We start from the raw sequence: 144,179 nt of genomic DNA, 5'->3' as shown, positions 1-144,179 counted from the left end.
GGAGTGAGTGTTGAGGGTGGTGGAGGGAGTGAGTGTTGAGGGTGGTGGAGGGAGTGAGTGTTGAGGGTGGTGGAGGGAGTGAGTGTTGAGGGTGGTGGAGGGAGTGAGTGTTGAGGCTGGTGGAGGGAGTGAGTGTTGAGGCTGGTGGAGGGAGTGAGTGTTGAGGGTGGTGGAGGGAGTGAGTGTTGAGGGTGGAGGGAGTGAGTGTTGAGGGTGGAGGGAGTGTGTGTTGAGGGAGTGAGTGTTGAGGGTGGAGGGAGTGAGTGTTGAGGCTGTGGAGGGAGTGAGTGTTGAGGCTGGTGGACTGAGTGTATTCAATCCCTCCTCCACCTCCAACATTCACTCCCTCCAGCACCAAGGCAGAGGGGCAGCAGTGTGCACCACGTACAAGAGGCATGTCCCCACACCCGGGAACAGCACCCTCCAACCCTGCGGGCTCTGCCAGTCAGAAGGACAAGGCCAGCAGACACATGGGCACAGCAGTTACACGTTGCCATGTACTCCACTCCATGGCTGTGGCTTCACTGTGGAAAATCCTGCAGCTACTTCACCAATAGCACCGCACATGGACTGCAGGACTTCAACAAGGCAGCAGCCTTGTCGAGGGCATTTAGGGATGGGCGAGAGTCCCATGGGGAAATACAGATGTGGTGGGGTGGGTTTATTTACCCTCGTGGTGCGGATTGAATTGTTGACCCTTTCTCTGCACTGCACGGTGGTCCTCCTCTGCACTCCTTTGGCATTGAGAACCCTGGCTACCTCCCGCCAGGTTGCAGTGGTCAGCCGGGATGGCCTCTTGCAACCCTCTGGGGAAGAGGATATCCCACCTTTCTTGCATTGCCTCCAGGAGATGGTCCAGAGATGCACCACTGGAGTGGGGAGCTGTGACTTTCTGCTTTCTCCTGCTCAGCCATTCCTTTTCCCATTCATGAAGGACTGTGCCTTTTAAACATGGTGCCCAACCTCCTGCCTGCCTGCCACCGAGACTCAACATGGAACAGGAGGATGCACAGTTAATAAGCTGGGGAGTGCCCGATTACACGTGAAAGCTCTTCCTACACCTCAATGGGAATCACTCTGACTTTCTCATCCTGTCACGGAGCGTTTGGCGGGTGAGGCCGATCCCACCCACTGATTTCATTCAAGGCAGCGTTAGACATTGACAAGAGAGTCATGGATTGTGGGGAGCTTGTGCTACCAAATAAACCTGTTGGACTTTAACCTGGTGTTGTGAGACTTCTTACTTATGGGGAGCAGACAGGAGGCCCCAACCAGATCTGCCATGATCTTATTGAAAGGTAGAGCAGACTTGAAGGGCCGAATGGCCTCCTCCTGCTCCTATATTCCCATAGCTGATCTAGACCTCAGCTCCATTGATGTCGGGAAGATGTGCTGAGTGCTCAAGGCTCAATGTTGAGGTCCCCGATATTTCCAGTTTCCACAAATTCCCTTGATTTAGAAACAGTGCAAATGGAATCAGATCACGGTGGCACAGTGGTTAGCACTGCTGCCTCACAGTGCCAATGTCCCAGGTTCAATTCCGACCTCGGGTCACTGTCTGTGCAGAGTCTGCACGTTCTCCCCATGTCTGCATGGGTTTCCTCCAGTGCTCCGGTTTCCATCCACACTCCAAAGATGTGCAGGTTAAGTGGATTGGCCATGCTAAATTGCCCCTTAGTGTTAGGGGGATTAGTAGGGTAAATGCATGGGGTTACTGGATAGGGGCCGGGTGGGATTGTGGTCAGCGCAGATTCGATGGGCCAAATGGCCTCCTTCTGCACTGTAGGGATTCTATGATTAAATTAAACTGAGGGGTGGGGAGCCTAAGCCAATTAACCAATCAGAAATCTGGACATAATTTAGCAAATCAGCAAAATGGAAAATGAAATTCAGTACATTGACTCAGCGTGTTAATCCACTGAGTCACTGAGCCACAGTGGCTGGAAACTCTCATGTATAATCCTCAGTGTGAGCCCAGTTAGTTATCCAGCCTGTGTGATAGGCAGTTTAAATTGAACAGAGCAATGTGAAGACCGCCCCGGGCTCCCACGCCTGGCCCCCTTCCAGTGTGTGTTTACCTGAGGGAGATGGGAATGTCACTGAATTAGTGAGACAGAGGCCTCGCTAATACTGTGCTGGTTCTAGGCACAGTGGTTAGCACTGCTCCCTCACAGCGCCAGGAACCCGGGTTCAACTCCTGGCTCGGGTCACTGTCTGTGTGGAATTCGCACGTTCTCCCCGTGTCTATGTGGGTTTCCTCCGGGTGCTCCGGTTTCCTCCCACAGTCCAAAGATGTGTGGGTTAGGTGGATTGGCCATGCTAAATTGCCCCTTAGTGTCAGGGGGTCTAGCTAGGGTAAATGCATGGGGTTATAGGGATAGGGCCTGGGTGGGATTGTGGTTGGTGCAGACTTGATGGGCCGAATGGCCTCTTTCTGCACTGTAGAGATTCTATGATTCTAGTCCCATCATGGCAACTGGTGGAATTAAATTTAATTGATTTTTATTAAAAAGTGCGTAGAATATAAAGCTATCCTCAGTGATGGTGACCATGAAACTATCTTCATTTGGCCTTTCACTTACAATATTTTATCGAAAATACCAACAGGTTTCCAGGAGACATTCTGCTGGCTGGTTGGTGCTCAGCACCTTGTTAATCTCTAACCTGCTCCCTGCCACGAAGCTAAACCACCTCATCGTGAAGTTGTTTCCTCAACCGAAACAACGGACCTCATTACGGTGAGATGTCTCTGGCCCCAGTTTGAGTTGAAGTGTCAAAGTCCATTTCTCCTCAGGTGTTGTCAATGTTGTTTGCCCGGCGTCTGTTGTCTGGGGCCATGATGGACTCCCAGCTTCTTTCCTGCATTGTCTGATGCAATGTGTTTTGGGGATGATAATATCCTGGTGTCTTTATCTAGGGAGGATGCCCCCATCCAAATCCCACCCAATCCCCAACCAATCTCCATGCAATCCCCATCCAATCCTCACCCAATCCCCACCCAATCACCACCCAATCACCACCCACTCCCCCTCCACCCACTCCCCCACCCAATCCCCCACTGTGACATGTTTTCTGGCGGCAGAGATGGATCACCATTGGCCACCAGCGGGATCTTCCAGTCCCTCCTATGCCGGCGGTGTTTTGTGTGGCTCGCCCATCCCGCCACCGGGGAACCAACCACAGGTGGTGGTCACCTTCGGCAGGACCGGAAAATCCCGCTGGCGGGAAGGGCTGGAAAATCCCGCCCATATTCCCAATGGGTTTTGATATTGACTTGCTTTGCAGATTAACCCCGGACAGTAGCACTGGCCTCTGGGTGTGTGCTGAGGTTTGGCCACTGTTTCAGTCCATGGATTTTGATTATTTATATTTAACAAAAAGCCCAGTTGGAGAGGTTTCCGATCCGACAAGGAGTAGATACAGTCAATGATAACCTTCTAATTCAACTCCTTTTCACCAGCCTGAGCCTTGACTTGAAAATAATGCTCAAATTGGGTTAATCCTATGTAGTCAAATACTCTTCATAGTTCAAATTTATTTATTAGTGTCACAAGTCGGCTTACATTAACACTGCAATGAATTTACTGTGAAAATCCCTGAGTCACCACACTCCAGCGCCTGTTCGGGTACACTGAAGGAGAATTTAGCATGGCCAATGCACCTAACCAGCACATCTTTCGGACTGTGGGAGGAAACTGGAGCACCCGGAGGAAACCCACGCAGACACGGGGAGAATGTGCAGACTCCACACAGACAGTGACCCAAGCCAGGAATGGAACCCAGCTCCCTGGCGCTGTGAGGCAGCTGTGCTAACCACTGTGCCACCGTGCTACCCTCATGGGTTGCCTTGTGCAAGAGTGTTCCCATGTGAAAGGTGGATGAATAGATGAGGTGCAGGAAGGGGGGTGGTGCTGATGGAACTGTGCCTCAAGGGTTCATAGAATCCCTACAGTGCAGAGGAGGTCATTCGGCCCATCGAGCCTATACTGACAACAATCCCACCTTATCCCCGTAACCCCACATATTTACCCTCTGACACTAAGGGGCAATTTAGCATGGCCAATCCACCTAACCAGCACGTCTTTCGGACTGTGGGAGGAAACCGGAGCACCCGGAGGAAACCCACACAGACGCAGGCAGAACGTGCAAACTCCACACAGACAGCGACCCAAGGCAGGAATTGAACCTGGGTCCCTGGCGCTGTGAGGCAGCAGTGCTAACCGTTGTGCCACCGTGCTGGAGAGGAAGAGGTTCAGAGAAATTAATGAGCAGAGCAAAAACGAGACGTTTTATGACTCGCAGCGTGAAGATTGCCAGCAGCACAGCTCCATCCGAGTTCCAGTTGCAATGTTTCCCTTTTGTTTACAGGCAACCAGCCATTCAGCATCAAGTTGTTGTATTTATGTAAGGTTTATATTGACAACGGAAACCATGGCAACAATAATCCCTACCAATATCTGATTTTAATGTAACAAATGGGAACTCATCTCGATCCAGTGTTACTTAGCTCACTGGATTTATACAGGAATGTCAAACATGGCAGCAGATGCATTGCCAAGATTTGGGACAGTATAAACAAAGCAGTTTAATATAATTGTACAGCAATTTAAGTGGATGATTGCTCACATTTCATTTGCATCTGTAAATGGAACAAGAGTGAGTAACAAATTTATCTCACGTTGCAAGATTATAGATGAGGTTGAGCCCAGAGTTAGCAAAAAGGGAAATGGTTACTCAAACCACAGCTCTTTGACACACAGGATCAGAGAATCACACTGCAGAAGGAGGCCATTCAGCCCATCAAGCCTGCACCACAACAATCCCACCCAGGCCCCCTATCCCCGTAACCCCATGCATATATCCTGCTAGACCCCCTGACACTAAGGGTCAATTTAGCATGGCCAATCCACCTAACCCGCACATCTTTGGACTGTGGGAGGAAACCGGAGCACCCGGAGGAAACCCACGCAGATACGGGAAGAACGCGTAGACTTCACACAGACAGTCACCCAAGCCGGGAATCGAATCCGGGTCCCTGGCGCTGCGAGGCAGCAGTGCTAACCACTGTGCCGCCCAAACATTGAAGAGAAACATCGCGTCAGGGAGAGTTTTCACCGGAAGATAGAAGACGCTCATCAAAAGGAAATGAAGTGAAGCCGTAACAATGAGGTACAATAGGGGCAAACAGATCAAAGGGCAATGGTTTTGAGGCTGTGGAAGAGGAGTTTAGCACCAAAGCCAAGAATGTTGCCGGACACAGATGACCCATAGGGAGGGGTCAGATGTCAGGTCACTCAGTACGTTTAAGATCCAGCTGATTATAATAGGGAGGTTGCAGAGCTGGCATTCTGGATGGATAAGTGACAATGAACCTAATGAGTTTCTTTATCACAACCGATCTGGTTAATGGAAAACTAGGCTTCGGTTTAGCTGCAAGTCCCTATTCTGAGAGTCAAAGCTGTCTGCAGTTTTACTCTCTATATTGAAGGAAGGATATCCTTGAATTGGAGGCAGTCCAGTGAATGTTCGCTGAATTGGTCCCTGGGGTGAGCGGGTTGTCCTGTGATGAGAGGCTGAGTAAACTGGGCCAGTGTCCTCAGGTGTTTAGAAGAATGAGAGGCGACCTCATTGAAACGTACCGATTTCTGAGGGTGTTTGAGAGGAGGGGGGGTTGCTGAAAGGTTGTTTCCATTGGCCAGGCATTCTGTAACATGGAGATCCAGTCTCAGGATAATGGGCCAATCATTTTGGGCTTAGATGAGGAGAAATTTCTTTCCTGAAATAGAACATAGAACATAGAAAGCCACAGCACAAACAGGCCCTTCGGCCCACAAGTTGCGCCGATCACATCCCCACCTCTAGGCCTATCTATAGCCCTCAATCCCATTAAATCCCATGTACTCATCCAGAAGTCTCTTAAAAGACCCCAACGAGTTTGCCTCCACCACCACCGACGTCAGCCGATTCCACTCACCCACCACCCTCTGAATGAAAAACTTACCCCTGACATCTCCTCTGTACCTACCCCCCAGCACCTTAAACCTGTGTCCTCTCGTAGCAACCATTTCAGCCCTTGGAAATAGCCTCTGAGAGTCTACCCTATCCAGACCTCTCAACATCTTGTAAACCTCTATCAGGTCACCTCTCATCCTTCGTCTCTCCAGGGAGAAGAGACCAAGCTCCCTCAACCTATCCTCATAAGGCATGCCCCCCAATCCAGGCAACATCCTTGTAAATCTCCTCTGCACCCTTTCAATGGCTTCAACATCTTTCCTGTAATGAGGTGACCAGAACTGCGCGCAGTACTCCAAGTGGGGTCTAACCAGGGTCCTATAAAGCTGCAGCATTATCTCCCAACTCCTAAACTCAATCCCTCGATTAATGAAGGCCAGTACGCCGTACGCCTTCTTGACCGCATCCTCCACCTGCGAGGCTGATTTAAGAGTCCTATGGACCCGGACCCCAAGGTCCTTCTGATCCTCTACACTGCTAAGAATGGTACCCTTCATATTATACTGCTGCTTCATCCCATTGGATCTGCCAAAATGGATCACCACACACTTATCCGGTTGTGAATCTTTGGAATTCTCTACCTCAGAGGGTTGTGGATGCTCCATCGTTGAATATATTTATTTATTTTTCTTCATTCATTCGTGGGACATGGGCATCGCTGGCTGGCCAGCCTTTATTGCCCATCCCTAATTGCCCTTAAACTGAGTGGCTTGTTCGGCCATTTCAGAGTCAACTACATTGCTGTGGCTCCGGAGTCACATGTCGGCCAGACTGGGTAAGGACGCAGATTTCCTTCCCGAAAGGGACATTAGTGAACCAGATGGGTTTTTCCAACAATTGACAATGGTTTCATGGTCATCAGTAGATTCTTAATTCCAGATATTTTTTATTGAGTTCAAATTCCACCAGCTGCCGTGGTGGGATTCGAACCCGGGTCCCCAGAACATGAGCTGAGTTTCTGGATTAATAGTCTAACGATAATACCACTAGGCCATCGCCTCCCCTTGGGACAGACGTGCTCAGGCAGATTTTTGGTCTTTCAGGAAATTAACAGATATGGGGAGTGGGCAGGAAAGTGGAATTCAAGCCCAAGATCAGCCAGGATCAAATTAAATGTTGGCACAGGCTTGATGGGCCGAATGGTCGACTCTTGTTCCTATTTCTCATGTTCTTGGTCTTGCTTATACTAACGAGACATGCGTGGGTTCAAGAGGATTTCCCAACATGAGAAGTAAATCTAACCCTTAACAAGTATATCTAATGTGTTCCAATCAAAACCAAAACTGTTCATAAACGGTTTTAGGTGCATTGTCCATGCTAAAGTCTCCCTCAGTGTACCCAAACAGGCGCCAGAGTGTGGCGACTAGGGGATTTTCATAGTAACTTCATTGCAGTGTGACTGTAAGCCTACTTGTGACAAATAAATAAACTTTACTTTTAGACAAAATCCTTTAAACAAGTTCAACACAGCAAAGACTAATACTCATGTGATACTGGAAATTGAACCCTTTGGTTGAAGTCTGCAGTTTTCTGGATTCACTCAGAACAAGTTTAAAGTCAAAACAGCTTCTCCGAACCCCTGGGAGAGACTCTCTGGTCAAGCCACCAATCACAGATTCTTTACTGCAAGAAGGTAAGACCTTTCTTTCAGATAACCAGCAAAATTTCCAAAACAACAGGGAGAGAGGGAAAACACTTCTTTTTAGCTTGCTGTCCCTTCTAAAACTAAACTGTGACTCAGAACTGAAAATGAAAGGACTTCTGTCACCTGGCCTGCCAACCAGTTTTTTTTCCTCCTAACAATGCAGAGTTATAGAAAAATCCCAAAGTAAAAACAAGTAAATCCCATCCAAGCCACTTAAGGAGCAATGAAGAGACATCTGGTAGCCTGCCCAGCAACAATAAAGACATCAGCTGAGGCTGTGAGCTGCAGAAACCATGATTTAAAAAAAACCTTTCTTAAAGGTACACTAACATCACACTTTTAGAATCATTAATCATCTCCACTTCCACCACCCTCGTAGACAGCGAGTTCCGCACCATTGGGGCATGGAGCCTCGGGCCTCTGATGGCCAGCTGGCCCACCACTAGGAGGCTGCCTTAGTTGGACTGGTGTATGGGATCGACCTTGACGTTGGTGAAATACTGGCACCATTGCAAAATGACCCTTAAAATAGGAACTTAATTGAAGATGAGCAGCCAATCCCACTGTGCGAAAGTGCCCCGAAGGCTGGAATATGTGATACCCCATCATGGTTCCCCACCTACTTTCCTGTCCACTGCCACCCCTAACCCTGTCTCCATGGGGAAGGGAAAATGCAGACCGCCATTTTGTGTCGATGGCAGTGATCAGAACTGATCAGAAAGGTGAATGACCTGAAACGCCAGCTGACCTGCTGTCCAGAATTTTCTGTTTTCATTTCAGATTGCCAGCATCTGCCGTATTTTCCTTTGTATTAGTTATCCCCAGGACTCTGGTCAGTATTCATCCCTGAGCACCTGGGAAGTAATGATCTGGCCATTATCACATTGCTGTTTGTGGGAGTTTGCTGTGTGTCATTTTCATAGAATCCTACAGTGCAGAAGGAGGCCATTCGGCCCATCGATTCTGCATCAACTACAATCCCACCCAGGTCCTATCCCCATAATCCCTAGCTAGTCCCCCTGACACTAAGGGGCAATTTAGCATGGCCAATCCACCGAACCCACACATCTTTGGACTGTGGGAGGAATATTTTCTTTTATTTATGGGATGTGGGCATCGCTGGCTGGGCCAGCATTTATTGCTCACCCCCGAGGACTTTAGTCAAGCACATTACTGTGGATCTGGAGTCATGCGTAGACCAGACCAGGTAGAAGAGAACAGATTTCCTATCCTAAAGGACATTAGTGATCCCAATGGGTTTTGACAACAATTGACAATCACGATCACCATTGGACTTTTAATTCCAGATTTTTATTGAATTCCATTTTCACCATCTGTCGTGGTGGGATTTGAACCCGTGTTCCCAGAACATTACCCTGGGTGTCTGGATTACTAATCCAGTAACAATACCACTACGCCACTGCCTTCCCTTTCTTGCCATACAATGGTAACTACACTCTGAACACTTGCCTTGCTGGCTGTAGAGTGTGACATTGTGAATGGTGCTGTATCAATTGCATGAAACCTTGGTCCTTTCACTCAGTAATATGCACTCTGGCAGATTCCGGAGAAAATTCGCCTGCTATCAGCGGCTGATAAGGCTCTCATTGTAAAATAAGCTTGTGCAATTTCTATCTCATTCCCAGGGTGCACAGAACAAAAGCTGAACTGGCAGATTCTGGGAGACAAGAAGAAATGGAAATAACACATTAATGGTGTCAAGTCTGGAGCTAAGTCACGTCATCTCAGCAAAGAAAGGGGGCTTTATTTTTATATCCAACCCACATAATAATTGCTGTGTCCTGTTCTGACCCGAGCATGCTTGTTGCTGGGGGTGTCTGAATTTCCCCTTGAATCACCATTGACCCGTGCAAATGAACTGGGCAGAATATTAAATTCTTTGGACGTTAGCAGCCTCGGATTAGCCTCGGACAGTGAAGCAATCCACCTGCATTCATCTCCCACAATCAAATGGCCACAGGCCTGTTCTGCCACAGTTTGTGGTCCTCTGGGAGTGCTGGGCACTGCACCAGAGAGCAGAGTGAATGGTATGAATAATATTACTATTTAATTTCTGAAGTTTCCTTTTGCTGTTCTGATCAGTTGGTTTTCTGATAATTGTGTCCCTGCATTTGTCAGGTTCGATTTATCAGATTGATGATGCTGGGGAAACCCAGGGAGGGGAATTTTCCCATCCTGCCCACCATGGGAATCGTAACGGGCGGGGAGGAGGGCAGACCACGCAAAGGTCCATTGGCCTCGGGCGGGATTCTCCAGGCTTTGAGGCGAGCGAGGCCGAAAAATCCCACCCCCGGTGTCCCTTCATGAGTTTTGCAGGAAGGCTATCCTTGGAGAGGGTTTGAGGCTGAATGACCTTTTATCAGAATATTCTTGCTGAAGGACAAGGTTCTTTTTGAAGTGCAGTTGTTGTTGTAATGTAGGCAATGCATTGGCCAGCTGAGGCAAAGCATTTAACCATTTAAACATTTAATACATGCCCAATATTTCATAACAAGTTATCGGAAATTCTTAATCACTCATAAATTAATAGAATTGTCATCAACTTCCAGTGGTAAAAACAAAAGAAACATTTATGCTTGATTGGTTGCAGAGGGAGTGAGCAATCAGCACGCATCTCACTTGTCCTTGCTTTATCTGTGAGTCACTTCAGTCGCGCCAGTAGGAGAAAAACTACACGGATGGAAATCATCGAAATGTGGCAACCCCGCGCTTGGGCTACGGTCAACAACGTGTCTCATGGGGCCGCATTCAGAATCCAGATGGGCCGCATGTGGCCCCCAGGCCACAGGTTGTCCTCCCCCACTGAACGAAACCATCCGCCCAGTATTTCCTGGAAGGGAACTTGTGCCATGAATTTAGCCGTTTTGTGTCCTGTTTTTCCTGTTGTGAATTTATGTCAAATTTTCACAGGAACATATTTTGAACATGAACAGAAAGTGCCGGAAAATCTCAGCAGGTCTCACAGCATCTGTGGAGAGAGAATCGAGCCAACATTTCGAGTCTGAATGACCCTTTCTGATTTTCTTTAAGAGCAAAGAAAATCAGAAAAGATTATTATTTTATTTTCTTTGCTCTTAGATCTGACGAAGGGTCATCCAGACTTGAAACGTTGGCTCTATTCTCTCTCGATGTGGAGATGCCGGCGTTGGACTGGGGTAAACACAGTAAGAAGTTTAACAACACCAGGTTAAAGTCCAACAGGTTTATTTGGTAGCAAAAGCCACACAAGCTTTCGGAGCTCCAAGCCCCTTCTTCAGGTGAGTGGGAATTCTGTTCACAAACAGGGCATATAAAGACACAAACTCGATTTACATGAATGATGGTTGGAATGCGAATACTTACAACTAATCAAGTCTTTAAGAAACAAAACAAAGTGAGTGGAGAGAGCATCAAGACAGGCTAAAAAGATGTGTATTGTCTCCAGACAAGACAGCCTGTCTTGTCTGGAGACAATTCACATCTTTTTAGCCTGTCTTGATGCTCTCTCCACTCACGTTGTTTTGTATCTTAAAGACTTGATTAACTGTAAGTATTCGCATTCCAACCATTATTCATGTAAATTGAGTTTGTGTCTTTATATGCCCTGTTTGTGAACAGAATTCCCACTCACCTGAAGAAGGGGCTTGAAGCTCCGAAAGCTTGTGTGGCTTTTGCTACCGAATAGACCTGTTGGACTTTAACCTGGTGTTGTTAAACTTCTTACTCTATTCTCTCTCCACAGATGCTGTCAGACCTGCTGAGATTTTCCAGCTTTTTCTGTTTTTATTTCAGATTCCAGCATCCGCAGTCTTTATATTTTGAACATGCCTCGGGAATGAAGGATGGCCAATCTGCAACTTCAGGGGTGGTGAGACAAGTGGCATAATTCCATCTATGACAATGAATCGGTTAAGCAGACCGATATTGATTGAACCTAAGTCACAGAATCCTGCATTTTAAATCCCTTCACCATGCTGACACCAATCACGAGTTGGGAAATTGAGTTGCAGATGCACTGAGTTCAGTTTTCTGGATAATTCGGAGGTTCATCTCTCTGTCATTCATTTGAAAGATGCCAATAATCATGTCCTGTGCCCTCAGGCCAAGGGCACTCTCTGCTGACCCTTCATCCTGAGTCACGTTCTCGGCATGTTTCTTTTTCCAGTGCTTGTTTGCCATTGCCTTCCGGTCTCGTGGACAGAATGGGGAGGCAGGTTTCCCCCGTCTACCACAACCAAAATGAGCATCGAACCCGCGACCGGAAATTTACCGCCTCACCCACTCGAGGCTCGTAAGATCCTGCCCAAGGCCAACGGAGAATGCCGCTCTGCGAGAATTGGGGCGCCCCAATTCCGAGGTGGGTGTGTCGGTAAAATTCCGGTCTGCTTGTTCGTCTGAATCACATGCCGACCAGTGGAACCAACTGTATCCCCGTTAGTCATTTAATTGACTTAAAGTGCCTCTGAATGAAAGGGAGAAAGGTGAGGGGTTGTAAATTGGACTCTGCGGAACCCGTTTCCTGATGAATGCTCCACCACGTTTTGACACAAATGGACCGTGTGGGTGTAGGAACCCTTTCTTTTTAATAATTGATGGACTGCAATTGATGGAATGATGGAGGTTGAGGGGAGACCTGATAGAAGTCTACAAGATTATGAGAGGCATGGACAGAGTGGATAGTCAGAAGCTTTTTCCCAGGGTGGAAGTGTCAATTACTAGGGGGCACAGGTTTAAGGTGCGAGGGGCAAGGTTTAAAGGAGATGTACGAGGCAGATTTTTTACACAGAGGGTGGTGGGTGCCTGGAACTCGCTGCGGGGGGAGGTAGTGGAAGCGGATACGATAGTGGCTTTTAAGGGGCGTCTTGATCAATACATGACTAGGATGGGAATAGAGGGATATGATCCCTGGAAGAGTAGGGGGTTTTAGTTCAATCGGGCAGCATGGTCGGTGCAGGCTTGGAGGGCCGAAGGGCCTGTTCCTGTGCTGTAATCTTCTTTGTTCTTTGCTGTTTACAGACAGTCACCAGGTACACCCAGGACTGTGCAGACCAGTGTGTTGGTTTGTGTGAATGGGATTTTATCTGCGTTGTACAGATTATTTGCAGGACATGATGCCCAGATATTGGTATATGTTGGGCCCGTTGCATGTCCCTAACTTCGAGCAAAACACATTACTAATTTGTGTTTTCAAGTAACATCTGCAGAAGGTGGCTCACGTCAAAGGCCAGGATGCCTGATCAGATCCACCATGTAACCGAGTTTGACATCCTTGCGCTGCATTATCTAGTCCCTGAACAAAAACAGCAATTACATCACCATTTCTTTTCCAAGATTACCTCACTCTTTTGGCTCAACGATGACCATTTAATACATTCCAACACTTGATTTGCTTTACTCAGTGGAGCTATGGCAACAATGCTCGGTGGTAATCCGGACCCCCCCGGATCTCCCTTCTTTTCCACGGTCATTATTTTATTTCCATTTAAGTAATATTCGCTTCCTGGAGTTTATTTGTTGTCCCCATGTGAAGCTCTTTGCATTTCTGTAATATTAATTGCTCCTGGCACCAATCTGCCCGGTTCCCGAGTACATCCAAGTCCTCCTGTTGCCTACTCAGTCCAGCTTGGCATTTTAACATCAGCATTAGCTGTACATATGTGTAGCCCCCATACTTGTGACTCCCACCTCCATTATACCATAAGAAATAGCTTAATTTGTGGAGCTACTAAACAGAAAATGTCCCCACATTCCCACAGGTAAGATTCTCCCAGGTTGACAGAGATCCCCAACCACCATTCGGGGTGGCACAATGGTTAGCACTGCTGCCTCACAGCGCCAGGGACCCGAGTTCGATTCCCGGCTTGGGTCACTGTTTGTGTGGAGTTTGCATGTTCTTCCTGTGTCTGTGTGGGTTTCCTTCGGGTGCTCCGATTTCCTCCCACAGTCTGAAAGACGTGCTGGTTAGGTGCATTGGCCGTGCTAAATTCTCCCTCAGTGCATCCGAACAGGCGCTGGACTGTGGCGACTAGGGGCTTTTCACAGGAACTTCATTGCAGTGTTAATGTAAGCTTTACTTGTGACTAATAAATAAACTTCACTTTACCATAGAATCATAGAAACCCTACAGTGCAGAAGGAGGCCATTCGGCCCATCGAGTCTGCACCGACCACAATCCCACCAAGACCCTACCCCCACATATTTACCCGCTAATCCCTCTAACCTACACATCTCAGGACTCTAAGGGGCAATTTTTAACCTGGCCAATCAACCTAACCCGCACATCTTTGGACTGTGGGAGGAAACCGGAGCACCCGGAGGAAACCCACGCAGACACGAGGAGAATGTGCAAACTCCACACAGACAGTGACCCGAGCCGGGAATTGAACCCGGGACCCTGGAGCTGTGAAGCAGCAGTGCTAACCACTGTGCTACCGTGCCGCCCCTGGATTCCCTGGATTCTATTGGTCAGCTAATTATATATCCATTGTAAAATATTCCCACTCAATCTCGCTCCTGTGGATTCCTCTGCCAACCTTTCCAGAGGAACTCTATTGGAAACCTCCCCTAAATCCAAGTATATCGCATCCACTGCCTTACCCCTATCAAGCATCTGTTCTACATTCTCAAAGAAAACAAGTCACCATCACAAGGCCCCTCTTTCACCAACCTCTTTTCTGATTTTATTGCCAAAGGTGCCAACGCTTCATTTTATTGAAAGATATAAAAGTCTGAGGAGGATTTTTTATTCCTTTGTGGGACATGGGCATCGCTGGCTGACCAGCATTTATTGCCCATCCCTAGTTGTCCTTGGAGGGCAGTTGAGAGTCAACCACATTGCTCTGGAGTCACATGTAGGCCACACCAGGTAAGGACGGCAGATTTCCTGGGGCAGCACAGTGGCACAGTGGTTAGCACTGCTGCCTCACAGCGCCAGGGACCCTGATTCGATTCCTGTCTTGGGTCACTGTCTGTGTGGAGTTTGCATGTTCTCCCCGTGTCTGCGTGAGTTTCCTCCGGGTGCTCCAGTTTCCTCTCACAGTCCAAAGATATGCAGATTCGGTGCATCAGAAATGGGGTTACAGGAATAGGGTTTGGATGGGATTGTGGTCGCTGCAGATTCTATGGGCTGAATGGCCTCCTTCTGCACTGTAAGATTCTATGATTCCTTCCCTAAATAACATTAGTGAACCAAGTGTGTTTTCCCGACAATCAACAATAGTTTCTTGGCCATCAGTAGATTCTTAATTCCAAATTTTTAAAAATTGAATTCAAATTCCACCGTCTGTCATGGTGAGATTCGAACTCGGGTCCCCAGAACGTTAGCTGAGTTTCTGGATTATACCACTAGGCCATTGCCTTTCCTAATCAAAGTAGGTGCTGGGAGGGCATTTACTCTCCAGGGGGATAGCTAGAACTAGGGAACACAGTTTAAAAATAAGAGGACTCCCATTTGGGTTATGAAGAGGAGCTTCTTCTCCCAGAGAGTTGTGAAGCTTTGCAATTGTCTACCTTGAGAGAATAGTGGAGGCTGAATCATATCACGGCTGAATTAGACAGATCTTTGCACTATGGGAGGCAAATATTATGGGGAACGGGCAGAAAAGTGAAGTTGAGGCCATAATCAGCTCAGTCATGATCTTATTGAATGGTGGAGTAGGCTTTGGGGCTGAATGGCCTACCCCTGCATCTCTTTCTTATGTCTGAGATTCTTATGTTCTTTACTAACATAGCAACACTGCGAGAGAATGCTGTTTATTAGAGCAACCATCCTCTAGTTTCCAGATTGACTATTCCATTGACTCTGTCTACACTTCCCGCTGCCTCGGCAAAACAGCCAGCATAATTAAGGACCCCACGCACCCGGACATTCTCTCTTCCACCTTCTTCCTTTGGGAAAAAGATACAAAAGTCTGAGGTTACGTACCAACTGATTCAAGAACTGCTTCTTCCCTGCTGCCATCAGACTTTTGAATGGAAATTCCACGCATTAAGTTGATCTTTCTCCACACTCTAGCTATGACTTAACACTACATTCTGCACTGTCTCCTTTCCTTTTCTGTGAATGGTATGTTTTGTCTGTATAGCGCGCAAGAAACAACACTTTTCACTGTATGTTAATACATGTGACAATAATAAATCAAATCAAATCAAATCAAAAATTTTTTAAATCTAAATCTCAATAAAGATTAAGAACTGGTTTGTAAATTCGTAGACTCATTTTTGGTCTCTAGATTCTTTCCCTTGCACCTCCTGTAACTGCGACACATCTGAATCCCCTCATCAACATTTACGTTATTCACTCAAAGTAAGTATTGGAAACTGGATGTATTTCAAATTTATTATTAAGGCAGAGTTTCCATTCCGAATGCGGCAGAATTCCATGTCAGAATTCCTCCCATTTTCTCCTTAGTAATGTTTTAATTAAGTGGGGAATGTTTTTTTTGCCGAGTTGACATATTTCCCACTTGTTTGCTTTTGTTCTTTGGGGGGACTCCATTGGAATCTGAATTCCTTTTCGAAAAATAATTACTGTTGTGGGTAATTTCATAGTCGGAACTCGTGAGTGGAAATTAAAAATATATCTTACTCATATTGGATTTCACCCAGACTTTCTAAACTATTTCCTCAAAGTATATCATGCTGCGGAAGACTTTTCATGGAGTGTGGTGTGAATTCAACTCTCCCCAGTAGAGCCCCTCTCTGTCCTAATACTATCATGCCACTTCATTTTTCTCTTTCCAGATGTGGTGCAATAGCATCTACTGACTTGACGTACCATCATCGGAGGAAATTCTTCCCTCTCCCCCTTACCTGTGCAATCTGCTTCACTTATTTGTCCATTATGTTCTCCAAGTGAGGGGAAAGGGCAGCCTGTCAGATAGGGAAAGTCCAGAGCTTCAGCTTTCAGGTGTCCAGATCACCAAAAACCTGTCCTGGTCCCTTCACACCAACGTAATAGTTAAGAAAGCCCACCAACGCCTCTACTTTCTCACAATAAAAGCAAATTACTGCGTATGCTGGAATCTGAAACCAAAAGAGAAAACGCTGGAAAGTCTCAGCAGGTCTGGCAGCATCTGTCAGGAGAGAAAAGAGCCGATGCTCCGAGTCCAGAGGAACCTTTGTCAAAGCTAAAAGGCATAGAAAGTGGGCGATATTTATACTGCAGGGAATGAAAGATGAGTCATGGCCATAGAAACCAGGGGAAAAGACTGCTAATAGCGGTCCACAGAGAGAATAAAGGGTGTGAATGGCCAGATGGCAGAGAAGCTGTAAATTGTGACAGATGAAGATGTCAGTAGGCTAAGGAAATTTGGCATGACCGCTACTGCTCTCACCAGCTTTTACAGATGCACCATAGATTCTTTCTGGTTGTATTACAGCTTGGTATGTCTCCTGCTCTGTCCAAGACCACAAGAAACTACAAAGGGTTGTGAATGTAGCTCAATCCATCACGCAAACCAGCCTCCCATCCATTGACTCTGTCTACACTTCCCGCTGCCTCGGCAAAGCAGCCAGCATAATTAAGGACCCCACGCACCCCGGACATTCTCTCTTCCACCTTCTTCCATCGGGAAAAAGATACAAAAGTCTGAGGTCACGTACCAACCGACTCAAGAACAGCTTCTTCCCTGCTGCCATTAGACTTTTGAATGGACCTACCTTATATTAAGTTGATCTTTCTCTACACCTTAGCTATGACTGTAACTTACATTCTGCACCCTCTCCTTTCCTTCTCTACATACGGTATGCTTTGTCTGTATAGTGCGCAAGCAATAATACTTTTCACTGTATGCTAATACATGTGACAATAATAAATCAAATCCAATCAGAGGCCACCCTTGTCTTTTCAGTCTAACTTTGATCAGCACCTACCCTTTACTTTCTCTCAGGATAATCCATCTGAATGAATTCTAAGTGCTGTCGACAGCGGGGAAATCGTGCATTTCCCGCTGGTGCTAACAGCACGACTGAGATGGGATCAACAACTTTAAAACTGAGAAAAAATGATCTCTGGTGAATCGCGCCAGGCCAAACACGCTAGACATGTGAGACTTCTGAATCGCCAATCAGCTGACATTCAAGAATACTTCCTGCTTTTCCTTCCCTCAGAGTAATTGACGGATGGATAACTCAGTCTCACATTAATGCCGGAAGCATTTCAGCTCAGATCTTTTATGAGAACAATCTTTTTGAGTTATTAATGTGGATTTACCTCTGACAGTCTCTACTGCAGCAAGAACCCAGGAAAAATCATTGAAGCCTGTAACTAAAATCTCCTCAAATATTACTTCATCACCGGACTAATTAGATAATCCACACAATGCACATTCTCCCCATGTCTGCGTGGGTTTCCTCCGGGGGCTCCAGTTTCCTCCACACTCCAAAGTTGTGCGGGTTAGGTGCATTGGCCATGCTAAATTGGTCCTTAGTGTCGGGGGACTAGCTTGGGTAAATATGTGGGGTTACAGGGATGGGGCCTGGGTGGGATTGTGGTCAGTGCAGACTCGATGGGCTGAGTAGCCTCATTCTGCACTGTAGGGTTTCTATGATTCTATGATGGGACGGATCAGGCACAACTTCATACTGGGTATCAGATGCCTGTTTTATTCCTGTAAATTGAGTATAGAGGCAAGAAACTTCATAGAATCCCTACAGTGTAGGATGAGGCCATTCAGCCCATCAAGTCTGCACTGACAACAATCCTGCCCAGGTCCTATTCCCGTAACTCCACACATTTACCCTGCTAATCCCCCTGACACGAGGGTTAATTTACCATTACCAATCAACCTAACCTGCACATCTTTGGCATATGAGGCAAAAGAGAATCCAAAGAGCTTCTGCAAATATATAAAGGGTGAAAGAGTAACAAGGGAGAGAGTAGGGCCTCCTAAGGATCAACAAGGTCATCTATGTGCGGATCCACAAGAGATGGGTGAGATCCTAAATGAATATTTCTCATCAGTATTTACTGTTGAGAAAAGCATGAATGTTAGGGAACTTGGGGAATTAAATATTGATGTCTTGAGGAATGTACATATTACAGAGAAGGTGGTGCTGGAAGTCTTAAAGTGCATCAAGGTAGATAAATCTGCGGGACCTGATGAAGTGTATCCCAGGACATTGTGGGAGGCTAGGGAGGAAATTGTGGGTCCCCTAGCCGAGATATTTGAATCATCGATCGTCACGGGTGAGGTGCCTGAAGATTGGAGAGTGGCAAACGTTGTGCCTGTGTTTAAAAAGGGCTGCAGGGAAAAGCCTGGGAACTACAGGCCAGTGAGCCTCACATCTGTGGTGGGTAAATTGTTGTAAGGTATTTTGAGAGACAGGATCTACAGGCATTTAGAGATGCAAGGACTGATTAGGGACAGTCAGCATGGCTTTGTGAGTGGAAAATCATGTCTCACAAATTTGATTAAGTTTTTTGAAGGGGTAACCAAGAAGGTAGATGAGGTCAGTGCAGTTGATGTTGTCTACATGGACTTTAGCAAGGCCTTTGACAAGGTACCGCATGGTAGGTTGTTGCATAAAGTTAAATCTCATGGGATCCAGGGTGAGGTATCTAAATGGATACAAAATTGGCTTCTTGACAGAGGGTGGTTGTAGAGAGTTGTTTTTCAAACTGGAGGCCTGTGACCAGCGGTGTGCCTCAAGGATCAGTGCTGGGCCCACTGTTATTTGTCATTTATATTAATGATTTGGATGAGAATATAGGGGGCATGGTTAGTAAGTTTGCAGATGACACCAAGATTGGTGGCATGGTGGACAGTGGGGAAGGTTATCTCCAATTTCAGCGGGATCTTGATCAATTGGGCCAGTGGGCTGACAAATAGCAGATGGAGTTTAATTTAGACAAATGTGAGATAATGCATTTTGGTAGATTGAACCAGGGCAGGACTTACTCAGTTAATGGTAGGGCGTTGGGGAGAGTTACAGAACAAAGAGATCTAGGGGTACATGTTCATAGCTCCTTGAACGTGGAGTCACAGGTGGACAGAGTGGTGAAGAAGGCATTCGGCATGCTTGGTTTCATCGGTCAAAACATTGAATAAAGGAGTTGGGATGTCTTGTTGAAGTTGTACAAGACATTGGTAAGGCCACACTTGGAATACTGTGTGCAATTCTGGTCACCCTATTATAGAAAGGATATTATTAAACTAGAAAGAGCGCAGAAAAGATTTACTAGGATGCTACCGGGACTTGATGGATTGAGTTATAAGGAGAGGCTGAATAGACTGGGACTTTTTTCTCTGGAGCGTTGGAGGATGAGGGGTGACCTTATAAAGGTCTATAAAATAATGAGGGGCATGGACAAGGTAGATAGTCAACATCTTTTCCCAAAGGTAGATGAGTCTAAAACTAGAGGGCATAGGTTTAAGGTGAGAGGGGAGAGATACAAAAGTGTCCAGAGGGCAATTTTTTCACACAGAGGGTGGTGAGCATCTGGAACAAGCTGCCAGAGGTAGTAGTAGAGGCGGGTACAATTTTATCTTTTAAAAAGCGTTTAGATAGTTACATGGGTACTATGGGTATAGAGGGATATGGGTCAAATGTGGGCAATTGGGATTAGTTTAGGGTTTTTTTAAAAAAAAGGGCAGCATGGACAAGTTGGGCCGAAGGGCCTGTTTCCATGCTGCAAACCTCTATGACTCTATGTGGGAGGAAACCGGAGCATCCAGAGGAAACCCATGCAGACACGGGAAGAACGTGCAAACTCCACACAAACAGTGACCCGAGGCCGGAATTGAACCCGGGTCCCTGGCGCTGTGAGGCAGCAGTGCTAACCACTGTGCCACCATACCACCCAACATTTCTGGGTCAACATTCCTTAAAGAACAATTATTCATTACTGTCATGATAATGACCTTGAAAGAGTCTCAGTGAGCCCCCGAGCTGTTTGTTTTAACTGATGAATTGATATCCTAATATTCTTTGCTAATATGCAGAGTTTCAACTTAAGCTCCTAAGCGATGCAGTTGGTAAGTTGTTGTGACATAGCTGGAGACATGGCCTGTGATGTTAGGCTGACTGATCCACTTAAAGTCCCATAGTTGGTGCCCGTTATAATGCCTGCTGAGTATTTTCTCTTGCTTCAACTTAACTCTGAAAGTCAGATAACTCCATAACCTGAGTGGAAAAATTCAATTGGAACTAAATTGGAAGTTTGGACTAAATGGTATGTAAAATTTACAGTTTTACATTTTATTTTATGGTGATACTGAGATTATACTTTCCAGAAAGGCCTCCAATTACGACTGTGGAAAACGGTGTGTGTATCCGTCTAAAATTGAGATATTTTATTTTTATTCACTGAACTTAATGAAAAATGTAACACATTTCGATCACATTATTCACTCTTGATCTCTGCATAGGACCTACTTGATGGTGTGGTTATTGTGTGTTATTAATATATAAATATTGTCATCCATATTATATAATCCAATGCATCCTAACTAATCTGCATATTCAGCACATACTTAATCTTGTTAGAATCATAGAATCCCTACAGCGCAGAAGGAGGCCTTTCGGCCCATCAAGCCTGCACCAACCGCAATCCCACCCTGGCCCTATCCCCGTAATCACCCTGCTAATCCTCTGACACTAAGGGACAATTTAGCATGGCCAATCAAACTAGCCTGCACAGCTTTGGACTGTGGGGGGAAACCGGAGCACCCGGAGGAAACCTAGACACGGGGAGAATGTGCAAACTTCGCACAGTGACCTAAGGTCAGAATTGAACCCAGGTCCCTGGTGTTGTGAGGCAGCAGTGCCACCATGTTACATTTAATAATTGCTAGCATTCGGTGTAAAACACATGCAGGAATGGAGGGACAGGAGTAGGCGATTCAGCCCCTCAAACCTGTTCTATCTTTGAATTAGATCAAGGCTGATTTGTACCTCAACGTCTACAGTGTGTTTCATTTCATATGCCTTGAAACACTTGCTGAAGTCCTGGTCCCCCGACGCCAACGGTGTAGTTAAGAAAGCCCACCAACATCTCTACTCTCTCAGAAGACGAAGGAAATTTTGTATGTCCACTACGACTCTCATCAACTTTTACAGATGCACCATAGAAAACATTCTTTCTGGTTGTATCACAGCTTGCTATGGCTCCTGCTCTGTCCAAGACTTCAAGGAACTACAAACAGGTCGTGAATGTAGCCCAATCCATCACGCAAACCAGCCTCCCATCCATTGACTCTGTCTACACTTCCCGCTGCCTCGGCAAAGAAGCCAGCATAATTAAGGACCCCACGCACCCCGGACATTCCCTCTTCCACCTTCTTCCGTCGGGGAAAAGATACAGAAATCTGAGGACACTTACCAACCGACTCAAGAACAGCTTCTTGGCGGCTGCTGTCAGACTTTTGAATGGACCTACCTCGCATTAAGTTGATCTTTCTCTACACCCGAGCTGTGACTGTAACACTACATTCTGCACGCACACATTTCCTTTTCTATGAACGGTATGTTTTGTCTGTAGAGCATGCAAGAAACAATACTTTTCACTGTATACTGATACATGTGACAATAATAAATTGAATCAAAATCAAATCAAATCAAACCAAATGATCAATCTTTAACTTGGCAAATTCAATGATTTGGACCCCGAGTGTTCCAGATGTTTTTATTTGGATTGAGAAATGAATGTGTCAGGCAAGGTCAGCATTATTTCCCCGTCGTTAATGGCCTCGGGAAGGCGGTGGTGAGTTGCTGCAATCGCTGTGGGTTTGGCTCACCCACAGTGCTTTTTTTCATTCCTGTCGAGGTTCGATGTGGTCAAATGGCTCACTGAGCCATTTCAGAGTCAACCGCATACTGTGGAGCCTGGAGTCACATGCCAACCAGACTGGGTAAGAAAAGGCCGATTTCCTTCGCTTTAGGGCAACCTGGATCTTAACCAATGAGACTGGCAATTCACTCCAGATTCATTAATGAATTGAATTTAAATTCCCTCAGCAGCTGCTGCAGTGGGATTTGAACTCCTACCTTTGCAGCATTTGTTAATACCCCAGTTCAGGCCTCTGGATTACCAATCAAGTAATACCAGCATTATGCACAGTGACACAGTGATTAGCACTGCTGTCTCCCAGCGCCAGGGACCCAGGTTCAATTCCCGGCTTGAGTCACTGTCTATATGGAGTTTGCACATTCTCCCAGTGTTGGCATGGGTTTCCTCCGGGTGCTCTGGTTTCCTCCCACAGTCCAAAGATGTGCGGGTTAGGTGGATTGGCCATGCTAAATTGCCCCTTAGTGTCAGGGAGATTAGCAGGGTAATTACGTGGGGTTACGGGATAGGGCCTGGGAGGGATTGTGGTCGGTGCAGACTCGATGGGCTGAATGGCCTCCTTCTGCACTGTAGGGATTCTATGATTCTATGCTACTCTCCACCATGTGAAGATCATAAGAAATAGGAGCAGGAGTAGACCATTCGGCCCAGCTTTAGTTTTAAGATTGTGCTCTCTAATTCTTGATTTGCCCACCAAAGAAAATAGATTCTCTTTATCGACCTGCTTGAATCTTTTTTGTCATTTTAAGCACTTTATTCAGATCATCAGGGAATTCATTGCCACAGAAGGCCGTGGAGGCCAGTTCATTGAGTGTATTTAAGACAGAGATAGATAGGTTCTTGATTGGTAAGGGGATGAAAGGTTATGGGGAAAAGGCTGGAGAATGGGGCTGAGAAATGTATCAGCCATGATTGAATGGCGGAGCAGACCCGATGGGCCGAATGGCCTAATGCTCCTATATCTTATGGTCATCTCTCAATCATCCACACTCAAGAGAAACAACAAATTCTTCCCAAGCATCACCCTTTGCTTCTTGACAGCAGTGCTGAATCTTGCATTAGATTATTCCAGCCGAGAAAATTGTTTTTGTGTACCTACTCCTTCACAGCTTTCCACATCCCTAATCACAAGAAGACATTCTGGATCAATTGACCTTGTTTTGTCATCAGGCAGGATGTGATTGTAAAGAAAGCCATCTGCAGTGTTTACTGCTGGACACACCACCATTGTAATGACACAGGAAGCCCGACTGGAAAGGAACATAGTTTATGACAGAATGAAAAGTAAAACTACTACCTTGGTGTACACACACTAGCTCCTGCCTGGGACTACCGTTCAGCAGGCCCAGTCCTGGGCCTGCTTTAGAAAAGGGTCAGGTGATGAGTTCTACAGCCTGTTACCAGGGGAACTCAGACTCAATGAACCCCGCAGGGGATCAATCAGTGATCCCCCATGTACCTCATGGGGTTTATCACACTCACCACCCCAACCGACTTAAGAACAGCTTCTTCCCTGCTGCCATCAGACATTTGAATGGACCGACCATATATTAAGCTGATCATTCTCTACACCATATCTGTAAGTGCAACACTCAATTCTGCACCCTCTCCTCTCCTTCTCCCCTATGTACTCTCTGCTAGAATGTACCCTATGTTCGGGGCGGCGTGGTGGCACAGTGGTTAGCACTGCTGCCTCACAGCGCCAGGGACCTGGGTTCAATTCCCGGCTTGGGTCACTGCCTGTGCAGAGTCTGCACGTTCTTCCTGTGTCTGCATGGGTTTCCTCCGGGTGCTACGGTTTCCTCCTACAGTCTGAAAGGCGTGCTGGTTAGGTGCATTGGCGATGCTAAATTCTCCCTTAGTGTACCCGAACAGGTGCCGGAGTGTGGCGGCTTAGGGATTTTCACAGTGTTAATGTAAGCTTACTTGTGACTAATAAATAAACTTTAACTTTATGAACAGTATGCTTTGTCTGTATAGCGCACAAGAAACAATACTTTTCACTGTATGTTAATACACGTGACAATGATAAATCAAATCAAATCAAATCAAAAAGATATTTCAAGTCTTGTCGATGCCCAACACTCAGTCTGCACAAGACCAGGACAATTATTGGGTTTTGCTTTTTTTCTTAACGTGATTCAGAGCAAAAGGAGAGAGATATTCTTTTGCGCTATTGCATTGGAACTGATCTTCTTTACCTGACAGCCCTGTGTTGCCTTCGTCAATATTAATCCTACCATCAACATTACTAAAGAAAAGACAGATGATCTATTGAGTGTCTCATTGCTGTTTGTGGGAGCTTGCTTTGCACAAATTGGCTGCCGCAATTCTTAGAACATAGAACATAGAACAGTACAGCACAGAACAGGCCCTTCGGCCCACGATGTTGTGTCGAGCTTTATCTGAAACCAAGATCAAGCTATCCCACTCCCTATCTTCCTGGTGTGCTCCATGTGCCTATCCAATAACCGCTGAAATGTTTCTAAAGTGTCTGACTCCACTATCATTGCAGGCAGTCCATTCCACACCCCAACCACTCTCTGCGTAAAGAACCTACCTCTGATATCCGTCCTGTATCTCCCACCACGAACCCTATAGTTATGCCCCCTTGTAATAGCTCCATCCACCCGAGGAAATAGTCTTTGAACGTTCACTCTATCTATCCCCTTCATCATTTTATACACCTCTATTAAGTCTCCCCTCAGCCTCCTCCGCTCCAGAGAGAACAGCCCTAGCTCCCTCAACCTTTCCTCATATGACCTACCCTCCAAACCAGGCAGCATCCTGGTAAATCTCCTCTGCACTCTTTCCAGCGCTTCCACATCCTTCTTATAGTGAGGTGACCAGAACTGCACACAATATTCCAAATGTAATTCTTACATTACAACAGCGGGCACATTTCCCAATATACTTGGGGTGAATGGGATTAAAGGTTATGGGGAGAAAGCAGGATTAGGCTATTGAGTTAGCTATTGAATGGCGGAGCAGACTCGAAGGGTCAAATGGCCTCCTCCTGCTCCTAAATTCTACGTTGCTATGTTTCTACACACTGATTATATAGTGCTCTGGGACTTCATGAGGTTGTCCTGTTTTAAAAAAGAATATCCCCACAATGGAAGGAAAGGTGAGGGATGTTTCCACAATCCTGGCCTCAGACACAAAAGTTTAAAATTTATTTATTAGTATCACAAGCAAGCTTACATTAACACTGCAATGAAGTTACTGTGAAATCCCCTAGTCGCCACACTCCGGTGTCTGTTCGGGTACACTGGGGGAGAATTTACCTTGGGCAATGTACCTAACCAGCACGTCTTTTGGATTGTGGGAGAAAACCGGAGCACCCGGGGAAAACCCACCAAGACACGGGGAGAATGTGCAAACTCCATACGGACAGTGACCCAAGCCAGGAATCGAACCCAGTCCCTGACGCTGTGAGGCAGCAGTACTAACCATTGTGCCACCGTGCTGCCCTGCTATCTGCTTGTGCGAAGCAAGTTGATGCTTTGGATAGAAAATCAGCATTTCTGCTTTTTATTTTTGACACAATAGATCATGCAGAGGCAGATTTCACTGCTGTGGTTGACTTTCCTGAGGTCTGGCCTGATACAATTTAAGAGTTTTAACAACACCAGGTTAAAGTTTAAACTGTTGTTAAAACTCTTACTGAGTTCACCCCAGTCCAACGCCGGCATCTCCATGTCCTGATACAATTTGGCACACGTGAGTCTGTCCAAATCTGCGAGTAAAAAGGATAATGCGAGCTGCTTGAGCAAACAGCTTACTGTTAGCTTTCCAGGATCCTGTCATGATTTGATCTTTCTGAGTAGGTTCTCATTCCCAGACACTGATACATACGGAAAAGCATAGACTCGGCTAAGTCTGTTCTATCTTATGTGTCAATTGTGGTTCAGTTGGTAGCACTCTGGCCTCTGAGTCAGAAGTGAGTTCAAATCCCACTCCGTAAACAAAAGCTTAAATAATCAAGACTGATGCTCCAGTACGACGCTGAGGGAGTGCTGCACTGTTGAAGGACAATCAAAGGACCCTTACAGTGCAGAAGGAGGCCATTCGGCCCATCGAGTCTGCACCAACCACAATCCCAGCCAGGCCCTATCCCCACAACCCCACATATTTACCCCGCTAATCCTCCTGACACTAAGGAGCAATTTAGCACGGCCAATCAGAGACAGTCATGCAGACCGGGAATCGAACCCGGGTCCCTAGCACTGTGAGACAGCAGTGCTAGCCACTGTGCCCCTCCTCACATGAGATATTAAACTGAAGTCTTGTTTGCCCTCTCAGGTGAATATAAAGAGAGGAATTTTACGACCGTTCCCTCCAGCGAGATTTTCCAATCCCGCCAACAGTGAACATAAGAACTAGGAGCAGGAGTAGGCCATCTGGTCCCTCAAGCCTGCTCCGCCATTCAATAAGAACATGGCTGACCTTTTCGTGGACTCAGCTCCACTTACTGTTACTGTTCAAAAATGTATCTACCCTGTGATGGAGGCTCCATACAGTGGGAAATCCCATTGACAGCAGTGCGACCAGAGGATCCTGCCCTCAGCCAATGGTGGGCCATCTCTGTCACCATGGGACAGGGGGGTGGGGGTGGAAAATCCTACCCTAGGGATACTTGTATTTCCAAAAAGAGCAAGTGTATGCCTCCTGGCCAATATATATCTGTCAACCAATCTCACCTAGAACTGATTAGCTGGTCATTCATCTCATAAATTCATACAGTGCAGAAGGAGGCCATTCAGTCCATCGAGTCTTCACCGACCACAATCCCATCCAGTCCCTATTCCCAAAACCCCATGCATTTACCCTAGCTAGTCCTCCTGCCACTAAGGGGCAATTTAGAATGGCCAATCCACCTAACCCGCACATCTTTGGACTGTGGAAGGAAACCGGAGCCCCCGGAGGAAATCCACGCAGACACAGGGAGAATGTGCAAACTCCACACAGACAGTGACCCAAGTTGGGAATTGAACCTGGATCCCCAGCACTGTGAGGCAGCAGTGCTAACCACTGTGCCACTGAGCCGTCCCTTGTGGCAGGTTGTGGGATCTTGCTGTGCACAAACTTGACTGCCATATTTCTTACGTTGCACTTCATAAAGAGCTCAATTGGCTGCAAAGCACTTTGGGGTGTCCTGAGGTCACAAAGGGTGCTATCGAAATGCAAGTCTTCTCTTTCTTGTCTATAGTATTTTCGAACTTAGTGGCCTGGATGAGTGCGAATGTCGGCTGCATTAACTCTCTGGATTGTACCCCAGCTCTCTATGTAGCAAAGGAATTGCCCTTCCTTGATGTGGTAACCACCCCCCCCCCCCCCCCCCCCACCATCCTGAAGCTGAACTGAGAGGCTCTGTGAGGGAGAAGCTGTGGGCTTGGACATACGGCCCCACTATTCCATTGCGCAGAACATTGGAGCTTGTCACACTCTGCACGCCAGGCTGTCCATGGGTTACCACACCCTCTACCTGTGCAATATATTAACTGCTACACAGAGGACTGGGGTCACAGAAAGCAGCCACTAAAAACAGAGGGTGAGATGTTTTCCAGTGAGAAAAGAAAGAATGCTTAGTTTCTTTTGGTGATTAATGAGTTGACACCAAAACCACCCTCTACAAAATTCCGTGATTTAATTAGCAATTAGGGAGAGAAGTGGGAATTTATTAATAGAGGAATTCTTGACGATGTATTTGATCCAACCTCTGCTGTATGCTGGGAGAACACAGGAGATTTTGAGTTGAAAGAATAATGAGGCTTTCATGTGACATATTAGTCAACCCGTAAAACATGCAATGGAGTTAATTGATAATGCTGTAATCATGCTTTGTGGCTGATTTTTTAAAAATTCATTTACAGGATGAGAGGGCCCGAGCTGGGCCAGCATTTATTGCCCATCCATAACTGTCCATTTCAGGGGTACTTGAGAGTCAACCACTTTGCTGTGGATCTGGAGTCACATGTAGGCCTGATTTCCTTCTCTGAAGGACATCAGTGAGCCGGATGGGTTTTTACAACAATTGACAATGGTCAACATTAGACTTTTAATTCCAGATTTTTATTGAATTCAAATTTCACCATCTTGCCTTGGCAGGATTTAAACCCGGGTCCCCAGATAACAAAGAACAAACAAAGAAAATTACAGTACAGGAACAGGCCCTTCAGCCCTCCAAGCCTGCACTGACCATGCTGCCCGACTGAACTAAAACCCCCTACCCTTCTGGGGACCATATCCCTCTACTCCCATCCCATTCATGTATTTGTCAAGATGCCCCTTAAAAGATACTATCATATCTGCTTCCACTACCTCCCGTGGCAGTGAGTTCCAGGCACTCACCACCTTCTGTGTAAAAAATTTGTCTCCTGCACCTCCTTTAACCCTTGTCCCTCGCACCTTAAATGTACGCCCCCTAGTAATTGACTCTTCCACCCTGGGAAAAAGCTTCTGATTATCCACTCTGTCCATGCCCCTCATAATCTTGCAGACTTCTATCAGGTCCAACCTCAACCTCCGTCGCTCCAGATCTTGCTCTGACTCTCTGGGCGACTAGTCCAGTGACAATAGCACTTTGCCACCGCCTTCCCCTGTCTATATATGTGGAATATATAGACTGGTGGAATCCACTCTGACTGCAGTGCTACAGTACCTATACCTGTATCATGTTATTAACAGAACACATGCAGCAACGGTGTAACACTGGAGGATTGCAACAGAGGAATTGTGGAATCTACAAAATCCCATACTGAGATCATCTGGGGCCAGATGCAATGCAATAGCAGATATAAATTCGCTTTGCTGTGTTATAACCCTCCGAACTCCTTGAAAGCTCACCTGCAAGTTTCTCATTTACTGCCTTCTCCAAAACACTGGTTGATTACCAAGAATATGCTGTCAAAAGAAATCCACAGTAACTGTGTAATCATAGAGAGCTCCAACTAAATGTTTGTCCTTTAATTTTCCGTAAATAAGAAGCCAGATGGCAGGACTACACAGGCGAGGCAGGTAGTATAGATCCATCACGCTCTCAGTGGCTAAGGATTTTCTATAACGTTCAGCTCCAGATCAATATTTACGCAAAGGCTGTGATACTCCACAATGAGGTAGCCTGCCTGGTTGAGCAATACCTTTTCACACGTAATGCACAGCAGTTGATCTGCCAAAAACTAGGAGACATGATTTGTAATCCATAAATAACCATTGCCAATAGCTAACAGGTCCACAGGGCAGCCTGTTCCTTCCCCAATGTGGCTCACATTCCATCTCCACAAGGTTAACCGAGCAGATGCCAACTATGCAGCATTTTGAGACGTCATCAGAAGCAAAATAAAGTCTTAAATTCTTCCAGGATTGTCATTTGTGCGTCAAAAATCATGCTGTTTTCAAAGAATTCCTTCTGCGTTATCAGGAATTTAGGAGCTGGGTTTAGTCATTGTTTCCAGCAACATTGCAATACTACTACAGAGCATTTTAAATATGTTTCAGGGCACCTTTCCCCAAGTCCCCTCAATTGTTGGCTCATTTTGTGGTCAGCCTTGGCCCACTGGGTGGTGCCCTCATCTCTGAGTTATTTGCCGGAATTTTACTGATTCGGCTGGTAGGATCCTGCCCAAGGCCAATGGAGAATGCCATTCTGTGAGCCTCGCTGAATGGCAGTACAATTCCAGCCACTAAGTCCCAATCCAGGACTTGAGCAGGGAAATCAAGACTGATTCCCTCAGGATCTTATATGTTTGAATAAGGTCACCCTTATTGAGAAAGTGTTGGTGAGCGGCCTTCCTCAACTGCTGCAGTCCATGTGGGTTACAGGTTTCTGCAGCAGTTTTCATACAACTGAATGGTTTGCTAACCCAGAATTAGAGGAGCACAGATATCTTGATTTAGAATCATAGAATCCCTACAGTGCAGAAGGAGGCCATTCAGCCAGTCGGGTCTGCACCGACAACAATCCCACCCAGGCCCTATCCCACACATTTACCCCACTAATCCCTCTAACTTACACATCCCGGGACACTAAGGGGCAATTTAGCAAAGCCAATCAACCAACGCACACCTTTGAATTTGATTTGATTTGATTTATTATTGTCACATGTATTGGGATACAGTGAAAAATATTGTTTCTTGTGTACTATACAGACAAAGCATACCGTTCATAGAGTACATAGGTAAGAAGGAAAGGACAGGGTGCAGAATATAGTCTTGCAGTTACAGATAAGGTGAGGAGAAAGGTCAGTTTAATGTGTGATAGGAGCATTCAAAAGTCTGATGGCAGCAGGGAAGAAGCTGTTCTTGAGTCGGTTGGTACGTGTTTTCAGACTTCTGTATCTTTTTCCCAATGGAAGAAGGTAGAAGAGACAATGTCCAGGGTGCGAGGGGTCCTTGATAATGCTGGATGCTTTGCCAAAGCAGCGGGAAGTATAGACAGAGTCAATGGATGGGAGACTGGTTTGCGTGACGGACTGGGCTTTTCACAACTCTTGGTAGCTTCTTGCGGTCTTGGGCAGAGCAGGAGCCATACCAAGCTGTGATACAACCAGAAAGGATGCTTTCTATGGTGCATCTGTAAAAGTTGTTAAGAGTCGCAGTGGACATGCCAAATTTCCTTAGACTTCTGAGAAAGCAGAGGCATTGATGGGTTTATTGGTGCAGATATCTCAGCAATTTATGGGACTGGAGGAGATTACAGAGATAGAGATTTGAGATTAAGGGAGTCACTGTAGATCAGCGAATAGAGGGGTGATTGGTGAAAGGGTCTTGGTGTGAGTAAAGATGTGGGCAGCAGAGTATTGGATGATCTCAGATTTACAGATGTTAGAATGTGGCCAGAAAGGTGTTAGAATAGACAGGTCCTCGGTAACAAAAGTGTAAATGAGGACATCAACAGCAGATGAGGTGAGACATGGTGATGAGTTGGGCGATGTTACATAGATGGAAAGAGGAAGTCTTAGTCAGGGTTCAGATATGTGGTTGGAAGCTGATATTGGGGTCAAATATGATCTTTGGACAGTTACCAGGGAGAAGGATGGAGTTAGGGATGAGGGAATGGAATTTACCAGGGACTGAAGACAATGGCTCTGCTTTTCCCAATCTTCCACTGTAGGAAACTTTTCCTCATCCGCTATCGGAAGCTGGACAAGCAAAGCAGTCTGATGATGTGGACACACTGGAGGAGTTGGGAGAAATCGAGCTGAGTGGTTTCAGGAACAGATTTATCCCAAAATGGTCGTGCTCACCTGTTTTTCTCATTCTGCCGTCTTTCTCTACTGTACCAGCTGTGGCTCAGTAGCATTCCCACTGCTGAGATACAACATAGAATGGACACTGGGGATAAATCGCTACCTCATCTATAAAATAGTGCCCTGGTATCCTTTACACCCAAGTGAGAGCGGAGACTTGGTTCAAGAACTCTTGTGAAACAGTGCCTCTCTGACACTGCAGCGCTCCCTCAGAACCATACTGGAGTATTAGCCGAGGTTTTCACTCTGGAATGAGACTTGGATTTATGAGCTTCCACCCACTGAGACACAGTAGGGAAGCTGGGATGGCAGTAAGGAAGAATGGATGAGCACGATCCTCTTGGGTTAAAGGAAACCGAGAGAGAGGAGATTAAACTCTGACCATGTGGACAGCAGAGGACAATGCCATAGGAACAAAGGGCTGCCAACTTCAGCATGTGCCCTGACAGTGCGTGCCCATGTATTGGATGACCTTGTCCTCAAGGGCAAGGAACCTGAAGACAGGAATGGCCTCTCCAGTGACCTCATTTTGTCAGCCTTAGAGTGCCAACTTTTCTGACAGAGATAAGAAAATGAAGGTAAGATTGACAGGTGAAGTCAGGTGTAGCAAGTGGCATGGAGGAAGTAGGGCAGTGTGGGAGAAAGGTGTCTGGTTTGTCAGCCAGAATTGAGAGCTAGAGCTACTCTTAACTGGAGTACCGTGTGTTAAGAATTAGCAAGAGTGCGATGATCAAGAATGAAAGGGTGACTATGGTGATTACGTTACTTTGGAAGCCCTGGTCAAGTCATTAAACTTCTTTTGGCACAGTTCTGGGGTGCAGGAATTGGTAGTTATACCAACATACATCCATCCATAAGACGATGTAGGAGCAGAATTAGGCCATTCGGCCCATCGAGTCTGCTTCGCCATTCAATCATGGCTGATACTTTTCTTATCCCCATTCTCCTGCCTTCTCCCCATAACCCTTAATCCCCTTAATGATCAAGAACCTATCTATTTCTGTCTCAAAGACCCTCAATGACCTGGCCTCCACAGCCCTGTGTGGCAATGAGTTCCACAGATTCACCACCCTCTGGCTGAAGAAATTCCTCCTCATCTCTGTTTTAATGGAACGTCCCTTCACTCTGAGGTTGTGCCCTCGAGTTCTAGTCTCTCCAGCTACTGAAAACATCCTCTCCACATCCACTCTATCCAGGCCTCTCTGCATTCTGTAAGTTTGAATTAGATCCCCCCTCATCCTTCTAAACTCCATCGAGTATAGGCCCAAACTCCTCAATCGCTCCTCATATGACAAACCCTTCATTCCTGGGATCATTCTTGTGAACCTCCTCTGGACCGCCTCCAAGGCCAGCACATCCTTACTTAGGTATGGGCCTAAAACTGCTCACAATTTTCCAAATGGCATCCAGGTGGTGACATCCAGGTGGCATGGCTGACATTCTGGTCGGCTCGATGGATTGCAAGTCCAGGAGTCTGTGCCTCTTGCTGTCAATCCTACTCAGGAGGAATTAGAGGCTTTCCGAATGTTACGATATTATAACTGGACAGGAAAATCCCACAATGGAACCCTGGCTCAAAAGACTGTAACTTTTGCTTTTTGTTATTAGACATAGAGGAACAAAGTCCCAGGATCACTAATTTGTTTTAACAAAAAAAACATCTGTTAAACATGGGAAAAAAAATCAATTATAATACAATACTCCTTTACTCCCCCTTTCCTCAACATTTACACATAGGTTTTAAGATTAACATGAATTATGACGTATATCTGAATCTACACTGGTCTCATTAGCACACAAAGTCCCTTTGATGCACACAAGATGATAGTGGTCAAGTACACACTCCTCTCTGATCCCAAGTTAGTGTCTGCAATTTTCTCCTCAGAATCTCCCCAGATGATTGTTACGTCAGAGTTTCCAAACTCCATTCCCAAAAACACATTTTCAAACCTTCTTTCATGTAGTGGTTTGCATTCCAAAATTGAGTCCAGGAGTTTCAAATAATACTTTTAAACAACAGGTTTAAGGTGCTGGGGGGTAGGTACAGGGGAAAGGTTAGGGGGAAGTTTTTCACACAGAAGGTGGTGGGCGTGTGGAATCGGCTGCCGTCAGTGGTGGTGGAGGCAAACTCAATAGGGTCTTTTAAGAGACTCCTGGATGAGTACATGGGACTTAATAGGATGGAGGGTTATAGGTAAGCCGAGAAGGTAGGGATATGTTTGGCACAACTTGTCGGGCCAAAGGGCCTGTTTTGTGCTGTAGTTTTTCTATGTTTCTATGTTTCTAAAGCATCCACTCCACTTTTAATAGCAAATCCCATCCAGGATTTTGCACCAACTGCTTGAGGAATTCTTTGTCTTGACTGCTGTCCAAATTGGCCACAATTGCTTTAACTTCCAATTCCCAGACTCTTATCACAATGACATCAATCATTATCATCCATCCTTGAAGGTTTGCTGTCCCACTTTAGTTCTAGTTAATGCAATTGTCTCTTTAACTCGGACCACTTTGTTTACTCTTCCTTAAATTCTTCCAAACAATGCCTCAGTCTCTGTTTGCTTGGCTGAAAGTCATTCTGTCCCAATTCCCTGGTGATCTGGACTGTATCTTGTTCCTTTGGAAACTTGCATCTTTGCAACTCCCTTCTCCTGCCCAGCTTCTCCAGGGAACGTTGAGAGCTGCACGGTGGCACAGTGGTTAGCACTGATGCCTCACAGCACCAGGGACCCGAGTTCAATTCTAGCCTCGGGTCACTGTCTGCGGAGTTTGCACGTTCTCCCCGTGTCTGCGTGGGTTTCCTCCGGGTGCTCTGGTTTCCTCCCACAGTCCGAAAGACGTGCTGGTTTGGTGCATTGGTCATGCTAAATTCTCCCTCAGTGTACCCGAACAGGTGCCGGAGTGTGGCAACTAGGGGATTTTCACAGTAATTTCATTGCAGTGTTAATGTAAGCCTACGTGTGACCCTAATAAATAAACATAAATTCCTCAGTGATCTGTCTCCAGCTGCTCTGTCTCTGAGATAAAACAAAAGAATAAAGGAAAGCTCTCTCACTCTGTCTGGGAAGTGGGCTTCCTGTTGCTTAGCAATGCCCTTGCTACTATATTTATTCTTCATGCTGTAAATCTCTCTGAGCACAATAGGAAAACAGTTGGAATTTAACCAACCCCCACACATGCTTTGTCCAGAATGAATCTAACTATAGGTCCCTACCAGGCACAGAAACATTAAATTAAACCTACCTAAAACTATACCTTATGTTTATCAATGCATATATAAATTGCTTAATACTACCTTTGCTTTCCCAACAAGAGACGTTCTGGGTAATTCATGACTTTATTGCCCTGTGCCCTGCTGGCAGCTGGGCACAAATGACATTTGCTTGCTTCATAGAATCCTTACACTGCAGAATGAGGCCATTCGGCCCATTGAGTCTGTACCGACCACAATCCCACCCAGGCCCTATCCCTATAACCCCATGCATTTACCTTATCTATTCCCTCTGACACTAAGGGGCAATTTACCATGGCCAATCCACTTAACTCACGCAGCTTTTTTGGACTTTGGGAGGAAACCCACATAGACATGGGGAGAACGTGCAGACTCCACACAGACAGTGATCCAAGCCGGGAATCGAACCCGGGTCCCTGGTGCTATGAGGCAGCAGTGCTAACCACTGTGCTGCCCCATGATGTTCTTTCTTTAACAAAGAATCACAGAATTGTTCTGGCACAGAGGAGGCCATTTGGCCCATCGTGTCTGCACCAGCTTTCCGAATGATCTAACAATGCTAACCCATTTGTGTGGATGGAGGAAAGGTTTAATTAAAGTTTAAGTATTTTAAAGTTCATGTACTAGTTTCACAAGTAGGCTTACATTAACACTGCAATTAAGTTATTGCAAAAATCCCCTAGTCCCCACACTCCAGTGCCGGTTCGGGTACACTGAGGGAGAATTTAGCACGGCCAATTCACCTAACCAGCACGTCTTTCGGACTGTGGGAGGAAACCGGAGCAAACCCACACAGACATGGGGAGAACATGCAAACTCCACACAGACAGTGACCGAAGCCGGGAATCGAACCTGGGTCCCTGGCGCTGTGAGGCAGTAGTGCTAACCACTGTGCCACCGTGTCACCCAGGAGGATTGATGGGAAGTGTTACTAATATTATCAGTGTTACACTGCACGCTTTTCAGTCCAGGAGAAGGTTAAAGACTAACCACACTGGTGTCTGGCAGCTCTTAAATGAGGACCATATTTATTTCCTGAGCATAATGATGATTTATTGATGAGAGAATTACAATCATTTTTTTCTTCACCACATTCTGTCCGCTACTTGAAATTTCCTGGTATTCTGGTGAATCAAGTATTTCCCAAACGTGAACTGCTTTTAATTGACTAATGGCCAGATTTATTATGAAGTCAAAAGTAATACTGAGAAAGCAAAATGGTGTACTGCTGGTTCAGAAAGCTGGTCTCCTCAGAAACACACATCTGGTCGATCCTGGCAGATGTATTTCATAATTTTTCAGAAGCATGGCGTATCTTATTAGTCGGGACATATCCTGTTAAGAACGCTTTGTTTGATTGTCAGAATCATCTTCCGGTTGTGTGTTGTGCAGGGTCCGCTCCGTCAATATAACACAAACCATATGATGCCAATCAAAGTGACGTAGACCACAGTTTTCCTGCCCTGTCACGGCGGGAACAGACGGACCAGCCCATTGACTTTTCACAAGGCCGTAAGATCCCGACAGAAGGGGATACCGGAAAATCCTGGCCGTTGAATCATCAGATTAATGGCACAGAATGAGGCCATGTGGTCCATCATGTCCATATGCTGGCTGAGAAACAAGCCATCCAGCCTAATCCCACTGCCCAGCATTCAGTCCGGCGCCCTGCAGGTTACAGGACTTGAGGTGCACACCCAGACACCTTCTACATTAATTAAGGGTTTCTGCCCCTCCTATCCTTTCAGGTGCAGGATTCCAGACCCTCACAGCTTTCTAGGTGAAATTTATTTTCCTCATCTTCCCTCTAATCTTTCTATATGCCCCCCCCCCCCCCCCCCTCGTCACTGGTCTCTCTGCTAATGTGAATAGGTCCTTCCCGTCCACTCTATCCAGGTCCCTCGCGATCTTGTCCGTCTCAATCAGATCGCCCCCTCAGCCTCCTCTGTTCCAAGGGGAACAACCTCAGCCTTTCCAATCTGTCCTCATCGCTGCAATTTTCCAGTCCTGGGTGGCAACATCCTCGTAACTCTCCTCTGCGCTCTCTCTAATGCAAATACATCCTTTCTGTAAGCAGGTGACCAGAGCTGCACGCAGTGTTCAAGTTGTGACTTTACTAATGTTTTGCACAGTTCCAGCATAACCTCCCTGTTGTTGTTTACAGGGCCTTGCTGTACATGGATTGGTTGCTATGTTCCCGACAATACAGTTCCATGTGGGTTGTATTTGCCAATAACAAAGCAGTTGCTGCAGTTTTTACATGAAATTTGTGCACCGCATAATAAAAATAGCAGAAAAGTACCGGGAATGCTGGAATCGGAAACAAGACCAGAAAATGCTGGAAAAACCCAACATCAAACATAGAATCTCTTCTGTAATGAGGTGCCCAGAACTGTACAGTGCTCAGGTTGTGGCCTCACTAATGTTTTACACAGTTCCTCACATCTCTTATATTCTATACCTCGGTTAATAAACGAAAGGATCCCAGATGCCCTCTTATCCACCTTACCTGTTCTGATGCCTTCAGGGAATTGTGAACAGTTACACCAAGTTCTCTTTATTTCTCTCAGTATCCTTTCATTCATTGTGTATTCCTTTGCCTTATTTGACCTCCCCGAATGCATCATCTCACAGGGTGGCACGGTGGCACAGTGGTTAGCATAGAACATAGAACAGTACAGCACAGAACAGGCCCTTCGGCCTGTTGTGCCAAGCTTTATCTGAAACCAAGATCAAGCTATCCCACTCCCTATCATCCTGGTGTGCTCCATGTGCCTATTCAATAACCACTTAAATGTTCCTGAAGTGTCTGACTCCACTATCACTGCAGGCAGTCCATTCCACACCCCAACCACTCTCTGAGTAAAGAACCTACCTCGGACATCCTTCCTATATCTCCCACCATGAATCCTATAGTTATGCCCCCTTGTAATAGCTCCATCCACCCGAGGAAATAGTCTTTGAACGTTCACTCTATCTATCCCCTTCATCATTTTATAAACCTCTATTCAATCTCCCCTCAACCTTCTCCGCTCCAGAGAGAAAGCCCTAGCTCCCTCAACCTTTCCTCATAAGACCTACCCTCCAAACCAGGCAGCATCCTGGTAAATCTCCTTTGCATTCTCTCCAATGTTTCCACATCCTTCTTATAGTGAGGTGACCAGAACTGCACACAATATTCCAAATGTGGTCTCACCAAGGTCCTGTACAGTTGCAGCATAACCCCACGGCTCTTAAACTCCAACCCCCTGTTAATAAAAGCTAACACACTATAGGCCTTCTTCACAGCTCTATCCACTTGAGTGGCAACCTTCAGAGATTTGTGGATATGGATCCCAAGGTCTCTCTGTTCCTCTACAGTCTTCAGAACCTTACCTTTGACCCTGTAATCCACATTTAAATTAGTACTACCAAAATGAATCACCTCACATTCATCAGGGTTAAACTCCATCTGCCATTTTTCAGCCCAGCTTTGCATCCTATCTATGTCTCTTTGCAGCCTACAACAGCCCTCCACCTCATCCACTACTCCACCAATCTTGGTATCATCAGCAAATTTACTGATCTACCCTTCAGCCCCCTCCTCTAAGTCATTAATAAAAATCACAAATAGCAGAGGACCAAGCACTGATCCCTGTGGCACTCTGCTAGCAACCTGCCTCCAGTCCGAAAATTTTCCATCCACCACCACCCTCTATCTTCGATCAGATACAGTAAGAAGTTTAACAACACCCGGTTAAAGTCCAACAGGTTTATTTGGTAGCAAAAACCCGGTGTTGTTAAACTTCTTACTGTGTCTACCCCAGTCCAACGCCGGCATCTCCACATCATTCGATCAGATAGCCAGTTACCTATCCAATCGGCCAACTTTCCCTCTATCCCACACCTCCTTACTTTCATCATAAGCCGACCATGGGGGACCTTATCAACCGCAATTTTGATTCCTGGCTCAGGTCACTGTCTGTGTGGAGTTTGCACATTTTCCCCATGTCTGCGTGCGTTTCCTCTAAGTGTTTTGGTTTCTTCCCACAATCCAAAGATGTGCTGGTGAGATGGATTGGCCATGCCTAAATTTTAAAATTTATTTATCAGCACCTAGAGGAAACCCACACAGACACGGGGAGAACGTGCAGACTCCACACAGATAGTGACCCAAGCTGGGAATCAAACCTGGGTCCCTGGCACTGTGAGGCAGCAGTGCTAACCACTGTGCCACCGTGCTGCCCCACATACTAAGCAGAATAAACTTTAGGATAATATGCTAACTAATGGATGAAGAATAAAATGATGTTTGCTGATATTTTCAGATGAATGTTAAATGGTCAGCTTCTGCACCTTTCTGCACCTCGGAGACATCTCAGTGTCCAATCCCCAATCAAATATTCAATGGGAAGTGGCTCCACACTCACCATGGCAGTTGCTGCAAATGATCCAAGTCCAAAGATGTGCAGGTTAGGTGGATTGACCATGATAAATTGCCCCTTAGCGTGAGGGGGATTAGCAGGGTAAATATGTGGGGTTACAAGAATAGGGCCTGGGTGGGATTGCGGTCGGTACAGGCTCGATGGGACAAATGGCCTCCTTCTGTACCGTGGGGATTCTATGATTCTATGATCTTTTAGCTTTAGCGATTGGCTGCGCCGCAAAGGCCCACAGGTCAATTCCTTGAAGTCTTAAGGCAGCAACTTCACTTCAGATTAATGAGCTGTTGCTATTTTGCCATCAAAAGAGAAAATGCTGGAAAATCTCAGCAGGTCTGGCAGCATCCGTAAGGAGAGAAAAGAGCTGACGTTTCGAGTCCAGACGGCCCTTTGTCAAAGCTAAAAGACATAGAAAGTGGCAGATATTTATTCTGCAGGGGGAGGGAATGAAAGATGAGTCATAGCCACAGAAACCAGGGGAAATGCTGCTAATGGCAGCCCATAGAGAGAATAAAGGGTGTGAATGACCAAACGGCAGAGAAGCTGTGACAGATGAAGATGTTGGGGCAGGGGGGTGGGGAGGGGGTGAGGGGGAGATGGGACAGAAGTAAAATTTAGAAAAGGGGAAGCAAAGGGGGAGAGAAGGTAAGGAAAGGGGGATAAAGTGGGGGGAAAGAGTCGGGGGGGGGGAAGAAAAATGAAGAAAGAAATAAAAAAATAAAAGGCAGAGAACAGTAAAAAATTAAATAAAATAGAATGAAAACAAAGGGGTCGAGGTGGGGTAGAGCTGATCATTTTAATTCAATGTTGAGACCGGAAAGCTGTAAAGTGCCCAGCTGGAAGATGAGATGCTGTTCCTCTCATTTGCGTTGAGCTTCACTGGAACAAATTTTGCCATTACTGATGCTGATGTCACTGCATGGTGCAACACTGTACAATACATCAACACCACTGGGACTGACCCACTGGAGTGACTGCACCTGCAACTGACAGACTGACATCTCTCAGCTATTGGAGACTTTCCAAGACCTTCACTGCTGAATTCAATGGAGGGCTTTCAATCCTCTCATTCCCTCCTCCTGGGGGGAGTCCTGGAATTAAATACCCACTGTGGAGCCTGCTGTCCCCGTGCCAAGGTCCTTTTTGCCAAGTGAGGACTTAATTCCCCTGGCACTCCAAAAGATCATGTTGAGGAGGGAGGCACCAGTTTTGGGGATGGGCACTGAGCCCCCTGCCATCCACATTGAACTCTGCCCATAGAATTACAGTAAGAAGTCTCACAACACCAGGTTAAAGTCCAACAGGTTTATTTGGTAGCACAAGCCACTAGCTTTCGGAGCGCTGCCCCTTCATCAGATGAGTGGGAGTTCTGTTCACAAACAGGGCATATAAAGACACAAACTCAATTTACAAAGGTGAGTGGGAGTTGTGTTCACAAACGGGGCATATAAAGGCACAAACTCAATTTACAAAATAATGGTTGGAATGCGAGTCTTTACAGGTAATCAAGTCTTAAAGGTACAGACAATGTGAGTGGAGAGAGAGTTAAGCACAGGTTAAAGAGATGTGTATTGTCTCCAGCCAGGACAGTTAGTGAGATTTTGCAAGCCCGGGCAAGTCGTGGGGGTTATAGATTGTGTGACATGAACTCAAGATCCCGGTTGAGGCCGTCCTCATGTGTGCGGAACTTGGCTATCAGTCTCTGCTCAGTGACTCTGTGTTGTCGTGTGACGTGAAGGCCGCCTTGGAGAACGCTTACCCGAAGATCAGAGGCCGAATGCCCCTGACCGCTGAAGTGTTCCCCAACAGGAAGAGAACAGTCTTGCCTGGTGATTGGCGAGTGGTTTTCATTCATCCGTTGTCGTAGCGTCTGCATGGTTTCCCCAATGTACCATGCTTCGGGACATCCTTTCCTGCAGCGTATCAGGTAGACAACATACATTTGCAACTCGGCCACTTGTGGGACAATCGAGAATGAGAGATCATCAATAAGGGACAGCAGATTTAGAACAGAAATGTGGAGAAATTACTTCTCTCAGTGGGTGGTGAATCTGTGGAATTCACTACTCCCGAATGTTTAAAAAGTTTATTTGTTTATTAGTGTCACAAGTAGGCTTACATTAACACTGCAGTGAAGTTACTGCGAAAATCCCCTAGTCGCCACACTCCTCTGCCACACTGAGGGAGGATTTAGCATGGCCAATGCGCCTAATCAGCATGTCTTTCGGACTGTGAGAGGAAACCAGAGCACCCAGAGGAAACCCACGCAGACACGGGGAGAACGTGCAAACTCCGCACAGACAGTGACCCAAGTCAGGAATCGAACCTGGGTCCCTGGCGCTGTGAGGCAGCAGTGCTAACCACTGTACAGCTGTGCTGTCAGGACAATGAGTGAATTTAAGGGGGAGATAGACAGATGTTTAGTCAGTAATGGGTTAAAGGGTTATGGAGGGCAGGCAGGAGAGTGGAGTTGAGGCTGAGGGGCTGAATCAGCCGTAATGGTATTGTATAGTGGAGTAGGCTCGAGGGGCTGAATGGCCTACTCCTGCTTCTGAGGACAAAGAGCAAAGAAAATTACAGCACAGGAACAGGCCCTTCGGCCCTCCAAGCCTGCACCGACCATGCTGCCCCCGACTGAACTAAAACCCCCTAACCTTCTAGCGAAAGTACAAAGAAAATTACAAAAATTCTTATGTTCTTAAATTAACTTGGCCGATACCAAATGAATGAAGAGGAAATATCGAGGCAACATGCTGAGGCGGCAAGAAGGAATTGCTCCCGTGATCCAACTATTTGATCGATGGTGGAAAACGCGACTCCGCGCTTCTTTCCTGACTGATCAGAAAGGATCAGGCAGTAAACAGTCTTTCCATTCTCGCTCGCACACAAACATTTTCCAGATTGCAAATATTAAATCCTCAAACGGGATCATGTTGACTCGTTTGCACTGAATTCCAGTGAGGCGCATCAGAGGCTTTGTGTGAAATATGTTGGGTTACATTCCTTTTGACAGTTCGTTATTCATCAGCTGAGCTGTTCTAGTTGAAACAGGGTTTGTCTGGTTTCAATAGAAGTCGCTGCAGTGTCCCTTTGTTTATTAGTGGTACGGTGTATTTCCATTTCCTTTCTTTTAAAAGGGTTAAAGTAGCTCAAACTGGAATTAACATGAATGTGTTAAACAATTACGGGCAGCATGGTAGCGCAGTGGTTAGCACTGCTGCTTCACAGCTCCAGGGTCCCGGGTTTGATTCCCGGCTCGGGTCACTGTCTGTGTGGAGTTTGCACATTCTCCTCTTGTCTGCGTGGGTTTCCTCCGGGTGCTCCGGTTTCCTCCCACAGTCCAAAGCTGTGCTGGTTAGGTTGATTGGCCAGGTTAAAAATTGCCCCTTAGAATCCTAAGATGCGTAGGTTAGAGGGATTAGTGGGTAAATATGTGAGGGTAGGGCCTGGGTGGGATTGTGGTCGGTGCAGACTCGATGGGCCGAATGGCCTCCTTCTGCATTGTAGGGTTTCTATGATTCTATGAATTTGCCAAAAGAAAGTACCATGAAAATTTAAACCCCGGATACTGTTTGTTTACTCCCTCGTAATATTCTTCCTTCCCTGATGATCCAGTAACTGGTCCAGTGCTGTTTCTGCATGTCCCAGCCAACTTTCAGCACATTATCCATAGAATCAACAGTGCAGAAGGAGGTCATTTGGCCCATCGAGCCTGCACAGACAACAATCCCACCCAGGCCCCATCCCTGCAACCCCATATATCCACCCTCCTAGACCCCTGACACTAAGGAGCAATTTAGCATGGCCAATCAACATAACCCACACATCTTTGGAGTGTGGGAGGAAACCGGAGCACCCGGGGGAAACCCATGCAGACATGGGGAGAACGTGCAAACTCCACACAGTCACCCAAGCCAGGAATCAAAACCGGGTCCTTGGTGCTGTGAGGCAGCAGTGCTAACCACTGTGCCACTGTGCCGTCCTCAATGGCCATTCTCCTGAGTGACCCTTACCCAGATTCACAACAAGAACAACTTGCCTTTATATAGCACCTTTAACGTTGTAAAACATTCCAATGTATTTCACAGACATGGATTTTTCCAACAATCGACAGTGGTTTCATGGCCATCAGTAGATTCTTAATTCCAGATTTTTTTTTATTGAATTCAAATTCCACCATCTGCCATGGCGGGATTCGAACCCGGGTCCCCAGAAGATGAGCTGAGTTTCTGCATTAATAGTCTAACGATAATACCACGAGGCCATTATGGGCGGAATTTTCCCATCCCCGCGAGAATCATAATGGGTAGAACATGGGCCAAGCAAAGGTCCTTTGACCTCGGGTGGAATTTTCCGGACTGGGGGCGAGCGCAGCCAGAAAATCCCGCCCTCTGATTTGACACCAAGGCACATCATGAGCTATTTGGAGAGATGAGCAAAGGTTTGGTTAAAGTGCTCGGTTTTAAGGAGTGTCTCGCGGAAGGAGGGAGAGATGGTGACACGGAGAGGTTTAGGAATGGGTATTCCATAGCTTAGGGCCCAGTTCCAGCATAATGCGACAGCAAAGAAAATTGGGATGCACATTAGATGCCAGAATTGGAGATGTCGGGAGGGTTGTAGGACTGAAGGAGATTACAGAGGCAATGGAGGGATTTAAGTACGAGGGTGAGAATTTTAAAATTAAAGTGTTGTTGGAACAGGAACCTGGGTAGATCAGCAGAGAATAGGTGTGTGAATGAGACCTGGTGCACAGGGCAGCAGAGTTCTGGATGGGCTCAGGTTTACGAGGATGGAAAATGGGCATCCAGCCAGAAGAATATTAGAACAGATCTCCATAATTCCTTATTTGTACGCCCTGTCAAATTCACAAATACATTTCCCAATCGGCTTCCCTGGATAATCATCTAGTTTTTTTAAGTTTGTTTGTTAGTGTCACAAGAAGGCTTACATTAACACTGCAATGAAGTTACTGTGAAAATCCCCTAGTCGCCACACTCCGGCGCCTGTTCGGGTACACTGAGGGAGAATTTAGCATGGCCAATGCACCTAACCGGCATGTCTTTCTGACTGTGGGAGGAAACTGGAGCACCCGGAGGAAACCCACGCAGACACGGGGAGAATGTGTGGACTCCACACAGACAGTGACCCATGGGGGCAAGGGAGCTTAATTCAGTGCGAGGGGCAAAAGTCAATTTTCCAATGTCACGATAAACTTTGGGAGTTCTGTTCTCAGGATTTTAAAGGCAGGTCGAGCTTCCTGACAGGCAATGTCGGGAAGTCCTTTAGCATGCATTCACGTGTCACGCATGCTCATTGAAAGGCCACCTCACCAGACTGAAGCTCCGTCAGTGAGGAATTAGAACGTTTACATTCATGACTGAACATGTGCAGCGTGCACAGGACGAGGTTGGCTTCTTCCATGATTAATGGTGAGTTGGTGCTAAGTTGTCCTCTTTGGGCAGTGCCTATAAATGCCAGCCTATGTGGGTGGTGACAGTACCGAGGGTGACCGAGGAAGGGTTGGCGGAGAAGAGTGGAGCGGTGACCAGGCAAAGGTGGAAGGAACAGTGCAGGATGTCTGAGTTCTGTTTAAACTTGGGGCCCAGATGTTTGGCCCCAGGAGATGAGGGTGGGGGGCAACAATGTCCTGCCCCCCCCCCCCCCCCCCCCCCGCTGTGGGATTCGGCACATTCCTCGCCGCTGTTTATACAGTCAGCAAAACAGTGCGAGATCCAGCGTGGTCAGCCACCCCCACCCTTCCCCCGGTGGAAAACACTCTCACTTCCACGCCCACCTCTGATCCTGGACTCCAAAATGGAAGATTCTGGCCATCACGGGCTGAACATAGAACATAGAACATTACAGCGCAGTACAGGCCCTTCAGCCCTCGATGTTGTGCCGACCTGTGAAACCAATCTAAAGCACATCTAACCTACACTATTCCAATATCATCCATATGTTTATCCAATAACCCTTTAAATGCCCTTAATGTTGGCGAGCCCACTACTGTTTCAGGCAGGGCATTCCACACCCTTACTACTCTCTGAGTAAAGAACCTACCTCTGACATCTGTCCTATATCTATCACCCCTCAATTTAAAGCTATGTCCCGTCGTGCTAGCCATCACCATCCGAGGAATCTCCATTTGGATCTCATGGGATAAAGGGGGAGGTGGCTAGATGGGTGGAGAACTGGCTTGGTCATAGAAGACAGAGGGTGGTAGTGGAAGGGTCTTTTTCCGGCTGGAGGCCTGTGACTAGTGGTGTACCGCAGGGCTCTGTATTGGGACCTCTGCTGTTTGTGATTTATAGAAATGATCTGGAAGAAGGAGTAACTGGGGTGATCAGTAAGTTTGCGGACGACACAAAACTGGCAGGACTTGCAGATAGTGAGGAACATTGTCAGAGGCTGCAGAAGGACATAGATAGGCTGGAAATTTGGGCAAAGAAATGGCAGATGGAGTTCAATCCTGATAAATGCGAAGTGATGCATTTTGGTGGGAATAATGTAGAGAGGAGCTACACGATAAATGGAAGAATCATAAAGGGTGTAGAGACGCAGAGGGACCTGGGTGTGCAAGTCCACAGATCTTTGAAGGTGACGTCACAGGTGGAGAAGGTGGTGAAGAAGGCATTTGGCATGCTTGCCTTTATAGGACGGGGCATAGAGTATAAAAGTTGGGGTCTGATGCTGCAGATGTATAGAACGTTGGTTCGGCCGCATTTGGAATACTGCGTCCAGTTCTGGTCGCCACACTACCAGAAGGACGTGGAGGCTTTGGAGAGAGTACAGAGGAGGTTTACCAGGATGTTGCCTGGTATGGAGGGGCTTGGTTATGAGGAGAGATTGGGAAACTGGGGTTGTTCTCCTTGGAAAGACGGAGGATGAGGGGAGACTTAATAGAGGTGTATAAAATTATGAAAGGCATAGATAGGGTGAACGGTGGGAAGCTTTTCCCCAGGTCGGTGGTGACGTTCACGAGGGGTCATAGGTTCAAGGTGAAGGGGGGGAGGTTTAACACAGATATCAGAAGGACATATTTTACACAGAGGGTCGTGGGGGCCTGGAATGGGTTGCCGGGCAAGGTGGTGGAGGCGGACACACTGGGAACGTTTAAGACTTATCTAGACAGCTATATGAACGGAGTGGGAATGGAGGGATACAAAAGAGTGGTCTAGTTTGGACCAGGGAGCGGCACGGGTTAATTGTTCTTTGTTTCTCGTTTCAAGGCTTCATTCTATGATCATCTTGCTGGTGCCAGTACAGAGCGAGACTGCGGATAGTTGGGAACCTGTCTCGGGGGCAGGGAATTCATATGGTGTTCGTGGAAGTGGAAATGAATAGGGTTGGGAAGCATTTTCCGATCAGGGCCAGTGTGATCTCCTGGACTCGTTTCGATCGCCTCAGGGGGTCGGAGAGGAATTTCCCAGATTTTTTTCCCCCATATTGGCCCTGGGGTTTTCACTCTGGGTTTTCGCCTCTCCCTGGAGATCACATGGTCTGGAATGGGGGGGTGGGGGTGAGTTAATAGGTTGTGATGAACAAAGCATCATAGCTGTGAGGGACAGCTCGGGGATAGGATATTAGTATGTAGATAGGCTGGAAAATTGGGCGGGGATCCTGGATTCAGGATTCAATCCTGGACCGGGGAGCGGCGCGGGCTTGGAGGGCTGAAGGACCTGTTCCTGTGCTGTATTGTTCTTTGTTCTTTGTTCTTGTTCTTTGAAAAAGGCTCTCACTGTCCACCCTATCTAATCCTCTGATCATCTTGTATGCCTCTATTAATTCACCTCTTAACCTTCTTCTCTCTAACGAAAACAGCCTCAAATCCCTCAGCCTTTCCTCATAAGACCTTCCCACCATACCAGGCAACATCCTGGTAAATCTCCTCTGCACCCTCTCCAAAGCTTCCACATCCTGCGCTGTAATGTTCTATGTTCTATGTTCAGTCCAGGTTAGCACTGCTGCCTCACAGCACCAGGGACCTGGGTTCAATTCTGGCCTCGGGTCACTGTCTGTGTGGAGTTCGCACATTCTCCCCATGTCTGCGTGGGTTTCCTCCGGGTGCTCCGGTTTCCTTCAACACTTGACCCCAGTGTCAGGGGAATAGCTGGGTAAATACATGGCGTTGCGGGAATAGGGCCTGGGTGGGATTGTTGTCGGTGCAGACTCGATGGGCCGAATGGCCTCCTTCTGCACTGTAGGGATTCTATAATTGCCCTGGGAGCTTATTCACTGCAAATTTCCTGAGACAGTCGGACAAACAATGAGGCCGCAGGTTTGCAAAAACTGAGCTTCGGGGTGAGAGTTTTCTGTCATAAACGCACAAATAAGTGTAAAGAGTCACAAGGCCACAGCCATTGGCCGGTGCAGCTCATGATCATGTGACCTATTGAGAACATTTCCCTTATCTGGAGGCTGGTGTGAAACATCGCTGCCCAGGTAACTGGAGTTTTCTGGTCCCGATCTCGTTACTTTAACATACTCCTTAAAACCTAACTCTTCGGCTGAGCTTATTAGTTACCTGTTTTTGGTATCTCCTTCTTTAAATCTGTCTCATTGTATGATTACACTCCAGTGAGCACTTTGGGTTGTTTTACTATGTTTAAGGTGTTATTAAGGCACAAGTCGGCACCAACCACATACTTCCACATTTTATTTATTCAGTGCAGTAAATGAAATAATTGGAATGACAGTTTCGCCAGACATAATGGTGGCTAGTCGGAAACTCCCTGATAACAGATACTCCTATAGATGGATCACTTTTCAATGTCAATAAAACAAAGGAGATAGTGGAGGACATGCCCTGTCTCCATCAACAGGGATGAAGTGGAAAGGGTCGAGAGCTTCAAGTTTCTTGGTGTCCAGATCACCAACAACCTATCCTGGTCCGCCCATGCTGACACTATAGTTAAGAAAGCACACCAACGCCTCTACTTTCTCAGAAGGCTAAGGAAATTTGGCATGTCAGCTACAACTCTCACCTATCTTTACAGATGCACCATAGAGGGCATTCTTTCTGGTTGTATCACAGCTTGGTATGGCTCCTACTCTGTCCAAGACCGCAAGAAACTACAAAGTGTTGTGAACAAATCCCAGTCCATCACGCAAACCAACCTCCCATCCATTGACTCTGTCTACACTTCCCGCTGCCTTGGAAAAGCAGCCAGCTTAATCAAGGACCCCACGCACCCTGGACATTCTCTCTTCTACCTTCTTCCATCGGGAAAAAGCTACAAAGATCTGACGTCACGTGCCAACCAATTCAAGAACAGCTTCTTCCCCGCTGCCATCAGACTTTTGAATGGACCTACCTCGCATTAAGTTGATCTTTCTCTACACCCTAACTAGGACTTCTTTTTAAGTCATTCGTGAGACATGAGTGTCGCTGCCTGGCCAGCATTTATTGACCATCCCTAGTTGTCCGAGGGCAATTGAGAGTCAACCACATTGCTGTGGCTCTGGAGTCACGTGTAGGCCAGACCAGGTCACCTGACTACTGTGACTGTCACACTACATTCTGCACCCTCTCCTTTCCTTCTCCATGTACATTATGCTTTGTCTGCGTAACGCGCAAGAAACAATACTTATCACTGTATACTAATACATGTGACAATCATAAATCAAATGAAATCTTAGAATACAACAACAGAGATGTACTGCTGAGGCTGTATAAGGCTCTGATCAGATGCCATTTGGAATATTGTGAGCAGTTTTGGGCCCCATACCTAAGAAAGGATGTGCTGGACTTGGAAGAGGTCCAGAGGAGGTTCACAAGAATGATCCCAGCAAGGAAGGGTTTGGCATAAGAGGAACAGTTGAGGAGTCTGGGTCTATACTTGATGGAGTTTAGAAGGATGAGGGGGGATCTAATTGAAACTTACAGAATACTGAGGGGCCTAGATAGAGTGGACGTGGGGAGGATGTTTCCACTCGTGGGAGAGACTAGAACTCGAGGGCACAACCTCAGAATGAAGGTTGAGGTGAGGTGAGGAGGAATTTCTTCAGCCAGAAGGTGGTGAATCTGTGGAACTCATTGCCACAGAGGGCTGTGGAGACCAGGCCATTGTCTTTAAAACAGAGATAGATAGGTTCTTGAGCAATAAGATCAAGGGTTGCAGGGAGAAGGCAGGAGAATGGGGATGAGAATCATATCAGCCATGATTGAATGACAGAGCAGACGCGATGGGCCGAATGGCCTAATTCTGCTCCAATATCTTATAGTCTTATGGACTAAATCAAATCAAAAAAAAGATTTCTCCTTCAACCATTTCAGGGTGGCCTGTAGGGAAGAAACTTTTAAATACAAAGAATAACAAGGATCTCAGCTGGGACAATGAGTGGAATTACAATCATCAGATTGGAGTTTGGGTTTCATTGTTGGCGATAAATTAACCACAAATATCCAGAAATAATCTACTCGTCATTCTTTGCATCCTGGAACACTTAGGGGCAGTTTATTTAGTCATTCTTGGACAACTAAAAGATGTTTTTTAACTTTCAAGGTATGAAAGTATGTTCTAAAGTTCGATGTCTGCGACTAAAGGATTTTCTTTGCATTCCTAATTTTAACCACTGAATTTGAGAAATGTAACGATCGAAACGTGTAACAGCTTTGAATCTATTTTTCAAAAAGTGAGTGTTTTACCGCAAATTAGCAAGGTCAAGGTTCATTCTCAGGAGTTCTGTGATTGGCGTAATAAGTGTAATGGACTGTTCGGGCCAAATTTTCTTGTCCTGCTCACCACGGGAATCGGAGCGGGCGAGGGGCAGACCATGCAAAGGTTCGTTGATCTCGGGCGGGATGTTCTGGTCATGGGGGAGAGCGGGGCTGGAAAATCCCGCCTGTAATGCCTAATATAAAAGTAAAATACTGCGGATGCTGGAAATCTGAAATAAAAACAGAAAATGCTGGATAGACTCAGCAAGTCTGGCAGCATCTGTGGAGAGAGAAACAGAGTTAACAATTCAAGCTGGATATGTCCAGGACGGGATTTTCCAGCCCCACCTGCTGCCAGGATTATCCAGTCCTGCCCAAAGTCAATGGCTTGACCGTCGCAACCCCCATGGCGAGTCCAGCCACAGCGAGGTCAGAAAAGCCTAGCCTCGGCCCTTCACTTGGGATGCAAGCATTGTTGGTAAGACCTATATTTATTGCGCCACCTCTAAAGTGACAACAAGTAGATGGCGAAGGGTCTTTTTCTTGAACCACCACAGTCCTAAGGTTGTAGGTGCGCCCACAGTGCTTTTTCCTGTAGCAGTTTGTTACAACTGGGTGGCACGGTGGCACAGTGGTTAGCACCGCTGCCTCACAGCACAAGGGACCCAGGTTCAATTCCAGCCTTCGGTCACTGTGCGGAGTTTGCACATTCTCCCTGTGTCTGCGTGGGTTTCCTCCGGATGCTATGGTTTCCTCCCTCAATCCAAAGATGTGCTGGTTGGTTGATTGGCCGTGCTAAATTGCCCCTAATGTCAGGGGGATTAGCAGGGTAAATATGCGGGGTTACGGGAATAGGGCCTGGGTGGGATTGTGGTCGGTACAGACTCGATGGGCCGAATGCTTCCTTCTGTACTGTCGGGATTCTCTGATATGATCTACGATTCTATAAACTGAGTGGCATTTCAGGGGGCAGTGTTGCCTGTAAAATATTCTATACAGACACTTCAACCAGTTTATTACTCAAAACACATTTACCCAGGCTCCCTTACTTTATGAGACAGACTGTGGTTCGAACTTAGCTTTATTAAAAGATAAAGAAACAACTCTCCAGCAATAAATTAAGTGAACTCTACTTCAAACTAGGCTGACTGCCTGAAAAACATTCACTGCCTACTCTGGTGAAGTTGACTGGGTTGTTCAATTCAATTCACTGAGCTTGTGTCGACAGATAAATTCAGTGCTTTCTTGGTCCGAAGGTTAAAGTTTATTTATGAGTGTCACAAGTAGGCTTACACTTCAATGAAGTTACTGTGAAAATCCCTAGTTGCCACACTCCAGCACCTGTTCAGGTACACTGAGGGAGAATTTAGCATCGCCAATGCACCTGACCAGCACATCTTTCGGACTGTGGGAGGAAATCAGAGCACCCCGAGGAAACCCACGCAGATACGGGGAGAACGTGCAGACTCCGCACAGTCACCCAAGCGAATCGAACCTGGGTCCTTGGCGCTGTGAGGCAGCAGTGCTAACTACTGTGCCACCGTGCCACCCTGGATGGTTAACCTGAATCAGACATCACAGAAAGGGTCCAATATTCTCCTGGGATAGCAAAACAATGTTCTCCTTACTTGAGAAAGGATATACTGGCATTGGAGGGGGTGCAGAGGAGATTCACTAGGTTGATTCCGGAGTTGAGAAGGTTGGTTTATGAGAGGCTATACTCATTGGAATTCAGAAGAATGAGGAGAGATTTTATAGAAACATATAAGATTATGAAGGGAATAGATAAGGTAGAAGCAGGGAAGTTGTTTCTACTGGTAGGTGAAACTAGAACTACGGGGCATGGCCTCAAAATAAGGGGGAGCAGATTTAGGACTGAGTTGAGGAGGAACTTCTTCACACAAAGGGTTGTGAATCTGTGGAATTCCCTGCCCAGTGAAGCAGTTGAGGCTACCTCATTGAATGTTTTTAAGGCAAGGATAGATAAATTTTTGAACAGTAAAAGAATTAAGGATTATGGTGAGCGGGCGGGTAAGTGGAGCTGAGTCCACGAAAAGATCAGCCACGATCTTATTGAATGGCGGAGCAGGCTCGAGGGGCCAGATGGCCTACTCCTGCTCCTAATTCTTATGTTCTTATGTTCAATGTACATGTTGGTCTTTCCAATTGCTATTCTTCCTTTTATCTAGCAAAAGCGGATCGAAGCAGGAATTGGTACTGCTGTGCAAAGAAAAAGTACAGCACAGGAACAGGCCCTTCGGCCCTCCAAGCCTGCGCTGATCATGATGTAGAAGAGATTCATTGTTTGGGTCCCTGCAGTGACCCGTTCAGATCCAAAGGAGCTTTCTCTGTGAAATATAAATGTGTCTCTTTTCGATGCTGCCAGTCCTGCTGTGTATTTCCAACATTTCATGTTGTTTTTCATTCGGAGTTGCCAGCGTTTTGGTTCTATCAAAATAAAGCTTACTGCAATACTGATGCTGCACCACTAGATGTCAGCAATCCTGGCACTCCCAGTGGGCAGGCCACTGTCCTTGGAAAGCAGTGTGTTCCTTTCAGGCCTCCAACCCAGGCTCCTTGCAGGATTGGCACTCCCCTGGGAGCACAGGAACACGGTATTCCTCCTTCTCCTATCTACAAGGATGAGAAGTGAAAGGAAGCCAAATATTTGATTTTGTTAACTGTCTTGTTTATTTTCATGACCTGGGAGCAACATTGTACTCCCGATGATTTAACCTGGTGTCTGCAATGGAAGGCCATTGGCGTTAGCAGGGTGGCATTTCCATCGATCCGCCAGGGTTTTCTGCCAATCTTTAGATCATGTTGCAGCATGGGGAATCAGGAGAAGTCCCTGTGAAAGTCTTATCTCCAGAGAATATCTCAGGGTTAGACAGGAAGAGGAGGCAGCAGCCTGGCTTTGAAGTCCAACCAGGAATGGGGATGGTGTGGCATGGAAGTGACGGGGGTTTATAAGCTGGCGTGGGGGAGTGGATGTGTGTGTCTTTGTGAGTTGAGGAAAGAGATATAGGGAGCTAGGAGTCCGAAGACTAAAATGCTTCTGTAGGGAAGCTGCTCTAGATTAATCAGAGAGGGGTTAGAATGCATTTCAAAGTTCCTGGCCATACAGCCCATCTGGTGTATGCTGGGAGTTATACTCTATAGGCACCTCTTCATCTCATTCAATCAACATCTCCTTCTGCTCCTTCCTCCCCTGTGTGTTTATCTGGCTTTCTCTTAAGTGCATCAATGCTCTTCACCTCAACCACTCCGTCTGTTCACAGATTCCAAAGTCTCGCCAGTCTTGTTGAAGTCTGATCAAAATTCTGCTCTTGTCCCATCTGGACAATCATCAGTTTAGTGTCCAGACAAACTTCTCTGCTAATCGTTGAAGCTTTCCTCATTTCCCTTAGTTGTGTAAAAAGAGACATGTCAAAGCTTTTTGAAGTTTTTCGTTTATTTATTTATTAGTGCCACAAGTTACTGTGAAAATCCCCTAGTTTCCACACTCCACACTGTTCGGGTACACTGAGGGAGAATTTAGCACAGCCAATGCACCTAACCAGCACGTCTTTCGGACTGTGGGAGGAAACCGGAGCACCCGGAAGAAAGCCCATGCAGACATGAGGAGAACAGGCAGGCTCCTCACAGACAGTGACCCAAGCTGGGAATCGAACCTGGGTCCCTGGCACTGTGAGGCAGCAGTGGTAAGCACTGTGCCACCTTTATCTTGCACTCATCAGGACACTTCACAAGAATATCAATATAAGGGAAAAAGAACAATATGTTAATACACAGGGCCATGTACTTTGCAGACAGAAAAAACATATACTCACATTGCGCCAGTTTCATCTAAACAAAATAAATGACAGCCATTCGCTGACTCATTCCTCAGGACAATGTCTTGACCAATCAGGCTGTCTGGTTAAATTTCGAATAATGCTTGGCAGTTTACTGTCAATCACCATCAACTGGTGCATTCTCCATGGCAATGCCTCTACCAATCAGAGTCCACTTGATAACTGATCAGCGCTCTCTTCTCATAAAGTGCATATTGTTATTTTCCTCTTATATTGGTATTCTGTGAAGTATCCTGATGAGTGCAAGGTGAAAAGCTTCGACATGCTTCTCTTTTCAGCAATACTCAAGTTCTGTGCTCCCATACGACTATGTTCTACAGTGGTTTGCCCTCTGTAATTGTAGTTTATTGATATTTCAATGAAGGCTAATGGGCTCCAGTCTCCACAATTGCCAAATAAACGACCTATGTGGGCAGTTTAACTCTACATAGGTACATGATAGAGACTGAGAGATTTTGAACTGGGAGTGTTAAGAGTTATGAATCTGTCTTGGATGGTATGAGTCATGTGGCTTCCTGTAGAATGTTCTTTAATGCAGCCACAATTGGCTGGAACTAATAAAGTATTTTATTGCTTCATATTTGAGACACCCAAGATAAATCATCATCGATTGATCTAAAAACAGAGAACCAAGAGGAGAATGGGATTTACGGATGGAATTTTTTCCATTTTCTTATTTTGCAGATAACTCATCTGACAGAATGTTATAAACACGATGTTCCCATCAAGATTGTACCCTTTTAGTTATTTATGAAGCGGAATAATCCAATGTTACCTCCATGAAGTATAATATGGAGCTCTGATTAATTTTCGTACTATTAATCACAATTCTGATCCAACTCAGTGAGGTTATGATGCACAGGTTTGATCCATCACATCCCAATCAGCCCTGCTGTGTGCAATCCTGGCCAGTGAGTAGTCTGGATAACTTCAATGGTAGATAGAAGGAGTGCAGGTGCAAAAATGAGTCACAAACTACTTGCAGGCTATCTCCTTTTCCATCCTATGAGGAGAGATTGACCAGGTTAGGATTGTTTTCACTGGAGTTCAGACGAATGAGGGGGGGATCTCATAGAGACTTATAAAATTCTAACAGGACTAGACAGGGTAAATGCAGGGAGAATGTTCCCAATGGTGGGGGTGTCCAGAACCAGGGGTCACAGTCTGAGGTAGACCATTTAGGACGGAGATGAGGAGATATTTCTTCACCCAATGAGTGGTGAGCCTGTGGAATTCATTACCACAGGAAGTAGTTGATGCCAAAACATTGAATGTATCCAAGAGGTGGCTGGATATAGCACTTGGGGCAAATGGGATCAAAGGTTATGGGGAGAAAGCAGGATTAGGCTATTGAGTTGGACGATCAGCCATGATTGTAATGAATGGTGGAGCAGGCTCAAAGGGCCAAATGGCCTCCTCCAGCTCCTATCTTCTATGTTTCTATCTCTATGTTTTCTGAGACATAGGTCGAAGTCTAACCCAGAATGATGGATTGCACAGAGTTCACAGCACAGACACAAGCCATTCGATCCAACTGGTCTTGTTCAATGTGAGCCTCCTCCCACCCCCATTTCAACCCTATTCCTTTCTCCCTCATAAGCTTATCTAAACCTCTCTGAAAAACATTTATCCTATTTACCTTTGCCAGTCCATGTGGTAGTGAGTTATACATTCGCTGGGTAAAGAACATTCGAACATATGAAAAGGAGAGATGATGGCCTAGTGGTATTATCGCTAGACCAGAAACCCAGCTAATGTTCTGGAGACCCGGGTTCGAATCCCGTATGGCAGATGGTGGAATTTGAATTCAATTTTTAAAAATCTGGAATTAAGAATCTACTGATGACCATGAAACCATTGTCGATTGTCGGAAAACCCCGTCTGGTTCACTAATGCCCTTTAGAGAAGGAAATCTGCCATCCTTACCTGGTCTGGACTACATGTGACTCAAGAGCCACAGCAATATGATTGATCTTAACTGCCCTCCAAGGGTAACTAGGGATGGGCAATAAATTTTGGCCAGCGAGCGACATCCATGTCCCATGAATGAAGAAATAGAGGAGCTGGAGGGGGCTTTTTGGTCTTTCTAAGTTTGGTTTATTTATTAGTGTCACAAGCAGGCTTACATTAACACTGCAATGAAGTTACTGTGAAAATCTCCTAGTCACCACACTCCAGCGTCTGTTCGGGTACACTGAGGGAGAATTTAGCATGGTCAATGTGCCTAACCAGCACGTCTTTTGGACTGTGGGAGGAAACCAGAGCACCCGGAGGAAACCCATGCAGACATGGGGAGAAGGTGCAGACTCCACACAGACAGTGACCCAAGCCGGGAATCGAACCCAGGTCCCTGGTGCTGTGAGGCAGCAGTGCTAACCACTGTGCCACCGTGCTGACTCAAGTCTGCTTCACCATTCAATAAGATCATGGTTGATTTTCTACCTCAGTTACACCTTCCCCGCTGCCCCATAATATCCCTTGATTCCTTCGTATCTATCGACTTCTGTGATGAACAAAGCATCGTAGCTGTGAGGGACAGCTCGGTGGATAGGATATTAGGATGTAGATAGGCTGGAAAATTGGGCGGGGATCCTGGATTCAGGATTCAATCCTGGACCGGGGAGCGGCGCGGGCTTGGAGGGCCGAAGGGCCTGTTCCTGTGCTGTATTGTTCTTTGTTTGTTCTTTGTTCTGCCCTGAATATACTCAATGATGGACATCCACAGCTCTCTGTGCTAGAGTTCCAGAATTTCACAATACATTGAGTGAAGAAATTTCTCCTCATCTCCATCCCACGTTTCTCCTGAATTCCTTTTTGGATTTGTGAGTGAGTATCTTATATTTAGGACCCTGAGTTCTGGTCTCCCCACGAGTGGAAACATCATCTCTAAGTCGACACGATTAAATCCTTTCAGAATTTTAAAGACTTTGATGAGGTCAATTCTCAGATTCCTTGCTTATAGCAGAATTGGAACTGGTTCTCTCCTTGTCGAGTTAACAGAATCAAGCCTGCGTAATGCTTAACCCAGTTCCTCACAGGACAGAGTGCGGAACTGACCCATAGTTCAGAACAAATTGGCACTAAACTAACAATTTACCTCATAATGAAGGCTTGCGCGGGAAATGTAAAATTCGCAGCGGCACTGCAGACGATGTGCTACTCGGAATGCATCGAGGGAAGATTGTTCTCCACTTGACCTGGGCAGTACCTGATCTAGGAAGGTTTTGATGCTGGCATTGGGTGTCAGAAGTAGAAACTTGTCAAATTCCATTATCTTGACAAATTGCCTTCTTTCCACCCCCCCCCCCCCCCCCCCCGCCCCCCCAATCTCCCTCCCCTCAACAGACATTACAGAAATATGAAAGTGGGAGGGAGCTGCAGCTCAGGCACTTTGCAGAACATTGTCCTGATGCAGCAGATGCGTCTCAGTTGCGTCAGAAATAATACATTCCAGACCTACGCTGTCACTGGAGTCAGGAGCAGAAAATATATGTAAATCTCCCCAAAAAAGAAGTACTTCCTTGAATTGAGCAATACTGTCTCAGTTGCTGATCCCTTTGTGAATATGCAATTGCCTGCTCATCTTCAGTCATCATTAGAACCATGGGCAGCACAGTGGCACAGTGGTTGGCACTGCTGCCTCACAGAGTCAGGGGCTCAGGTTCAATTCCAGTCTCTGGTCACTGTCTGTGTGGAGTTTGCACATTCTCCCCATGTCTGTGTGGGTTTCCTCCGGGTGCTCTGGTTTCTTCCAAATGACATTATTTTGCGCTCTGGGCAGTGGAGGTGTTAATCCAGTGGAGGTTTTCACCCAGTCGAGGTTTTAACTCAATAATTGCATGAATCCAGTGGAGGTACAAATCCAGTAGATGAGTTAAACCAGTGGCAACATTAGTCCAGTGGAGGTGTTAAAATAATGGATGAGTTAATCCAGTAAAAATGCTAATCCAGTGGAGATATTAATCCGTGGAGATACTAATCAAGTGGAGATACTAATCCAGTGGATGAATTAATCCAGTGGAGATACTAATCCAGTGGAGATATTAATCTATGGAGATACTAATCAAGTGGAGATACTAATCCAGTGGATGAATTAATCCAGTGGTGATACTAATCAAGTGGAGATACTAATCCAATGGATGAATTAATCCAGTGGAGATACTAATCCAGTGGAGATACTAATCAAGTGGAGATACTAATCCAGTGGATGAATTAATCCAGTGGAGATACTAATCCAATGGGTGAATTAATCCAGTGGAGATACTAATCCAGTGGGTGAATTAATCCAGTGAAGATACTAATCCAGTGGAGATGCTAATCCAGTGGATGAATTAATCCAGTGGAGATGCTAATCCAGTGGATGAATTAATCCAGTGGAGATACTAATCCAGTGGATGAATTAATCCAGTGGAGATACTAATCCAGTGGAGATACTAATCCAATGGGTGAATTAATCCAGTGGAGATACTAATCCAGTGGAGATTCTAATCCAGTGGATGAATTAATCCAGTGGAGGAATTAATCCAGTGGAGATATTAATCCAGTGGAGATGCTGATCCAGTGGAGATGTTAATCCAGTGGAGATACTAATCCAGTGGATGAATTAATCCAGTGGAGATACTAATACAGTGGATGAATTAATCCAGTGGAGATGCTAATCCAGTGGAGATGCTAATCCAATGTATGAATTAATCCAGTGGAGATACTAATCCAGTGAACATACTAATCCAGTGGGTGGGTTAATCCAGTCGCGATGTGAAGCAGTTTAAAATGAGGGCCAATATGTGGCAGACGTGACGCTGTATGAACTGCCCTCCCGGCGGGATCCGAGGTTTAGAGGTGTTTACACTGTGCCACAAGTGGGCACATGTCTGGAGAGCAGTGCTTACAGGAACACACTGGCAATAAAATAATCGAAGTGCGATGCTGAGAATGTTGATGGTTCTTCGCAGCCCAGTGGCAGCAATGCACTCGGAACAGCTGCTTGAGGAGGAGAGAGACAGTGCAGCCTTTTATCTTTAAGGAATTTCCCTACATATCAACACATATCAAGCACAAATCCGTTTGAATATTTTAAAGTAATTATCCACTGTAGCCGCGGATGCATATGCTCAGAATTAATGTTAATATTTAAAACATTTTCACTTGTAAAACAGCTTGGAAATACTTGGCTGTATCTGTGAAACCAGCCTCCAACATTCACTGCAGACAGGAACTTCTGAAGGCAAAAAAATGTGCCGGGATCTGTTGTAAAAATTTGCGAGGAAATTCAACTGGGCAAAAATGAAATGCACTTGGGAACAAGTAGATTAAAGTGTGTGTGTGTGTATTCATACACTGGCAATTAAATCTGAAATAAAGCAGAAAATGCTGGAAAAACTCAGCAGGTCTGGCAGCATCTGTGGAGAGAGTTTCAAGTCTGCTTGACTATTCTCTTAAGTAAATGTACTTGGGGACAAGGGGATTTACACGAGTGCTGTTAAATGCGTGTATCTATTCAGAGATAAAGGTTTAAATGAATGCATTTGGGAGCAAGTAGATTTTTTAAACAAAAGTATTGCTAAAGTTTTTTTAAAATATTTGTCTGTGTTTTCACACATTCCCCAGGAAATAGATTGTGGAACGAAAGCCTTGGGTGAATAGGAGAGCTGGATTTAAACTTGCTTAAACTCGATTTGAATCTCCCCGTCCCTTTTTTTTCCATGTGGATAAGGGTTGAGAATTCTCTGCAATCCGGTGCGAGTGTTTTTCTTCTGACTCAATTTACAATTCATGTCAGAATGTGTGTCTGTCCTTCACACGCGAGGGGCAGCATACCGCTCCCCTGTGTCCGAGTGTGGAGAGGGGGGGGGGAGGTAGGTAAGACAGGGAGAGAGGTGGAGGGGAGATGGAGACAGGAGGAGGTGGGGTGGCTGGAACCCAGGTTGTTCCCCCTCCCTCCTCCCCCCAGGTTGGTATTGCCAGAGGGGAGAGTTGTGGGGAGGGGGGGGAGGTGGGGGGATAGCTGTGGGCTGTGCATTGGGGCGAGCAGGCTGGGCGGGCAGCGTTATGTAAGTCCTGTGGAAGGCTGAAAGAGCAGCACTCCCCTCCCGGGCTGATTGACAGCAGCCTGGGATCAAGTGTATATAAGGAGCAGGCTGAGGTACGGGCTCGCTATTTCCAGCTGCTATAGCACGCAGCGCCTGGCAACTTCAGACATCCCAGTAGAACAGGACTAGGGAAGGAGGGAATCAAATCTTTTCACACTCACTCCCAACTCAGAACAGAACTGGACTTTAAAAACTGGACAAATTGTTTCTTAAGAAGATCCGACGCCAGGTGAGACAGTTACATTTTGACTATATTTGTACCTATGTGTATTTCATAGAATCCCTACAGTGCAGAATGAATTTATGTCTGAACTATTGTTGCAGGCAACTTTGTGTCCAAGTTGTTGCCCAGCGGAAAGTTGCTTGCAAACTCTGCATCTTCCAAAGTCTCTGTCCCCAGTGGATGTAGAGGTCTGGTCTGAGAGATTTCCATCATTGCGGCTGAGATTTCAGAGTGGGATTGCTGTCACAGTCCCTGTGATTATATATGAACACACAAGCACATCAGGAAGTCTGGAATTGTGAATTATTCATGTTGAGTGTAATTCTGAGTGAGTGTGTGGGTGAAATATTAAAGTTGCTCTGTGGGGAGCTGGACTCTGGGTTTATCCAGTTTTCTCCAGTTGCTTTTGAATCCAGGTTTAAGGCTCTCTTGTGAAGGTCCTTTCTTGTCTTTCTAGGACTGATGTTGCGGAGGAATGGACTGCGGTGTTTGTTGGCTGTGTTGTTGGCGCTGGGAGTCAAGAGTCAGTCTCTGGGTAAGGAATAACCCACCCCATTCATTTCCAAATCCCATCCCTCTATCCACACTCTCAGTCGGGTTAACTATGCTGCTGCTGGATTGTTTTTTTAATAGTTCTTTCCTCCTCTCTCCACTCCCCCTCTCTCTCTCTGCAGCTGTTGCTCGGGAAGAGGTGGCTGAATTCGATCTGTTTGCCATCAGCAATGTGAACAGACACACTGCAGGAGTGAAGCTATACCGAGGTCCTGATCCCTCCATCCCGGCTTACCGCTTCTCCAGGTTCGACTCCATCCCCCCGGTCCCGGGGGAGAAGCTGCAGGATATTGTCCGCCTCATGCAGTACTATGAGGGCTTCGTCCTGGTGGCTAACCTCAGGCAGGACAGGAAGAGCCGGGGCACCTTGCTGGCCATCGAGGGGCCGGGTTACAAACGCCAGCTGGAGATCATATCCAATGGGCTGGACAACACGCTGGACTTCCAGTACTGGCAGGAGCAGTCCCAGAGCTTGGTGTCCTTCCAAGATGTGGACATTGCTGACTCCCAATGGAAGAACATCACCATCCATGTGAATGGGGAAAATGCTTACCTGTACGTGGGCTGTGAACTTGCAGACAGCTTCATTCTAGATGACCCCTTTTACGAGCAACTGACTGCGACCAACAGCAGACTCTATGTGGCCAAGGGACAGACACCAGGGCGACACTTCAAGGTAGGCATCCCCCCCTCTGTGGGACTCTTTGACTAACAGAGTTGTAGCAGCAAGCTAACCTCCAGACTGCTGATTGCAATTACTAATGATATTGAATGGGTAATTAATATTCAATTCTGATAATTGCATCAACCATACCAACTGTTTTCTGTTCAGAATGATATGACTGACACATCCCATTACTAATCAGTGTCAATTACTGTCCCCAGGGCTTCTTGCAGAATGTCCGGTTCATATTTGGTACTTCCATAGTGGACATTCTCCGGAATAAAGGTTGCCTCCAGACAGGTACGGTTGAATTTTTGGTCCGCTCCCTAAGATCTGTGTTGGTGATTTGGAAATTGTACTGCGGTTCCGTCTTGTTCTGTTCTGAAATGCACTAGAGATAATAGACCAAGAGACACAAGGGGGTTGACAGCTGCTTGCCCTGGCTGGGGAATTTAGAATGGGGGGGGGGGGGGGGGGGAGGAGGGGTTCAGGGCAAGTGGGCTGATCAGCTAGGACTAAGACGAGGAAAAAATTCTTCACTCAAATGGCTGTGAATCTTTGGAATTCTTCACCCCAGAGGGTTGTGGATGCTCCATTGCTGAATATATTTAAGGTTGGGGTGGATTTTTGGTCTCTCTAAGATTTTTTTAAAAATTTTTTTAGTCACAAGTAGGCTTACATGAATGTAATGAAGTTACCATGAAAATCCCCTAGTCGCCACACTTCAGCACCTGTTTGGGTACACTGAGGGAGAATTTAGCATGGCCAATCCACCCTAACCAGACATATTTCAGACTGTGGGAGGAAACTGGAGCACCCGGAGGAAACCCACGCAGATACAGGGAGAACTCCACACAGACAGTGACCTAAGCCAGGAATCGAACCCGGCCCCTGGTGCATTGAGGCGGCAGTTCTAACCGCAGTGCCACCATGCCGGGGAATCAAGGGGTACGGGAAGCAAGCAGTGCCCACGACCGTACTGGATGCTGGAACAGGCTGCTGCTATTTCTCATCCTCCTATTAGGCACAACCGCAAAATAAAATTGTACTCCACTTTCCATTAATCACGGGGAGGTCGGTGACCAGTAATGTTTTTGTGGCGGTTGTTACGTGGGTGTAACTGGAACCATAGCTTGCTGTCAGTTTGAGTGGAGTCTTTTACTTGACTCACACCTCACAGAGCTGCTGCCGGAACAGCAAGGATAATCACACATTTAATCCCACTGCACAAACAAAGGGATTTGGAGAATTATTTTCACATTGGGGTCATTTTGGCAAGTATCATTGAACTAAAGATAGGGAACCACTGCTTCCAGATCAGAATGAATGAATATTATTGGAGGACTTATTTGTTTCTGTTGTTTGAGAAAAGACGTTTGAATTGTTAGGTTTTTGATGGTTGCAGAGAATTTGATTGGAATAGAAAGTGACAAAGTATGCGGCTTCTTAAATGGACCTATTATATCAGAATTTCTGATAATCATGCTAAAATAATGTTAATGGCAGAATATAGAATATGTGTTGTAGAAAATGCCACGTAATGCCACAAGTGTTCACCATGGAGAATAACCTCCACAATAGCTTTGCTTTGATCTCAAAACGGGAAATATTTTCTCCCATAGATGGTGGGATAATTGAAGTTCAATAATGGGATGGGAGGAGATGGCACATTGGTTAGCACTGCTGCCTCACAGCGCCAGGGACCTGGGTTCAATTCCCGGCTTGGGTCACTATGTGTGCGGAGTCTGCACATTCTCCCCGTGTCTGCGTGGGTTCCAGTTTCCTCCCGCTGTCTGAAAGACGTGCTGGTTAGGTGCTTTGTCCATGCTAATTTCTCCCTCAGTGTCCCCAAACAGGCGCCAGAGTTTGGCAACTCGGGGATTTTCACAGTAACTTCATTGCAGTGTTAATGTAAGCATACTTGTGACACTGATAAATAAACTTTAAACTGAAGAATGATGTGGAGGTCGGGATTATATATGTTGCTTTTCAGTTCATGCAGCTTATATAGGTCTCCGAACAGGAGTTAGCTTGGACTGATTTCACTGACAATCATCAATCTTCCCACTGGCTCAGGAATTAGGCCCATTTATTGCTTTTTTTTTAAGCTGGTTTAACCATTCCCTGCGCTAGGTGGCAGACCTCTCCATAAAGAGAAAGCAACTTGCCACAGATGTTGGAAGTCTGAAGCTGAAACAGCCCAACATCTGGGGCATAGGAGGGTAACGTTAACGTTCCAGCTCCATTTCTGACATATGGTCATTTACTTGAAACACTAGCCCCCTGTTTTTGGCTGCAGTGATGCTGCCTGACCTGCTGAGTGCCTGTCACCAGCATTCTTATAAATAGCTCAAACCTTCACTAACTTCCAATGACGTCTCATCACTCTTTTCAGGTGGTTATCATTTCAAAAACGTGAACCATGTTGCCCCTTTGGGATTTCTTTTATCTTTCCCCCACTGTGGACAAATGTAACTTCCTTTATTCACACAAATACATAGCACGGAGGAGGCCTTTGGGCCCATCCTGTCTGTTCTGACCCTTTGAACTCATTTCGACTCATAGGAGCATAGAAAATAGGAGCAGGAGGAGGCCATTCGGCCCTTCGAGCCTGCTCCATCATTCATTATGATCATGGCTGATCATCCGACTCAATATCCTGATCCCGCCTTCCCCCCATATCCTTTGATCCCCTTCGCCCCGAGTGCTATATCTAACTGCTTCTTGAAAACATACGATGTTTGGCCTCAACTACTTTCTGTGGCAGTGAATAAAAAAGACTGACCACTCTCTGGGTGAGGAACTTTCTCCTCATCTCTGTCCTAAGCAGTCTACCCTGTACCCTCAGACTGTGACCTTTGCTTCTGGACACCCCCATCATTGGGAACGTCCTTGTTGCATTTACCCCGTCTGGTACTGTTAGAATTTTATAGGTTTCTATGAGATTCCCCCCTCATTCTTCTGAACTCCAGCACATACAATCCTCACCAACTCAATCTCTCCACATACCACAGTCCCGCCATCCCAAGAATCAGTCTGATAAACCTTCTCTGCACTTCCTCTATACCAAGAACATCCTTCCTCAGATAAGGAGACCAAAACTGCATACAATATTCCACCTGTGGTCTCACCAGTGCTGTGTATAATTGCAACACTGCTCCTCCACTCGAATCCTCTCACTATGAAGGCATTTGCCTTTTTTTCCTGCCCATTTCACCTGTATGCTTACCTTCAGTGACTGGTGCACAAGGGCACACAGGTCTCGTGGCACATTCCCCTCTCCTAATTTATGGCCATTCGATAATAATCTGCCTTCCTGTTTTTGCTCCAAAGCAGACAACCTCACATTTATCCACATTATACTGCACCTGTCATATATTTGCCCACTCACTCAGCTTGTCCTCTTCACAGCTCACCCTCCCACCCAGCTTTGTGTCATTCGACTCATTCTTCTGCACTTTCCCTATTGTCCTGGAATCATTTTAGAAACAGTTCAATGATGTGAGGGGGGGGAATGTTCATCCAAGGTCAGAGACTGGGAATTTCTGTGGAGAGTAACTCACCTCCTGACTCCCCAAAGCCTGTCCACCATCCACAAGGCACAAATCAGGAGTGTGATGGAATACTATCCACTTGCCTTGGTGAGTGCAGCTCCAACAACAATCAAGAAGTTCGACACCATCCAGGACAGGGCAGCCTATTTGATTGGCACCTCATTGTCCACCTTAAACATTCACTCTCTCCACCACATCCACCGCAACCGACTCAAGAACAGCTTCTTCCCTGCTGCCATCAGACTTTTGAATGGACCTCCCTCGCATTAAGTTGATCTTTCTCTACTCCCGAGCTGTGACTGTAACACTACATTCTGCACTCTCTCCTTTCCTTCTCTATGAGCGGTATGCTTTGTCTGTATAGCGCGCAAGAAATAATACTTTTCACTGTATAATAATACATGTGAAAATAATAAATCAAATCAAAAGCACTGCAGCAACTCACCGAGGCTGCTTCGACAGCACCGTGACCTTTAGCTTCCAGAAAGACAAGGGCAGCATGGGAATATCGCTACCTGCTAGTTCCCCTCCGAGCCACTCACCATCCTAATTTGGAAATATATCGGCCGTTCCTTCACTGTCACTGGGTCAAAATCCTGGAACCCCCTCCCTACCAGCACTGTGGGTGTACCTACACCGCACGGACTGAAATAGTTCAAGAAGGGTAGGTCTTATGAGGAAAGGTTGAGCGAGCTAGGGCTGTTCTCTCTGGAGTGGAGGAGGCTGAGGGGAGACTTAATAGAGGTTTATAAAATGATGAAGGGGATAGATAGAGTGAACGTTCAAAGACTATTTCCTCGGGTGGATGGAGCTATTACAAGGGGGCATAACTATAGGGTTCGTGGTGGGAGATACAGGAAGGATATCAGAGGTAGATTCTTTACGCAGAGAGTGGTTGGGGTGTGGAATGGACTGCCTGCAGTGATAGCGGAGTCAGACACTTTAGGAACATTTAAGCGGTTATTGGATAGGCACATGGAGCACACCAGGATGACAGGGAGTGGGATAGCTTGATCTTGGTTTCAGATAAAGCTCGGCACAACATCGTGGGCCAAAGGGCCTGTTCTGTGCTGTACTGTTCTATGTTCTATGTTCTAAGGCAGCTCACCGCCATCTTCTCAAGGGCAAACAGGGATGGGCAACAAATGCTGCACTTGTCATCGATTCTCACATTCCAAAAATAAATAGTTGAATTCCCTTAGCCGATAGCCTTATCTTGTGGATTTGTGATTGGAAATGTTTAGTGTTATGTTTCTGTTAAGTTCACTACAGTAAAATTAGCAGACAATATAACACTCAGTGAGGGAGATTTAAAAAATCACCAGAAGCACCAACTTCTTCCAGATATCCTCAAGGACTTTAATTGTTTTCTTGTGAAACCAATGTGAAATTTGACTTGAAACACATTCGCCAGAATTTTACCGCCCCGCCCGCCACGGGAATCGGAGCCAGTGAGGGGTGGACAATGGGAAGGTCCTTTGAAGTCGGGCGGGATTTTATGGTTTCAGGATGCGCGAGACTGTAAAATCCCGCCCACAAAGCGGAAAACCTGCATCGCTTAAAAAAACCCGCTGTCAGCCGATTGCAGCACTTGGTCCCCAGTCAAAACAAACGACAGCAAGTAAACTCGGCAGAATGCAAGAAGTTGGAGTCAAAGATATTGAAGCCAGCTTTAGGGTCCATTCAGACTTGGGCCCTTCTTGGTTACTGTTCAATCGAGTGACTCAGTGAGCCACAGAGTCTTTACAATGCAGCAGAAATTTGCAAAGGGACGTGGAGAGATTAAGTGAATTGGCAAAACTGTGGCAAACACAACTCAACATGGGGAAGTATAAGCGCCTCCATTGTTGGCCCTGGGAAAGAGAGGTCACAGTAAGAAGTTTAACAACACCAGGCATATGCCCTGTTTGTGAACAGAATTCCCACTCACCTGAAGAAGGGGCTTAAAGCTCCGAAAGCTTGTGTGGCTTTTGCTACCAAATAAACCTGTTGGACTTTAACCTGGTGTTGTTAAACTTCTTACTGTGTTCACCCCAGTCCAACGCCGGCATCTCCACATAAAGAGAGGTCAGGTCAGGCAGCAGCTGTGGAGAGAGAAACAGAGTTAACCGCTGGAATTCTCTGGCCGTTCATGCCGGCGGGATTCTCTGGTCCTGCTGCAGTGAGTGGAGATTTGGCAGCCAGTGTTTCAGGGCAATGACCTGATGTTAAAACTCTGAGGCCATTGGACGGAAGCGTTAACTCTGTTTCCCGCTCCACAGAGCTGCTGAGCATTTCTGGAATTTTCTATTTTCAGACACACAGGAACAGGCATAGACCATTTGGCCCCTCAAGCCCATCCTGCCATTCAGCGAGCTCATGGCTGACCATCTGTGATCTGATTATTCCTGATCCCCTGCATCTGCAGTTCTTAGAGTCATAGAGTTTAAACACAGCATGAGGCCCTTCGGCCCATCATTTTTTGTGCCAGCCATCAAGCACATTTCCATTTTAATCCCATTTTCCAGTACTTGGTCCATTGCCTTGTATACTATGGTGTTTCAAGTGCTCATCTAAATGCTTTCTGAGAGTTAGGTCAGAGTTCTTTCCTAACAGGGGAGAAGTGGGGAACTGTAGAGGAACAGAGAGATTTTGGAGTCCACGTACAGAAGTGATTTTAAGCTAAGGAATAGATACAAAAAGATAATGGAATATCTAATGGAACGTTAGGCTTAATCTTACATGGGCTGGAAAACAAGGCAGTTTCCTTCTTCAGGACAGCACGGTGGCACAGTGGGTTAGCACTGCTGCCTCACAGCACCGGGACCCGGGTTCAATTCCGGCCTCGGGTCACTGTCTGTGCGGAGTTTGCACGTTCACCCCGTGTCTGCGTGGGTTTCCTCCGGGTGCTCCAGTTTCCTCCCACCGTCCAAAGATGTGCAGGTTCGGTGGATTGGCCATGCTAAATTGCCCCTTAGCATCCAAAAATGTGTAGATTAGATGGGTTGGCCATGGCAAATGTCATAGAATCTGTACTGTGCAGAAGGAGGCCATTCGGCCCGCTAAGTCTGCACCGACCCCAATCCCACCCAGGCCCTATCCCCATAATCCCATGCACTTACACTAGCTAGTGCCCCCGACACTGAGGGGCAATTTAGCATGGCCAATCCACCTAAGATGTGTGGAGTTACGGGGATGAGGTGGGGGATGGGCTTGTGTAAAATGCTCTTTTGGGCAGTCAGTGCAGACTCGATGGGACAAACAGCCTCTTTCTGAACTGCAGAGATTCACTGGTTCTGAGAGGGGGTTGTTAGTACAGTTTGTCTAATGCTCTGGTTCGACGGCTATTGGATTATTATCACTTTCATCTCTGGATGCTGCATCCAAAGATGTGCGGGTTAGGTTGATTGGCCGGGTTAAAAAAAAATTGCCCCTTGGGGTCCTGGGATGCGTAGGTTAGAGGGATTGGCGGGTAAAATATGTGGGGGTAGGGCCTGGGTGGGATTGTGGTCGGTGCAGACTCGATGGGCCGAATGGCCTCCTTCTGCACTGTAGGGTTTCTATGATTTCTATGGATCTCAGGAAGGACATACTGACTTTACAGGGGCGCTCAGCACTGATCTCCCTGAATGTTACTGGGCTTGGGGTTTGTTAATGGGCAGATTGCAAACGGCTACTTTACCTGGCTCCGGGGCTGTGTGAGAATCTCCTCTGTTGGCAGCTGGTGTTGAAAGCTGGATAAGTCGCTTCATGAGTTGTACCAAGTCTGTGCCTGGGACTCAAAAATTCTTTTGCTGCTTTTTTTCACACTCTGTTCTTTGTTCAGTCGTTGTACTTTGCCACGCTTTCCCCTCTCCTGTTTTCCCCTTTATTTAAACGTCCTTAGTGTCCCCATTCCTAATCCAGAGAGTTGACCCTGTAAATCTTCAGTGCAGGACTGAGGGAACCCTGCAATGCCAGAGGTGCTGTTTTGTGGGTGAAACCATCTGCCTTCTAGGTTAGAGATAAAAGATTCTGGGGCACGATTTTCGAGAAGAGCCAGGGAGTTGGGAGGTATTTAACAGAGGAGGATTGTTGTGCAGGTCAGCTGAGGACAGAATCATAGAATCCCTACAGTGCAGAAGGAGGCCATTTGGCCCATCGAGTCTGCACCGACCACGATCCCACCCAGGCCCTATCCCCATTACCCCATGCATTTATCCTAGCTAGCCCCCGACACTAGGGGGCAATTTAACATGGCCAATCCACCTAACCTGCATATCTTTGGATTGTGGGAGGAAACCGGAGCACCCAGAGGAAACCCACGCAGACACGGGGGAGAATGTGCAAACTCCGCACAGTCACCCCAGCTGGGAATTGAACCCGGGTCCCTGGCGCTGTGAGGCAGCAATGCTAACCACTGTACCACCGTGCTGCCCCAGGGCAGAGAATTGGACATTCGGATAGAAGCCAGCTCACGGGGAGGGGAGTATGACTGATGTTATGGAAAGATGTGATCAAATGGGCCTTCTTGACTCAAAGCCATCCTGCAATCTTGCTATTCTCTATCTTCTCCTGATGCATCAATCTTACCTAAGATCACCAACTCTGCGGAAGCCTTGAGGAACAAACCAGGGGACGTTCTGGTCTGTACCGCTCAGCTCCGCATTGGGTGGCGCACTTAGCAACTGAGCTCAGCGACATTGCTGGAACTCACCGAAAACATGAGGGTTCAAAGCGCCACCCCCCACGCAGTAATTAGATAGCCTGCCTGAGCGATACCGCCAGGACCCCATCAGGCACAAGTCGCAAATGAAAGAGACACCAGTTGGTGCCAGCCGTTACTCAGAGCCTCATTCTTTGCGGAGATCAACAGCAGTTGGTTTTCAGCCCGTGTCTCAGCTGTGGTGCCCGGGAACACTTCACACTGCAAATTGGATCGCGTGCTACCCACACTTACAGAGAGCGGAGCTGTTCTTGTGGCAGTGTGGGAATGTAAGACAATACTTTACGATGCTGTTTGTGGGTTCCAATGATGGAGTTCATGCCAGAAAGAATACAAAGCTGTTCTGTTTCGCTCTATGCCACACCAGCCTCACTGTCTGGCAGAGGCTGGGCTGCTTCAGTTCAGAAGGTTAATTAAAGGAAATTAGAATCCCTACAGTGCCATTCGGCTCATCGAGTCTGCACCGACCACAATCCCACCCAGGCCCTATCCCCGTAACGCCATGCATTTACCCTAGCTACTCCCTCTGACACTAAGGGACAATTTAGCGTGGCCAATTCACCTAACCCGCACGTCTTTGGAGTGTGGGAGGAAACCGGAGCACCCGGAGGAAACCCACGCAGACATGGGGAGAATGTGTGCTCTCCGCACAGACAGTGTCCCAAGCCAGGAATCGAACCCGAGTGTCTGGCACTGTGAGGCAACAGTGCTAACCACGGTGCTACCGTGCCACCCCACTGCTGCCATTCAGGGAGGGAGAGACCATTGGAGCCATCTATCGCAACAAAAACCTTCCTCCTCACCAAGTACTGATTCACGTCGCAAGATTATCTCCAGTTATGTGAGCTTTTGATTTTAGCCGCGCAGAACTTTGTCAAATGCCTTTTGTGAGTTCATATAGACAGCGACCACAGACATGCTCCTTTCCATTCTGTTACTCCTCATAAAAATCAACTGGATTGGTCAGTCACGATCTATCTGTCCCAAATCCAGGACCGTTTTAGAGTAGAGAACCAAACACAAAAAGTACAGAATCATAGAATCCTACAGTGCAGAAGGAGGCCATTCGGCCCATCGAGTCTGCACCGACCACAATCCCACCCAGGCCCTATCCCCAAAACCCCGTGCATTTACACTAGCTATTCATAGAAACCATAGAACCATAGAAAATTACAGCTCAGAAACAGGCCTTTTGGCCCTTCTTGTCTGTGCCGAACCATTTTATGCCTAGTCCCACTGACCTGCACTTGGACCATATCCCTCCACACCCCTCTCATCCATGAACCCGTCCAAGTTTTTCTTAAATGTTAAAAGCATTTACCACTTTATTCGGCAGCTCATTCCACACTCCCACCACTCTCTGCGTGAAGAAGCCCCCCCTAATATTCCCTTTAAACTTTTCTCCTTTCACCCTTAACCCATGCCCTCTGGTTTTTTTTCTCCCCTAGCCTCAGTGGAAAAAGCCTGCTTGCATTCACTCTATCTATACCCATCAAAATCTTATACACCTCTATCAAATCTCCCCTCAATCTTCTACGCTCCAGGGAATAAAGTCCCAACCTATTCAATCTCTCTCTGTAACTCAGCTTCTCAAGTCCCGGCAATTCCCCTGAAGAGAACTCAAAAAGGAAACAAGAAGGGAGAAGACAGTATGCAAGAATAGATTCGCAGATAAGTTAAAAGGGAGCCCAAAAATCTATTAGAAGTGCATAAATAGTAAAAGGACGGTCAGGTAGGACCAAAACAAGATCGATCTTCTGGTGGAGGGAGAGGTACTAACCAAATGCCTCAAATTTGTCTTAATTTATTCTTTCATGGGATGTGGGCATTGCTGGGAAGGCCAGCATTTGTTGCCCATCCCTGAATCACCTTGGACTGAGGCAGTTAAGAGTCAACCACATTGCTGTGGCTCGGGAGTCACATGTAGGCCAGACCAAGTAAGTCAACGGATTTCCTTCCCTAAGGGACATTAATGAACCAGATGGGTTGTTTTCAAGGGGAGGGAATGGCCTAGTGGTGTCATCACTCGACTATTAATCCAGAAACTCAGCTAATGTTCTGGGGACTCAGGTTTGAATCCCATCGCAGCAGATGGTGAAATTTGAATTTAATAAAAACTATCCAGAATTTTGCATCCACTGACGACCATGAAACCATTGTTGATTGTTGGAAAAAACCTATCTGGTTCGTTAATACCCTTTAGAGAAGGAAATCTGCCGTCCTTACCTGGTCTGGCCAACATGTGACTCCAGAGGCACAGCAATGTGGTTGACTCTCAACTGGCCGCGGGCAAATAGGGATGAGCAATAAATGCTGGCTAGCCAGTGACATCATGACCCACGAATGAATAATATAACAACAATGGTTTCATCGTCACCTTTACCAAGACTAGCTTTCAACTGCAGATTTTATTTATGGAATTTAAATTCCACCAGCTACCCTGAGTGGGATTTGAACTAATTTCCCCAGAGCATCAATCAATCTCCACATTACTAGCCCACATTACTATGCCACCGTCTCCCCCTTCATTGAAGGAGATTCTGTCAGTGTCGCATTATAGGAGGAGGAAGGAGCAAATTGGATAGGATAAAAACTGACACAAGAGGATGTATTTGACTGGCAGTACAGAAGGTACAAAAGTCACCTTGATGCGACATATCCTAGTGAGTGTACCTTTAAGAAAGGTTTTTTTTACAAAAATCATGCAGCTTACAGCTTCAGCAATGTCATTGGGGGTGGAGCTAAGCTGTGGCAGTCAGGTGACAGAGCTTTCAGTTTTGTTTGTGGCAGTCAGGTGATAGGGCTTTCAGTTTCGTTTTGGGGAGTGTGTGTTAGAAGCAGTTTAGCAACAAACCAGAAAGCAGTCTCTCTCTCTGTCTCTGTTCTTCTCTTTGTTTGGTTCTGAAACTATTATCAGTTAGCTGAAAGAGGGGCTTATTGCCATCCTCCCTTAAAGAAGCTGTGTTTAGGAAAAAAGATTCAATTACAACCTCTTCTGAGTTTCTTTACAAGGAAGTTTCAGCATTGAACCCAGGAGGCTGGATACCTGTAACAAGTGGGCATTAACCTATGCTGTATTGTGTTTATTTGGAGGGTTTCGTGTATTGGATGTTGGCTTTGGTTGGAACACATTATTGATATTTCCTTAAGAATGATACATTATCGTGGTTGTTGTGTTTCTTATTTGTCATTGTCAAAAGTTCTTGCGAATTGTCTTACTTTACATCTCAACAATATTCTTCATTAAACTTTGTTTTTGGTAAAAGCTCCTCGTGGGTCAGTTGAATCACACCTGAAGTGAAACCTCTCATGCTCATCCTGGCCAAATTCAACATAAAATGTTACAGGTCAGGCGAGCTTCATAGAACACCTCGAAGTATCCAACCTGACTTGTAACACTGGATTGGTGAGGAAAATAGTCGAAGGGAGCTTCAGGCACCATCTCCCAAATCATCCTTGGATAATGAAGCAGTCAGTGATAAAGCTTCAGAGGCAGAAATCCCTTCACCAAAATCCCTTTATTTACAAACTCTAACAGCAGTACACAGAGTGCTAGCAGTTAGCAGTCCATCTCTGGGGGTGTCAGAGGAACTGACACTCCCCGCAAAGGCTCCCTAATTGGCCCATCAATTGGATCCTTAACTAGGGAGTTGATTCTCCAATCGGCCAACCTCAATGGCCTGATTGAAGTTATTACAGGATCAGTGTCAGACAGCTGAGTGATTGCAATATCGCACCGTTACTGCTGAATCTGTCCCACGTGGACACTGAAGGGATTTCTTATTAAATTAGTGAGAATTGTGTTTGGAAGCAGTGAAATGAGCGTGTCAGTGAATTCTGATCGGGGAATTCTGAGGCAATTTGAATTGTTTTGTGTGCGACACATTCTCAATGCAAAGCTTTTAAAATCTGAACCCACTCTCCAAAGCCCAGTCACCACTGGCAAATTCCTGATTTCCACAAGTGTTAGGATAATATTGGGAAAAGTGCAGGAGGAGATCTGACACTCGAGTGTGTTGAGTTTAATTTCTGGCTGATCAGACTTTCTACATTCACATTTGCCCAGGGGCAGAGGTGCCACCGCTTTCAGGTTGTAAAGGGTTTGCCCAAGTCTGACGCTAGGATGCGCTCACATACGATACACATTGAAATGATCGACGTGGCTATCGAGACACCAGGCGCAACCTTAGAAGCAGCCGGAAGCTATAATGGGAAGAGATTAGAGTTGGGATACCAGATATTGGAGGAAATTTAGCACTGCTGTCAGGAGTAATCCCAAGACTGATCAACATCATAATGGTCCTCTGACAAGGTTAGCGATATCAGGATCCAATAGCTAAGCTAATGGTAATGGGCAAATTTGATCTTCATGATGGATAAGTTGGAGCTGCATTAGAACCATAGCATTATAGAATCCATACAGTGCAGAAGGAGGCCATTGGGTCCATTAAGTCTGCACCGACTCTCTGAAAGAGCATCTTACCCAGGCCCACCTGTTGCCTATCCCCATAACCCACACATCTACCATGGCCAATCCACCTAACCTGCATATCTTTGGACTGTGGGAGGAAACCCATGCAGACATGGGGAGAACGTGCAGACTCCGCACAGACGGTGACCCAAGCCGAGAATTAAACCCGGGTCCTGGCACTATGAGGCAGCAGTGCTAACCACTGTGCCACCGTGATGCCCATTGCCTTATCATCTTGTAAGTAGACTGAACACCCCAGGCTTCAATCCATTGCAATGATTTATGAATTCCAAGTTATACCCTTGTACACACAGGGTACTTTCCCCCAGTATATACTTCCTTCAGTGTTTGAATGTCAAATCCAGTGGAGCTCTGTTCAGTAATCGAGGCCCTTTCGAGGGGAAATTCAGCAACAGTAGCAAAAGGCGTGTCCGAAGCATTTGAGTGCCTTGTGAGTGGCCAATATGTGACCCTGGTGGTTGTCTGATGTCTGCTTCATGCCCTGTTCAGAAGACACGAATCTTAATTGCTGCCCACTGACCTTCACATGAAGCCCAGAATATTTTGGTAGGATTGGAATAGCTGCAAAAATAGGTTGGCTTCATCACCAGGAAAGCAATTTCATCCGTTTAAACCTAACCTACTCTTTATAGACCAGCTTGCGATTTCATTGCAAAAAGTGATGGTCTCCTGAACTGTTACTGTGATATTAGCATTATATGTGGTTTCCTCCCACAATCCAAAAGATGTGCTGGTTAGGTGCATTGGCCATGCTAAATTCTCCCTCAGTGTATCCAGAATATCATTCAGATTTACATAGAAAAAGAAGTTACAACGTAGATAGAAACTGGTCAGAAGGTTAAGTTAGTCCATGTTTGATGAAATAGATTGAATCACGTTTATTCACTCAGTTTCCATTTGCTTTCAACCCCTTTTCCTCCATCTACCTGGCCAATCTTACCTCCAGCATTGACAGAGACCCATTTGGTGCTGTACAAGTTCCACAGCCTTAAGCCAGCAGCCGGTCTGCATATTGGAACTCCGAGATCGGAGATCCTCCAAGAAAATTCCAGGGCTGTTTCCCCTTCGATCATTAACCCTGGAAAGGGAATTCCAAATTTCCAGAACTCTTATCTGTCAACTCCTCTGAACCAAATCATAGAATCCCTACAGTGCAGAAGAAGGCCATTTGGCCCATCGAGTCTGCACTGACCACAATCCTACCCAGGCCCTATCCCCGTAACCCCATACATTTACCCTGCTAATCCCCCTGACACTAAGGGGCAATTTAGCATGGCCAATCCACCTAACCCGCCCATTTTTGGACTGTGGGAGGAAACCGGAGCACCCGGAGGAAACCCACGCAGACACGGGGAGAATGTGCAAACTCCACACAGACAGTGACCCAAGCTGGGAATGTGAACCTGGGTCCCTGGCGCTGTGAGGCAGCAGTGCCAACCACTGTGCCACCGTGCCACCCATATGATGATTCATTCTATTTACACCAGAAACGTCTAGCTAGCCTGTCGAATTGTACCTTATTGCTGCAGACGTTGCTGCCTTGTTCTAATAAAAAAGACCCAGGTTCATGTCCCTGCTCATGCATCTTGTAAAACCTTGGTCATCATTTCCCCAGGTTGCCGTTGTGATTCAATAGATGGCTCAATATTAACCAGGGATGATCACTTCCATTTCAGTCCATGCCCATGTGCAGGATTCCACAGTTACCCGTCATGGGCATCAGTCTAACTAATCGAGCCCATGCATGAGACTCCTCCCAACTTGCTGCTCATGTGCACTGCATGAGGTCTTCCAAAATCAATTCACTGCCAATTTGATTGGTACATCCTGGTTGCAGAGCCAAGCGCAACACCATCGGAAATCTACTCTTACTTGAACTCACGAGTGTCAGTGTTGTGCTTTGTCCGGAACATTAGCGTATCCTGAATAAATGAGGATTAGTCATGTGCATTATCCAAACTCAAGAGTACTAATACACTGTGTACAACCTGTTAGTTAAACTACACAGAGGGTTGGCACAGTGGCACAGTGGTTAGCACTGCTGTCTCACAGCGCCAGCAACCCGGGTTCGATTCCTGGCTTGGGTTGCTGTCTGTGTGGAGTCTGCACATTCTCCCTGGGTTTCCTCCGGGTGCTCTGGTTTCTTCCCACAGTCTGAAAGACGTGCTGGTTAGGCGTATTGGCCATGCTAAATTCTCCCTCAGTGTAACTGAACATGCGCCGGAGTGTAGCGACTAGGGGATTTTCACAGTAACTTCATTGCAGTGTTAATGTGACACTAATAAATAAACTTTACTTTAAACACAGCCTATAATAATACCCCACAGTCCCATTTGCATTCCTTCAGCATATTATTGGAATATTTACATTACCTCAGAGTATTATTGTGACATTATAATTCCCTAGAGTATTTGTGTTACGTTAGCTTGGGGTAAGGTATTATTGTGATATTTTCAATTCCCTCAAGCTTCATTATTCTTCGCACAAAGCTGACGTTTCTTGATTTTCAAAAAAAATCTGGATATATCCAGTTGCCATCACAGACATAGGAACACTTCTCTTCCATCTGATCTGCTGCCATTGAGAATCCTGCGTCTGGCATGTTACAAAGAGAGAGAGAAAATAAACTTGTTTTCGGGTGCGATGTTGAACATTAGACGCCTCTGTCTGTTCGCTACAATTCTTGCGACATCCCCGGCAAACCTGATGGGGGCCGGATGAACAGAAATTGGGAAGACTTTTGCATGGAAGAAGCTACAGGTCTTTCAGAACCAATGAACCGTCATTGTAAAACCCAGCTGGGACTAGAAGGTCAGAGGGCAACATGCAGGGAACGGCGAACAGGACGGAAACTGGATACGGAGGTGGATTTGATAAGAGGGAAACATTAATGAGGCGTGTAGCAATGGGAAAAACACAACAGCTTCTGCCCAAAGGAAATAGAGCTCTGTAAACGCTGTAGCCAACAGCTATGAAACTGACATTCATACACATGGATAATAGTTACCGGACTTCTGGTCAACCTAGATGGCTGCCTGTTTTAACTCTGGACTTCATGAGTTGGGGGGGTCATATTATCAATTCCCTGTCACAATATTATCAATTCCAAAGAGTACTTTTTGTGATATATTATCAATTAATGGAAGAAATAGGAACTAGAGGAGGCCACTTGGTCCCTCAAGCCTGCTCCACCATTCAGAATGATCTCGAGCTGATCCTCTCTCTTCCCCTTCTTGCACTATCCCCACATCCCTCCATTCCTTTAGTATCCAAAATTTTGTCTCGAATATATTCATCGATCGAGCATCCGCAAATGATAAACCGAAGATACGTTACTGAAATTAGAAGAATAGAGATGGGCAGAAGCAATTTTGTGAAGCCAAAGGATGTCTTAACAACAAGAAAACTAAGGCTTGTAACAAGGGAAAAGGACATCCTACCCACCCTCCTCTCTGTCTAAGAAACCTGGACAATAAATAAAGATCTGTGGAAGACATCAGAGGCCAATCTGAGCGTTAAGACAGATGCTCAAAATTCCACATACGGACCGGAAAACCCGTGAAGAGATGTTTGAATTGGCCGGAGCAAAAATAACTCTTTAAAAGGAGACATCCAGGAAAGAAAATGTCCATATTTTGGCCATTTGTTCAGAGGTGAAAAGCTATAGAGATCTCTCCGAAAGGACAAAGTTGAAGGATAGCAGAAAGAAGGAGGTGATGGCCTAGTGGTATTATCGCTGGACTATTAATCCAGAAACTCAGCTAATGTTCTGGGGGCTCAGGTTCGAATCCTGCCACAGCAGGTGGTAAATTCAATAAAAAGTATCTGGAATTAGGAATCTTCTGATGACCATGAAACCATCGTCAATTGTTGTAAAGACCCATCTGGTTCACTAATGTCTTTTAGGGAAAGGAAATCTGCCATCCTTACCCGGTCTGGCCTACATGTGGCTCCAGAGCCACAGCAATGTGGTTGACTCTCAAATGGCCGAGCAAGCCATTCAGTTGTCAAGGGCAACTAAGGATGGGCAATAAATGCTGACCAGCCAGCGATGCCCATGTCCCATGAATGAATCATCCAACTACTCCTAGATCTTTCTAAAATTCCTTTGTGAGACATGGGCATCACAGAACGGTTGTAGATGAGCTAGCGTGGGTGCGTGAGGATGGTGCAAGACAGATGGGTGTGACGTACCATGCCAACAGATCGCCTGGTAGGAGTAGCTACAGGCAGAGCCAGAGAGAGCATCCACAACCCTTTGGAGCATAGAACACCAAAGATTCCTAATTCTTTGAATGAAAACATTTCTTTCATTTTAGTGCTAAAGACTGAGATTCTGACTCTGAGACTCCAGAATACTGTTAAAAATTTAAGTTTATTTATTAGTGTCACAAGTAGGCTTGCATTAACACTGCAATGAAGTTACTGTGAAAACCTCCTAATCGCCGCGCCTGTTCGGGTACACTGAGGGAGAATTTAGCATGGCCAATGCACCTAGCCAGCACGTCTTTCCGACTGTGGGAGGAAACCCACACAGCCACAGGGAGAACGTGCAGACTCCACACAGACAGTGACCCAAGTTGGGGATCGAATCTGGGTCTCTGGTGCTGTAAGGCAGCAGTGCTAACCACAGTGCCTCTTAAGTATCACTGAGTATCATTGTGACATTATCGCTCTGTGGAGTATCATTTTGACATTATCAATGTACCAGATCATTCTGATACTACCAATTTCCTCAGAGTTATACCCCGGGTTAACATTGCGATATTCCTCTTGTGTATCATTCTGATATTAACCAATCTCCAGAATATTATTGTCATTTCCCAGAGAGTTATTAAGCTGATCTTTCTCTGCACCTTGGCTATGACTGCAACACTATATCCTGTGTCCTCTCCTTTCCTTCTCCCCTATGTACTCTATGAATGGTATGCTTTGTCTGTATAGCGCAAGAAACAATACTTTTCACTGTATCCCGATACATGTGACAATAATAAATCAAATCAAAAAATCACTGTGACATTCAGGGTGTCACTTAGATATTTGCAATTCCCCAGAATGCTATTGTGATATTCTTATTTCCCCAGCATGCTATTGGGATAGTATCAGTTGCGTCAGTTGGTTAGCATGGAGAACAGAACAGGAAGAGAATCAGTGCCCAGCAGTTTACATTTTGACTTCAGATTTTGTTCGCACATTTTTTATATTTATCTAAGTTCCTTCTTATTGTGCAGAGGAAGGGTTGTTGATTTTTTTAAAAGTACAAGTCAGTGAGAAACAAAAGCCACACAGGTTGTGGGATCCATTAGGACATAGGAATATAAGGAGCAGGAGTAGACCATTCAGCCCATTGAACCTGTTCCAGTATTCGGGATGGTCACAGCTTCATTATCTTCAGGTTCAACTCTACTTTCTCATCTGCTTTACACATCAATGTCAGCCACCCCCCCACATCCCCCCATCCCCAAGGTAGTATCCACTCTACTGCCCACCACCCTTCCTTCCTTCTTGCCTGCTCTTCAACCTTCCATCCACACCGCCTCCACTGTCCCACTCACCTCCCTAAACTGGCAAAACCTTTCTGCCCAATATCCCAGACTTGTCTCATCCCATTGGGCCTCCTCCTTGGCACTGGTTGTAATCCGGGCAGGCCCCCGCTCTATGCCCTTGGTGCTGCCAGCACTGCTGGATCCTTGCTGGCCAATGGCGGAGGTGGGAGTGCTACCAGCTGAGCCTCAGCTGTCAGACATGATGCAGCATGGGGCCGGCGGGGTGGCACAGTGGTTGGCACTGCTGTCTTACAGCTCCAGGGACCTGGGTTTGATTCCTGGCTTGGGTCGCTGTCTGTGCGGAGTCTGCATATTATCCCTGTGGATTTTCTCCGGGTGTTCTGGTTTCCTCCCACAGTCCAAAGATGCAGTAAGTAGTCTCACAACATCAGGTTAAAGTCCAACAGGTTTATTTGGTAGCACGAGCTTTCGGAGCGTTGCCCCTTCATCAGGTCAGTCCAAAGATATGCAGGTTAGGTGCATTGGCCATGCTAAATTGCCCCTTAATGTCCTGGGATATGTAGGTTAGAGGATTAGCGGGTAAATATGTAGGGTTACAGGCCTAGGTGAGATTGTTGTTGGTGCAGACTCGATGGGCTGAATGGCCTCCTTCTGCACTGTAGGGTTTCTATGATTCCATGACACAGGGCCAGATGATAATCCAGCTTTAGGCCCTTCCACGTTGGTGCCAGTGCCACGTTTGCATTGCCATGTCTAGGTGCGGGGGGGCATTATTTAGCCAGCTGCAGATCTGCAGGAGAGAAGAACCCGTTGTCAGTAACTGTTGCGAGTTGCTGTGGTTTTACACGCGGCCTGTAGCTCGATGCTGGAGGATCCTGTTGCAAACATCCCACACACGCCAGTGTGACAGTGGCTTCTCACCCAATCAACCGAATCTCTAAGTCTACTTCCAACTCCAGGCTGGAGGCCAATTCCCCAGTAATAATAACGAAACAATAAATAATATCAATCCTGAAGGGACTCGACAGGGTGGATGTTTCCCGTGTGGGAGAGACTGGGGCCGGGATTTACTGACCTCAGAGAGACATGTCTCACTGTGGTGGATGTGGTAGGCCATAAGATGTAGGAACAGAAGTAGACTATTCGGCCCACCATGTCTGCTCCTTATCCCCATAACCCTATATTCCCTCACTGATTTATTGTGTACAATTCTGGTCGCCACACTACCAGAAGGATGGAGATGCTTTGGAGTGGGTACAGAAGAGGTTTACCAGGATGTTGCTTGGTCTGGAGGGTATTAGCTATGAGTAGAGGTTGGATAAACTCAGTTTGTTCTCAGTGGAACGGCGGAGGTTAAGGGCGACCTGTTAGATGTTTACAAGATTGAGTGGCAAGGACAGAGTGGATCGTCAGATGCTCGTTCCTAGGGTAGAAAAGTCAATTACTGGGGGATATAGGTTTAAGGTGCATGGGGAAAAGTTTAGAGGAGATGTGCGAGGCACGTATTTTACACAGAGGGTGGTGAATGTCTGGAACGCGCTGCCCGGGGAGGTGGTGGGAGCGGGTACAATAGCGGCATTTAAGGGGCATCTAGACGAATACATGAATAGGACAGGAATGGAAGGATACGGACTCCGTAAGTGCATACGGTTTTAGTTTAGGCAGGTATCATGATCGGCGCAGGCTTGGAGGGCCGAAGGGCCGGTTCCTGTGCTGTAATGTTCTTTGTTCTTTGTTTTGTTGATTATAAACCCGTCTATCTCAACCTTGAACATTTAACGACCCAACCTCCACAGGCCTCTGCGGTAAAGAATTCCATGGATTCACTTCCCTCTGAGGGAAGAAATTCCTCCTCATCTCTGCCTTAAATGGGCGACCCCCTTACTCTGAGCTTCTGCCCCCTGGACCCAGACTCTCCCACAAAGATGGTGGGCTATTCAAACTTCCATTCACTTCAGTGGGACTGGAAGTTCCTGCCAGGAGGAGGAGCTGGAAGATTCCAGCCTGGAACCAGGGCTTTCCCATTTAAGATAGAGGTGAGAAGGATTTTTTTCTCTCAGAGGGTTGTGAATCTTTGGAATTCTCTTCCTCAGGGAGAGGTGGAGACTGGATCATTGAATATTTTTAAGACAGAGGTAAATGGATTCTCCCCTAACAAGGGGGTCAAAGGTTGTTAGGGGTAGGCGGAAATATGGGGTTGAGACCGCAGTCAGATCAGCCATGATCTATTTGAATGACGGAGCAAGTTTGAGGGACCGAATGGCCTACCCCTGCCCCAAATTCGTAGGTCAACAATTTTTAGACTTTGTCTACTTACATCATCAACTCAGCAGATGTGGTTCATTAACCATTGGGATAATGGATTTACGCTGTGCTACATACTTTCTCATTTAGCTTGCTTAAATTGGCTCCATAATATATGGAGAACGGAGCGAATCAGCAAGTTTACAATCACACAACAGTTATATCATCCTTCAGAAGATAAATAAAGAGAGAAAAAACAGACTTGCATTCACATCAGACCTTTCGCAAGTTCAAAACTTCCCAAAAACACTTTAGGGCCAGTGAAGTGCTTTATTGCAGTGCAGTCACTGTTGTGAAGTAGGAAACATGGCTGCCCAATTGGCGCACAGCAAGATCCCATAAGCAGCTGTGTGAGGATGAGCAGGTAATCAATTCTTTGGTGATGTAGGATGAGGGATAAATGTTGGGTCAAGGGTCATAGAGTCATAGAGGTTTACAGCATGGAAACAGGCCCTTCGGCCCAACTTGTCCATGCTGCCCTTTTTTAAAAAACCCCTAAGCTAGTCCCAATTGCCCACATTTGGCCCATATCCCTCTATACCCATCGTACCCATGTAACTGTCTAAACACTTTTTAAAAGACAAAATTGTACCCGCCTCTACTACTACCTCTGGCAGCTCGTTCCAGACACTCACCACCAGGGAGGTGGTCAAGAAACCAGGGAGAACTCTGCTGTTCTTAGCTGAATAGTGTGCTGGAATCTTCTACGTCTACCTGGGGAGCAGACAGGAGCTCGGTTTAGCCTCATAACTGAAAGGCAGTACCTTGGACAGGGCAGCACCTTGTCAGTCGCTCATTGGGAGTGAATGAACTTGAGGGTAGATGGAATGGAGAGAAGAGACTGAGATTGTACAAGAGAGAGAAGCCGGAATTTTATCGCCCTGCCATGGGAATCGGAGCGGACTGTGGAAAGGTCCGCTGACCTCGAGCGGGATTTTATGGTTTTGGGACGAGAGAGGCAGTAAAATGCCGCCCAGAGAGAAAGATGGATGTCATAGTGGGTGAACCTGGTACTTTCTTGTGGGGAATGGATCGAATGCCCATATCTGATGTATTTTTATATCTCGTGGTTTCATTTGTGTCCTGGTGTGGAAGTGACTCAAAAATAATAAACGTAGCAAAATAACAATCATCACACGTGAAGAATTTGGGTGGTTTTCCTTCCCGCCGAGGGGGCTCAGTGGCAGTAATGTAATATTCTGTCAGCGGCAGTATTTCAGATTTAGCAAAGGGACTGAAGTGTCGAAAGAATGGTGTTGTGTTGAGTTTCCAACCATTGGCAGCGCTGCAGTCTTCACATCTGGGCTGCGCTCCCGTAAAAGCATCTGCCATCGTTTTTCCATCATCGTTACACTCTCCAGTCCTCAGTGTGATTCCTTTGGATGCACGTTGACTCCGGAATCTGTTCCCTAATGATTCGACTCCTAATGCGAGAATTTTATTTGTGAAGTTGGCCGCTTTGACGGCCAGTGAGACTGTCGCCACAGATTGATCCTGCTGAACCCATTAAAATCCTGCTGATTCAGTCCTCGAACATGTTCTGTTAAAGTAATCGCCTAGCAACTGGAAGGAAAACACCAACAAGTTTGCTGGGCGTCCATTTTGAGGAGTTTTATGGTTCAGGTCAGAAACTCCGTAGTGTTCAATGGAGCCCGCCTGAACCATTAGTTTTGCATCTTGAATTTGGCTAGGGTAAGCATGATAGGTTTCACTTCAGGTATGATTCAAAAGACCCACGAGGGAGCTTTTATCAAACAAAGTTTATTTAAGAATATAGTTAACATGTATAGTAAGAAAATTAGCAAGAACTTTTATCCATTGCAAACAAGAAACAAAACAACCATTATAATATGTAACTCTTAATGGATATCTCTAATGTGTTCCAATTAAAAGCAAAAGCTATAGACAACAAAAAAAAACCCTTTTCACAGGTTTAACATAACAAAGATTAAAGCTCACTTGATGCTGGGATTGAGTTCCCATGGTTGAATGCTGATTTCAAATGATCTTGAAAGCTCAGAGCAGCTTGTAGTCTTCAGCTCCCCAAGATCCCCAAAATACAGCTTCTTTACTGCAGGATAGCAATAAGCTGTGCTTTCAGCGAACTGGTAAAACTTTCAAACTAAAAACAGAGAGAGAGAGACTTCTTTCACCTGTGCTTCTAATACTGCAGCCAAAACAAAACTAAAAACAACCCTTGTCACCTGACCGACACACCGTGTTTTTTCTCCTCCCACCAATGACATCACCTAAGGCTGTGAGCATGATTTTAAAAAAACCTTTCTTAAAGGGACACTAACATCACAGGAGTTAAAAAGAAATTGTTCTTGAGAGACGGCAGGACAAGCATTGCTCGTGCCGAGTTGCTCTTGAGAAGGTGAGCCACCTCCTTGAGCCATTCCAGTCCATTTGGTGGCAGTGCTGCATTCTGTGACAGTTGGGCGGCACAGTGGTTAGCACTGCTGCCTCACGACGCCAGGGACCCCGGTTCAATCCCAGCTTGGGTCACTGTCTCTATGGAGTTTGCACTTTCTCCTCGTGTCTGCGTGGGTTTCCTCCGGGTGCTCCGGTTTCCTCCCATACTCCAAAAGACGTGCTGGCTAGGTGGATTGGCCAAGGTAAATTGTCGCTTAGTGTCCAAAGATGTGCTGGTTAGGTGGATTGGCCATGCTAAATTGCCTTTCAGTGTCAGGGGGATTAGCAGGGTAAAAGCATGGGGTCACGTGGATGGGGCCTGGGTGGGATTGTTGTCGGTGCAGACTCAATGGGCCGAATGGCCTCTTTCTAAACTGCATGGAGTGTATGATCCTATGAACTGGTTGGTTAACGAGGCCATTTCAGAGTCAGTCATACACATCTCCATGTTGCCTGTGCTGGAGTGTTCCAGTGACACAGGGAGGCTGGATAGGCTGCGGTTGTTCCTCTTTGAGCAGAGAAGGCTGAGGGGTGACCTGATCGAGATGTACAAAATTATGAGGGACATGGATAGGATAGAAACTTCTCCCTGCACTAGAGGGTCCAGTAACCTGGGGGCTTAGAGTTAAGGTAAAGGGCAGGAGACCGAGAGGGGATTTGAGGAAAAACTGAAGATGTTGGGAATCTGGATCTCGCTGCCTGAAAGGGTGAAAGAGGCAGGAGCTGAACATTTAAGAAGCATTTAGATCAGCACTTGAAATGCCATAGCAAAAAAGGCTACGGACCAAGTGCTGGAAAATGGGATTCGAATAGATAGTGCCTGATGGCTGGCAGAGACACGATGGACCAAAGGGCCTCTGTGTTGTAAAACTCACGTCTAGGCCAAACCAGGTATGGACAGTAGATTTCCTTCCTATTACTGAACCAGAGATTTTTTTTAGAACAATCCTGTGGTTTAATGATCATTATTAATTAGATTGCTATAGATTCCCTATAGTGGCCATTTGGCTCATCAGGTCTGCACCAACTCTCCAAAGAAGCATCTTACCTCGGCCCACCACCCCCGCCCTAGCCCTGTAACCCTGCACATTTACCATCTTTGGACTGCGGGAGGAAACCGGAGCACCCGGAGGAGACCCATGCAGACACGGGGAGAATGTGCAGACTCTGCACAGACAGACAGTCACCCAAGGCCGGAATCGAACCTGGGTCCCTGCCGCTGTTAGGCAGCACTGCTAATAACTGTGCCACCGTGCCGCCCTATTACTAGTGCTTATTCCAAATCTGTTATTAACTGAATTCAAATTAGCTCAGTTGTCATGGTGGGATTTGAACTCCTGTCACCAGAACGTGAATCCAGGCCTCTGTATTACTGGGTGGTAACGTTTTGCACTAAGTTACTGTCACAGCCTCCGTGCCAAGTTTTAGTGCAACACGTGGTGACTGTTCTGTTGTTTCATTTCCTGTGGCACAGACGAGATAGTGAACAGCAAAGAAAGCCAAGAGTTTGCCGGTGTCAGCCCTGCCATCAAGAGTGATTTCATCGGCCAGAAGACCAACAAGGTTGTGGATTTCTGCGACCACTCCTGCAGCGATATCGGTGAGATGTTCAAGGAGCTGCACGGACTAAGGGTTCTAGTCAGCAACCTGGCCGTCGGATTGGCCCAAGTGGTACGTGTAAACAGCGCCTTAATCTTTCCATTTCTGCGCCGCGCTGTTGGCAAAGGGAGAATCAAACACCGAGGAACGTAATTTGAAGCATAGTGTCCCGAAATGTAAATGCTCCGTTTCGAAGATTTAATAATGCTGCTGTATCCGGAAAATCTTCTTTTGCAGACAAAGGAAAATGCGATCATGCACGATTCGCTGGACGACATTATAAAGAGGACGCCACCAGGCCAGTGCTGGCACAGTGGCCGCCTCTTTGACAACCAGGAGGAGTGGACAGTGGACAGCTGTACCAAATGCACCTGTCAGGTGAGTGCGTGGTCCACAGGGTTCGCCCTGACTTTCTAATTCATTCTGTGCAAACAATTAGATTGTTGATAGTTTATTTACTCGTGTCACAAGTAGGCTTACATTAACACTGCAATGAAGTTACTGTGAAAATCCCCTAGTCACCACGCTCCGGTGCCTGTTCGGGTACACTGAAGGAGAATTTAGCATGGCCAAAATACCTAACCAGCGCGTCTTTCAACTGTGGGAGGAAACCTGAGCAGCCGGAGGAAACCCACGCAGACACGGGGAGAACATGTGGACTCTACACAGACAATGACCCAAGCTGGGAATCGAACCCCAGTCCCTGGCGTTGTGAGACAGCAGCGCTCACCACTGTGCCACCGTGCCACCCCTACTAGGTGGGGAAGTTGGAGGCAAAGGAAGTGGGGTTAGGGATGGGAGCGGATCGAGGAAAGAAAATGGGGAGGCAACGGCCCAGTGGTATTATCGCTAGACTATTAATCCAGCAACTCAGCTAATGTTCTCGGGACCCGGGTTTGAATTCAATAAAAAATATCTGCAATTAAGAATCTACTGATGACCATGAAACCATTGTCAGTTGATGGAAAAACCCATCTGGTTCACTAATGTCCTTTAGGGAAGGAAATCTGCTGTCCTTACCTGGTCTGGCTTATATGTGACTCCAGAGCCACAGCAATGTGGTTGAGTCTGAACAAGGGCAACCAGGGATGGGCAATAAACGCTGGCCAGCCAGTGACGCCCATGTCCCACAAATGAATAAAAAAATATAGAGACCAGCAGGACTCATATTATTCCGAGTGTGGTCAAAAGTTCGTTACTAGTTCAACACAACCTCTTTGCTTTCCAATTCTGTCCCTACATGAATAAACCCTGATGTTTTGTTTGCCTTTTTATGGCCTTGTTAACCTGATTCGCCACTTTTAATGATTTGTGTATCTACACACACATTCCTCTGCCCCTGTAGGCCATTTAGACACTTGTTGTCTCATAAACATTCAGCCTCTTTATTCCTTCTTCCAGTGCCTGCAGTTTTGTTGGTGCACTGTGACAAGAGATTCCTGTACCCTCTCCACTCTGTGAGATTCCTGTGTCTTGCTCTGTCTGTCCTCTGGTGTCTTTCTCCTCTGTGAAGCTGTGAAGTTCTGAATAACACCGCAACCCACCCCCCCCCCCCCCCCCCCCCCCGCCCGCCTCCATGTATGAGTAAATCAAATTGGGTTTCTTTTCACACAAAGTATGACCATAATAGTGAAGACAACCCTGGTAGCCTGTGAAGCAGACAAAAATTCACCTTAAATGCAATTGCATAGGTATTTGTACAATGCTAAAATGAAGTGATTGGGAATGGTCAATAAAATGGTATTATTTGAGCCAGATGTCTATGTCCAAATGCAGAAGACCGGGGCAATATTCAACTTGGCTGGTAGTTGGCACACAAGTACCAAGCAATGACCATCTCCAAGAAGAGAGGATCTAACGATCATCCCTTACATCCAATGGCGTTACCATCATTGAATCCCCCAACTAGCAACATCCTGAGGTTACCATTGACCAGAAACTGAACTGGACTAGCCAAATAAACACTATGGCTACAAGGGGAGGTCAGAGGCTCGGAATCCTGACTCTCCAAAGCCTGTCCACCATCTACAAGGCACAAGTCAGGAGTGTGATGGAAAACTCTCCACTTGCCTGGACAGGTGCAGCTCCAACAACACTCAAGAAGCTCGACACCATCCAGGACAAAGCCCCAATTGATTGGCACCACATCCACAAAAAGGTGCAGTTTAGGTGGATTGGCCGTGCTAAATTGACCCTAGTGTCAGGGGGATTAGCAGGGTAAATAAGTGGGGTTACAGGAATAGGGCCTGGGTGGGATTGTGATTGGTGCAGACTCGATGGGTCAAATGGCCTCCTTCTGCACTGTAGGGATTCCATGATCTCTATGATCTACTCCCTCCAACGTACAGAGGCAGCAGTTTGTACCATCCGCAAAATGCATCCTGGGCACTTTCCACTTGCCTTTCTCCTCTTCAGTTTGAGAAATCTTGTTAAACTTGTATCGAACCCTGGCTGGTACTGTGAACAGTTCTGGAGCCCAGAGCATTGAAAGGATTCAAAGGCACCAAGAATCCCTAGGGATGATACCAGAACTGAGAGAATATACTTACTAAAAAGAGGCATGGAACAGACTCTAACGTTTTCTTTAAGGTCTCCAGGATAAGGAAGAGTTTTGATAGATGGACATAGATGACTTCTTGCCAGTTGTGAGGGGCAGACCAGAACTAGGAGCCATAAATCAACCAATAAATTCAGAAGACTCTTTATCCTGAGAGTGATAAAAATGTGTAACTTGTCGAAGAGTAGTTGAGGTGAATAGCATGGATACATTTAAGGGGAAGCTGGATAAACACATAAGGGGGGAAGGGAATGTGAGGATATGCTGGGAGGGTTAACTGGAGGATTGACAGGAGGTTTATGTGGAACATAAACACTGGTTTAGGTCAGCTCTGACGAAGGGTCATCCAGACTCGAAACGTTGGCTCTGTTCTCCCCCCACAGATGCTGTCAGACCTGCTGAGATTTTCCAGCACTCTCTGTTTTGGTTTCAGATTCCAGCACCTGCAGTGTTTTGCTGTTAACCGGTAGAGGTTGGCTGCGCTGACTGGCCTGTTTCTGTGCTGTGTGCAATGATATTTGGATCCTCTCTCTCTCTCTCTCCCTGAATGACTTTTCTTCTGCTTTCTACCCAGGCCTGGTTTCCTACACATGTTTCACGCTCGGTTATAAACTCAATAAATGAGCAATAATTGGTTGCATCTGAAGCGTCGGCCGGAGTTTTGAAGCTTCTCTGGGAAGCAGGGAAGCACAGTGGAGAGTCAGTGTAGTACACACACCATCAACTCCCTGGCCCCAGATAAAAAAACCACACCAAAGAGTGAATGATGACTTTTAAAATCAGATTTGTAACAGATGGAATTGAGGCCTGTGAAAGGTTTCAATCACCATGGTTCTAATCAGTCTTCTCCAGAGAGTTCTGGCAGAGGCCGCCTCTCGACTGACTGTGTGTTTAATCATTCCTGGGGCGGATATCGAAACGCATCTGTTCCTCAGTGTCCTCGGCTAATATTTATCCTTCAATCCGACAGAGGATCTGGTCATTTATCTCATTGAAGGTTGTGGAAGCTTGCTGTGCACGGATTGGTTGCCATGACAACGCTTCAAAGCCAGATTTCATGGACCAAAGCCCTGTGGGGGCAGTTTGAGGTTATGAAAGGCGGGTTCTCAGTGCAGTTCTTTCTTCCTCTCTTCTTAGCCCCCTGTGCATTGAGGCCTGCTCTGCAGTACGGACAAGACCCTCCACCCCTGTGGAGCTGATAGACTTCATCTGTTCTTACTTGCCGTCTCGTAACTAAAAGATCAGTGCCAGAAGTGGCGGTAAGCTGCTCTTCTGTGGTTCCATCCACAAGATTGGCGGCCAGCCAGAGTGAGTGCTGATACTTTCCCAGCCCACGTATGTGAACGAAAGCTGAAGGCATGTGGAAGCATAGAATCATTCAAAGTTACAGCAGTAACTTTTGGCCCACAGTGCCTGTGCTGGCCCTTTGAAAGAGCTATCCAATTAATCCACTTCCTCCGAGAATCATAGAATCCCTACAGTGCAGAAGGGGGCCATTGGGCCCATTGAGTCTGCACTGACCACAATCCCACCCAGGTCCTATTCCCGTAACCCCACATATTTACTTTGCTAATCCCCCTGACACTAAGGTCAATTTAGCATGGCCAATCAACCTGACCCACACATGTTTGGACTCTGGAAGCAAACCGGAGCACCCGGAGGAAGCCCTCGCAGACAGTGAGCCGAGGCTGGAATTGAACCCGGGTCCCTGGTGCTGTGAGGCAGCAGTACTAACCACTGTGCCACCGTGCCGCCCCAGGTTATTTTCCCCTATAGCCCTACACATTTTTCCTTTTAAAGCATTTCTCAATGCTTAATAGTGTCATTTTGAATACAGAGTGTTCTTATAAGCCTTTTCTCCAATGTAATTATTTTACTGGTGTCTGCTGAGAGTTCTGAGCATGTGCGGGTTTTTGGGGATGTTTCAGTCTGCAAGAGTGTTCTGCAAGCGAGACCTGTTTTACTAGTGCTCCTGTTTTCATAGTTGTCACTGTTATTGCTGTTCTGCTAAGTTACTGTTATTGTTAAACTTTGTGATCGTGCGTTACCAAACTCAAACTCCCTTTTTAACAGTTACTCTTGAATCTGCTTCTACCCACCTTTCAGAGAGTTTCAGATCCGAGCAACTCACTACATAAGAAAACTTATTTTCATATTTCTCTCTCTCTCTCTGCGTAATCTCTTTGCAAGTGGGAAACCAGTGCTGTTTTTCTATTTTAAAATGTCCCCCGTTTGACTGAACAGCAAGCACATGGAAGAGCACTGACATTCGGCCCTCAGGGTTCATATCGCTGTTTACCATCACTGATTGCAAATAACCTCAATCATATTTTTGCCTGCCATCTTGCCACAAGTGGCTCATCCAGAGAGCAAAGTAAACCAACTCTGTAATGGATTCCCGGTCCACTGGGCTCCTGTCCTCTCTCTCTAAGCCTTCACCGGACAGAGCCTTGAGTGCAGTGTCATCCTGTGGCATGGCCCCTCCAGCTCCGCTGTCCTCTCCCTGTTCCTAATGTGCAGGACTACAGGGGGAAATAATTTGGGGCGGCACGGTAGCACTGCTTCACAGTGCCAGGGACCTGGGTTCGATTCCTGGCTTGGGTCACTGTCTGTGCGGAGTTTGCACATTCTCCCCGTGTCTGCGTGGGTTTCCTCTGGGTGCTCCGGTTTCCTCCCACAATCCAAAGATGTGCGGGTTAGATGCATTGGCTGTGCTAAATTGCCCCTTAGTGTCAAGGGGATTAGCAGGGTAAATACATGGGTTACTGGAATAGGGTCTGGGTGGGTAGGGACTCGATGGGCCGAATGGCCTCCTTCTGCACTGTAGGGATTCTATGATTCTAGGAGGAAGTAGGATTAATTGGGTAGCTCTTTCAAACAGGAAGAAATCTAAATCAATTTTGCTGCCCACATTAAGCTGAGATTCAGTCTATCTGACTTGTATCAGACCGGTCTTCACCCCTGAGCTGACAGTACTGTCACTATTCTATGACTAGGTGTTCAACCTGGAGATTTTTAATTGTACAAACAGTTTCTCAGCAATCCAGAACTTGAGGTCTGCTGAAAAAGGAGACACGCTGTTGAAGCTTTTTGTCTTGCACTCATCAGATCAGATTCACAAAAAAATCAAATTTTCCCTCGAAATTTGGTATTCTTGCATTTGTCCCGATGAGTGCAAGATGAAAAACTTTGACAGCATGTCTCCTTTTTCAATTATTGGTGGTCTCAATATTCAGGCCAAATGCTATGCCTTTGGAATTGCTACCTGGGGACATAAGAGACATTAGACCATTCTCACCATGCATTGCCAGTCTGCTTAGCCTGAAAGATGGGCATAAATTAGGGCAAATATTTGGGTCCCAAGAGAAGTGCCAAATTCACCGAGTCTAATTCCTCTTTGGGTAAGTTAGTGAAATCTTCCAATTCCTCCTGCTGTCAGTCACACATATTTGGGAACACATGTTTGAGAATGGGGGAAGCTTTGCAATTTTTAATGCGTCGCATTCCAACACCACAAAAAACTCTTTCAAAGAAGCAGATAATATGTAGCAGATCTCAGCAGGGCTAAATCTGAGACTGAGAAAAAAAATACTCAAACAACTGCAATAAAACATCAGGAAAATGATCTTGTTCCCTGCTGGCTCTGAAAATCTGGCGGTAATTTGAGGAGAGATTCTGAGCAAACGCAGGAAACCAGAATATGAGGCTGTGTACTTCGGGGTGGGGACAGTTTAATGGACAGAGAAGGTAATTAGGATGGAGAGATTGATGGGCAGCCATTGACAGGTGGCACGGTAGCACAGTGGTTAGCACTGCTGCCTCACAGCGCCAGGGACATGGGTTTGATTCCCGGCTTGGGGTCAGCGTCTGTGCGGAGTTTGCACGTTCCCCCGTGTTTGAGTGGGTTTCCTCCGGGTGCTCCGGGTACCTGTTCAGATACACCGAGGGAGAATTTAGCACGGCCAGTGCACCTAACCAGCACGTCTTTAGGACTGTGGGAGGAAACCGGAGCACTTGGAGGAAACCCACGCAGATACGGGGATAACGTGCAGGCTCCACACAGACGGTGACCCAAGCCGGGAATTGAACCCAGGTCCCTGGCACTGAGGCAGCTGTGCTAAACACTGTGCCACCGTGCCGTCCCTAACCTAGAGTGTATTCTAACATCGAGTACATAGGGGAGAAGGAGAGGAGAGGGTGCAGAATATAGTGTTGCAGTCACAGATAGGGTGTAGAGAACCCAGATCCCTGGCGCTGTGATGCACCAATGCTAACCACCATGCTGCCCATGTTGCTTTTTGCTTTTATCTGAGGCCGTGAGGGGTGTGTTTTAAACCAGAATAGGAATTTAAAATCGAGTCCAATGTTAGGTCAGCGGGCACATGATAGGAGACGGGGAGCTGGATTGAGTTAAGATCAGATGGAAACATGAAGTGCTTTGCTCAAGTAACGTCACAAAATGCAAAACTGTGTTAAACCCTACACTGCGGTTCCACAGCCAGAGAATGGTGGCCTCCAACACCATTCGAAGCTTTGCAATGACAATGTTCAGAGACTCACATTCGGTATTGAAGTATTTCTCAAACTTCCATTGACCGAAGGTCGTTCTCATTTTCTCCTCCCCCTCCTCACCCCTCGCAGGATTTCAGCATCATCTGTCGCCGGATTACCTGCCCACCGGTCTCATGTGCCAATCCCTCGTTCATCGAAGGGGAATGCTGCCCTTCCTGTCTCCGTAAGTACGCGCTCGAAAAGATTTGCACTTTCAAGCTGTGTTGCCTTGTCTCATGTGGGGAACCGAAGCAACAGCCTCGGTCTGGGGTGAGGGGGGGGTGTGGCGGGCGGGGGGAGGGGGAGTGGAGGTGGGGGGGGGGGGGGGTGGAGGGGGGGGGGGGGGGGGGGGGAGGGGGGAGGAAACTGCCAGTGCAGTCTTACCAGAGAGCCACCCAGTGAGGTGACCTTGCGAGGTATGTCCTTAAATCCTCCGCACTGGCAGGCGGACAAAACTAACCCCATGGCAACGGGATCAAAGAGCATGTGCGTTACCCCCCAGTGTCCTGATCAATACTCATCCCCCAATCACCATCATTAAAATAAATGATCTGATCATTATTCTGTGCAAGAACTTCCCGCACTCTGTGAGGAAATTTTAACTTTGACATTTATTGCGTTAAAAGTTCATGTTCCAAATTACAACGCATGTACATCTTGAGAAATGTTGCTCTGCCCTTGTTCTGATTATGCTCTTGTTATCGATTTTGAAGTCTTTAAAAGGAGTATGTTTCCATTGCAGCAATGGAAAGTGTTGGGTGGGGTGGGGGGGGTGTTTTTTGGGGGGGAGTCAGTGGAGGTCATTCGGGATCAGTGGAGAATGTTGCTGCGTTGGCAGTTTGAGAGGTTTTGAATTTCTAAGCACTGTATTTGAGCCAGGCCGAGGGCCAGGGAGAGCTGGTTACGCCTGCAGCCTTCCCTGTGTTTCATCAACTCGTGAATCACATAGAACCAGACAGGAAACAGCTGGAAGGAACTCGGAGAGAAGATGGGGAGAGGAGCCTGAATAAGGAATGAAATGGAGCAGTGAATAGAGAAACAGAAAGGCTGGGAAAGAGAGAAGCTTCCTGTCTCCATAATTTGAGATTGCACATCCTTTAGTGGCACCTTTTCCCCAAAAACCTTTTTTCCCGCCCCTCCATCACTTTCTGATTCCACCTGATACATCTTCAGTCATCGATTTGGGATGGTTGGGGCTGTCTCCATGGTGAGTCCAGAAAACAGGATAGACTGCGGCAGTCAAGAGTTGGGCCACTGAAGGCCAGCACGGTGGCACAATGGTTAGCACTGCTGCCTCACAGCGCCAGGAACTCAGGTTCAATACCGGCCTCGGGTGACTGTGTGGAGTTTGCACATTCTCCCCGTGTCTGCGTGGGTTTCCTCCGGGTGCTCCGGTTTCCTCCCTCAGTCCAAAGATGTGCAGGTTAGGTGGATTGGCCATGCTAAATTGCCTCTTAGTTTCAGGGGATTAGCAGGGTAAATACATGGGGTTACAGGGATAGGACTTGGGTGGGATTGTTGTCGGTGCAGACTCGATGGGCTGAATGGCCTCCTTCTGCACTGTAGGGATTCTAGATTTTATGAATTACTGTGATAGGTTTGTTTAGTAATCTGAGAACTGGGGGAGTGTCCATGGATCACTTACAACCTGTGAATTCCAAACCACTGTCCTGTGGTCCTGTGCTTCTGACTGGCTAGTTTGCCCTGTAAGGTTTGTATGGTTTCAGAAGAGCAGTTCTTAGCACTGGCGAGTAAATGCTGCATTAAAACATCAGAACCTGTTAGTATTAGTAGCTTGCAGAATTTAAAATGCCTGGGAGATACCTTTGAGTACGGATATATCAGCGCCCGGGCTGTGGACCTCATAACTGGGAATTCTGCAGTAGGTAACTCACATCCTGGCTCCCCAAAGCCAGTCCACCAGCTTACAAGTCAGCAGTGTGATGGAATACTCCCCATTTGCCTGGATAGGTGCAGCTCCAACAACATTCAAAAAGCTTGACACCATCCAGGAGAAAGCAGTCCACTTCATCAGGACCCTATCCCCGACTTCAAGATTCACTCTCTCCATCACCAGTGCTTAGGGCCAGCTGTGTGTACCATCTACAGAATGCACTGCAGCAACTTGCCAAGGCTCTTTCGATAGCATCTTCCAAACCTGTGACCTCTAAAATCTAGCAGGACAAGGGCAGCAGATACATGGGAACGCCACCACCTGAAAGTTCCCCTCCACACCACTCACCATCCTGACTTGGAAATATATTGCCGTACCTTCACTGGGTCAAAATCCTGGAACTCCCCCCTAACAGCAGTGTGAGTGTACCTACATCACAGGGACTGCAGCAGGTTCAAGAAGGCGGCTCATCTCCATCTTCTCAAGGAGCAATGAGGGATGGCAATAAATTCTGGGCCTAGCCAGCCAAGCCCACATTTAATGAAAGAATGGTAGAAATATTGTTGGGGTGGGGTTGGAAGGTGATTGGAAATTGAAAGGCTACAGCACAATAAAAGGGCGAACAGCCTCTACAAACACAAAGTGCCTTCCATAACATTGAAAAATAAACTGTTCACAAACCCAAGATGACCTTTCACGTCCAAGGAGATAGGTTTGAAGTGTTGTAACATTGGTGGTGTAACAGCAAGCCTCCCACAAACATGACTGAGACAATGACCAGATGTTCTGTTTTGGTGACGATGGTTGGAGACAAATTTAGGCTAGGACACTCCCCTTGCGCTTCCGTGGATTAGCACCCTGGGATATTTTATATCCAGCTGAGAGGGCAGGCGGGGCCTCGATTTGATGTCTCAGGTGAAAGATGGTGCCTCCAACCCTGCGGCACTCCCCCGGTGTTGCACTAGAATGTGCATCAAGCTCAGTTATTTCAACTCAGCCATGGGTCAGGATTATAACCAAAATTGGACGCAGTGTAGGACATGTCAAGACCTTGCAAGGTACTTGGCTGCCTGAACGGCCCACGCTATTACTGAGGTATTGTGGTTCATAACATGTAGAAAGCCCAAATCCTGTCAACATGTATAATTAATGAGTTCTTGCATAACAGGGTGACATAGCTGGTTAGATTGAAACATTCTAGAAAGAAATCTGTGATTATACAATCCGGCTCATTAGCGCACAGGCTGATTCGTATCTCCAACCCTGATTGGACGGACCCGCCAGCCATTAATTATCATCACAAATACTTGGATAGGAGAGCAGTTTTGACCCTTTCAAACGCCAACTTGAAAGAGAATAATTTCAGAACTCATGCCAAACTGCAAACTTTAAACAGAGGAGGAAAGATTGGAAGCCTTACCTTAAGCTGGAGACAGAGTTGTTGACTACTTCAGGAGAGGATAAACTGTGTCTCTTTTTCTCTTGAAAAGAGAGGGCTGAAGGGTGACCTACTTTAAAACAATGAAAGGCTTTAATAGAGCGGATATGGAAAAAATGTTTCCTCTTATTGGGGAGGTCATAACTAGCGACCACCATTGAAATGGTCGCCCAGAAATCCAGTCCAGTGTCCAGAAGAAACGTCTTCATCTAAAGAGTGGTGAGGAAATGGAACATCGCAGTTAATGGGCGGGATTTTACGCCCTCGCTCATCCCGAAACCCTACAATCCTGCCCGAGGTCAACGGACAGTTCCATTGTCCATCCCTCACCCGCTCCAATTCCATGGCGGTCGAGACGGTAAAATTCCAGCCAATGTCTTGTCAAGTACACTGTCAAGGTTAAGAGATGATGTGGCGATGCCGGCGTTGGACTGGGGTAAACACAATAAGAAGTCTCACAACACCAGGTTAAAGTCCAATAGGTTTATTTGGTAGCTAGTAGCTTGTGCTACCAAATAAACCTGTTGGACTTTAACCTGGTGTTGTGAGACTTCTGACAAGGTGAAGAGAGACAGGGGATGGGTATTAAATGTTTTGAGCACACCTAAATAGGGGATCGTTGGGACACTGGGTTGAATGGGAGGAAAGTTCTGAGACTGAACAAGTCAAGAAACTCTCTCAATGAAGAAAGTCTTGGTTTTAGCTTCACCAGTTAGCTTGGATCCTATTCACACTCTATCATAGGAAGTGATTGAAGTAAATAATTTGGATGTATTTAATGGGAAATTAGACAAGAAGGAGAAGGGAACAGAGAGTTACACTGTTAGACATAGATGAGGAAGGATGGAGGGAGGTTCAAGTGAAGCATAAACACTGGCATGGGCTGCAGGGGCTGAATGGCCCATTTACTAATGATTGTCTTTGAATGATCTGGCACACACTCGACTAGAATAATACCTTCTGCTTTCTGCTTCATTTCCAGTTTGATCACAATGTGCTGTCTTAGTTACTCTTCCTTCTACCTGATTTCCATTGTATTACCAAGAATAGTCATTGGACAGCCTCCTGCTCTGACCAATCTGATCAGGAAAGCTCTATCTCCCTCAACCTGTCTTTCCTCCTACAATCTTCAAACCCAAACTGAGTGTTGTGCACCCCCTGTAATTCTTGATGTCCCATTTCTGCCTTTCTCAGGTCAGAGGGTGGCTTGCACTGTGACCACTGACCTTTCACCCCAGTTTCTCAATAATAAAATCACGTTGAGCTGTTGTCCTGTCATGGCTGACACAGGAGTTGTTTTGTGTTCCCTCTCCAGTTGACAGCGAAGACGGTTGGTCCCCATGGTCTGAATGGACAGAGTGCTCTGTGTCGTGCGGCACTGGGACACAGCAGCGGGGAAGGTCGTGTGATCCCACCAGCAGTCGCTGCGAGGGTCCATCCATCCAGACTAAATCTTGCCAGTCAGCGGAATGCGACAATCGGAGTAAGTTTCACTCGGTGGATGTCTGAGATCCCACTCAGAGAGTCAGTCATTCCCACTGTAACAATGAATGCAGTATAGCAGATCTCGTATCTGGGCTAACCTTAGTTTCTATCAGGACCAACTCAATATGTATCTATTTACTGTAAACATATTGTTAGGGACCAGATCAGAAACCCCCGGGTATTTTGTGAAGTTAACCTAGACCCTAACTTTTACATTTGATTTTGGCATTAGAGTGAGCATAAGATGTTTCACTCCAGGTATGATTCAAGTGACCCACTCGGAAGCTTTTACCAAATAAAGTTTATTTAAGAACACAATTAGAATATAACAAAAAGAATTTGCATAACTTTTACCAATTAAAATACATAAACATGAAAAAATATAATTCTTAACAACTAGCTATCTCTGTTGTTCCACTTTAGCCATATCCCCCACAGCCTTCTTTAGAATCAGTTTGCACAAAATCCAAAGATGCCTGCATAGGTACTGGATTTCCAGCCTTTTGACATTTCTGGAGAGTGATCCAGGCAGACACCTGTCTTCTAATTCCATGCAGCAACTTCCAGAGAAAGCTCCAACAGTAGAATCTCAGAGAAAACAACTTATTTCTTGGCAGATTCCAGTCTCCATTTCAGACAGAGCAAGAGATACAGAGAAAGCAACCTCTCTCTAAGGATCCCAAAAGCAGGCTGCCTTCAGTTCTCTGTGAAAGCCTAGCCACCCCCCATCCCCATCGTAGGACCCTACCTGTCAATCAACCTAATCAGGCCCCACTCTGAAATATCCCGGGGGAAAACACAAAATAACTGAACCCTGCATCAGTTCAGATGGCAGCATTATCAGTGACGCCCAAACCCTTACGTTTCTGTTCAACTCACCCGCTGAAGCCACGAGTTCCATGTCCAGTTCCTGGTCTTGCTGAGTCAGTTACCTGAGCTTGGCAGTTAGAACATGATGGAAGTTCCCCGCGTGGTTGGAAAGCTTGTCTGGACATATTGATGGGAATTGGCCACGCGGGCAACAGAGTGCCTGACATTCTCAAAATTGAACTGCGAGTACCACCTGATTTCTTCTGGACTGGAAGGAGATCCAGGATCTCTACCCAGCGACCATGAAGGAACGGTGATATATGTCCAAGTTGAGGCTGTTTTGTCATATTGCAGATGTCTTTCTGCCCAAGGAGAGGTTACAGCTCGACCCTATCCGTGAAAGAAAGGTTTGGGGAATCTTGCCAGTCAACAATCAGCCAATATCCATTGATCAACCCCAAACCTTCCATTGCCTCCTGTCTGATGCCCTCTGCTGATGTGAATCTTTGACTCCTCAGTTCGTCAGGATGGTGGTTGGAGCCACTGGTCGCCCTGGTCCCCATGCTCAGTCACCTGTGGTGACGGCATGACCACCCGCATCCGTCTCTGCAACTCACCCGTGCCACAGCTCGATGGCCAGGATTGCCAGGGGAATGGAAGGGAGACAAAGCAGTGCATGAAGACTCCGTGCCCCAGTAAGTCTCACTCGCGCGGCACCTTGGCTAGCTGGCTTCCGCCAGCCTGCTGCCTCTTTGTGTATTTGCTTGGAACTAACAGTGTGGGCTTTAAATACTCGTTTGGTAGCACAGAACCCGAGTATTGCTGAGAAAGAAGACACTTTGAAGCTTTTTGTCTCACACTCATCAAGACAATTCGCAAGAATGCCAGTATAACCAACAATATATACTGCATGAGAAGAGAGTGCTGATTGGTTGGCAAGTAGATTCTGATTGGTAGAGGTGGTGCCATGGAGAATGCACCAGTTGATGGTGACTGACAATTAACTGCCAAGCATTGTTTGAAATTTAAATCAGACAGCTTGACTCTGATTGCTCAAGGCCTGAGGAATGAGCCAGCGAATGGTTGGCACATATTTTGTTTAACTGAAACAGGTGCAGTGTGTGTACGTTCTTTCTCTCTGCAAAGAATAGGGTCCCGTGTATTAACATATGTAGCTTCCAGTACACGCAAATGCGCTACATTGCGAGCCCGAGTGCCAATCCTTTGTTCTGATGTTTGCTGCCATGGACTGGCGGTTAACCCTACGACACAAGAGGTTACCTTCTTAGCTATTGGCATCATGATGTGTAAATCAGCCTGTGGGCATTGCTGCCACAAATCCTGGCACTGTGCTTTTGCAAATACGTCAAGGCCCAGGAGAGGGTGCAGGGGAGATTGACCAGAATGGTATCTGGGATGAGGAACCCCAGTTATCTGGAGAGGCCTGGGAAGCTGGGACGTTCAGCACAGAATAGAGAAGGTTGAAGTGGACATTGGGTATATGTGTCCGGAATTATGGGGGCTTTTGACGGAGTAAAGAGACAGCTCTGGCAGAGGGATCGGAAACAAGAGGGCACAGATTTAAGATAACCAATGGATAATTCTGAGGGGCGATGAGGAGAATTGTTTTTAATGCAGCAAGTTATAATGATCGGGATTATTCAATCCCGGCACCGACAGGCATCGTCATGGGTGGGATGGGAAAACTTGGAAAGCTGTTGACTTGTAACAACTTTCCAAATATTCTCGTCCTGCACACGACAATGCCCATCGGTGTCAGGACTGGAAAGTCCTGCCCGGAATTATCTGAGAAGTTAATGGAAACAGATTTAATCGTAACTTTCAGAAGGGAATTGGATAAACATTTGCAGGGCCATGAGGGAGCAGGGAGAGTGGGACCAATCAGATGGGTCTTTCAAAGAGCTAGCATATATGAGGTCAAATGGCCTTCTTTGCCAGAAGGTTCTATGATTCTGTGTCGGAAAATGCTGCAACCACACAGCAGATCTGATTTGATCTGATTTGATTTATTATTGTCACATGTATTCGTCTACAGTGAAAAGTATTGTTTCTTGCGCGCTATACAGACACAACATACCATTCATAGTGTATATAGGGGAGAAGGAAAGGAGAGAGTGCAGAATGTAGTGTTACAGTCATAGCTAGGGTGTAGAGAAAGATCAGCTGAATATTAGATAGGTCCATTCAAAAGTCTGATGGTAGCAGGGAAGAAGCTATTCTTGAGTCAATTGGTATGTGACCTCAGACCTTTGTATCTTTTTCCCAACAGAAGAAGGTGGAAGAGAGAATGTCCAGCGTGCGTGGGGTCTTTAACTATGCTGGCTGCTTTTCCAAGGCAGTGGGAAGACAGAGTCAATGGGTGGGGAGCCTGGTTTGCGTGATGGATTGGGCTACATTCACAACTCCCTTTGTAGTTTATTGCGGTCTTGGGCAGAGCAGGAGCCATACCAAGCTGTGATACAACCAGAAAGAATGCTTTCTATGGTGCATCTGTAAAAGTTGGTGAGAGTAGTAGCTGACATGCCAAATTTCCTGAGCCTCCTGAGAAAGTAGAGGCGTTGGTGAGCTTCCTTAACGATAGCGTTGGCAATAACATCCATGTCAACATCTGAGAAGAGAAAGGGCAAGCCTAGAATGTTTAATCAGATTTCTAATATTCACAAGGAGGCAAAGTTTGGGAAAGATTCGGGACAAAACGAGGCCAGCTGAAGGTAATATCTGCCAGGCCTTAATTCCAAATGCTTCCCGAGTCCCTTCCCTCGCTCCTTTCCCATGTCCGGCTGACGAACTCTCGCGTTCCTTTGCAGTTGATGGTCACTGGAGCCCGTGGTCCCCGTGGTCAATCTGTACGGCCACGTGTGGTGGTGGACTGCACGAACGCAAACGCAACTGCAACAACCCAGTGCCCAAGTATGGAGGCAGGAAATGTCTGGGGGACGCCAAGGACGCTAAAATCTGCAACAATGATCTCTGTCCGATAGGTAGGTGGAAGCACATGAGATGTTGTTTTAGTTTTTGTGATGTATAATGCTAATTTTTTTGTGCGGTTGAACTTTATTTATCGAAAGGCTTTGAAGGTTCATCTCCGCATTGGTCTCCTTGCTTGACTCGCTCAGCTGAGGTCAGTGGAGGGTCAGTCATGCTTGTGTGGAGCTGTAGTCACATCTAGGTTGGGTTTCCTTCTCTGAACATTTTTAACAAACCAGTGCCTTCCAACAATCCAACATCATTCAGCGGATGAACCGGTGAGATGGTAATGATGAAGCGGTTCTCTGTTGTTAGTCCTGATTACTGCACGGTGGCACAGTGGTTAGCACCGCTGCCTCACAGCGCTAGGGATCCGGATTCAATTCCAGCCTTGGGTCACTGTCTGTGTGGAGTTTGCACATTGTCCCCATGTCTGCGTGGGTTTCCTCCGGGTGTTCCGGTTTCCTCCCACAGTGTGTGTGGGTTAGGTGGGTTAACCATGCTAAATTGACACTTGGGGGGGGATTTTCCAGCCGCGCTCGCCCCAAGGTCAGAAAATCCCACCCGAGGTCAACAGACCTTTGCATGGTCCGTTCCCGCACCTCCCCTCGTCCGCCTGACCGTCTGCTACGATTCCTGTGGTGGGCGGGACAAGAAAATTCCACCCTGAGTGTCAGAGGGATTAGCAGGGTAAATGCGTGGGGTTATGGGGATGGGGCCCGGGTGGGACTGTGGTCGGTGCAGGCTCGATGGGCCAAATGGCCTCCTTCTGCACTCTGGGGATTCTATGATTCTATTCTATGATTCACTCCAACTTTCACCTTGATCTCTTGGCAGATGGGTGCCTGTCCAATCCATGCTTCGCTGGGGTCGAGTGCAGCAGTTCTCCAGATGGCTCTTGGGATTGTGGCCCCTGCCCTTCAGGTTACCGGGGCAACGGCACATTCTGCGAGGACATCAATGAGGTATGAGGAGACGGAGTGGCGGGGGGGGCGGGGGGAGGGGGCCCCACGGTTGGCCCCACGGTTTGGACTCTAATTGGGTCGGCCAAAGATTCCTTGGCGTCAAATTGATTTTTGCTTCTGTGTTTTGCCAGTGTGAAGAAGTCTCTGATATCTGCCACCAAGTGAATGGAGTTCAGAGGTGCGTCAACACCGAACCTGGGTTTCACTGCCTGCCCTGCCCACCGCGCTATCGAGGGAACCAACCCTTCGGCCTGGGAATTGAAGCAGCCAAGACAGACAAGCAGGTGAGGAGCAGGTAGCATCAGACTGTCGAGTGTGATCTTCAGTTTCACTATCAGGTTGATTAATATGGCCTAGAAACGGGATCCATTTTTCTGGCATCTAGGAGGCTGCCTAAGTCCTCAAAATGGAGGGCGAACTGTGCATTCTTCAGGCTAATTGGATACGGAGGCAGTATCCCTTTAAGGTGCTGCCTTTTAATTTATCCCTCAATTTGTTAACTTATTTTATTTTGTTAACCCCAAACGAAGCAGCTCTGATGTGTTCAAGCCTTACCCCTGTGTGTGTAACTGTTCCCACGTGACTAGTCTTAATAAATGGACTCACAATGTGATTTCTGTTGGCCTGAATATTACACTGCCCACATCATAAACTGGCTGGTGTGGGCAGGCTGGTGGGACTGGGCAGGCTGGTCTTTAGGGATTAAGTGAGAAAAGGTATGAGGGGTAGGGGGTACCTCATTTGGAGGGTGTTCTGTGCATATCAGGCAATCACCGTTCCCCCCCCCCCCCCCCTCCCCGCTGGCTTTCCTTGCCAGCTTCCCTAGGAACCCCAACGCACCTCACCCCTCCTCTCTCCCCTGGACTCTAGTATCTCTCTCTATCCTAAAACCCAGAAACCTACCTATCCTAGACAGCCATTTTCTTCTCCATTCTTCCTTCTTGGGGACATATTTCCCCTTTGCTTTCTCCATGGAAGTACCTCGACCAATCAATCAACACTCTTTTGTCCTGTAAATAAATTGTGATCTTTTTGAAGTTTGACATTCTTGCATTTGTCCTGCTGAGTGCAGGGTGAAAAGTTTGGGGAACAAGGACTGAGTAGATAGGGAGAAACTGTTCTCACTCATGAGAGGACACAGATTTAAGGTAATTTGTAGAGGAAGCAAAGATCATATGAGGAGAAACTTTTTCACTCATAGGATCATAGAAACCCTACAGTGCAGAAGGAGGCCATTCAGCCAATTGAGTCTGCACCGACAACAATCCCACCCCAGGCCCTATCCCCATAACCCCACACATTTACCCCACTAATCCCTCTAACCTACATATCCCGGGACACTAAAGAGCAATTTAGCATGGCCAATCAACCTAATCCGCACATCTTTGGACTGTGGGAGGAAACCGGAGCACCCGGAGGAAACCCACGCAGACACGGGGAGAATGTGCAAACTCCACACAGACAGTGACCCAACCCGGGAATCGAACTCAGGTCCCTGGAGTGTAAGGCAGCTGGTGCTAACCACTGTGCTACTGTGCTGCCCTGCAGCGAGTGGTTTGGGTTTTGGACGCACTTCCTGAGAGGGAGGCGGAGGCAGGTTCAATTGAAGCATTTAGAAAGGAATTGGATTGTTATCTGAAAAGGAAGGAAGTGAAGGAGAAGGTGGGAGAATGGAACCAGGAGAGTTGCTCATTTAGAGAGACGGTACAGACATGATGGGCCAAATTAGTTCTGCGTAAAGTTTCAGCTGACATTGCTCTTTTGCTCTGAGGGCAGTTTATTACCATGAAGGCTGTATGCAACCTGTTGCTATTGTTTATGACTCTTCACCATTTTCCCCATCTAGGTGTGCGAGCCCCATAACCCATGTAAAGATGGCTCACACAACTGCCACAAGTATGCCAGGTGCATCTATCTGGGTCTCTTCAGCGAACCCGTGTACAAGTGCGACTGTCGGATAGGATACGCCGGGGACGGCATTGTCTGCGGAGAAGATTCTGACTTGGACGGCTGGCCTAATGAGCAGCTGACCTGCACGGCCAATGCCACATACCACTGTCAGAAGGTAAGGGAAAAGATCATGGCTAATCCAGGTGTGATAACCCCCAGGACTTACACAGGCAATCCCTGATTGACCTCCCAGTGGGATGTGGGGAATATGAGTTCCCGTGGTAATGGGCAATTGCCGAACCAGGTGGAACTCGTATCCTGAGTCCTTGATAAAGCAGACCCCTGAGCGGGTCCAGTGATCTATCATCTCGGATGAGACTCATGTACATGTACCACATGGGTATGTGACATTTTGTTGACCGTAGCCTGCACACAAGGTTGCCACATTCTGCTCGTTTCCACCCACATAGTTTTTTTCCTACCGGTGTGACTGAAGTGATTCGCGAGTAAAGTAAGGACAAGTGAAGTGAGATGTGTGCTGGTTGCTCACAGCATTGACTATGAGAGCCGTGCGCTCCCTCTGTGTCCAAAGTGTAAATATATCTTTTGTTTTTACCATTTGAAGTTGATGAGAATTCTATTAATATATAAATGATGAAGCATTTTCTGTGAGTGGTTAAGAAATATTCAGCATGTATTAAATGTATTTAATCTTAATCATGGGGTTATGGTTAGTGAAGAAGCCCGATTTCAATCTTGCGGCCCACTGTGATGAAGGGGGGCACTCATGTGGCCCACTCACTAGCCGAGGTTGCCCATCACTTACCCTAGGAATATTGACTCACAAACCATTAAAAATAGCGAGACAGGTTAACAAGGTCATAAAAATGCAAACCAAGGAGTGTAGTGAGGGGCGGGAGAGAATTGTAAAAATAAAAGGTTGTGCTGGGTTTATACAGAACTTTGGTTAGACAATGTTAAGAGTTCTGCACTCAGTTCTGGCCTCCATATTACCTCGAGGGACACTGGAGAAAGTACAAAAATGATTTGGAGGCATGATGCCAAAAGAGAGAAGTTACAACTATCAGGAAAAAGTGAAGAGGCTGGGCTGCTTTCACCAGAAAACAGAAGGCCAAGGGGTGACCTCAGATGACCTTTACCTTACGAAGTGATTAGATTGGGTAGATATAGAGATGTTTTTGCTCCTGGGCAAGATCTTAAATATATAAGCTAGTCACGAGTGAGCCCAATAAGGAACTCAGGAGAAATGTCTTTGCCCAGAGAGTGGTTAGAATGTGAAGCTCACTTCTGCCTGGGGGCAGAGAATGGATGCATTGAAGGAGATGCTGGATAAAGACTTGAGGGAGAAAGAAATAGAAAGATATGCTGATGGATTCAGAGGAAGATGGGGGGAGGAGGCTTGCGTGGAGCATAACACCAAAGTAGACCAAATGGTATCCACCCAACACTGAAAGTCTTGTGATGATCCATTACAGTAGCAGATAAAGAAACTACACATGGAGTTAGTACCTAATCCCAAGGTGATCATGGGCAACAATGGGATACTGCACACATTGCACCATCTGTACCGTATTTGATGTGTATTTTGGAATTATATCCACAGATGAAGCTTGGGGTAGGACATTAACTACAAAACATTGGCGCGCATGCATATGCATACAGCGTGTAATCCTGACCCAACGATATTATAAGATAATGCGGGGGCTGGATAGGGTGGAGGCGGAGAGATTCTTTCCACTTAGTAAGGAAGTTAAAACTAGAGGACACAGCCTCAAAATAAAGGGGGGTCGGTTTAAGACAGAGTTGAGGAGGAACTTCTTCTCCCAGAGGGTGGTGAATCTCTGGAATTCTCTGCCCACTGAGGTGGTGGAGGCTACCTCGCTGAATATGTTTAAAGCGCGGATGGACGGATTCCTGAGCGGTAAGGGAATTAAGGGTTATGGGGATCAGGCGGGTAAGTGGTACTGATCCACGTCAGATCAGCCATGATCTTATTGAATGGCGGGGCAGGCTCGAGGGGCTAGATGGCCTACTCCTGCTCCTATTTCTTATGTTCTTATGTTCTTATATTGGGTGGAATCCTAAATATCATAATGTTCTTTTTGATTTGATTTATTATTGTCACGTATTGGGATACAGTGAAAAGTATTATTTCTTGCGCGCTATACAGACAAAACATACCGTCCATAGAGAAGGAAAGGAGAGAGTGCAGAATGTAGTGTTACAGTCATAGCTGGGGTGTAGAGAAAGATCAGCTTAATGCAAGGTGGGTCCATTCAAAAGTCTGATGGCAGCAGGGAAGAAGCTGTTCTTGAATCGGTTGGTGCGTGACCTCAGACTTTTAAAAAAAACATTCAATTGATTTGTTTCTCGAGAAAAAGAAAATGTGCTGGAACTTGAAAAATTGAAAAGAAATTCCACAATCCTCTTGTTATCCTGGGAAGTTCTAAATGTGTTCCCAATTTGAATGGAGAGTTTTGACCTCAGTCACATCACTGGAGATTCTCACAGACGGCTCACAAATCTCCCTCCAGGCAGTAATCTTACACCCAGCAGTTAGATCAGAAAAAGCAAAGTGTATGCACAAGCATGAGTTTAAAAAAAATTCCCCACTCGATTTTCCACCTGTTAATGATTATGACTCTCTCACTCTCACTCCCTCTCTGGCTTTTTCCCTCTACCTCTCTTACTCTTTTTTTCTTGACATCTCACCCACCATCTGCCGCACTTCCTCTATCTTCCTCTCTTTTGCTCTCTTTTCCTATCTCTCTTACTCTTTTTCGAACTCTCCCTCCTGCTCTCTCCCACTATCTTCCAGTCTCTCCCTCCCTCTCTCACTTTTTTTCTGTCTAACTCTCTCTGTGTCTCCCTCGCTCCCTCTAACTGGCTCCATGGGTGGGAGTTTACGGCCTCGCTTGGGCGAGACTGGAAATCCCCGTCCGAGGTCAACGGAGATTTCCGTTGTTGGACTCTCGCCCGCCACGGAATCGGAGCGGGCGAGGTGATAGACTTCTGGTCTATCTTTCTCACTGTTTCTTTCCCTCCATTTCTTACTTTATCATCTCTCTAGCTGGCTCTCTCGTGCTCTCTATCTCTCTTTATATCCCTCACTGACTCTCTCCCCTCTCCTCCTTCTCTCACCTTTTCTCTATCTCTCTTGCTCCATCTCTCTCACAAATCTTCAATTTGTTTAAGCAAGTTTAACTCCCCTAGTTTTCTAAAATGAGAAACTAATGCTGGGGATGTTGCACTCTGAATTTATATATGACCATAAGACTTAGGAGCGGAAGGAGACCATTCAGCCCACTGAGTCTGCTCTACCATTCATAGAGATCATGACTAATCTGTATGTTCCTCTCTCTGGTCACCACACTACCAGAAGGATGTGGAGGCTTTGGAGAGAGTACAGAAAAGGTTTACCAGGATGCTGCCTGGTATGGAGGGTATTGGCTATGAGGAGAGATTGAATAAACTGGGATTGTTCTCCCTGGAAAGACGGAGGCTGAGGGGCGACCTGACAGAAGTTTATAAAATTATGAGGGGTATTGATAGGGTGAACAGTTGGAAGCTTTTTCCCAGGGCAGAAATGACAATTACAAGGGGGCACAAGTTCAAGATAAGGGGGAAAGATTCAGTGGAGATGCACAGGGGACGTTTTTTTACACAGAGGGTGGTGGGGGCCTGGAATGCACTGCCAAGTGAGGTGGTTGAGGCAGACACGTTAGAGACATTTAAGACTTATCTGGATAGACACATGAACAGGCGGGGAATAGAGGGGTACAGGCGGTTGGTCTAGATAGAACAACGTGATCAGCACAGGCTTGGAGGGCCGAAGAGCCTGTTCCTGTGCTGTACTTTGTTCTCTTTTGTTCTCTTTGTTCTTTGAAGCCACCTTGCACACTGACAGTGATCCCGACATTGTAGATGTCCACTGTTAATATCTGGGAGGGGAGCAGATGTTCCGAGTTCAAGTTCCAACTCAGGCATCAGAACTATGACCTCAATGTTACATTTTTACGAATTCTGCCGTAAACATTTCTCAATCTTAAAAATAAAATCTGGCCATTAAAGGCTGGGATTCATTAAGCTGTCGATTGTTGTAAAAACCCGTCTGGTTCACTAATGTCCTTTAAGGAAGGAAATCTGTCATTCTGACCTGGTCTGGCCTACACGTGACTCCAGAGCCACAGCAATGCGGTTGACTCTTAACCGACACTCAGTTGTATCCGGGGCAACCACAATAAATGCCGACCTTGCCAGCGACGTTTATGTTCCCAACAGTGTATTTTTTAAAAAATACTCTTGTCAGTGGCTCTCTGTTGACAGTCTCATGCTAATGGGGTTTAGGACAATTACGACTGTTCAGCATTAAGCTTTTGAACATCAGCATGCTGGATGGAGTCTGGTGACTGTCAGCTGTAGGAGGGAGAGTCAGAAGAAAGGGATTTTATATTCAACTGCTCTGCCAACAAGAAAAGCCAACTCACACATTTCACTGACAAATGAACAGAATCGGTGTTGCTGCGAGATTGATAGACTGCCACATTTTCCCATTTAGAGGAGAGAGGGTGTGAATGGGTTGTATCAAAGTTGAGGGTCCAGAGTCTTGATGGATGGGGCCATGGCTGTGCACTGGGACGAAAGCTCCCCTCAGTCATAACTGCAGATACTGGCAGCAGTAACCACCCATTAAAGTGTCACCAGCATTGGAAAAGCTCCCTGAAGTAGACCAGGCTTATGAAGAAAACTCTAACAACGGAAGGTTCCCAAGGCAGTTCCTTTTTTCTCTCTCTCTCTCGTGGAGCTTTCCAGAACATTTTGGGCAAATCAGGAGACGGGCCTGCAGAACTTCACAACTTAGAGAATTCTCAATGAGACAATGTTTGGGCTATTTCCCAACTGTTGGATGGAAATGAATCCATTCTTTCTGACACGCAAGTTCTGTCTGTGAATTCAGTCACCACATTCCGACTTCCCGGTAACTGTTCCTTTTTTGTCATCCCCTGAACAGGATAATTGTCCACACTTGCCCAATTCTGGACAAGAAGACTTTGACAAGGACGGAGTGGGCGACGCTTGCGATAAAGATGATGACAACGACGGCATAAATGACGAGAGGGTGAGTTCTGGAACCTTTTTGTTTCTCACACCCACCAAAGAAAGATACAATTATTGAGATGTGTGCACCAGTGTTTCTCAAATCCGTGGGGATAAAATGGGGACCTCCCCTCCATCTTTTTTCCTTCCAGGACAATTGCCCTCTGCTCTACAATCCCCGGCAGTTTGACTACGACAAGGATGATGTGGGCGACCGCTGTGACAACTGTCCCTACGACCACAACCCAGCACAGATCGACACGGACGGAGACGGGGAGGGCGATGCCTGCTCGGTCGACATTGATGGAGACGGTGAGTGTGGTGGCAGAACAACGTGAGAACAACGTGCCAACTCTATCGGGGCTGGTTTGTACCTGTTTGGTGGGTGCACATGGGTTCTCGGCACCAGAGTGAGGTGTCACTAGGTGTTGAAGTGAAAGTAAGTCTGATCCAGACAACTGGTAGCAGAACTGAGAGATTGTAGCTATCAGGAAAGAATTGTTCTAGAAAAGGGAATGTCAATCAGTGACTTGATAAACGTCATTAAGATTATGGAAGAGCTCGATAGGGTAGACAGAGAGAAGATTTTCCAATTCAAATTCTCTTCCCCCACTTGGTGGCACGCTAAGGCAGACTTTTCTCTATTTCCATATCTCGTATTTCCCGGAACAAGTTGCTAGTCTGTTGACAGAGGCTTATGGCTTGAGGGGCGCCACTCCACATCAAGCATGGCTGACCAGGAGTCTCTCCCGCTCCTCCACCAGCCATTGACATGTTTGGAAGGATTTACAGGTTGACACTTAACCTGTTTGGTTGCATTATGAATGCACCTTCCTTGGCCATCAAGTCCTGGGCTGGGGCTTGAACCCGAAACTTCTGGCTCAGAGGCAAGGACGCTAACTCACTGCGCCACAAAGCCTCGGAGAAGGTGAAGCTAAGACTAAAGCTAGGGGCCGTAAATGATCACATAGTCATCGCTAAACCCAGTAAGGAATTCAGGAATAATCCCTTTACCCAGGGAGTGGGGAGAATGTGGAACTCACGACCACAGGAGTAGCTGATGTGAGTAGTGGAGAGACATGAAGGGGAAGTGAGAAAAATACATGAGGAGCGAGGAATAGAGGAATCTACATATATGGTCAGTTGGAAGTTGGTGTGGGCGGGGGAGGCTTGTGTGGAGTATGGACCAATTGGGTTGAATGGTCTGTGTTGTAAATTCTACATCATTCTGATTCGTGTGCAATGTGGCGAGGGAGGCGTAATCCCATTTGGGACTGCGGCTCAAACTTTGACACTCTCAGGCCAGGGACAGCTGACAAGCAAATGCTCCCAGCACCATGTCCCAATGTCCTAGATACTCTCAGCAGGGTACCTCTTTCTTGACTAACTCTTCATCACGTCAAGAGTGATCCTCATTTGGAATGGATCTCCAGCTGGATTCCTGTATCCATTAACCCTGGAAATAGAATCATAGAATCCCTACAGTGCAGAAGGAGGTCATTCAGCCCATCGAGCCTGCACTGACAACAATCCCACCCCAGGCCCTAACACCATAACCCTCCCACATATTTACCCTGCTAGTCCCTCTGACACTAAGAATCGATTTAGCATTGGCCAATCAACCTAACCTACACACCTTTGGACTGTGGGAGGAAACCGGAACACTCGGAAGAAACTCATGCAGACATGGGGAGAATGTGCAAACTCCACACAGACAGTGACCCAAGCTGGGAATTGAACCCGGGTCCCTGGCGCTGTGAGGCAGCAGTGCTAACCACTGTGCCACCGTGCCGCCCTAAAAAATATTTAAGCTATTTTTGTACAGAGTGGGAGGCTAATGGGATTTTACAGATTAATGGATGGACCAACATTAAGACATGGAGCTGATTGAATCTGTATGTTGAGCTGCTGAGTGCTGTCACTGTTACCTTAACAATCTTCCTCTGATATCAACAGATATCTTGAATGAGAATGACAACTGTCCTTACGTTTACAACACTGACCAGAGAGACACAGATCAGGATGGGGTTGGAGACATGTGTGACAACTGCCCACTTATGCATAACCCTGACCAGGTAAGAATAAACATTAGCTGATGCCGTTGTACCTAGAATGGTCGTGTAATGCACTGGTGATGAAATGGGCATTGGCAGTGTAATAGGCGTTGGCAATGTAATGGGCGTTGGCAGTGTAATGGGCATTGGCAGACCCCTCTCCTTGGTTGGCTCTTAATGCCCTCAGTACAAGTAGGGATAGGCAACAAAAACTGACGTGCCAGCAATGCCCACATCGCAAGAACAAGTAAAAATCTGCTTTACTGTCGAAGCTTCAGCAGACTAACCGATTATCTGTTAGCTGTAGCTCAGCTGATAACATTGCTGCCTCTGAGTCAGGAGGTCTCATGGGTTTGTAATCTTACTCCAGAGCACAAAAATGCAGGCTGACACTCCCATGCAGATCTGAGCGAGTGCCGCACTGTCAGAGATGCTGCCTTGTTAAACAAGTGGGCAGCATGGTAGCACGGTGGTTCGCACTGCTGCCTCTCAGCACCAGGGACCCAGGTTCAATTCCAGCCTTGGGTGACTGTCTGTGTGGAGTCTGCACGTTCTCCCTGTGTCTGTGTGGGTTTCCTCCGGGTGCTCCAGTTTCCTCCCACACTCCAGAGATGTGCGGGTTAGGTGGATTGGCCATGCTAAATTGCCCCTTAGTGTCAGGGGGATTAGCAGGGGGGTTATGGGGATACCATAAGTGGGATTGTTGTCAGTGCAGGCTCGATGGGCCGAATGGCTTCCTTGTGCACTGTAGGGATTCTATGATTCTAAATCTTTGAAGAGGTTCCTTGCTTTCCCTCTGTTGGATGTAAAAGATCCAATGGCCAATATTTTGACAAAGAGCAGTGGAGTTCTTCTGGTTAATACTTATCCCTCAGACACTAACACAGATTACTTGTCACACGGGAGCTTGCTAAGTGCAAACTGGCTGCTGAGTTGACCACACTTTGAAAGTGGGTAATTGCTGATAAAGTGTGGCCTGAAGTTGTGAAAGACGCTATATAAATGCACGTCTTTCTATTTTATGTAATTATAATGACTTCAATCAGGCCATTGACGTTGACCAATTAGAATAGGAACTCCCTGATTAAGAAGTCAATTGATGGGCTAGTCACGGAGTACTTTCCTTGTATATAACCAGGCGTGTCAGTTCCTCTGGCACTCCCAAAGGTAGACTGTAGACTGATAGCACTCTGTGTACTGCTGTTGGAATTGTTAATAAAGGGATTTTGGTGAAGGGACTCTGCCTCCGAGGACTTTCCACAGTAATGACGGTTACTGATGTGATCTTGTCCTGCAGGAAGACTCTGACTCTGACCTGGTGGGCGATCAATGTGACGACAATCAGGATATTGATGAGGACGGCCACCAAAACAACCTGGACAACTGCCCGTACGTCGCCAATTCCAACCAGGCCGACCATGACAAGGATGGAAAAGGGGACGCCTGTGACCCTGACGATGACAACGATGGGGTCCCCGACGGGAGGGACAACTGCCGACTCGTCCCCAACCCTGACCAGCTCGACTCTGATGGTAAGAGTTCCTCTTTATTGATGTGTCATTGGACCCAGTGACATAGAATCCCTACAGGGCAGAAGGAGGCTATTCGGCCCATCGAGTCTGCGCTGACAACAATCCCACCCAGGCCCTGTCCCTGTAACCCCACATATTTACCCTTGCTAATCCCCCTGACATTAAGGGGCAATTTAGCACGGCCAATCGACCTAGCCCGCACATCTCTGGACTGTGGGAGGAAACTGTCTCGGGGGCAGGGAATTCATATGGTGTTCATGGAAGTGGAAATGACTAGGGTTGGGAAGCATTTTCCGATCAGGGCCATTGTGATCTCCTGGACTCGTTTCGATCGCCTCAGGGGGTCGGAGAGGAATTTCCCAGATTTTTTTTTTTCCCCATATTGGCCCTGGGGTTTTTCACTCTGGGTTTTCGCCTCTCCCTGGGGATCACATGGTCTGGAATAGGGGGGTGGGGGTGAGTTAATAGGTTGTAATGAACAAAGCATCGTAGCTGTGAGGGACAGCTCGGTGGATAGGATATTGGTATGTAGATAGGCTGGAAAATTGGGCGGGGATCCTGGATTCAGGATTCAATCCTGGACCGGGGAGCGGCGCGGGCTTGGAGGGCCGAAGGGCCTGTTCCTGTGCTGTATTGTTCTTTGTTCTTTGAAACCGGAGCACCTGGAGGAAACCCATGCAGATACGGGGAGAATGTACAAACTCTGCATAGATAGTGACCCAAGCCAGGAATCGAACCCGGGTCCCTGGTGCTGTGAAGCAGCGGTGTTAACCACTGTGCCACCGTGCCACCCCCAGTCTCAGGAATGATGACGGTAGATGATAATTAACACGCTCACGCTATGCTTTTTAAAATTCATTCACAGGATGTGGGTGTGGTTGGCTCGGCCAACATATAGTGCCATCCCTCATTGTCCTTGGGAAAATCCCACTGGTGGGTGCCCAGAGTAGCTGCCTGTTTCAGGCATGTTTAAACATGCAAATGAGGATTCTACACCATGTGGGGAGATGGTGGTGTAGGGGTAACGTCACTGGGCTAGTAATCCAGAGACCCAGGCTAATGCTCTGGGGACACAGGTTCAAATCCAACCACAGAAGCTGGAGGAATTTAAAATGAACTAATAAATCTGAAATATAAAGCTAGGCTCAGTAATAGTGACCAAGGAAAACATTACAGTTTGTTGTAAAAAAAACCCATCTGGTTCACTTTAGGGAAGGAATTCTGCCGTCCTTACCTGGTCTGGCCTACATGTGGCTCCAGAGCCACAGCAATGTGGTTGACTCTCAACTGCCTTCTGAAATGGCCAAGCGAGCATCTCCGATCAGGGGTGGGCAACAAACGCTGGTCCAGTCAGCGACGCCCACAGCCTGTGGAAGAATAAAGAGAAACAACTAAATCACTAGAATATTCTGGGGGGCGATTCTCCCACCCTGCTGCGCTGCTTTTGTAGCAGAGTGGGCCGGGAGACTCTAGCGGGGGCCATTTTGTGAGCTCCCCGCTGGGTGTCACGGCCTCCGCGCGTCTCCCAGCGCTTGGTTTCCGGTGCCATCAGTTCCGCTCCAGAAATCAGTGTGGTGCTGCGTAATTTATGTTAATGAGAATTTTGATATAATTTGAATAGCATGAATAGGCCCGGGACTGAAGTCTCCAGGCCCGCTCGCCTCTTCCACCACCCAGCACCACCCCCCCCCCCCCCCCCCCGTGCCGCCCACACCCCCGCCAGGATTGGTTCACTCCAGTGGGGTTTACAATAGCTCCCTACTTGCGGAGAGCTGGTGGCCAGGCTCCACTGGAGTGAAGGGGGGGTTAATTCGGGCCGCCCACAGGGTCGGGGGGCTGGTACCCCCTGGGCATGGGCACCCTGGCAGTGCCAGCCTGGGGCCCCTGGCACTGCCCAAGGAGCAAAGTGCCAATGCCCAGGGGGCACCTGCCCATCGGGCATGGGGCACTGCCAAGGGGGTGGGGCCTAATGGTGTCAGGGTTCGGGGGGGTGGGGGTGCGATTGGTAGGAGTGGGGTCCCGCTGCCACTCTGCAGTCGGTGGGGTGCCTGGAGGGGCATCAGGGTGTTATCCTGTTGCCCCCATGAAGGGGCTGCAACAGTGAGAAGCTCACACCCTTGACCATAGCCCTTCCTGTGGAGGGGATTCCTGTCCACAATGATTACCCTACGAGCTGCAGACCCTCCGCATTTTAACATCTTTACAAGGCTTCCAAGGACCCCTCCATTTTGGGATGCCCTCAAACTCTCCTTCCTGCTTCAGCGTTGTCCACCTCCTCTGGAGGGGATGCCAGTGATGCAAGCCCTCTGATTGGGCTTTACATCACAGAAACCAGCCCGCCATCCTTAACTGGATGGCAAACATGAGCAAGGCCGCCTTCTGGAAGATTCCAACGGTTGACACGCCTCTGACCCATGCAGTTTGATACCGAGGAATGACCCTGACAGGAGCCTAAACGTCCAGCCTAATGTTTTCTAATCATATGACCTACACGATGTGCCATTTTAAAGTCTTTGCCTCCTCTTTCTCAGCTGGTTGGTCTGCGCATCGGGAATTAACCCCTTTTGAATGCTCCTGGCAGGTGACGGAAGAGGGGATGCGTGCAAGGATGACTTCGACAATGACAGCATCCCGGACATTTACGACGTGTGTCCTGAGAACAACGCCATCAGTGAGACCGACCTGAGGAAATTCCAGATGGTTCACCTGGATCCAAAGGGGACGACGCAGATTGATCCGAACTGGGTCGTGCGTAACCAGGGCAAGGAGCTCCTACAGACAGCCAACTCTGACCCTGGTCTAGCTGTCGGTAAGTAATAAAGAGGAGCCAGTCCGAGGTGATTCAAGTGTCTGTTCTCCATGTCAGTGGACATCAAAGCTTGAGGTCTACCTAGTGTCTAATTCACCTTGCACCGGCCAAAGTGGCTGACCAGTGCATAGTGAGTGGAATGTTGGGTATTAACAATCACGCCAAAATCATGAGGACTGGCAGAAGGCAGAGAGTGGGGATAAAGGGGTCTTTCTCAGGATGGCAGCCGGTGACTAGTGCTGTGCCTCAGGGATTGGTGCTGGGATCGCAACCTTTCACAATATACATTAACAATTTGGAGGAAGGAACTGAAGGCACTGTTGCCAAGTTTGCAGATGAGACAAAGACATGCAGAGCAACAGGTAGTATTGAGGAAGCAGGGGGGCTGCAGAAGCACTTGGACAGGTTAGGAGAGTGGGCAATGAAGTGGCAGATGGAATACAATGTGGAAAAGTGTGAGGTTATGCACTTTGGAAGGAGGAATGGAGGCATAGACGATTTTCTAAATGGGAAAATGCTTAGGGAATCAGAAACAGAAAGAGACTTGGGAGTCATTGTTCAAGATCATCTTAAGGTTAACGTGCAGGTTCAGTCGGCAGTTAGGAAGGCAAATACAATGTTAGCATTCATGTCGAGATGGCTGGAATACAAGAGCAGGGATGTACTTCTGAGGCTGTATAAGGCTCTGGTCAGACTCCATTTGGAGTATTGTGAGCAGTTTTGGGCCCCATATCTAAGAAAGGATGTGCTGGCCTTGGAAAGGGTCCAGGGGAGGTTCACAAGAATGATCCCTGGAACGAAGAGCTTGTCGTATGAGGAACGGTTGAGGACTCTGGGTCTGTACTCGTCGGAGTTTAGAAGGATGAGGGGGGATCTTAATGAAACTTACAGGATACTGCGAGGCCTGGATAGAGTGGATGTGGAGAGAATGTTTCTACTATTAGAAAAACTAGAATCAGAGGGCACAACCTCGGGTTGAAGGGACGATCCTTTAAAACAGAGATGAGGAGGAATTTCTTCAGCCAGAGAGTGGTGAATCTGCGGAACTCTTTGCCACAGAAGGCTGTGGAGGCCAGGTCATTGAGTGTCTTTAAGACACAGATAGATAGGTTCTTAATTAATAAGGAGATCAGGGGTTATGAGGAAAAGGCAGGAGAATGGGGATGAGAAAAAAAGCAGCTATGATTGAATGGCGGAGCAGACTTGATGGGCCGAGTGGCCTAATTCTGCTCCTATGTCTTAGGGTCTTATGGTCTTAAGGTCTAAGACCTCAGAACTCATACTAATTAAAGCTTCTTCTAATAATGGAGGCAATGGCTTCGTGCTATTATCACTAGACTATTAATACAGAAACTCAGCTAATGTTCTGGAGACCCGGGTTCGAATCCCGCCACGGCAGATGGTAGAATTTGAATTCAATAAAAAAATCTGGAATTTTGAATTTACTGATGACTATGAAACCATTGTCGATTGTCTTCTGCTGCTGAGTTGCGATTGCTCTGAGGGGAACCGTCTCCCTTGATTATCCGCAGGTTTTGATCAGTTCAATGCCATCGACTTCAGTGGAACTTTCTACGTTAACACGGACCGAGATGATGACTACGCCGGCTTCGTCTTTGGCTACCAGTCCAGCAGCCGCTTTTATGTGGTGATGTGGAAGCAAGTTACCCAGACCTACTGGGAAGAGAAGCCCTCCAAGGCGCATGGTTATGCTGGTGTTTCCCTTAAGGTGGTCAACTCCACCACAGGCCGGGGAGAGCACCTGCGGAATGCACTCTGGCACACCGGGAACACCCGCGGACAGGTAACCACTGCTCCAACTGTCCCTCACCCTCAAACCCTCGTGTCTGTCACCATCAAACCCTTGTGTCTGTTTACTCACCGGCTTTGCCTGGGAAAAGGGCGACATTACACAGAATATACACCACAGAAACAAGCCATTCGGCCCAACACATCTATGCTGGTGTTTCTGCTCCAAATGAGCCTCCTGTCACCTTACATCACCCAATCCCATCAACATATCCTTCTGCTCGATTCCTTTAAAGGCATCTATACTGTTCACCTCAACTAGTCCCTCATATTCATTCACCAGTCTTCCAATCAGCCCAATAACATCTGCTATCCAGTACCAAGGACTCGCGAACAGCAACTTAAATGTGATTTTCCAGCCCCTCCCACTGAATGGATTTTCCAGACCCGTCAAAGTCAACGGAGATATGAATGGCTCACTGCATCTTCCGCAAAGTGGGGTGGGGTTGGGGGGGGGGGGGGGGGGGGGGTTGGGGGGGGGGGGGGTTGGGGACGCAGAAAATCCCAGACGTAGTTTATTTTAAAAGGAAAAAGTATAATTCACAACACAAAACAGACGTTACAGTTTCAGATGTGTGATACGCCAGCCTTCTGGGAAGCAGGTGACACCAACAGACGGACAAAACTTCACGAAGCGAAGCCACTTTGGTGGAAACGCATTTCCCGTGGATCATTCTCCTCTGACGCTGGTGTGAATCTGTTTGCGTTTCAGGTACGAACCTTATGGCACGACCCCAAGAATATTGGCTGGAAGGATTACACCGCCTACAGATGGCACCTAATCCATCGTCCCAAAACAGGCTTCATCAGGTAAGCAGCACATTGCAGCCGGACTGCCGGTCAGGAACAGGAGAGAGTCCTTGGCAAATCCTATATACATCTGGGACATTTCCTCAGCTGGAAATGCGAAGGGGGGGTGGTGGGGGGTGGTATTAAAGTTTGGGAAGCTACATTATACAGCGATGGGAGAGACACAGCCTGGTCTGTTCCTACCTTTTCTGGAAGCCGATTAACAATTTTGCCAGGAAGAAGGAGAGAGGGCACAGAAGTATTTTACTCAAATGATGTCAGTGACATAGCTAAGATGTAGAGAAAGATCAACTTAGTGCGAGGTAGGTCCATTCAAAAGTCTGATGGCAGCAGGAAAGAAGCTGTTCTTGAGTCAGTTGGTGCGTGTCCTCAGACGTTTGAGAAGGTAAGTAGGGGACACCTTATTTCACAAGTCCATTGGCCAGCAATCAGAGAGGATAGTTTTGGATGTCCAGTTAATGAACATAAGGGAAGCAAAGAGAATATTTTTGGCTCTGGCTCGCTCGGACCTGAAACACATTTGCAGGATTGATGGGAGATAGAAAGAATTCACGATCGCTGGTGGAAGGAAGCAGGATAGTTACTGTGAAAATAAAAAGAGTTCAAAGAGATGAGGAGAGGACAGATGAAAGGCGGGACAGCTCTGAAATAAGTTCCAGTTCAAAAGGACAACATTTTTAAACTCTGGTGTGAATGAATATAACAACAACTTATATTTATATAGCACCTTTAACTTAAGGAAGCATCCCAAAGTGCTTCACAGGAGCATTATAATACAAATGTTTGACACCGAGCCACGTAGGAGATATCTGATCAGATGATCAAAAGTTTGGCCAAAGGTCGGTTTGAAGGAGTTAAAGGCAGACTGTGAGATAGAGAGTGGAGAGGCTTAGGAAGGGAATTCCAGAGCTTGGGGCCTCGGCAAGTGAAGGCATGGCCACCAATGGTGGAGCAATTATAATTGGGAATGCATAAGAGGCCGGGATTAGAGGAGCGCAGATATCTCGGAGGGTTGTGGCGCTGGAGGAGATTACACAGATAGGTAGGGGCGAGACAGCGGAGAGTTTGGGGGAAACAGGGACGTGATTTTGACATGTTGATTGACGAAAAGCCACAGCAGGACAATGAGCGCAGGGTGAAAGGTGGATGGGATTTAGCTGAGAGTCAAGACATAGGCAGCAGAGTTTAAGCTGACCTCACATTTCTGGAGGGTGGAATGGGGGAGAGCAGCAAGGAGTGGGTTGGAAAAGTCGGGTCTGGAGGTAACAAAGGCATGAATGAGGGCTTCAGCAGCCGAGACGGGGTGACATCAGGCAATGTTATGGCGGTGGAAATAGACAGTCTTAGTGATGGCAGCACAGTGGTTAGCACTGCTGCCTCACAGCGCCAGGGACCCGGGTTCGATTCCCGGCTTGGGTCGCTGTCAGTGTGGAGTCTGCATGTTCTCCCCGTGTCTGCGTGGGTTTCCTCCGGGTGCTCCGGTTTCCTCCCACAGTCCAAAGAGATGTGGGTTCGGATGTTTGGCCATGCTAAATTGTGGCGTGGCAGGCAGTGGGGGTGAACCATGCAAAGGTCCGTTGACTTCGGACGGGATTTTCCAGTTTTGGGACAAGCAAGGCCGGAAAATCCCTCCCTATGTCTCGTTATGTGTCTCAGTATCCATTCGCTTAATAACACTCCTAAAAAGCACCTTGGGGCAGGTTAAAGGTGTCACAGAAATCTCGAGTTGTCATTTTTGCTGATTCACACAACCACAAGAGATGGGTGAGATCCTAAATGAATATTTCTCATCAGTATTTACTGTTGAGAAAAGCATGGATGTTAGGGAACTTGGGGAATTAAATATTGATGTCTTGAGGAGTGTACATATTACACAGAAAGGGGTGCTGGAAGTCTTAAAGTGCATCAAGGTAGATAAATCTGCGGGACCTGATGAGGTATATCCCAGGACGTTGTGGGAGGCTAGGGAGGAAATTGCGGGTCCCGAGACGAGATATTTGAATCATCGATCGTCACGGGTGAGGTGCCTGAAAATTGGAGGGTGGCAAATGTTGTGCCTGTGTTTAAAAAGGGCTGCAGGGAAAAGCCTGGGAACGACAGGCCAGTGAGCCTCACATTTGTGGTGGGTAAATTGTTGGAAGGTATTTTGAGAGACAGGATCTATAGGCATTTAGAGATGCAAAACTGATTAGAGACAGTCAGCATGGCTTTGTGAGTGGAAAATCATGTCTCACAAATTTAATTGAGTTTTTTGAAGGGGTAACCAAGAAGGTAGATGAGGGCAGTGCAGTTGATGTTGTCTACATGTTCTTTAGCAAGGCCTTTGACAAGGTACCGCATGGTAGGTTGTTGCATAGAGTTAAATCTCACAGGATCCAGGGTGAGGTATCTAAATGGATACAAAATTGGCTTCTTGACAGAAGCCAGAGGGTGGTTGTAGAGAGTTGTTTTTCAAACTGGAGGCCTGTGACCAGCGGTGTGCCTCAGGGATGAGTGCTGGGCCCACTGTTATTTGTCATTTATATTAATGATTTGGATGAGAATATAGGGGGCATGGTTAGTAAGTTTGCAGATGACACCAAGATTGGTGGCATAGTGGACAGTGAAGAAAGTTATCTCCAATTGCAGCGGGATCTTGATCAATTGGGCCAGTGGGCTGACGAATGGCAGATGGAGTTTAATTTAGACAAATGCGAGGTGATGCATTTTGGTAGATTGAACCAGGGCAGGACTTACTCTGTTAATGGTAGGGCGTTGGGGAGAGTTACATAACAAAGAGATCTAGGGGTACATGTTCATAGCTCCTTGAAAGTGGAGTCACAGGTGGACAGAGTGGTGAAGAAGGCATCGGCATGCTTGGTTTCATCGGTCAGAACATTGAATACAGGAGTTGGGACGTCTTGTTGAAGTTGTACAAGACATTGGTAAGGCCACACTTGGAATACTGTGTGCAATTCGGGTCACTATTATAGAAAGGATATTATTAAACTAGAAAGAGTGCAGAAAAGATATACTAGGATGCTACCGGGACTTGATGGATTGAGTTATAAGGAGAGGCTGAATAGACTGGGACCTTTTTCTCTGGAGCGTAGGAGGCTGAGGGGTGACCTGATAGAAGTCTATAAAATAATGAGAGACATAGACAAGGTAGATAGTCAATATCTTTTCCCAAAGGTAGGGGAGTCTAAAACTAGAGGGCATAGGTTTAAGGTGAGAGGGGAGAGATACAAAAGTGTCCAGAGGGGCAGTTTTTTCACACAGAGGGTGGTGAGTGTCTGGAACAAGCTGCCAGAGGTGGTAGTAGAGGCGGGTACAATTTTATCTTTTAAAAAGCATTTAGATAGTTACATGGGTACGATGGGTATAGAGGGATATGGGCCAAATGCGGGCAATTGGGATTAGTTTAGGGTTTTTTTTAAAAAAAGGGCGGCATGGACAAGTTGGGCTGAAGGGCCTGTTTCCATGCTGTAAACCTCTATGACTGTGTCACTCTGTCTCTCTGACACACGCTCACACACGAGATGGGGGAGGAATCCTTGTGTGTCGTCAGATTCCTGATTTCCAGTAGAGAAATTACAGATGGACCATTAAAACGTTTATGTGACATTTTTCCGGCCCTCTGAAGTAGCCTAGCAAGCCACTCAGTTACATTCAAGATCACTGCTCATCATCAGCTTTGCGAGGACAGTTTGGGATGGGTAATAAATGCTGGCTTAGCCGGTTGATGTTCACATTGCCTGAATGAATAAAAAGATAAACTTTCATTCAGGCATCAGGCCACCTGAGTTGAAATGGTTAATGTCTCCCTTAAAATGGCGGCAAGTGGGATGTTATTTGAATATACAGGGGGGGGGGGGTATCTTTTGAAAAAGGTCAGTCCATCTCATAAAGTCATTGGGTGAGATTCTACTGCCTCGCTCATCCCAAAAATGTAAAATCCCATCCGAGATCAATGGACCTTTCCATGGTCCACCCCTCACCCTCTCCGATCCCATGGTGGGCGGGTAAATTTCTGACCATAGCGTCACAGAGATATACGGTATGGAAACAGGCCCTTCAGCCCAACTCGTCCATACCGACCAGGTTTCCCAAACTGAACTAGTCCCATTTGCCTGTGTTTATCCCAAATCCCTCTGAACCTTTCCCATCCATGTACCTGTCCAAATGTCTTTTAAATGTTATAATTGTACCCGCCTCACTGGTCATTGCCATCTGCTCACGCCCTGACCGATGTGGATCCGTTAGACTCAATACAATCTTGTCTAAATAGAATCATAGAACTAAAGTCACAGAGAGTCAGAGTCATAGAGATTTACAGCATGGAAACAGGCCCTTCGGCCCAACTTGTCCATGCCGCCCTTTTTTTTTTGAACTTCTAAGCTAGTCCCAATTGCCCACATTTGGTCAATATCCCTCTATACCCATCTTACCCATGATACCCATCTTACCCATCTAAACGCAAACTGGAAATCTGACAGTGAAACATCGCCCAGAAAGTTGTCGACAAGTTTGCCAGTGAAGAGGGGAGGTAGTGATGAATATTTCCCCCGACTGCATCAGTGAACCTAACAATGGGGCAGAGCAAGTCTCCTCTGTAAAGGAACAGTAACATTGAAAGGGAGTTATGGTAGGATTCTCAATTCTGCTCCTCTCTCTGTAGGGTGGTGGTCTATGAAGGGAAGCAAATCATGGCTGACTCTGGCCCTATCTACGATAAGACATTAGCCGGCGGCCGACTAGGGCTCTTTGTCTTCTCCCAGGAAGCCGTCTACTTCTCTGACCTTAAGTACGAGTGTCGAGGTAAGCCTGCCTGAGCCTGTATGTCCACATTGTCATCCATAGCATGCACACAACACCCCATATCCCCCAGAGTATGGCATCGATCACAACAGTTGGTTCAACTTGGGAATGAGCTGGGGTATTTCTGGTCCTGCCTGGGTCGGGAATGGGCCCCGGTGGGACCGGAGAACGTGGAGAGCAGCCTAAAGTCCGTTGACTTTGGGCAGGAATTTCTGGTGCCTGTCAGGACTGGAAAATCCCCACTTATTGGCTGGAATTCTCAGCCCATATGCTGGAATGCAGCAGGGAACTACTGTCTAGGCATTGCGCCCTTTTTGAATGAAACAAAAGCATCGGTGGTCAACAGTTCCCTGGTGCTTTATCCATAATGTCTCGGCCTGTCAAAGTCACCTTGTCAGCCAATCTGCACCCTTTTCTCAGGCAGCATAAATTGTTGCTCCCTTTGAAATTTGGTATTCTTGGATCTGTCCTGACCAGTATGAAGCAATAAACACTCCCAACAGCAAGATCCACCCTGCCCCTTATGTCAGCAAGGTTTCACTTTCCCTTCAAACTTCACGCCCAAAAAGAGTCTTATCAATGGGGCGGTTCAGTCGCTCAGTGGTTAGCACGTCTGCCTCACAGCGCAAGGGACCCGGGTTTGATTGCCAGCCTCGGGTCACAGTCTGTGTGGAGTTTGCATGTTCTCCCCGTGTCTGTGTGGGTTTCCTCCGGGTGCCCCGGTTTCCTCCCACAGTCTAAAGATGTGCGGGTTAGGTGGATTGGCCATGCTAAACTGACCCTTCATGTCAGGGGGGCTAGCTAGGGTAAATGCATGGGGTTATGGGGATAGGGTCTGGGTGGGATTGTTGTCAGTGCAGACTCGATGGGCTGAATGGCCTCCGTCTGCAGAGGGAAGAAAAATCAGGGTCTCCAAACAGAGAGAATTTCCACTGTAACGCCGCGTCTTGTTTTGTTGTTTTTCTCTCTGCAGATAACTGAGTAGCTGCCTGCAGCGCGCGTCGTGGGGGGGACTCTGAACATGCTGCTCAGCATCGTCACCTCAGCCAGACTGGGAGTCCCGATTCCCGCCCACTCTCCCCTCGCTGGCTTCCTGAGTGTAACCTCTGACCCTTCCCTCCCCCCCCTTCCCCCACCACCTCCCCCCACCCCCCCATCCCCTTTCCTCCCCCACCCACAACACCCGCCTTCGGCCGACTGTGGTGACCCACTCTCGCTCTGCGGACAGCCTGGCAGAGACGCGACAACGGAGACGCTAAAATCTGAAGGAAAGCTGACGGTATCTCAAAAGGAGTCTCGCTACCGTGACTGTACCTACATAGAGGGACTAGTGATCATTTAACAGACTTATCGTACTGAAATATAAGCCCCGCCGTTACTATTTTCTAATAAGGCTGTTGTCAAGCGATCAAGCAGCAGACTTGTTTTTTTAAAGACAAAAGAGAAAGCCTGATTTAACAAATGTTTAAAACAAAATGACGTCTTCTGGGATACATTAATGAATTACAAAAAAAAAGTTTTTAAAACCACTTTGTTTACAACTTTTTCTATCACATTTCATTGTCTGTATATAAAAGCTTTTTAGCTATTGGTATTACGGATGGCACAGCTAATGCAGCGATGGCATACAAATCCTATAAACACTCTTATGTACAACTTAATCGATTAACTGACATGCCAGTCCCTCTTTCTCATCCGAGAACTGAGCTGTGACTGGTATTCGGGTGGGAAACCGCAAACCAATAATGTATGGGCTTAATCTGAATATATGTAGATATGGATCTATCTATATTCTATATATCGCATATCATTTTTGTTCTGTTTTTTTAAACACACGCATTGCAGATTCTTTCAAAGTTAGTGACGGTTATAGGAAACTCTTTCTGACTTGCGAAGCAACCAACTACTCTTTTCTGTGGCCCTCCTCTATTTCCCACTCCCACCCACTCTCTGTCTCTCTCCTCCACCCCACTTTCTCTCTCCCCCACCCCCCACCCTCTCTCTTCCCGCACCACCCCCGTCTTCTCTCCCCTGCCACTCCCCACCCTTTCTCTCGCCCCCGAAACCCCTCCTCTCTCTTCCCCCACTCCCCACCCTCTCTCTCTCCCCCCACTCACCACCCTCTCTCTCTTTCTCTCTCTCCCCCCACTCACCACCCTCTCTCTCTCTTCCCAACATTTCCCCGCTTCTCTCTCTCCCACGCCCCATCCTCCCTCTCTCTCTCCCTCCACTCTCCACCCTCTCTCTATCTCCCCAACACCTCCCCGCTTCTCTCGCTCTCTCTCTCCCCAACACCTCCCCGCTTCTATCTCTCCCACCCCCCATCCTCCCTCTCTCTCTCCCTCCACTCCCCACCCTCTCTCTATCTCCCCAACACCTCCCCGCTTCTCTCTCTCCCACCCACCATCCTCTCTCTCTTTCCCACCACCTCCCCACCCCCTCAATCCCCCCACCCTCTCTCTTCTCCCCCCCCACCCCCCCCCCCCATTTTCTTTTGGATGAGGAACATGGGAATGGTTCCACAAGTCACCGCAACGTGCGCCTGGAAAGAGAAAACAGTTTGCAGAGGGGGAGGGGGCAAAAGATGTGAATATTTAGATTGTATCATATTTTGCTATTTAATTTATTTATGGTTTTATTCTCTCTCTCTCTCCCTTTCCTTTCTTTCAAAAAAAGATGTTTGTGGGAAGCAGTGAATTTTGCCAAAGATTGTAAATAATTTATTTATTTGTTTACACTGAAGCAATATCGAAATTTGAAAGAGAAACTTGGCTGGCGGACCCTAGTCTATATTTTTTTGATTAATATTAGGCAAATAAACGATCTAAAAGGCTTAAACAGTGTTCTGTGAGTTAAACCAATTTGTGTTTATACACCATTATCTGTTAATTAAGTCAATTTGTTCTACCTTGTTTCCTTTTAAACTGTAAATAGCTCTGGTATTCTACACAGCAGGCGAGACCGAGGCTTCTAGTTTGGCCTAGTGGTCCCCTTCAGTTACTATGCAGCCCCCCCCTCAAGACGCGCACAGCATTTAAATCAACCTCGCCATTAATCTGCTCTGAATCTGAAGCCGGTGGCACTAACTGGGCTTGGCCGTTGCGATTTACTATCAGCTTGTGCGGCAAACCCTTTTCCCAATGCCCCCCGACCAACCTCGCCAGCCTGCCCCCCCCCCCCCCCCCGTCTCTCCCTGGCAGATTCAAACTGAGCAAGCCTGGCCTCTAGGCCTCGCAGCCCCCATGTTGGGTCAGAGGTCATGGTTGGCAGGCCACAGTCAATTCCCACAATCACTCCACCCTAGTGGTATTTTGTGACCTCAAATGCTTCACAACGTATGTGAGGATATTTTCCCCCACCCACTTAGAACTGCAGGATAACTGTGTCGCTTGATCCAAAGTCTTGCCACGCCAATGCATGCTTTCACATTGTATAGCGGTTGAGTACGGCAGAATAATCTGTTTTCCTTTATCGAGTTTTGACACTTGTGTTTGTTGTGTTATTTTTTTAAATATATGGATATATATATACGCACACTCCAGTCTAGCACATTAACTGTACATAGCTAAAGGGTGCAGTTTGTCATTGAAGCATTTAATAAAATTACTCAGCTTTCTGTTTCAACATTCTTGTATCAGAGTTGCAGGAGACGTCTGCAAGAAGCGACTGTGGGTTTTAGAGGCTGGATACTGTACAGCCACACGTTCAAAACAGGCAATCAACTTAACTGAAGCCAATCAGCATTTTCTTCCCACACGCGCGGGGTTACAGGGACAGGGTGGAGGGGAACTGCTCTAGTGGGGAATCGGTGCAGACTCGATGGGCCGAATAGCCTCTTTCTGTGGTTCTCCCGGGGGCTGAAAGCATTGCACTGGAAGCATGTGTCTATCATTAGGTCCGTCAGTGATGTCCGATGAAAGAGAATCTCAACAAACGTTAGCAGCCATATTAAAGGCCCTAAGCTAAAAGAAATTGCATTTATGTAGCAACTTCAGGATGTCCCAAAGGCAATTAGCAGATTATGTACCCTTGCCGTGTAGCCACAAATGCAGCCAGTTTGCGCACAGAGCGGTCTTTCCAGCAGCGACATGGATGGCATGATGGCACGGGGTGGCACAGTGGTCAGCACTGCTGCCTCACAGCGCCAGGGACCCGGGTTCAATTCCGGCCTTGGATCACTGTCTGTGTGTGCGGAGTCTGCACGTTCTCCCCGTGTCTGCGTGGGTTTCCTCCGGGTGCTCCGGTTTCCTCCCACAGTTTCAAAGACGTGCTGGTTAGGGTGCATTGACCCGAACAGGCACCGGAGTGTGGGCGACTAGGGGAATTTCACAGTAACTTCATTGCAGTGTTAATGTAAGCCTTACTTGTGACTAAAAAATAAATAAACTTTTGGTAACAACTGGGTCACTTGTTGCTGTTTGAGGACAAATATTGGGCAGAACATCGAGAGAACCAGCACAGCTTTCTTCAGAATAGTGCCGTGGGATCTTTTGCATCTACCGGCAGCCTCGGACGTACAACACAATTGGTTACAAGTAGGAACGTCGTAAATTAGAACCGATTTCCCCCTTGGGAACAATGGTATAAACTGGGGGATTGGTTCCTGAAGCAAGGCTGGAAATCACTCATGGCGTGCCCGCTGCTGTTAAACGCTCTCAGTTCTTTTCACAGTCAGATCGCTGAGGCGATTTCTGATGTCTGCACGCCTCAGCACAAGTTCCTCGGTTGGTGTGCTGGACATAACTGTTTCCAGTTTCCTGTTTAACCTTGCGACCCTGGGCATATATAATTAGGCAACGCGCTGAAAGCTGCCACAGCTGCTGTGCCAACAAAACCCTGACATTGGCTGAATGAACAGAATGAACTCACCTCCAACCTAATAAAGATGGTGCAGTGGCTGGAGTGACACTGTCTGGTCATACAGAGGGACGGTGACATCGTGAAGTAGAAACCGACATTGTGAAGTCGAAATTTATAAACGATATTAGTACCGTTTCATAGAAATCATAGAAACCCTACAGTGCAGAAGGAGGCCATTCGGCCCATCGAGTCTGCACTGACCACAATCCCACCCAGGCCCTACCCCCACATATTTTACCTGCTAATCCCTCTAACCTACGCATCCCAGGACTCTAAGGGGCAATTTTTTTTTAACCTGGCCAATCAACCTAACCCGCACATCTGTGGACTGTGGGAGGAAACCGGAGCACCCGGAGGAAACCCACGCAGACACGAGGAGAATGTGCAAACTCCACACAGACAGTGACCCGAGCCGGGAATCGAACCCGGGACCCTGGAGCTGTGAAGCAACAGTGCTAACCACTGTGCTACCGTGCCGCCCCGTTTGTTGTAACTCGAATGTTGTAAAGTTGAGGACTGCCTGTACTTTGGAGGGCAGTTAGCGGCTTCGTTAACATTTCACCTGAAAGCAGCGGGCGGGATTCTCTGGCCCCCCTCGCCTGAAAACCAGAGGTTCCCGCCCGACTTCAATTGCCTCCCCCGACCCACTAGAATTCCAGTGGCGGGCAGGATGGGGGAATTCCAGCCAACATATCTGACAGTGCAGCACTCCCTCAATACTGCAGAGAGAGTCACCCACTTGTCTGTGCTCGGGGCTCTGGGACGGATCTTGAATCTGAAACTTGTGATTCCGGGGCTTGAATCTGACACCTTTCGGAATCCAGTGTTGGAACATAGGTGCATGGAAATACTTGCCGGAGTTTTACCGCCTCACCCGCCCGAGGCTCGTAACATCCCACCCGAGGCCCACGGAGAATGCTGTTTTGCGAGCCTCGGGTGGTAACGTTCCAGCAGCTGATTTATTGTATTTTTGTCCCATTGACGCACCGTGCAACGTTGCCTTTCAACAGTGGCAGCAACCTGTTCATTTTAAATAGCCCCATCGAACTAAACACAAGCGGAATGTTAAAACCGTTCACGCCAGTGGGATTTTCCCATTCCGCCGCCAAATTCTCCGATCTCGCTGCAGCGGGAGCATGGCATGAACAGCCGGTAAGACCGCGGAAACATGGTCCAATGTTGGAGCTAATTCCGCAGTGAAAATTAATAAACCTACTGTAAAGCCTGTCCTTCCAAAATCAGCCCGATCCCTCAGTCCTTCCCCAATCTACAAGTACATTCAATTGTAAGAAGTCTCACAACAGGGTGCAGGGTGGCACAGTGGTTAGCACTGCTGCCTCACAGCGCCAGGGACCCGGGTTCAATTCCGGCCTCGGGTCACCGTCTGTGCGGAGTCTGCACATTCTCCCCGTGTCTGCGTGGGTTTCCTCCGGGTGCTCCGGTTTCCTCCCACAGTCCAAAGATGTGCGGGTTAGGTTGATTGGCCATGCTAAATTGCCCCTTAGTGTCAGGGGATTTGCAGGGTAAATATGTGGTGTTACAGGATTAGGGCCTGGATGGGATTGTGGTCGGTGCAAACTCGATGGGCCAAATGGCCACCTTCTGCACTGTTGGGATTCTATGATGACACCAGGTTAAAATCCAACAGGTTTATTTGGTATCATGAGCTTTCGGAGTGCTGCTCTTGAAGGAGCAGCGCTCCGAAAGCTTGTGATACCAAATAAACCTGTTGGATTTTAACCTGGTGCTGTGAGACTTCTTACTGTGCCCACCCCAGTCCAACGCCGGCAACTCCACATCATACATTCAATTGCTTCTTGAATCCATGTCTATTTCAGCACTAATATTTTCTAGTCGGGATTCTCCGATCTTGCCGCGGCTGGGATTCTCCAGTCCCGCTGCGGTGAATGGAGTTTTGGCTGAGGGGGTTGGTGGGTCACAACAGGAGGCAAAGCTTTCAAAATCAAAAGTGCCAGCTGGAATCATAATGGAGTAAAAGTTCGGAGTTCTGAGTTTGGGTGGGTCTGGCGAATACCACACTCGGGAAGCTGTTCAGGAATAAGGAGGACATTCGGGAATAGTGGGGGTGCCGACTTTAGATCATTTCACCTCTGATACATCATGAACAACCTCCACCTGGAGCTTATTGTAGAGGGATTTCTCCCAGAAATTGGCCCCGGAGTTAGAAATCATAGAAATCATAGAAACCCTACAGTGCAGAAGGAGGCCATTCGGCCCATCGAGTCTGCACCGCCCACAATCCCACCCAGGTCCTACCCCCACATATTTTTACCTGCTAATCCCTCTAACCTACACATCTCAGGGGCAATTTTTTTAACCTGGCCAATCAACCTAACCTGCACATCTTTGGACTGTGGGAGGAAACCGGAGCACCCGGAGGAAACCCACGCAGACACGAAGAGAATGTGCAAACTCCACACAGACAGTGACCCGAGCCGGGAATCGAACCCGGGACCCTGGAGCTGTGAAGCAGCAGTGCTAACCACTGTGCTACCGTGCCGCCCTTTAGTGACAATAGAGAGAGCAGGAGGGTGAACAGAAACATAGAATCATAGAACCACTACAGTGCAGAAGGAGCCCCTTAGTGTCAAGAGGACTAGCTAGGGTAAATGCATGGGGATAGGGCCTGGGTGGGATTGTGGTCGGTGCAGACTCGATGGGCTGAATGGCCTCCTATAGGGATTCTGTGGGGATGGCACTGTAGGGATTCTATGGAGGTCATTTGGCCCATCGAGTCTGCACCGACTCTCCGACAAAGCATCCCACCCAGGCCCTATCCCCGTCACCCCACACATTTACCCCGCTAATCCCCAGGAGCTGCATATGGACCATAACGGGCAATTTACCATGACCAATCTAACTAACCTGCACATCTTTGGACTGTGGGAGGAAACCGGAGCACCCGGAGGAAACCCACGCAGACACGGGGAGAATGTGCAAACTCCACACAGACAGTGACCCGAGGCCGGAATTGAACCCGGGTCCCTGGAGCTGTGAGGCAGCAGTGCTAACCACTGTGCCACCGTGCCGCTCTTGAAACAGAAACAGGCACAGACAAGTGGAATGTCTGAGCACTGATAACCTGACAACCTTTCCTCGGCCTTCTTTGCTATTTTGTATTTTGTATTGGTGTCCAGATCACCAACAACCTGTCCTGGTCCCCCCATGCTGACACTATAGTTAAGAAAGCCCACCAACGCCTCTACTTTCTCAGAAGACTAAGGAAATTTGGCATGTCAGCTACGACTCTCACCAACTTTTACAGTTGCACCATAGAAAGCATTCTTTCTGGTTGTATCACAGCTTGGTATGACTCCTGCTCTGCCCAAGACCGCAAGGAACTACAAAAGGTCGTGAATGTAGCCCAATCCATCACGCAAACCAGCCTCCCATCCATTGACTTGTCTACACTTCCCGCTGCCTCGGCAAAGCAGCCGGACATTCTCTCTTTCACCTTCTTCCTTCAGGAAAAAGATACAAAATTCTGAGGTCACGTACCAACCGACTCAAGAACAGCTTCTTCCCTGTTGCTGTCAGACTTTTGAATGGACCTACCTTGCATTAAGTTGATCTTTCTCTACACCCGAGCTATGACTGTAAAACTACATTCTGCACTCTCTCCTTTCCTTCTCTGTGTAGAGTATGTTTTGTCTGTATAGCACGCAAGAAACAATACTTTTCACTTTATACTGATACATGTGACAATAATAAATCAAATCAACATCAGAAGTATTTTCTAAGGCTCATTGAAATCCTTCGAAGCCCCAATAGGAAGCACCTCCCCATCGTGGAACACTGGAATGAGTGACTGCCAAACTCTTTAGTTTGATATTTCAGAACTCCCTGGCTCAGGTGAGCTGAATGGGCAAAGCCCAAGCCAGGTGAGATCCTAACTCCTCACATGGCTTCCTACACCTAACGGTGATCCTGAGGGACTGTGTTTAATTTTACAGACCATCCTGATATACTCAGGACAACCTCGTTGCTAAGGAGCCCATTGTGGCAGTGGGTTGGGGGGAATTCACTCGACAGCTCAGTCTTTGCTGCAACCTGCACCCAAGGCAGGCATTGAGGGCCTGTAGGCCAGCCAGGACTGGCCTACAGGGTTCCCACCCCCAGGCAACTGATCAACCCCATGCCTCAATCAGTCTCTTTAACAAGATCCTTAATGAACCTATTTGCCTGCCTTGAGGGGGTTGGGCAGCTTTCCCAGGGAATCCAAAATGGCCACTGTGGGGAACACAGTCGGGATGATGTCAAGTTGGTTGGCTTCATAATATTTTGGGATCCATCCTCCTTCCTGACGTCAACAGGGCCAGAAAATTCAGTCCACGGCTTCACAAGGCATCCAACTAAGGAAAGAACAAAAAGTGCATTTCTGTGGCGCCTCTCACATCCTAGGTGCCTCCCAAAGTGGTTTGTCAGCCAATGAAGTGTAAACACTGCTGTAATATCAGGAACGCAGCACCCAATTCCCAACCCTTTAGATCGGAACCTGTCTCTCCGATGTTTAGGAGTTCAGAACCATGGAATTCCTCAACAAATGTTGTTGGGAATTCGCTGGAGTCTAAAACTAAAGATAAGATGGCTGAACACCTTGAATGTTTTCAGCTCAGCGTAGATGTGGAAAGAGTAGGTCACGTCTGAGGAATCTGATTGAACTTTTCGTTTTATTCATTCGTGAGATATGAGCGTCGCTGGCTGGCCAGCATTTATTGCCCATCCCTAGTTGCCCTTGGAGGGCAGTTGAGAGTCAACCACATTGCTGTGGCTCTGGAGTCACATGTAGAATGTGCAGACTCCGCACAGACAGTGACCGAAGCCAGGAATCAAATCCGTGTCCCTGGCGCTGTGAGGCAGCAGTGCTAACCACTGTGCCACTGTGCCGTCCATAAGGGTTTTCTAAACTGTGTAGAACCATAGAAAATTACAGCTCAGAAACAGGCCTTTTGGCCCTTCCTGTCTGTGCCGAACCATTTTATGCCTAGTCCCACTGACCTGCAACTTGGACCATATCCCTCCACACCCCTCTCATCCATGAACCCGTCCAAGTTTTTCTTAAATGTTAAAAGCATTTACCACTTTATGCGGCAGCTCATTCCACACTCCCACCACTCTCTGCGTGAAGAAGCCCCCCCTAATATTCCCTTTAAACTTTTCTCCTTTCACCCTTAACCCATGCCCTCTGGTTTTTTATCTCCCCTAGCCTCAGCGGAAAAAGCCTGCTTGCATTCACTCTATCTATACCCATCAAAATCTTATACACAGATGTCGATGAAAGTATAATATTAAAAAGAGCTTTTGGTAACCAGACGATGAGCATTAATTGAGGATTCACTGGTGCTCCTATAGAGGAGTGAACAGAAACATAAGATTGTTGGATTTGTGGAGAATGCTTGTAATGCGTATGTCTCTAAATAAAAGCTTATTAATGGGTTAAAGATAAGGCTCCAGTTCCATCACTCAGTGCCTATCGCTCTGAATTCCCCCTCATCCTGTATCTATCGCTGTCAATATTCACACAATCATAGAATAGCTACGGTGCAGAAGGACGCCATTCGGCCCATCATGCTTGCACCAGCTCTCCGAATGAGCATCACAACGTAGTGCCACTCCCTGCCTTTTCCCCGTAACCCCTGCACATTGTTTCAAATAATCATCCAATTCACTCTTGAATGCCTCGATTGAACTTGCCTCCACCAGACTTCTAGGCAGTGCATTCCAGACCCCAACCACGCATTGTCTGAAAAAGTTTTTTCTCACATCGTATTTGCTTCTTTTGCAAATCACTTTAAATCTGTTCCCTCTCATTCTTGATCCTTTTACGAACGGGAACAGTTTCTCCCTCTCTACTCTGTCCAGCCCCCTCATGATTTTGAACATTATCAGATCTCCTCTTAGCCCTCTCCTCTCCATGGAGAACAGTCCCGACCTCTCCAATCTATCCTCACAACTGAAGTTTCAGTTATGCTGAAACTCATGCTGGGAACCATTCTTGTAAATCTCTTCTGCACTCTCTCCAATGCGTTCACATTTCTCCTAAAGCGTGGCGCCCAGAACTGTACACAATACTCCAGCTGTGTTCTAACTAATGACTTGTACAAGTTCAGCATAACCCCCTTGCTCTTGTACTCTATGTTCATATTAATAAAGTCCAGAATAAGATATGCTTCATTAACTGCTCTCGCCACTTGTCCTGAAGCCTTTGATCTCCCTCTGCTCCTGCACACCTTTCAGAGTTATATCACTTATTTTACATTGTCTCTCCATAGCCTTCCTATCAAAATGCATCACCTCACACTTCTCCACATTGAACTTTATCTGCCCAATGCATCCACTTGTCTATGTCTTTTTGAAGTTCTACACCATCCTCCTCACAGTTTATAATACTCCCAAGTTTCGTATCATCCGCAAACTTTGTCCCCTGCACACCAAGATATAGATCATTAACACATATCAGGAAAAGCGCAGGCCCCAATACCGACCCCTGCAAACTTTTACCTTCCAGTTTCTCCCCTTTTTTCCTGAAGGCTCTGATCTTTACTGGGATGTAATTCCCCTGTTACTGTCAGCTCTCAGCACTTTCAACCAAGAGCCCACTCTCCATGTAAAAGCTTGAAAAAGAACAACTACTCAACAATAACAACAACAACTCAACAACATCAACAATAACAATAACAACAACTGAACAATAACAATAACAATTCAACAACAATAACAGCAACTGAACAACATCAACAACAACAATAGCAATTACAACTCAACACCATCAACAATAACAACAACTCAACAACAATAACAATAACAACCCAACATCAACAATAACAACAACAACTGAACATCAACAATATCAATAACAATAACTCAACAACATCAACAATAACAACAACTGAACAATATCAACAACAATAACAACTCAACAACAACAACAACTGAACAAAATCAATAACAACAACTGAACAACATCAACAACAACTCAACAACAATAACAACTCAACAACAACAACAACTGAACAAAATCAACAACAACAACTGAACAACATCAACAACAACTCAACAGCAATAACAACTCAACAACAACTCAACAACAACAATAACAACAACTCAACAACAATAACAATAACAACTCAACACCTCAACATCAACAATAACAACAACAATAACAACAACTGTACATCAACAATATCAATAACAATAACAACTCAACAACATCAACAATAACAACTGAACAACGTCAACAACAACAATAACAACAACAACTCAACAACAACAATAACAACAACAACTCAACAACGACTCAATAACATCAACAATAACAACAATAGCAACAACTGAACAACATCAACAACAATAACAATAACAACTCAACAACAATAACAATAACAACTCAACAACAACTCAACAACATCAACAATAACAAAAACAACAACTGAACAAAATCAATAACAACAACTCAACAACAATAACAACAACTGAACAACATCAACAACAACAACTCAACAACAATAACAACAACTCAACAACTCGACAACAACAATAACAACAACAACTCAACAACAACTCAACAACAACTCAACAACAACAATAACAACAACAACTCAACAACTCAACAACAACAACAACTCAATAACATCAACAATAACAACAACAACAAAAACAGAACAACATCAACAAAACAATAACAACTCAACAACATCAACAATAACAATAACAACAACAGCTCAACAACATCAATAACACCAACTCAACAACAACGACGAAAACAACAACTGAATAACATCAATAACAACTCAACAACAACTCAACGACATCAACAATAATAATAACAACTGAACAACAATAATAACAACTCGATAGCGTCAACAGCAATAACAACAACAACATCTCAGCAACAACGGTCTCAACAACATCAATAACACCAAAACAATAACAACAATAACTCAACAATCTCAACAACAACAAAAACAATAACAACAATAACTCAACAATATCAGCAATAACAATAACAACAACAGCTCAACTACAAAAACACAACAACATCAACTCAACAATATCGACAACAACATCAACAACAACATGAACAACAATATCAACAACAACAGCATCAAAAACAACAACATCAATAGCATCGGAAACAACATCAACACCAACATCAACAACATCATCAGCAACAACATCAACAACAACAAAAAAAACAACAACATCAAAAACAACATCAACAGCATCGAAAACAACAGCAACAACAACATCATTGACAACAACATTGACAACAACTCAACAACAGTGACACCAACAACACCAACATCAAAACCAACATAATCAACAACCACAATAACAGTGACAACAAAAACAACAACAACATTAACAACAACAACAACATTGACAACAACAGCATTAACAACTTTGCTGGCTTTCCCTTGGTGGGTAGTCTTCCTGTTCAAATGAGAATAATTCTTCCATTTCACAATTTATACAGAAGTTTGATATTTCTAACCAGCACAGAATGTAATTCAATTCCTGCCTTGCTTTCACAAGATTCTTCATGGTTGGGTAATCTTCAGAAATCAGGGAAAAAGTGAATGGTTGTTCAGTAACTTGCTTCCCTTGGTGAGCAACGGGGTACCTCAACACTTTTGGATCTTCATTCGTCGAACCAGCTCTCCACAAACCCATTTCAGAAATCATTAACGATACCCAAGGGAGTCGGTTAAGGATGCAGCGAACTGGGAAACACTTTCCTTCCCCTGAAAGATTTATTCTCAATCCTCAGACTCCTGTGCCAGAAATCTAAATGTGGAAAAAGAAGCGTAGGAATGTTCTGTGAGAAAAATGATCCATGGAACAGCAGCCCCCGCCTTTTGCTTGCAAAATATAGGCACCTAATCTCCTGGTTCCTCTGTGTCAGATTTGGGGAGTATTCCGAAGATGCATTGAGGAATCCCTCTGGGACATTCCCAGGTAAGGGTGTCCCCGGTAATTGTCCAGAAGCGCTAACTTCCCGTGGACAATTCCTCACAACCATCCAAAAAAGTGAATTAAATTTCTCAATTAGGATGGTTTTACCTGTGTTACACTCATTGTTACTCTGAAAGAGTTAGAAGACATATAACAACTTCAAACTTCAGCATAACTATTTAAAAACACAGAGACTGAGCCCCACAACCCACCCCCCACTCCAGAACCCCCACCCTGACTAAACACTCCCCAGGATACTCGTAACCCCTCTCTCCGAGACCCGTCCCATGGGATTCCCCGCACTCCCATACACCCCGCCCCCCCAAAATTCAGGGGCTTGACTCTAAATGTGTCCCCCCCCTGCCCCGACATCCAACTCCCTCCAACCTAACACCCCCAACAACAAAATGTCCAACACCCCCCCTCTTGACATTTGATCCCCCTCCATACCCTCCCGAATGTCTGATCTCCCACCCAACCTGACCCCTCCCTCATGTTGTTCCCCCCCCACCTCAGCCCCAAAGAAAGGATGTTATTTCGCACCTCCTCATCTGATGTCAATGGGCAGAAACTTGCTTTGAAATGCACCTACTCAGCTGAATTTCCCACCCCTTCCCGCCAACAGAATCTTCTGGTCCCACCAATGGCAACCAAAAGGGGCGGCACGGTGGCACAGTGGTTAGCACTGCTGCCTCACAGCACCAGGGACCCGGGTTCAATTCCCGGCTTGGGTCACTGTCTGTGTGGAGTCTGCACGTTCTCCCCGTGTCTGCATGGGTTTCCTCCGGGTGCTCCGGTTTTCTCCCACAGTCTGCCAGCAAAATGTGCAGGTTAAGTTGATTGGCCATGCTAAATTGATCCTAGTATCAGGGGGATTAGCAGGGTAAATATGTGGGGTTACGGGAATAGGACGTGGGATGGGCCAAATGGCCTCCTTCTGCACAATAGGGATTCTATGATTCTAGAGGATGACGAGTCCGTGGCAAGCCTTGAACATGAGGATACTGATCTTTTAATTCATCTTTTTGGGAGAAGCAGTGGCGCCTTGCAATGAGGGTTCAGGGTGATAATAGTGAAGGAGTTTGCACATAAATGCATTTCTTCGCTGGTAATGTATTTATTTTCAGGTGAGAGAGCAGTGGCTTACCCAACTTACCAGCAATGCATTGACGTAAGTCAAAGTTTTAATTGACAAATAAAACTTTTCTTTCAAAATACAAAGAATTTCTACACGACCGATGGTGAATACTTCAAACAAAGATCTAGCATGTTTTTTTCATTAATTCGTGGGTGTCGCTGGCTGGCAAGCATTTATTGCCCATCCCTAGTTGCCCTTGAGGGCAGTTGAGAGTCAACCACATTGCTGTGGCTCTGGAGTCACATGTAGGCCACACCAGGTAAGGACGGCAGATTTCCTTCCCTAAAGGACTTTAGTGAACCAGATGGGTTTTTCTGACAATGATTTCATGGTCATCAGTAGATTCTTAATTCTAGATTTTTTTTATTGAATTCAAATTCCACCATCTGCTGTGGCGGGATTCGAACCCGGATCCCCAGAACATTAGCCGAGTTTCTGGATTAATAGTCTAGGCTATCACTAGGCTGGCACTGGGCTATCAAAGCTTTTACCAAAAGGGAGAAAAAATTCACCTAACTGCCAATCTGGAGGTGAAGAGATCTGGGAGTGGACGCGAACTGATAGTTCCACATGCCTGGGGTCCCTCACTTCAGCCACACGGCCGGACAGAGTTATTGCAAAGCATGTGGTACAGGGCATGATTCCACCCCTCTCACACATCAGTTATCGTTTCCCCATGTCAGCGCTCACCACGGGGAGGGGTGAGACAGAGTCCCGCTCTTTCTACCCTTGGAAAATAATCTTTAATCTTTAGAATTTGATCTTTGGAAGGGGTGGCACAGTGGTTAGCACTGCTGCCTCACAGCGCCAGGGACCCGGGTTCAATTCCCAGTCTTGGGTCACTGTCTGTGCGGAGTCTGTACGTTCTCCCCATGTCTGCATGGGTTTCCTCCAGTTTTCTCCCACAGTCCAAAGATGTGCGGGTTAGGTTGATTGGCCATGCTAAATTGCCCCTTAGTGTCAGGACGATTAGCAGGGTGAATATGTGAGGTTACGGGAATAGGGTGTGGGTGGGAATGTGGTTGGTGCACAATCGATGGGCCAAATGGCCTCCTTCTGCACTGTAGGGATTCTACGATTCTATGAAATTATTGAAAGAAAGGCATATTAAAAAATTCTTGTCCTACTCACCTTCGCTTCCACTTATAGCAAGGCCCAGATAGTCTGTGCTTTTTAACTCAGGGTAAGGCAACTTCTCCCTTGCCTTTGAAATTACCCATTGCACTTGTTAATCCATCCGCCCAGTTTCATCCTAAGGGACCCACATTCGCTGATGTGCGTTTTGTCTGCACAGGCAGTAGCTCTCTGCTGTCAGGACTGAAGAGTAGAAATACTTGTTCTGCCAGTGACAAGCCAGGCTCCTGTAACCTCCGCTAATTAATAGCTGTCCAGCCGAAAATACTGAAGTTCTGTCAGTCATGTAGCCACGGGTGAGAATACAAGAGGCCAAGGTTCATCACAACATTAGCAAACACAACTGCCAATTAGAGCTTGCTTATTTACTTCTTGAACAGTCCAGTACATTGCAGCTACTTCAGGGGAGAGAGAGACAGAGAGAGAGACCAACTGTTTAATGAGGCAGATAATGCCAGTTAGGAATTTAATTAATCGAGGATGTTGCTACCCCAGTGAAGCAGCCCTCACAAAACATTTCACACTCTCAGTGACCTCGGCTGAGAATTGCCTGCTCGCTGCCATAACATCTCATCACCGTCATAAAACAACCAGGGGCTACACGATGGATGAACATTTATACATGAGTGATAATAGTTAGGAATGCAATGCTTAATCGGGTGGTGGATACAGCAGCCTTCAAAGGGAATAGGTAGCAAAAGGAGAAAAATTGCAGGGTTATCGGGAATGAACCAGTGAGCGGGGAGTTAACTAGATTGTTCTTCAAAAGAGCTGGTGTTGACTCAATGGGCCAAATGGCCTTATTGGAACAAAAGAACGAAGGACAAAGAAAATTACAGCACAGGAACAGGCCCTTCAGCCCTCCAAGCCTGCACCGACCATGTTGCCCGACTGAACTAAAACCCCCTACCCTTCCGGGAACCATATCCCTCTATTCCCATCCTATTCATGTATTTGTCCAGATGCCCCTTAATAGTCATTGGTGCGACACTGTTCTATATTGAAGTTGAATGATCAATGATTCGCAGGTGGTGGGGGGGGCTTGGTGGTGCTGGGATGGCACGGTGGTTGGCACTGCTGTCTCACAGTGCCAGGGACCCGGGTTCGATTCCCGGCTTGGGTCACTGTCTGTGCGGAGTCTGCACGTTCTCCCCGTGTCTGCGTGGGTTTCATCCGGGTGCGCTGGTTTCCTCTCACTGTCCAAAAGACATGCTGGTTAGGTGCATTGACCATGCTAAATTCTCCCTCAGTGTACCCGAACAGGCACCGGAGTGTGGCAACTCGGGGATTTTCACAGTAACTTCATTGCAGTGTTAATGTCAGCCTACTTGTGACACTAATAAATAAATAGCTAAGGCAGGAATTTTGATCCGGGGAAATTTGCTCCACTCAACAACAACAGCAACAAAGCAATGGACTGCCTTTCCAGAGGAGGTGGTTTGGGTACAGTCAAGGTTCCCACAATGACAGGGCAACTAAAGCCAGAGATCATGTATAAAGCCAAAGATGTGCGGGTTAGGTTGATTGGCCAGGTTAAAAATGGCCCCTTAGAGTCCTGTGATGCGTAGGTTAGTGGGATTAGCGGGTAAATATGTGGGGGTAGGGCCTGGGTGGGATTGTGGTCGGTGCAGACTCGATGGGCCGAATGTAGGGTTTCTATGATTCTATGATCACCAGATGATAATAAGATGAAACAGAGTAAGGGGACACTGGACAGATTTCAGGTTGATCATTCAAATGAGAACCAGGCAGAATATAGAAACTTCAGAGAGACGGTGAAAAAAGAAATAAGAGAGGCAAAGAGAGAGCATGAGAAGAGATTGGCAACTAACATAGAACATAGAACAGTACAGCACAGAACAGGCCCTTCGGCCCACGATGTTGTGCCGAGCTTTATCTGAAACCAAGATCAAGCTATCCCACTCCCTATCATCCTGGTGTGCTCCATCTGCCTATCCAATAACCGCTTAAATGTTCCTAAAGTGTCTGACTCCACTATCACTGCAGGCAGTCCATTCCACACCCCAACCACTCTCTGCGTAAAGAACCTACCTCTGATATCCGTCCTGTATCTCCCACCGTGAACCCTATAGTTATGCCCCCTTGTAATAGCTCCATCCACCCGAGGAAATAGTCTTTGAACGTTCACTCTATCTATCCCCTTCATCATTTTATAAACCTCTATTAAGTCTCCCCTCAGCCTCCTCCGCTCCAGAGAGAACAGCCCTAGTTCCCTCAACCTTTCCTCATAAGGCCTACCCTCCAAACCAGGCAGCATCCTGGTAAATCTCCTCTGCACTCTTTCCATCGCTTCCACATACTTCTTATAGTGAGGTGACCAGAACTGCACACAATATTCCAAATGTGGTCTCACCAAGATCCTGTACAGTTGCAGCATAACCCCACGGCTCTTAAACTCCAACCCCCTGTTAATAAAAGCTAACACACTATAGGCCTTCTTCACAGCTCTATCCACTTGAGTGGCAACCTTTAGAGATCTGTGGATATGGACCCCAAGATCTCTCCACAGTCTTCAGAACCCTACCTTTGACCCTGTAATCCACATTTAAATTAGTCCTACCAAAATGAATCACCTCACATTTGCCATTTTTCAGCCCAGCTTTGCATCCTATCTATGTCTCTTTGCAGCCTACAACAGCCCTCCACCTCATCCACTACTCCACCAATCTTGGTGTCATCAGCAAATTTACTGATCCACCCTTCAGCCGCCTCCTCTAAGTCATTAATAAAAATCACAAAGAGCAGAGGACCAAGCACTGATCCCTGTGGCACTCCGCAAGCAACCTGCCTCCAGTCCAAAGATTTTCCATCCACCACCACCCTCTGTTTTCGATCAGACAGCCAGTTACCTATCCAATCTGCCAACTTTCCCTCTATCCACACCTCCTTACTTTCATCATAAGCCGACCATGGGGGACCTTATCAAACGCCTTACTAAAATCCATGTATATGACATCAACTGCCCTACCTTCATCAACACATTTAGTTACCTCCTCAAAAAATTCAATCAAATTTGTGAGGCACGACTTGCCCTTCACGAATCCGTGCTGACTATCCCGGATTAATCCACATCTTTGTAAATGGTCGTAAATCCCATCCCTAAGGACCTTTTCCATCAATTTACCAACCACCGAAGTAAGACTAACCGGTCTATAATTACCAGGGTCATTTCTATTCCCTTTCTTAAACAGAGGAACAACGTTCGCCACTCTCCAGTCCTCTGGCACCATCCCTGTGTGTGGAGATGCCGGCGTTGGACTGGGGTAAACACAGTAAGAAGTTTAACAACACCAGGTTAAAGTCCAACAGGTTTATTTGGTAGCAAAAGCCACACAAGCTTTCGGAGCTCCAAGCCCCTTCTTCAGGTGAGTCACTTATCACAATCTATGATTTCTATGATTTCTATGACATTCCACCTCTTTCGTGAACCATGGTTCCCTCACTCGGCCATTTCCTCCCTGCCTGACAGGGACATACCTATCAAGGACACCCAGTATTTGTTCCTTAAAGATAATCCAAAATAAATAGTGAAGTGTAGTAAAAGGAGGAGCTGAGTTTATCAGAGACCAAAAAGAAGGTCTATGAATGGGGACTGAGGTATTACATTAGTACTTTACAAAGGTATTAAGGACCCCCACGCACCCCGGACATTCTCTCTTCCACCTTCTTCCGTCAGGAAAAAGATATAGAAGTCTGAGGTCACGTACCAACCGACTCAAGAACAGCTTCTTCCCTGCTGCCGTCAGACTTTTGAATGGAACTACCTCACATTAAGTTGATCTTTCTCTACACCCTAGCTATGACTGTAACACTACATTCTGCACTCTCTCCTTCCCTTCTCTATGAATGGTATGCTTTGTCTGTATAGCGCGCAAGAAACAATACTGTATCCCAATACATGCGACAATAATAAATCGAATCAAATCAAATCAAATCAAAAAGGAAGAAGATGTAGACAACATCAGAATGAAGGAACATATAACTGAGATATTGAAAGAGCTAAACATGGACAAAGAGGAATCCTTGGAATGGCTTCAAATGGATAAATGAGCAGGATCAGATGGGATGCTTCTGTGGGAAGGAAGGGAGGAAAGTATGGTAAGAACATAAAAATCAGAGCAGGAATGGGCCATTCGGCCCAGCAAGACTTAACCGCGTACATGGCTGATTTGATTACGACCTTAAATCCACTTTCCTATCTGTCCTCCATAACCTTTGACGCCCGTAGAGATCAAAAACCGATCGAGTTCAATCTTAATTATGTCCAATGACCCAGCAGTCTCCACTGCTCCCTGTAAAAGAGAATTCCAAAGACCGTCTGAAAGAAGAAATTCTCCCTCGTCTCTGTCTAAAATGGAATGCCCCTTATTTTTAAATAGTGCCCCCAGTTTTACATTCCATCATGAGGGGGAAACATCCTCTCAGTGTCCACCCCATCAAGTCCCCTCAGAATTCTATACATTTCAAGATCACCTCTCATTCTTCTAAACTCCAATCAGCCACGCACCCAACCTGTTCAACATTTCCTCACCAATGCCCTGTGCAAATATAGCAAGGCTTTCCTGCTTTTATATACCGTCCCCTCTGCGGAGAC

General features: G+C 46.7%; 1 protein-coding gene across 1 annotated transcript; it reads left to right on the top strand.

Moving 5' to 3' along the window:
* Nucleotides 1-60,018: 60,018 nt before the first annotated feature.
* Nucleotides 60,019-127,080, top strand: LOC144504316 (thrombospondin-2-like). The gene is made up of 22 exons (XM_078229466.1): nt 60,019-60,181; nt 60,633-60,710; nt 60,850-61,403; nt 61,613-61,691; nt 85,822-86,018; nt 86,184-86,324; nt 93,145-93,238; nt 97,702-97,869; nt 99,200-99,376; nt 101,510-101,683; nt 102,507-102,634; nt 102,766-102,918; nt 104,481-104,699; nt 109,557-109,664; nt 109,795-109,954; nt 111,599-111,717; nt 112,994-113,228; nt 115,810-116,037; nt 117,570-117,841; nt 118,559-118,656; nt 123,317-123,456; nt 124,430-127,080. The coding sequence occupies exons 2-22, from the start codon at nt 60,638-60,640 to the stop codon at nt 124,435-124,437; spliced, it is 3,525 nt and encodes a 1,174-aa protein (XP_078085592.1). The 5' UTR covers nt 60,019-60,181; nt 60,633-60,637; the 3' UTR covers nt 124,438-127,080.
* The last annotated feature ends 17,099 nt before the right edge of the window (nt 127,081-144,179 follow it).

Source organism: Mustelus asterias, chromosome 15 (assembly GCF_964213995.1).
Source record: "Mustelus asterias chromosome 15, sMusAst1.hap1.1, whole genome shotgun sequence".
NCBI lineage: Eukaryota > Metazoa > Chordata > Chondrichthyes > Carcharhiniformes > Triakidae > Mustelus > Mustelus asterias.
Note: the sequence above shows the minus strand (reverse complement) of the source record. Positions and strands in the feature narration are given on the sequence as shown.

Excerpts from the sequence above, each read along its gene's own strand:
- LOC144504316 (XM_078229466.1), top strand. The coding sequence starts at position 60,638 with ATGTTGCGGAGGAATGGACTGCGGTGTTTGTTGGCTGTGTTGTTGGCG. Across the intron at positions 97,870-99,199 it reads AGCGGAATGCGACAATCGGA|TTCGTCAGGATGGTGGTTGG; the intron begins GTAAGTTTCACT and ends TTGACTCCTCAG. Across the intron at positions 118,657-123,316 it reads CCCAAAACAGGCTTCATCAG|GGTGGTGGTCTATGAAGGGA; the intron begins GTAAGCAGCACA and ends CTCTCTCTGTAG.